Here is a 120187-nt window from a genome sequence, read left to right as displayed (position 1 = left end):
CGTGGGGTTTTCTCTGCCTGTCACTGACATATGGTGATCAGGGTGAATTTTCTTTTCCCTTCTGAAAATAGTTCTCATTCAGCCATTTCTCAGGGAAGGAGCTGTGCCTGGCGCTGCAAGGGCGCCCACTCCATCTGGCACTTTGTGTCTGCACCAGAGCCCTGTTTATGCACTACTACAGAGTAGACCTCAGTCCTGTCCTCCCCAAAATCAGCTCTCCGTGTACCAAGAGGTTTGTTGAGTGTCCCTGGGCCATGTGGAGGAGCTGAATCGTGAGTGGGAAGGGAGTTGCTGGGGCTCTGCCCTTATTGCCTCCAGACTGGAGGCATCACCCTGGGAAGGGGCTGCAGAGACACGGAGGGGAGACACTTCCATGTTTCCTGCTGCAGCTCAAAGCTCTGGCTGGAAGCAACTGCAGAGAAGGGGAGTTCATTTCCCAGGCTGCAGAGGCCCCATGCAGGTTTGTGCTGGCGTCACGGCATCCTTCAGTGGGGACTTGGCTGCTGCATCAATGGCACCTGAGGTGAATTTTCCCTTTTCTGAACAAATTCAGAGGCGAAAGGCCTGACTCTGCCACAAGCCAACCAGAGCTTGTTGGCCTGCCTTTGCACTTACACTGGCAAGCTGTGGCAGGAAAGGGAGACTCCCATTTTAAGGCTCTTTTCCAACAAATTGAGGTGTAAGGACTCTTCCCTGGCACAGATGTGTTTGTGATGGCCCTGGTAAGGTGCAGCTTCCCATGGCACAGGCCAGCCCCATGCCCCTGCTGCCGCTCCTGAGCTAACTGGCAGTGATGTGGAGATGGGAACAAGCAGAAAATCAGGTCAGCTGGAAATGCCTTGCCATCTCTTCCTTTCATGTCTCCCCCCATCTTCCTCTCTTGAGGAAGGCAGGTCTCCGCCCGCCGAGGCCCGGGGCAGATTATGTCGATAACCACACGGCAAATCCTCCACGCGGGCACAGGGGGCGAAACCTCTTGCTGTGGTCTCTTCTGCAGTCTGGAAAGAAATCGCAGAGGCAGGGTGAGTCTGAAGCCAGCAGCCATTTCAGTGCTGCAGTGAGTCATCCCGAAAGGCGCTCAGCTTGTGGCAGCTCCCTTCCTTTCTTCTTTTTGCCTTTTTTTTTTTTTTTTAATAGCTGATGTAGCAATAAATTAAAAAATAGCAGGAAATACATATGAATATAGCATGTCTCCAGAGCTCCTCTAATTAAAAGAAAAATCTTCAAGCACTTTTGAGCCCCTTGGATATCTGTTGTGAAAGGCCGGAGCTGCTGGGTACCTGCCACGTGGGAGGGTGGGATAGAGCAGTGCACCTGCGAGTGCAGGGGGATCCGCGGAGCCGGCGGCTGACAGGGGCTGATTAATGCCGGGGACATGAGCACAAAGCATTTCACAAATAGTCCTTTCCAGAGGGAAAGAGCTAAATTAGGGCAGACGCAAAACCCTGGTCTTGTGTTTCTCAGTGGCAAAGACTTAATACTAAATACATGGGCTTTCCTTAATGCTGGTTTTTCCTGATGGTTTCTGTGCTCGCTGGTGTGTTTATTCCCCGAGCTCTGGGAGGGGGTTGCTCCAGCCAGAGGGGCTTGGGCTTTTCCTTCCCATGCCATTGGCTGTTCCCATTCTTGTGCCATCAGCTGTCCCAGTTTCCATGCCTCTCCCTGGAGCCAGTTCATGGGGTGGTGGGAGAGAAAGCTGAGCTGTGGTGGCAGCATCCTCCGAGCAGGAGGAGAAAAGTGGGGACACAAACTCCAGGGGATTCCATCCCTACTACCCCCATCTTCCTCCCAGAGCCACAGGGTGTCTGTAGATGCTGCTGGCAGGGGGATATAGGACTGCTCCATGCTGGAAATTAATTAACCAGCTTCATTCTGTCTCTGGAGCCCCTGGATACAGCTGCATAACCAGCCCCTGCAGTAAGGTGGTTTGTTGGAATCCATCTGCAGCAGGCCTGGGACAGCATGTTGCAGTATGGCCTGCAACAGCCCAGCCCTCTGACAGCCTGGAACTCTTCTGGACTCGAGTTTTACTGAGCCCACTGGGTCCCTGAGCCAGGAAAGATTAATGAACATTCATTGAACTTGCTGGAGACCTTGGCTTGTGGTTGGACTCCAGAACTCTAACTGGAAACATGAGAAAATCTGGAGAGTCCTACCGAAGCAGCAGCTATTTTTTATATAGATGGAGAGCCTCTGGCGTGGGAGCAGGGAGATGCTGCAGTGTAAGGTCAGGCATTTCAGAGCACTGATTTACTATCTGGTGGGCTCCCACATGCCTTGAGCATAAGGACTGCCTCCATCTTAGAGCAGCCTGCAATCTCCATGTGCTGCATCCCCTCCGTCCGCTCTGTCTCCACCCCAGGTTGTCTCAGAATCCTCTAACACCAGAATTGAATTCATCACAAAGGCTATTTCCAGGCTCACCATTAACCTGTTGGAGCATCTTGGGCCAGGGCTTTCCATGGGCCAAGCCCTCTCCAGACCATTCCCAGTAGGGCTAGGAGCTGCCACAGGCAGGGATGCTGGCAGAAGGGCAGCGTGGTGTCAGAGGAGAGGTCAATAGCAGGACTTGCTCTGTTCCCTGACACCCAGCTTGGGTGCCAGGGTCAGCCCAGTCACACTTCATTTGCCAGTACAGAGAAAGCCACAAGCCCAGCCATCATTCCCACACTTGTACACACAGCATGGGCTCACTTCCTGCTTTCTCTGCCAGGAGAGGGACAGGTGAAGATGGAAGCATAATTTTAATTGTAATTAAATCTTACAATACTGCAAGTTGAATGATGCGAGTAACCAAGAGTGCAGCAGATCTTTGACTCTCCGCAGGCTTGTGCAGTGAAGACACTTGCCCTGCATTTTGCTTTTGATAGCTGTGCCTAGCCAAGGCCATGGCCACAGAGGGAACCAGAGGTGGCCTCTGATTCCTGCCAGCAAGGCCAGACTGGGTGGAGCAAGAAGGTCCATCAGCTGCCCCTGTGCTGCACTGCACATAGAAATGCCTTAGAAATTAGAATTTAGAAATGATACAATGAGGCAAATTGGATATCAGTCTTTTCAGGCAATAAGGGAATCAAGTTAAAGGGTGATTTCCGTGAGATTTCTCTGATCCTGTGGATAATTTCATCCCACAGCAAACACAGGTGAGGGCCTGGCACTGGTAGAAGCAGGGGCAGAAAACCTGCCCTGAGGCTCTGCCCCTCCACCAGAACTGGAGACAGAGAGTGGCCACTGGGTTTGGGGCTCTTCAGTCTCTGCCAGCTGTGATTTCAAAATCTGAAAATTTCAAAACTATGAATTGCTGGTGAATTTTGACTATTGTAGTTTTGCAAGTGGAAGTGCCCATGTGGTTTGAGCCTCTAGGTGAGCACCCTCCCATTCCAGCTCTGCCTCCAGCTGCCTCTGTGCTGTCAGGGATGAACATGCAGGAACAACTACAGGTGGAGATGCTTGAGTGCAGGGAAGGGTCTGCTCTCCTGTCTCTGCAAGGATGCTGTCTTTTGGGCTCTCTGCAGAAGGCTCAGGCAGTGCTGGGGGTGGTGAGAGAGCTCTTCTGCCAGACTGTCTTCAGGTCTTGAAGCTCTGAAGGATGCTGGGGACTTGCTGCCTTCCTCCATCCCATCTCTGCCTCTCCCTCCTGTAGATATCATCCCAGTGTGGGCAGGACACCTCAGTCCAAGGAGGAGGATGCGGGGGTGGAGATGCTGGAGCGCTGGGGGGTGGTGTGATGCACCGGGGCTGCAGGGTGGCTCTGGGGGGCCAGACTAGCAGGCGGCCCCCTAAGCCGCCCAGGTGCCCTTGGCAGTGGATCAGCCCTGCCGTGGTTCTGTGGTTCAGGGCTGGTGACTCACTGCCAGTCCTGGGAAGGCTGCAGAGCCACGGCAGCAGGGAGCAGGGGTGTCTGACAGCTTCTGAGTCTCCTGATAGGTATTCCTGTGCTGCTGCATGGAGAATCACTGCTGTCTCCGTGTCAGAGCCCAGGCTTGCTATGCTGGCTATGGATTTTTCCCCCTGTACAGCCATCCTGGCTGCTTGTCACTACATTTTTGTAGTTTTTAGGGTTTTTTACCAGGAATCTTTGAGCAAGCAGCAGAGGAGAAGCCAAGGATGCAGGATGCAAGTGGATGAGAGATTGCTGGCTGAGTCTGGATGGCTGGGGGAGGCACAGGCACTTGCTCCTGCAAAATGCACACATGATCCCACATTTCATTACCTCCTTCTGCCAGCTGCAATGTTGAGGGTACCTGTCATTCTTTCATTGATCCTGACAGAGTTCAGGGCTTGCTGTTTTAGGCAGACTCAGGTACCAAGAGAGGACACATCTACCTTCTTTCCAAAGCCTTGGAGCAGTGGAAGTAGCCCTTGTGTCCCAAGAAGATGCCTCTTGGTTTGCTGGGATGCAGCATGGCATCCAGGCAGAAGCCCCATTTGCCTGAGCCCTGGAAAGAGGCTCCTGATGACATTTCAGGAAAGCATTTTTCTATTTTTAGAGGCCATTGTGTACAGAGCCAGGGAATCAGTACAGGAGTCCCAAGCTCGTGCAGAAAGCAGTCGTGCATCTTGGGATGCTCAGAGCAGCAGCCGGCTGCCCCGGGCTCATTAACACAATCGAGTCACAGGAGTTCCTGAAGCAGAAAGGTATTTGGGCTCCAGTCCGCTGCCTCTTTCCGTCTCTGCTGGGTCAGGCTCTAATCATGCTGGGACCAGGGTGCTCCTCTGATTAGCACCATATCTCTGATTTGTGCCTTGAAGGTCCAAACCTCCCCATTTACCCGGCTGTGCAGGAACGCGACAGGGCGGTCTGCGATGCTCTGCTGCTTTTGCCCATCTCTCCCTGATTAATGTGAAATCCAGCCTCATGAATCATTCATGAAGCTTTATTTAGTATAATGATTTCTGACATCCACTGCCTGGGAATAGCATTTTGGGACAGACCGTTTGCGACCAGCAAACTCCAGAAATAGGGAGCTGACGTTTATCCCATCCCAACGGGGAACATGCAGAAGGGGAGGGAGAGGGGCAAAGCAGCCCTGCCTCCTTCTCAGGGAATCACAGGTTGCTTCCTAATTAGCCAAATGTGTAAAAGCTAAATATTGACATCGCGTTGCGGTTCCCTGTGTCTTGCCATCACATTGCATGTTATTAACCTACATAATGTCAGGGAAAGGAGCATCTGTGTGTGCCTTGGCACAGGCAGGGCTGAAGAGACAGGAATTCCCCCATGCAACACTGCTGGTGGGACCCAAAGGAGCTGGGAAATGGCTTCCCCTCTGTGGCTGGAGCTGGGGAGAGAGAGAAGCTCGTCAGGCTGCCCTATAGCATAAATAGCCCATGCTCCTCTTCCAGAACACTTTGCTTTAGGGAGGCACCAATTTCAGCTGGGAGGGGCTCTCTGCAGGTGAGCAGCCCCATTTGGGAGGGGTGTGCAGGTACCTTTGTTCCTGTGCTGGTGGATTTGGGAGTGATGGTGAGTTTATGACCGTGTGTGGGCCATGAGGTGAGATCTGTGCTGCAGTTTGATGCCTGAGCAGGGGCTGGCGCAGGGCTGGTGCCTATGGGAGCTGCTTTCCTCCCTGCAAACTGTTTCATGTGAGTCTCTGAGTGTTTCACCAGCCTTTGCCAGGGCTGTTATTTGTGGAACATCCCAGCTGCTTGGCTGAACACAGACATCAGCCTCTCTCAGGGATTGTGGAAGGAGTGCCCTGCTGAGAGATGGGGCTACGGAGAGGGCAGGGATGATGGAGCCCATCTGCCCTGCCTGCCATGGGACACAAGGAAGCCCAGCTGCCCTGCCTGTACCACTGCCAGCCTCCTGCTGAGCTCTCACATGTGTCTTCATGCACTGTGGCTTACTGCAGAGGAAAGAGATGTCTCTTTTTCTCTCTTTCTGCATGGGGAAAAGGTTTGCTGGCATGTAGGGATCTCCCTCAGCTACAGGGTACTGTCAGTGCCTCATCATTTTGCCTTCCTTTTGGCTTCCCAGCTCAGGGAAGTGCTGCCAGCATCCGAAAGGCTTCCTGGGTGTGCGCAACCTTGTGCAGCTGCAGCAAAGAGCAGCCTGCTGAGGATTCCTGCTGGGATGGAGGGGGGATGGAGCCAAGCGGCTCAGCACAGCTCTGCTGCCTCTTGGCTGGGGCAGGCAGGGCTGTTTCCTGCCAGACTGAAGGGCTTCATCACAAGCAGCTTGTGAGCTTTGGCAGCAATTTAGGCAGGAGAGAAATCACAACGGGCTGCTCTGGCATCCCTCAGCCGTGGCTCCATCCCCTGCCAGCCCCCACTGCTCTGGGGCTCTCCACCATGCAGGGGGCTGGGGGCAGTGCACAGCTGGGGTGATGTGCCAGAGCCAGGCAGAAGGGACAGCTTCCATCCCTGCTCCCAAAGGTTCCCTGGTGGCAGACGCTGCCTCCCTCCACTGTGTAACCCCAGGATCCCCCTCTGCCCTCCCAGCACGGTGGGAGCTAGTGTCCCGTGTTGCTGCTCACTGGCGAGGGTGGGAGGGCACTGGGAAAGGTTACTGGTGTATCCTGGCCACATAAGCCAAAGCACCCCTGTGTCTTCAGAAAGAAAATGCTGGAGGGCATCAGCTAGTGTGAGACAGCTCTGGCCCAGACCACGCTATCGCTGCCACTGGAGAGGGTCTTGGTCCAGGTGAGGAGCTGAGTTTGTATAAAGCATCCCACAGATGAAAGCACAGAGTGAATTCATACATTTGTTCACCTTTAGCTGTGAGGATGGTTTGTTTTTCTGCAGAGGTGCATATATACTTCTTTTATGGTGGGGAGCAGAATGCTGTTGACTCCTTTTCCCTCCTGGAATATTGCTGCTTCTCAGCAGGAATGATGAGGGCTGTGCATAGCTCCTGACCAAGGGCAGAGCTGCTGCTGAGTGGATCTGCTCTACCCAGGGTATTTTCTCCTCTGGAACTGATGTGATTGCTGAGATCCTGCTGGGACTACAGATTCCCACTCCTAGCCAGGCTAACTAAATAACCCTCCCCTTTCAAAGGTTGTCAAAGCTGTAGTAATTCTTATTAGGCTGGTTTGAATCATCTCTTGAAAAGGTCTCACATCATCCTTGAGCACCAAACTGTTCTGTATTCAGACCCCAACCACCCAGTCTTCCGAGCCAGACCAAAACATTTGCAGGGGGAGGCTCCAAGAAAATATTAAAGATGTTCTGCTGTGCTGTGGGTGAGACCTGACTTCTCCATCCTCTGTCCTGTGTACATTTCGGAGTGGAACAAAGGGCATTGTGTGGAGCAAGGATGCTCTGTGATGCTGATGGATCCCTGGGGAGACACTCTGGATTCCATCCCCTGGGATGCTGGGGAGTGTTGGATGTTTCCTTTGGGAATTGTCCAAAAGTGGCCTGAAAACCTTTGCTTTGAGGGAAGATGGAGTAAGCCAGACCTGCTGCCTGCCCTGCAGTGGTGCTGCTGCTGTGATGTGCCATGATGGATGTTTTTAACTCAAAGCTGAGTCCTTGAGTGCAGCCTTTGCCCACATTCCCAGCATCAGACCTGGTGGGCCTGTCCCAGGAGAAGTAGTGAGTCCTGAGCTGTGGTAAACCCCAGGCAGAGAAAATGAACACCTTCATCTCCAGGCTGCTCTGGCCTTGGGGAAACAGGTGATGTGGGAAGAATCAGAAACATCTCTCTGGCACAGCACTCACTGCTTTTCCCATTGTCTTGCTGGCAGCTACCTAGGACAAGGAAGGAAATTCCCTTCCTCCCCAGAGACCCGGATCCACAGGATTTCAGCCAATGCACACTGCCAGGAGCTTACCACAATCACTGATCCTGACCTGTGTGTGTTTTGGTGCACTGCCCAGCTCCTCCCAGGTGAGTGCTGCTGCATGGGGGGTAGAGGTGAGTCTAATCCAGCGCTGGGAGCTCCCCAGACTCCCCAGTACAGCTGGTGATAGCTGGAAATGCTGTGCACAGGAGGCAGGGTCCTGTGCCTGGGAGGAGAAAGGCAGAGGATTTGTTGACACAGCTGCAGGTGGAGGCACAGTTGGTGCATTGCCTCTGGGATTTCTGACTTGCAGGGCTCCAAAACAGAAAGCAGCAGGACTGAGACAGACTGGATGTCCCCAGAGCATCCTCTGGCCCAAAGCCACCTCCTCCTGCCTCCCTGGGCCAGTAGCTGGGTGACAGTGGTGACATGAGCAGAGCTGTCTCAGAGCAGGAAGAGGGACCTCTTACAGGGAGATCTGGATACATCAGGCAGCAGGTTTTGGGAGGATGAACCCTCCCTGCCATTTCCTTGTCTCTGCAGAGGAGCTGCTGCCCTGGGCACGGCATCCATCGGGTTATGCGGGGCCAGCTGAGAGGCACCCCATGCCTGCAGCTCTGTGCTTAATCAAACCAATTAGCAATTTAATCTTGTTAACAAACCAAGATAATTGCAGCATTATCAAATTAGCCAGATGTATGGAAATGCCTGCTTAATAGCTGATAATAACTGGTGCTGATGGAGGAGGAGGAGGGTTGTGATCTGTGACTAATGACCACGGGAGGTGTAATCACTCTGTTCTGCCCTGGCTGCCGCCAGCCCCGTGCCGGGATGCGGGGACGGCTGGGGGAGCGCTGGGGCTCAGCCTCCTTCGTCCCACGGCTTGTGCGGCACAGCTCTCCCTGCGCAGAGGGTTGGGCTGGTGTCAGGGATAGTTTTCCCCTGCAAGGACACTACACTGGGCAGAAGCAATGTCTGGTTTTACGCTGAGTTTGGCTGACGAGCTCCCCGGTCTCGTTCTGCCTGTCCCTGCTCGATCGCTGGCGTTTTCAGTGCTGCATGAGCTCTCCAGTTCTCTCTGCCCTCCCGTGGCCAGGCTAAGCAAAGAGTTGGTTTCTTCGCTCTAGGACTTCTTCCTTCTCAGTGAGAGTAATTTCTGAGTTTTGCCTCCTTCTAGTTCCTCCACAGGGAGAAAGTCACCTCCATAGACGTGACCATAGAAAGACTCGCTCCCGCAGATGCTCCCCCCAGTCTCGGCCAGGAAGCTTCCAGCATCTACCATGGACCATGCAAGGTGTCAATCCCACAGCCAGAGTCTTCATCCTGCTGTGTTTGTGGGTGGTTTAAAATCTGGCCAGCTGGTGCAGCTCTCCAGATCGCTTTGCCCGTGCCTGGCCGGGGGGATCATTAGCTCAGCTCTCACGCAGCACTAGCTCCTCTCTGCTCCCTCCGGTGTGTGCAGACGGACCAAGCTCCTCCCCCAGTCTGGGCTTGTTGAGAATGGGACATGCAGGGCTGGTATCAGCAATGGGCTGGGGAGGGCTGGCAGGCCCTCTGTGGGCGTTAGGCTGGGTGATGCTCTGCCCCTGCAGTGCATGGTGGCCGTGCCTGGCTCTGCTATTGCACAGAGGCCAGCAGGTCCCTCGGGCTGCACACACTCTCTTCTGCTGATGCTTCTTGGCATTTCCTGAATTTTTTGTCCCCAGCACTCAGCTGTACAAAAATTACGAGAACCCCTTGGAGCTATGATTTTATTGCCCTGGCTTGAGGCTTTCCAAGGCAAGTTTCTTCAGCTGAATTTTCCCCACCAGCTTAGGTTCAGTGAGGGGTTCAGCACCACTTGGGGTTTGGGTCTGTGTAACCCCCCTCCTCTGCTCTCCAGATGAGCCCCAAGTAGGGTACTCCTAGGGAGGCTCTGCCTTCTGTATCCCCCTGGGCGGGCAGGGTCAGTTCCCTTCCACAGCCCTGTGCAGCTGGAGGGGCCTGGAGGACACACTGCTCTCCAGGGCCCCTTGCAGCCTTCCAGCCTTCCTAAAGCAACCTGTCATGTTTTGTTCCAGTCTCTTCCCCTTGCTCCCTCCTCCTGGAGGTTGTATGCCTCTGGATGGATTTTCTCCCCCAAGCCAGCCCCTAACCACACTGCACGTGTGTAGCCAGGCTGTTTTCATCCTCTTCCCCCAGCAGAAATTCTGGGGTGAAAGCAGCAGTCAGACTGTGTGCCAGGATGGAGGGAGGAGGGAGGAGGTGGGGAAAGGAGTCACACACCACAAGCACCCCTGGGAAAAGCCTCTTTTATTTGTTCAAAGAGCGGTGGGGAAGCACCGGGAGAGGGGAAGTGGATGGCACGTAGCGCTGTGCGGCAGCTGTCACGGAGTGATCCTGGAGCCAAGGTGGAATAGGAATGCTGAAACGACCCTCAGTCTATCCTGGGAGCTGGAGCTCACACTGAGGAAAGGGAGAGAAAGAAAGAGGTTGGGTCTGTGTTCACCCCAGCCCACATGTTTATCCACCAGCCTGGCCTGGGGGGCTCTGGCAGCTGGACACAGCTCCCTGCCCAGAGCCACCCTCATCATACCCCGCTCTGCTACCCGCGAGCGGGCGGGGGCTGCCGAGCTCCTACCGTAGGTGACGGGGATGGCCGGCGGCTTGGAGAGGCACTTCCTCCCGCAGAAGGACTGGCAGCACTTCTTGCCGCGGGGGCAGTGCCGGTCGACGAGGCACTGGTTCGGCGGGTTGTGCAGCGCGCAGATGAAGCGGACGGGGGGACAGGACCAGGCGCTGCCTGCAGGAGGAGAGACTGGTTTGCTCCAGGGCAGCTGAAGGGCCCTGGGGAGATGCTGTCCGGCAAACATCCCTCTCCTCCCCGCTCCCCTTCCCACAGGATCCTTGTAAACGTGGCTCCTTCCCAGCACCTGCGCTTTTCCTCCCCGTACCTTATCCTAGGACATCTCCTACCTGTTGGCAGCTCTGCCCAGAGGATGAGCATCCCCACCAGGAGGAGGGCGGCCACCGTCTTCATACTGCCGTGTCCCTGAGAGGTGCGAGCGTGAGAGGTGGGGGACACCACCATTTAAACCCTTGGGGAGGATGGGGGTGGGGAAAAGAGCTGGGCACGTTCCAATGTTTGTACTTTTTTCCTCTGCCTGTTGCATTGTGTTTTCCGGACAAGCCTTTTGCGCAAGTTTCAAAGGGGATTGTTTGATTGCTCAAAAAGCAGCTATTCCATTGCACAACCGACCCCTGCAGCTACACCTGGGGCTGAGGAAAAAGCCAGGGCGAGATGAGCCAGGGCATTGTCCACCCTGACAAGCTGGAGGCAGTGGAGCTGCTTTCTCCTGGGCAGGTATCTTCTCCCGGTATCCTTTTCCAGGGGAAACCCTTCTGGTGACCATGTTCCCTTCTGGGCGTCTATTAAATGGTTTCCCTCTGTACTTTGCTTCCACATGGTCCTGCAAACCAAACCTTACAGCATGATCCAAATCAGCATGAGTCTGCCTGTGCCTTCCCAGGGATGATCCTTCAAGTTTTTCCCAGGGGTAACTTGCCCCAGCCACAAACCCTCCCAACTCCTGCCCCACTGGGAGTGTAAGTTGGTGTGGGGAAAACACCTTTGGCTTAGCCAAGGGTGGGTCTTTCTCAAGCTCGGGGGGGAGGGGGGGGATGTCACCTGAACCCCAGCATCTTCTCTGGGTGGCTACTGCCATGTAGGAAGCAGGTTGGTGCTGGAAGAAAGTGGCTGACCTCTCTGGGGTAGGATAATCCACTCCTTCCGGCCCTATCATCAGCCATGATGCAGCACAAGGACAACTTGACTGAGCCCTAACTCTTGATGGCTGTGGAATTAGGGGCCGTATTCCTGGTTTGGATGGCAAAGGTCCCACCACTCTTCAAGCCTCAACCCATTCCTCCCCCCCAAGGAAATTGTAACCCTTCCCTGGCCTCCAGGTAAATCTGTTTTCTTTAGGTGCCCTTGGGCAATGGGAAGTTACTCCATTTCCCACCAATTGGTCAATGTCCCCCCTCAGCTTGTGTAAGGGGTTCCCAAAACATTTCTGTGGGACTTTCTGGGGCTGGCAGGAACCCAAGCCGTTCTGGGAATCCCCAGGAAGGGGAAGGCTTCCACAGCCAAACCCCACCCAGTCCTGCAAGGGGCAGCCCCTGATGTCGCAACCAGGTGGGGACAAAGAGCAGCAAAAGGCCAGTATCACTCCTACATGCTCTGTGCAGCCCCTGAGCCCCCCACCATTGCACTGATCCAGCCCCTGGAGGTGCCACTTTCCATCCAGGGCATGGTGGGCCCCTCACTGTGCCCTTTCCTGCTCAGACTTCCATTCTCAAGTTCCAATGGGCCCCGTTAACTGGACCTCAACTAACCTGGTATCTGTTAATTATTGTCCAATTTCCCTGTTGACCCCGTGGCTGCATTAGCTCTTTGTGAAGTCATTCATTAAATAACGTGCGGAAGATACAGCCAGCCTGTGATAAATGTGCTTTGAAGTATTGGCTTTTGCAAATGTTAGAAGTTGGTGTTGCTGTGCAGATGTAGTCGTGTTTGGCTTGCAATGACAGCAACAAAGGGAGCCCGCTAGCCTGATTCGATGACATCTGGCGAGTGAGTGTAACGGGAAAGCGCCATTTGCTGGACCCTCAAGTTAAACTGCACGTACTCTACAGAGGCGGGAAGGGCGAGGGAACATGTGAATCAGTTCTAAGAAAATGCTAAAGAGTTTCTGAAAAGTTCTGAGTATGTGTTCTGAGTTATGAATATGTATGAGGCTGACGCAATACCTGGAGTATACAAACCTGGAGCCTCACGTGAGACAGCACGCCTCTGGCTACGGTCACATATCCAGCACTGTTGCTTTTGCTTTGTTGACTTTTCCCCCTAATAAAATTTTAAAACCTCACAAGAGGAGTGGGCTTTGTTTCTCATACAACCCCAAAAGATTTTCTGGGCTGTGCACCAACAGTGTAGCACTTCTAATGAAAAATACAAACATTGGATTAATGTTTAAGCAATCCATTGCCATTCAGCTGCTGCTGGGGCTGGAGAGGACAATGATGTGCTCCCAGCTGGTGCCAGAATCTGGCATAGGTTGTGCTTGGACCTATGCCTCCATAGGAGGAGGAAAGATCAAGGAGCAAGGCTAGGATTAAGCTGCAGAGAAGATTGGGGGGGGGGGAAGAAATCCACCTGAAGAACATTCTATAGTGCTTTATTCAAAGCAGGGGGGGAAGTGTGAACTCTTTTTGTTGCAAACTCCCATGGAATAACCAGGACCCAGGCATTTCTGGGCACAGGATTGCCTGCAGTCCTCATATTGCATTCTGTTACATGTGCAGTACCCATTGCCCCAGTAACCCACAGAGCACGCCCCATTCCACATGGCTCACGCTCTTCCCTGTGAAAACAACTTTGTGACCCTCCTTTTGAAGCTACAAGGCCCCATTTGTGTGATGCTTGAGGGTATCTTGGCAGATGTTGCATTTTCCCAGCCAGAGCAAGGCTCTCCAGTTTGTATTTGCTGGGAAGGGAAAGGAGGGAGGCCAGTAACCCCTGATCCCCCAGCCCTACGCAGGTACACAAAGCACCTAAGGAGCAGCTCCTGCCCTGCAAAGCAGCCCTAGTCCCCCACCAGCTGATGCAAAGCTTTCAGCCTGATGATGAGCTCCATCCATCCATCCATCCATCCATCCATCCATCCCTGCCCAGCTCATGGCTCAGGAAGCTCCCCTCAGCTCCAGGCTGGCTCCATTCCCTCGGGGTGCCCGGGAGAAGAGGATGCCCGCAGCCCAGCCTCACCCTCTCAGCGCTGGTGTCTGGTGCCACCTAGTGAAGTGCCACTGATGAGGCTCTGCAGGACCACGCAGGCTCGGCCCTGCTCCCACGTGTAAAGGAAAGGGCCCTGTGGGATCTGCCTCTACAAATACGAAGTATGTACAGACCTCTAAGTGGGACCCGCTGTGTGCACAGGTACCTCCCAACCCAGCACAGCCCACACATGTTCACCCTGGAGCAACAGGAAACCAAAAGTCCATGCTTCCTGTGTCCACAGGAAATGAGAAGAGAGGTGGGGTATGAAAAATAAAGATGGTTTGTCTACAGAAGAGCAGAAACAACAATGAACTACACCATGTATTTACATTGTAAGAATCTTTGTAACAACAAAAATCTATAAAACGTATATACACAAGGCTATTGAAGAACACTCTCTAAAACATATTACAGAAGGGTGGCATCCCTGCCTGGCATCTCAGTCAGTCCTGGAAGAAAAGCAAGTGGCACCGTCACTCCAGTGCGGCCCTGAGGGCTGTTCCCTGTGCCCCCAGGCTGGGACACGCTGGCAGAGCAGGACTCTGCTGCCAGAACTGAGCCCAGCTGGGGCTGGGAGCCGGGCCCCAGGCACTGGGACAGGGCTGGCATGGCCCAAAGCAAGGGCAGGGCAGGCTGGGGTGCTGCTTGTGCCTCCAGAATCCAGAGCCCCCCGGGGCACCGTGTCCCCGAGCGGGGCACCCAGCCCAGCCCCGGCCTGGCAGCAGGGGACCCACTCTGCCTGTGGGCAGGGCATGGGGAGCACCTGCCTGTCCTGCTGCTGGGGTCGGTCTTCGTCCCAGGACCATGTCCTCCTCCTCACCTTTCTCATCCACTTCTGTGTCTTCAACGTAATCTTCCATTTCCACCTCCATCTCTTCTTCCATCTCCTCCACGTCCACCTCCATCTCTTCCTCTCCGTTCTCTTCTACATCTATATCCATACTCTCCTCTATATCAATCTTCTATATCAATATTGATTTCCAACTCCTCCTCAGTGTCTGTGACAGCCTGCACAGGGAGCAAAAGCTCAGAGTGGGGTCCCAGTCCCACACCACCCCCCCAGCCCACCCTGGAAGTCCAGGGGTGTCCACCTCAATGGAGTGGCACTGTACCTTCATTGGGACAAAAGTGATCATCCTGCAGGGATGGATGGCAAGATCCAGGCAGCAGGGACCGTTCAGGACTGACGGGCATGGCCTCAGAGGAGAGTGAAGGCTGTAACGCACTTCTCTAGGAAGTTTTAACTGCCCTGTAGGTGCTATCATGGCTTGCAGAAATTCAAGGCTCATTCCACTTTTTGCAAAAAAAGGGACAATGATAAACCATTCAGGAATTCTCCTTGGAAATCTGAACACTGGCTGTTTGTTGCAGCTGCTCATTTTCATGATTCAGGGAATTCAAGGCACACTCTGCTGTGGGCAATGGGGACCGTAGAATGAAGGAATCCCTGAGTGGTTTGCCTTGGAAAGGACCCTGAAGATCATCTCATTCAAACCTGAGCTTCCTCCCACCAGACCAGGTTGCTCAGAGTCCTGTCCCCCCTGGCCTTGGATGTTCCCAGGGGTGGGGCATCCACAGCCTCTGTGCACAGCCTGGGCCAGAGCCTCACCACCCTCAGTGGTTCCTTAAATGCAACCCAAATCAACCTGCTGCAGTTGAAAGCCATCCCCCCTTCTCCTCCCACCACAGACTCTGTTGAACACTCTGTCCCCATCTTTCCGATGGGACCCTTCAAGTCCTGCACGGCCGCAGTGAGGCCTCCCCAGGCCCTTCTCTTTTCGAAGCTGAGCATCCCCAACTCTCTCAGCCTTTCCTCAGAGCAGAGGGGCTCCAGCCCTCTCAGCATCCCTGTGGTCTCCTCTGCAGTCCCTCCGACACCTCCAGGTCCTTCCTGTGCTTACGACCACAAAGTTGGAGGCAAGGATGGGTCCTGGAAGGGCTGCAGCTTCATGGTGAACAGTGGGGAATTTTGTGTTATCCCTTGAAAGGAACTAAATGCACTCTGGTGCTGAGAGATAAAATGAAGAGAATGTCAGAGTCCTGCTGTCAGTGGTGTTCTTTGTGGACTCTGCAGGGATCATCAGGAGCAGATCCCGTGTGTTCCCTTAACCCAGCACCCACCCCAGAGGAGCTGCAAAGGCACCTTTGCCAGGCCGTGGGTCCATGACCAGCTCAGCTTGGAGCTCCCTGTGCTCCCACAAGGACAGGCTCCAAGGCAAACCCTGCCCATGGAGGCACAGCATCTGTGCTATGCTGGCTCCTTCCAGCTGAGGCCAGGCCTGCAGCACCCTGGGGTGCCAAAGAGCAAAGATTTTCCCAAAGGATTTCTGGATCCTAGTGTTAGGAGATGCTGCAAAAGCTGGAGACCCCATTTCTGACACAGAGGTGCTTCTGTGACCCTGCAGCCCAGCTGAAAGGAGAAGAACATGTCATACAAATCTTCAGGGTGTTTATTTTCAGGATAGAAATTCCTTTATATAAAAGAAGAGTTTAAAAATAGCACTACCCTGCTCTCAGAATTAAATACACATATATATATATACACACATAGATATTGATAGAAAGAATAATTACCATTTTGCTATGTGATTACAAAACCAAACAAGATTAATACCGATTTCCAAACTATCCTGCCAAACCAGGGCAAGGGGATCTAAGAATTCCTGCCACCCACCTTCCCATGGGAGCCCACCTGGGCACCACACTGGGAGCCAGCTGGGCATCAGGCATCCCCTGTGCTTCCTGCACCACCCAGCAGTCCTTGCCCCACCACTTGGCAGCAGATGCTGAGACAACAGAAGCTCTCAGGGTGACACCACTGTAGGTTTTTTCTCTTGCAAAGCAGCCTGCCAGGGTCCAGGGGGACTGTGCCATCCCAGTCACTCTGGGGGACATCAGGTGTCAATGTCTGTCCAATGACCAGCCTGCCCACCTAGCTGTTCCCCCTCATCCCAGACCTGCCAACGAACGACAACTGAACCCCTTTGCAGCAGGGGCTTTGTTCATGTTCCTTTTTGTGTGTTTTTAGTATTTTTGGTTTTTTAAATACAGTCCACGCTTCCCTGGGGATTTTGCAATACAAGAACAAACACTGATGCTGTACGATAACCTAGCAATAACAATGTCATGTAGCTACTGTACATCCATCCCTGTGCCCTGCCGAGCACTGCAGCCCTCTGCCAGGATCACTTCTTGTTGGCAATCTGCTTTTCCAAGTCTTCAAGTCTGGCTGTCATCTGAGCAAGTGAATGTGCTAAGGAAAAGCATGAGCCAGACAGTCTACTGGGCAAAGGGCTTTATCCCCTTAAAAGAGCCTTAAATTTTCCCCCCTCCCATTTATCTATCCCTCCCTCCCCCATGTGCGCCCTGTCCTCAGCTGTCCTGCACCCTGGCAAGCCCAGGCATCACCCCAAAGGATATTTTTCTCGGTCAGGCTCTGCAGGATGGCCACGGTGTTCGTCTGGAACTGCACCAGCGCCTCGCACTCGCACGGGCTGCGGATCTCCGTCTCCCCTTTGCCCTCCTCTGTGACAGGGGGGTTTGGCTGCAGTCAGACCACGGCCCCACAGTGCCCGGCTTTCCCTTGTTCCCAGACAAGTCCCTTGTCCCTGCAGCCACCCACCAGGGCTCAGGGCTCTCCACACCATTTTGCCCTCTTTTTTCAGCCTCTCTGCTCTCTGCCAGGCTGCCCTGCTGATCCAGCAAGCTCACTGCCAGGCATCCCACCAGGCATCCCACAGAGCTGTCACACGTGTGGTCACGGTGTGCCAAGGACTGCCAGTGCTGAGCTTCACTTTGCCTTCAAGCTGGGGTGGCAGGGGGCATGTTGACTCCATATCTGCAGCCCTGTGGCAGTCTCTGGGGACTGGGGGAGCCCCAGCCTGTCCCAGGGCAGGGAGACCCTCACAGTAACCCTGTAGCCAGCAGCAGCAGAAGCACAGGTCTGAACAAGGACACAGGCCACCTTCACAGCATCCCTCAAGGCAGGGTGCCACTCCCAACTTCTGCCCATGCAGTGGCACTGGGGTGGTCGTTCACATGAATAATTAACCCCCCCTGTTTTTTAATTAATCCCCCTGGCTTCGTCTTTTCCAAATCCCTCCCAGAGACCCCACAACAGCCTGGTGAGATCCTGAGACAGCCTAGGCTCACACCAGCCTATCTCAGCCTTGGGATGCTTGATGCAGGGTGACAGACACACAAACCGCCCCACTGGCTCTGTGGGGACAGGAGGGCTTGGGGTCAAGTCCCCTGGTGTGGCCAGGAGCACCCACCTGGGCAGATATTCAGGGAGAAGTTCTCCACAAGGTGGGTCATGGTGGTGAAGTCTGCTGAGTAGGAGAAATGCTGCTCCACTGGCTCAGAGGCAATCGCTCTCAGCTCCTCTTCCACAGCTTTTCCAACACCCACGGCAAACATGACAATCCCTGTGTGGCAAGGATAGATCCTGAGCACTGCGCTGGCCACCCCGCAGCAAGCAGCCCCAAGCCCAGAGGGAGCAAAGCCGAGGATGCAGGATTTTCTCTGGGCTTCCCAAATACACAGCAGGGATTTGGGAAGGACAGCCAGGAGCATGGCAGCACTGCAGTGGTGCAGGCTGCTGCGTGAAAGATGCTGCTCAGACCCTGTGGTCAAAGCAGAGCATGTCTGCCCTGGGATGCAGCTCCCCAAGGCTGGATACTGCAGTGTCTCCTGAGACAGCCACCCCAAGGAATCATTCCGGGATGCCCAAAGCACTGCAATTTGGGGTTCCCCAACCCCCCTGCACCTGATTCCTTTGCTCTCCTGGCCCATTCGGAGATGTCATCCTGGGAGCGTCCATCTGTGAACACCAGCCCGATTCTGGGGATGTTGTGGGAGAGAGGCCTGGCACCTTCCAGCTCGGAGAAGCTGTGCTCCACCATGTGCTTGAGGGCAAGGCCTGTCATGGTGCCTTTCTCCATGTACTCCACATCCATCACTGCCTTCTTGATCTCATCTGCACTGTGGTACTTGTTGAGGGGGAACTCGGTGCGGACGCGGCTGGAGTACTGCACCAATCCCACCCGTGTGCCGTGGGGGGACACCTCCAGCAGGTCCACGATGCGGTTCACAAACTGCTTCACCAGCTCAAAGTTCTGGGGCCGGACACTCTTGGAACCATCGATCACCATCACGAGGTCGACATGCCCAGCTCCACACTCTGTGGGCACAGGGGAAGGTGAGAAAGGACCAGCCTGGCCATGGGCACTGTCAGAGTGAAGGTGTCTGGGGCTGGGGCTGAGCTTTGGAGCTTCAGGACACTGTGGGAACATCCTGGACTTCAGCTGGGAAGGAGAGCAGACTGTGCCCAAGGGACTCAGCCCAAAAACCTCCACTGACATTCCAGCACCGCATGAAAGTCTTTCCTAGGTTTCTCTTTTCCTGAACCCTTCCTCAAAGCTGTTGCATCTTCTGGGCCGTGTCTCTGAGGACACAAGCATCCATCCACACAGCAACCAGGGTGCTCCCTCAACCCCAGCCAGCTCTCCACCCTCTTCCAGCCTAGCTTCGAGTCCCAACTGGGGACAGAGCCCCCCAGCCCAGTTTCAGCAGAGCCCTCTCCAGGAGCACAGAGCCGAGACGAGGAGAATGTCAAGAGCTGTGTCCCGATACTCACTGCTGCATGTCTTGCCGTCAGCCTGGAGCTGCTGGCCCTCAGGGCACACGCAGTGGTAGGAGCCCTCCGTGCTCACGCACTTGAACTCACAGCCGTGATCCACCCCGTTGCAGAGGTCGGTGGCTGGAAGACAAGCCAAGGGCACGGGGTTATCCCCATCCAGGGTGGTCTGGGAACAGCCCTTCCCCTGGGGCTGGGCAGGACATAAAGGCACGTGTTATACACACAGCCTGTGCCGTGCAGCACGCCAGGACTTACCCCTGCAGGACTTGCTGTCGGGCTGGAGCGTGAAGCCGCTGCGGCAGCGGCAGTAGTGCCCATTGGGGATGCTCACACACTCGTGCTGGCAGCTGTGGTTTCCGAAGCTGCAGTAATCAATCACTGGCGAGAGAAGGAGAGTGATGGCAGAAAGGAAAAGACAAGAGGAGAGACAGAATGAGAAGCAAATGAAGAAGGGACAGGGAGGGAGACAGTCACTTACTAGTGCAGCTCCTCTTGTTCTGGCTGAGGTAGTAACCCGGCCGGCAGCGGCACGAGTACGACCCCCGCACGCTGACACAGTGGTGCTGACAGCCGTGCCTCCCGTCCGCACACGCATCGATGGCTGCAGGGGAACAGGACACCCATCACCCTCCTGTCTCCCAGACTCGCTGGGGCAGTGGGGCAGGAATGATCCAGGGCTTCAAAGCAGCTCCCAGCACCATGAAACAAGGAAAGGTCCTGGTGTGGTGGTCAGACCAACTAACATGGCTTTGTGCTAAAATCCAGGGAAAAAACACTGCCCATTTTGGTGCTGGGATGTGAATCCTCTGGTATTCACTGCCCAGACCCCCTCATCTGACAGACAGCTGGTTGTGCCCACATGAGTCCCAAGTGTCCCATCTCAGAGAGGTGGCCAGGATTTAGCAGTGCTGAATGTCTGCAGTCATTACAGACCCGGGAGGCAGTGGGCCCAGTGAACAGAGCACCCAGGCTGCTGCTGGCCTCCCTGGCCATGTTCCAGCTTCCCTCCATGGGACCCATAACTACAAGCTCCCTATGAAAGTTCAGATAATAAAAAGGGTTTTTACGGGAACAGGTCTTTCCATCCACGTTGAGCCTGTGGCCTGGGTTGCACTCGCAGTAGAAGGAGCCAGGGGTGCTGACGCAGCTGTGCTGGCAGCCGTGCTCCCGCTCCATGCACATGTCCACCCCTGCAAGACAGAAGGGGCATCAGAGTGGCCCAAAGGCACGCCAGGCATATGGGGACCCTGGCTCTGGCATATGCCCTGTCCCTGCAGCAGAAGCCAGTGTGACAACCCACACAGCCCCAGCCTTGCCAGGCCCAGTGCTCACCCACTGATTTCCAGTGCACAGACACGGACACTGTGCAGTGCCCTGTCCTGGCACCTCCTTGGGGAGGTTGCCTCCCTATCTACCCTGCTCCTGGCATGGGCAGCCATCCCAAACACCCCTCTGAAGGTCACCTTCTAGCCTGGATGAGGAGCAGACACCAGGATCCCCCTTGCCACTTCACATCAGCGGCTCTCACCCACCACAAAGCTTGTCCTGGAACTGCTTGGCGAACTGCTGGATGAGCTCGAAGGACTCCACCAGGAAGACGTGCTCCTCCAGCGGTGGGGAGGCCATGGCCCGCAGAGAGTTCATGTCTGCCCGCTGGATTCCCACGGCGTAGATCTCGATGCCAGCGTTCCGGGCCTGGGTGGCCACCTCAGTGACACGGTCCTGGGGCCGCCCATCCGTCACGATGATGGCAATGCGGGGGATCCTCTTGTGCAGAGGGCGTGCACCCTCCTGCGTGGTGAAGGCCACGTTCATGGCGTACTGGATGGCCAGCCCCGTCATGGTCCCCTGGGCCAGTGGGATGATGCTGTTGATGGCTCTCTCCATGTCTGCCCGCGTGAAGAAGGTCTTGAGGGAGAAGATATTCTGCACCTGGCTGGAGTACTGGATCACTCCCACCCGTGTGGCGTTGGGGCCCACGTCCAGGTTGCTGATGATGTCCATCATGAAGCGCCGCATGGTCTCGAACTCGAAGGGGCGCACGCTGCGGGAGCTGTCGATAACAAACACGATGTCCAGGGGACCCGTCCGGCACTTCAGTGCTAAGGAGAAGGCCAAGAGAAGGCTCAGTCCTGTGGCTGTCCTCAAGGAGCAGAGACATCTCTGCCTGGTGGCTGGGGGGGGCTCATGAGGGATGGAGAGAGCAGGTTTGGGCAGCCCCCACAGACCAGCACCTTCCCACTGCCCAGTAAATCCACAGAAGGTGGTGGTAGAGTGGAAGCAGAGCCAACAGGCTGGGTAGACATACCCTGGCTGTGGGTTGTTGTGGTTGTGTTTTCTCAAGGGCAGAAAATGAGACAGTAAAAAGCAAAGCTAAGGGCACACACTTGGCAGAGATTGAGCCAAGGAGCCTCTCTTGGACATAAGGATGCTACTTCCAGTGCAAACTGGGAGAGTGTTTAGCAAGTGAAATGCCAATGAACATATTTTGCTTAGCCTGTGTGCACCCAAGCGTGGGAGAATTCGGCCCTAATTTTAAGGAAACACTTTGAGTCCTTTTGGGATGACACCAATCTCAACTGCTCTGAAGGTCTATGATACCTACCTGCTCCTTCCTCCGTTTGGTGCCTTCACTGTTTTTAAACTAGAATTGATTTAGATCCCTCTGCCCTGGGAGGAGAGAGGCTGGTACCTCTGGGTTTGCTTTGTCCCCTGCACCTGGAAAGTCAAGCAAGGAGGAAGCCTCCCCTCACAGCTGTGCCTTCTGCCAAGGTCACAGTCCATGGGCAGGAGGGTGACAAGCCCTGAGCAGGGCTGTGTCGCAGCTGAGGAGGTGCCCAGAGCCAACAGCACCAGAGCCACCATGCTGGGGCCAGGCTCAAGCTCCCACCTGCTGGGGCAGCACTGGGAAGTTTGGGTCCCACTGCTGGGGGGATCCTCCGTCCTCCTGGGGATGTTCCCAAAGAAGAGGCATCATGTCCCCCCACGTCACACAGCAAACTGTCCTCCAAGGGCTCCACTGCCCTGATGTTCTCACTTCTCTCCCCTCCAGGCACTCCCCACCAGCCAGAGCTCACCTGCAGGTTTTGGTCTGGCTTCTAGTGTTGTCAGGAGAAGCAGGAGGAGAGGGGCAACAGGCAGGAGCTTCATCATGGCTCTGCAAGACCACAGAGTTCCAGTGCTGGCAGGATGTGCTGCAGGGAGAAGACAAGGTGCAGTCAGTGCTGAGGGTGGGCTGAGCCACAGGGCAACATTCACCTGTGGTGGGTGTCCCCAGGCAGCGCTAAAAACCCTAAGCAGCAGCAGCAGCTCTGACAGATCCATCCCCAAACTTCTCTGAACCCACATGGAATCATTCCTGTTCCAAGGACTGGCAGTCTCAGCACAGCTCAATTTCATTACAGTAGCAACACTCTGCCAAAGGGTCTGATTTTCTGCTCTGGGTGGAGCTGGCTGTTGGACAAGCCTTATTTTCACTTGCAAACCAGGCAGATGGGATGTTCAGCCAAATGCTTTTTCCCTGACTGTGTGGCTGTTCTCTGCAGCCAGTGGGGAGTGGGAAAGATGCACACAGGGATGCAGAGAACCAGCCCTCCTGATACTCCTGCATGGGAAGAGAAACCCCCAGATGAAACACCAGCACAGACAATACCTTGTCAGAAGTCTCTCAAAGTCACTGGCAAAGATAATTTTTCCAAGAAGTTCCTTTCTCTGCCTGTTTCCAAACTCCCTTGGGAGAGCAGAAGCCTCTGCAGGCAGAGGCTCTAAGGGTGCCTGTGCAGGTGGGCTCACACCTCTTCCCCTGGGCAGGTGCCCAGGCACTGCCAGCCTGCTGCTCTCCTTCACATCACTTCGGGGTCCCCACCACTCTGCAACTCTCCCTGTCCTGAAGGTTTTTCCAAGGGACGTTCTGCCCCTCAACAGTTTTTTCATGTCTTTAGGGTGGGTTCATAGGGAGAAAAGGTATTTAAACTTGTTACCCAAAACCTCAGCTTGCCACTTCTCTCCCTCCTCATCCACCTCTGGGTTGCTTTGCCTAGTCTTGCCTTTCCTGGCTCCTGCAGGGACATGGATTTATTTAGTTTATTTTTATTCCAGCTCTGGTTGGAAACCCAAGGTGCTAGGGATGGAAATGCCACAGATAATGTGCCTCTCCCCAGGAGACATGCAGTGCCAGGACTGGGCACAGATACTGGAAGGGTGCTTTTACAAAAAAAAACCACACAAAAATTCGTTTTATCAGTAGTTATCAGCCGATATTTATTTAGCCCCAGGAGGTCTCAGTTGTAATTCATCACCAGGGTTGCTGTTTAATTGCTCAGTGGTTACGTGCAGCCCTGAACACCACGTCTTTGATAGCAGGGACACTGATAATAGGTTTCACAGCTGCATCTTAAAGCTGTCTCGAGACTCAGTGTTCACACCTGGAAAAGTATATTAAAGAATTAGGAGGACAGAAAAGGGATACAAGAGGAAACTGGGATCCAGAATACCCGTCTCAAAGTGAGAGACGTGGCCTTTGCCTGGAGGTGAGCAGCCTACCAGCCCAGGACCAGCTGGGACACAGTGACTCCGCAGCAGTGCCAGGAGCTCCTGCAGAACCGTGCAGGGGAAGGGCCAGTGGGATCACTCTGGCTGAGGGGATGAGCAGGGACAGCAGCCTGACAGGTCTTTTCCTGGAAGCCGTGGGCCTTCCAGAGGTGAGCTTTGCTTTGTGGCCAGGAGTGCTCAGACACCTGTGTCCCCTCACCACATGGCAAGCAGAGAGGCAAACAGTCCCTCCTCCCCCAGCTTCATTTCCCCATTCATTTAGCAGATTCTTTTTCCAGTGCTGCTTCTTTCCTGGGAGAAAGCACTCACTAACCACTAAATATTTTTGGGACAGCTATGCCACCTAGAACATTTCTGCAGCTCTGTGCTCTCCACACCTCCCTGCAGTGGCAGGCTGCTATGGAGTCTGTGTCTCACAGCATCCAGAGAGCTTCAAAGACAGCCCAGAGGGAGGAATGAGCTGTCAGGCCAGGAACCAAGAAGGAGAAAACCAGTTCACAACTGATCTATTTTTAACAGCATCTCAGCTTTGGATGAAGTCTTGGCTCTCCCCACGGCTGGAAGGGCTGATGCTGCCTGGACAGGGCAGGGCATGGCAGCTCAGCCATATATCCAGTGCTGGTCCTGGCAGCAGAGACCCAGCTGGGACAGTGTCCTGGTCCCTGATTCAATTTAACACCCAGTCCTGCCCCAGCAGCAAGGGGACAGGGAAGCAAAGATGATGGGACAGATGTCCCCCAGTATCTCTCCCACCACCCCACACTTGGCAGCTTCCCTCTGCCCTCACTTCCCTGGGGCTGACTTGCATCCCTATGGAGGGGCTCCTCGCACCCTGAGGGATCCCACGCCACCCTCTCCAAGCCCCTGCAGGAGTGGGAGGGAGATGGGTGGGAAGCGAGCGGCTGGCAGGCAGGTGCTGCAAGGCAAACACAGCGCCGGCTGCAATGCCAGAGACCTTGAGATAACACTGAGCTATAAAGGAAAAAAGGTCCAGGCAAGGTGAGTGCTGCTGCCTGGGCTGGCTCAGCCAAACCCTGCAGATGAGCTGAGAGGGACACTTGGACATTTCTGATCAGCGCAAGGGGAGAAACAGTTACTGCTTTCACTGCTGAAGGAGATGCTCAGTACATGGTGCAAGGAGGGTGACCAAGGGGAGAGCCACATGTAAGGACAGAAGGGTCACCTCCTCTTGACTCTCCTCGTGATCTCAGCCAAGGAGGACATGGAGATGGATCCCCAGAGACAAACAGGTAAGCCAGCACACCTTCCCTGGGCACCTCCACCAGCAATGCTGCTCCCCAGGGCAATTGCATCCCTCCCTGCTCCACCACTTGTCTGTCTGCTCTCCCTGCCAAGTGCTGAGTCTCAGGAAAAACAGCCGCTTCAGGTTTCAGCATGGCCTCCTTGGCAGCTCTCTCCTGGCTACAGGTTAACAGAAATACTCTGAATATTCCCCTTCTGGTTCATCCAGATGGTGGCGTGTTGGACCTGGGCACATCCTCGCTTGGGCAAGGCCAAAGGACAGGGCCTGGCAGGGAGTAGGGTGAGGAATGCTGCCAGCTCCCTACCCTCCTTGCTATTACAGGGATGGGGCCTTTCTGTACTGAACTGTAGAGGGGATGAAGAAGATGGAGAAAGGAGGGGTGGAAGTGCGTTCACAGCCCAGGAAAAGCCCTGACCGTAGTGTCACAAGGAGGAAAGCAGGTTGTGGACCAAGGCTATGGAGCCATGCTGGCTCTAGACCCTGCAAGAAGCCAGGACAGGGGATCACCATGTGTTGCAAGGAGTGGGGAAGAGCTGGGAGCCTGTGAGCAAGCACCAGCCAAGCCACAGGGCTGCCCCTTGTAGCAGGGCTGTGCACAGGAGGAGGCACACTCAATGTGTCCAGGCACATGTGGCAGGGCACAGGGCACTGATGCCACATGTGCTACCATCTAATAGCCCCTATTTCTGTGCTGGAAGCCTTGGCCGATGGTAGAGCAGCCCTAGACATGATGTTGCTGAGATCACCCTCCTCACCTGCCTCTTCATGCAACCTCCTTGGCTCTGCAGAGCTTTTCTTTGTGGAGACCCAACCAGGCACTTCTGGGAGGCTAAAATTCAACTCCATCAGTGTTACTTGATGAAAATGTCAAAAAAACCTGACCAAAATATGGCCAGGAGTCCCAACCCATAGTCCTTTTGCTTAGGACACCTGAGTTCTGCCAGGACAGCAGCAGAAAGACAGCAAGAGCATCCTCAAGCTGAAGGATGGGGAGAAAAATTGTGGTGTCCTCAGCAGGACAGCAAGTCATCATCCTTCAAGTCCGTGCCTGAGAGAAAGGCTGCCCAAAAATGCACGTGGGACCAAGGGAGGAAGACTGATGTGGGTCTTGCCCCAGGGGACAATGAAGCAACCAGAGCTACCTGGAGAGATGCAGACAACTTACATCATTTTGGAGGCACCTCTCGACGCCAAACTTTGCTGTAGAAACATGAATGAATTGCTGGCACATTGTCCTTCTATTTGCAAAACCTGCAAGCAGTGTGAAAGGATGAGGCCCAGGCCAGCCCTGGAGCTGGATCCACCCTCTCCTGGAGGGTTGCCCAAGGGTTGGTTTCTCCCAGCATAATCCCCAGTCTCAAGGTGCTCTCTGCTTGCAGGTGCCCAGCTCTCAGTGCTACCCCTGCTGCTCATGAGCACTGAATCCACCCTCAGGATCATTTTACAGGAACCATTGACCTTACACTCAACCACAGCTCCAAAATCTCAGTGCTAATCCCCCACAGCAGCTGGGGGACAAGTGGCAAATCCCACCAGAGAGGACAGCAATGCAGTTTTCAGAGCAAGGAAGAGTCAGGGAGCACAAGCACATCAAGACCATGGAAATGGCATGAATTTCCAGCCCCAAAGTGTTTTTTTTCCCCCCCTCTTTAAGGACTGATGTGTCCTTGGTTTTTCCCAAACACATGTGGGAGAACCAGAGCAGACTCTTTCCAGGACATCACAGTGCTCTCCGGTTACCACTCTATGGCAGCTTTACTGGGCCAAGTGCCACCTGGAAGGACACGTTGGTTGAAAAACAAGGCTGCATTTCTCCAACAGCACATCAAGGCTCCAAACCCTACAGGAGCAAATCAGCAGGAGTGCTGTAACAGGAAAACCTTGCTGGATGCAGAAGGAACTTCTCCTTTGCTCTGCTTGCTCCCCACAAAAGTCTAGTCCCCATTTTATGGGACCCACTCCTGTATATTCACAGGGAGGGCAGGTCCTTTTGCAGGCTGTTTAGCTGATGTCTTTGACTCACAGCTCATGGACTCATGCAAGTCCTGACAGGTTTATACTGTGACATGACATTTGAAGTCCCCTTGAGAGGGAAATGCTGGGTGTAGGAATGGACAGAGCATCCCCTTCTAGATGTTCTCCACAACAGCACACGGGGTCTTTCTCTGCCATCAGTCTACCTCTAAAAGACCTCCCAGTGCTCTGCCACTCACCTGGCAGGAAAGCCTCTTGCTCAGACAGCCCTGCACTGAAACAAGCTGTGTACCTGGGCTGCTTTGGCAACAGCTGCCACAAATAAAAGCCACATTCACTTGCAAATTAAAATGTTAAAGATCTAGCCAAGAGGAAAACATGTCTGCCAAATCCCCTTGTTCAACTAATCCTGTCAGAGATGGCTCCTGTTTCAGGAGTGCTGGTGTCATTTCTCTGTTCCTCTCTGTCCCACTCAAGACCTGTAGGCTACACTTGTCCCCTGAGCTGCACAACAGGCAAACTCAGCCCATCTCCTAACTGCTATTTTCAACAAAACTGGAGACATCTTGGAATACTCTGATTTTGGTGAAGAGTGATCAACAAGGGACAGATCCACCTTACTGACTCTCTTTAAAAAGCAAATGCTCTTCTGCAAACAGGTCCTTGGAGGACAGCTGAGCTGAGCCAAGAGACTTCAAGCTTTGGAGAGAAGGATGTCCTGGCCATCCAGAAGCTGACGCAGCAATCCACTGCCCAAGTTCTTGTTTTGGGAGGAAGGTGTTAGAGAGCATTTTTTCCCCAGAAATATGCATGTTCAACCACAAAGGAAAAGAGTCATGGCCCAGATCAGCTAGTGGGCTGGTGCAGAATTTGTCAGCTGAGCTCCTGATGCAGCAGAGCTGGTATGAGATTGATAGTTACTAGCAGGACATCTGTCTCCCAAATCTGCTAGGACCACTATCCCCAGCTGACCTCCAGGAAGTTTACATGGCACAGACAACCACAGAGACTGCCTGCTATTCCAGCCCCGCAATCATAGATTCATTGCCTGACCTCCTTCTCTAAATCTTTATATCATATTTCTCACTCTAGAGATGTGACTCAATGTGTTGGCATAAGAAAACACACGAGGAGAATATTGTTGTGCCTCTCCCCTTTATCCTACCCATCCTGCTATGTGTTTAATTGAAATAGCAGAAGGTGAGGACCGTTTGGCGGCTGCAGAAAGGCACGCGGGGACTTTTTGTCCCTCCTTAGAACAGAAAAGGAAGCTTTGTGTAGATACTTTTCACAGGGAGAACCTCAAAGGTAGCACAGGAAATGTCTCACACCTAACTTCACAGCTTCCATGTCCCTCTGGCAGCAGAAGAACTGGTGTCCTAGAACTGGGATGCCATCACCCCTTAGGAGATGCACCAGAGAAGGGCTTCACCAGCAACACAGTGGGCTGTGGCCTCCCTTCTGCCCATGCTGAAGAGCAGGTAACACTTTGGGGAAGCCATCCAAGTTCAGCTGCAGGTGTACGAGCTGTGAATTCCCAAAGGCAGAGTTTTTCCACTTGTGGACCCTGGCTAATTTTCCAGCCCGGAACAGACCCTCGTACAGCAGTTTATCTCTGCTGTCAACAGATCTGCTCCCACTGGTTCCTGCCAGGAGCCATGGACTCCTATGGGTCCACAGACTACACTCAAAGACTCCTGAACTTACACATTGGCAAAGTACAACGCAGCCCAGAGAGAGAAAAGCTGAAGTCTGGAGAGAAATGGAGGTACTGCCACCTCTCTGCAAGGGACAACAGCAGAGCCCTATGGATTTCCCTGATGGGCACCAGAGGGACCAGGCTAGGGATGGACTCGTATGCGCAACCAGGGGCTTGCAAGGCAAGAGGATCAGAGGTTTGCAGACAGGCAGGCAAAGACAGAATGTTGGTGGGGAAGATGGATTCAGACTCCAGTAAAGAAACACCAGGAAGGACAAGCTGTGTGAGAACCATGAAGGTTCGGACACAGGGTAAGACACAGCAGTCCAGAGCATCCCACATGGAAACACTGCCTTCTCTGTGAACCAGTCTCTGGAGTCTCCTGAGCACACACCTGTACCCTCTCCTGCTTTAACAGAGCTGATTTAAAACCTTTTATATTTAGCCAAGACAGGAGAGAACCAAAGCCTTCTAACAGCTAAAAACATGACTTGGCACCTAAAGGTACATCTGTGCTGTGAATACCTACAGAGGGGCAATGTTCACCAGCCCACAGCATGGGGTTGGTGAGCACTGAGTCGGGGGTCCCCATGCCCAGCAGATCAGTGGAACCCTTATGGCAGCTGCATGAGCTCCCAACGGAGCCCAAGTGCTCAATTTGCTACTGTTTGGAGGCCAAAGTGGAGAAAACACGATTCCTGAGAGGTAATGACAAGTGTCAGCAGCCACTCAGCCTTCTGGCTTGGCTGGAGGAGACATCTGGCATGAGAGGACCCAACTGGTGCTGGGGGAGTAGCTGACTTTTATGAGTTTCTTTATAAGCACCACTCCATCTATTTTTTTTTTTTGCCGTGTTTTTTCTAGGTCCCATTTATTCAGTCACGGTAGGGCTTGTCTGTAAGTCCCATGTGTGTGTAGATACAAACACTACTGATCTCCTCTTCATGTTTCAGCTCTATTCATCAGGCATTTGTAAATGGCATTTTATGAGCGCTGAGTTTTTAACACGGCAGGCACGCTGCTCCAGAGCGAACAAAGAGGCCCCTATTGGAAACTTTAAAGATGTTTAAACAAAGACTTCTCTTGAAAACCTTTAACCCCTAATGCCACCCTCAAGGGAAACGCTATGTTATGAGCAATCAGAGCACAAACATCTTCTGTGACCACAGATTGCCTACAACAGGCTGCCTTGTTGGCCACGGCTCCTCTGTTTGCTACGGCTGCCAACCAGGGCAGCTCCTGAGCCCATCTTGTACTGAGCACATACGGTTTCTTTAATTCTTCAACAACAAATGAAAGTTACAACTTCCACAAAAATCAACAACAGCTTTTTCCCATTGGATGCAGCAATACCCTGCCTGCTTCGATGAAAAGTGTTGTTTTACTGCAAACACCAAGATTTGTCGCATGGTTTCCAAATGGGAATTTGTATTTCAGATGAGGCTGAATTTATCCATATCCCGGTGGCAAATATCAGGGCCGAGATCTGAGAGGTTTCCCCACACACAGCTTTTTGCTGATATCAACAGCAATCTAATGAATTTCTGCAGAGATCGCAAGAATCTGCTTGTGAAATGCAGATTCTACTTTTTATTGAGAACCTGCACACTCTCTGCCTGGGATTAATTGCTCCTGTCCTTGAAAAAAGAAAAAAAAATCTTTACTATCAAGAGATGCTACAGCAGGTCCCACAGGAAGGGGTCCCAAAGGGAGACCTTCATAATAACTTTGTGGATAATCTGGGTTTAAGTGAAGCAAAAATCCAGTGTGTTTAAGCAAAAGAGGTGTGTTTAAGCAAAAGAGGCAAAGCCTTGTGCCTCCTCTCAAAGTTGGGGCTCAGAACAGGCCCCTCTCATGGACGCCTGCTCCCCTCAGTCCCACTGCACACATGTGGTGGCTTCCATCGACATGGGACAGTCCTGTTTCCCTGCCAGCCTCCTCAGCCACACCACTTCCCACTCTGCAGCCTGCCTCCTGAATGGATTCAGCAGCTCTCTGCACCACAGCAAAGACTGTCCCTGCAGAATGAGGGGCAAAACCCCGGCAGAGCACATAGCACCTCACTGTGTATCTGCTCAGCTCCGCTGGTCTCACACGAGTGCGTGTCCACACAAATGCGATGAGTGCAGAATAATCTGATTTTCCAAACAAGTTTTCCCATGTAGTTGCTTGGAACAGAAGTGCCCAAAGCTAATTTTATCCCGTGAAACGGTTGGAATGATAAGCCGAAGGTGGGTGATTGCTTGTGCAAACGAGTATGCACAGACCCAATTTTCCAGTCGTGCAGAAACGGTGCATAACAAACTGAGGGTACACTTCTGAGCTTATCTTTCTGCAGGATCTCGATATCCTATTGCTCAGCATGCCTTGCCCAGGTGTACCAGACCTTATTATTCTCTGCTAAGAGATCCTTGGTTGTATAAGCAGGGACCTGCCCGGCAGGTAGGCAAAAGGTGACCAGGGCAGGCAGGCTGAGCCATCCCCACAGCGCAGAAGAGTTCACATCCCTCGCACAGCACCGAGGGACGGAGCGGGTACCATGCCCCGACCGCCCCACCGAACACAGCCCGGCACCGCTGCGGGGACCAAGCCCGTGCGGCCGGGGCTCGGGAAGGCTCCAGCCCACAGATGGGGAGAAAAATCCTTTGGGGCAAAGGCTCTGCTCTTCCCCTCCTCCCGGCTTTGCTTTCTGCTCCTGACGCTCCCCTTCCTGCCAGCCCCGCTCCAAGAAAAAGCCCTCTCGGAGGCTGCCAATCTCCGCAGCAGCGCTCGGCGCTGCGCACAGCCCCGCCGCGCCGGGCTGGGATCGGGACCGGGACCGGGACCGTCGGGACCGGACTCACCCGCAGCCTCCTCACCCTCCTCCTCTCCTCTCCCTTCCCGCAGGGGCGGCGGTGCCCGCGGAGCCCCTCACTCACCCGTGCCGGCCGCGGAGCCGCTCCCCGCCGCGCTGCTGGCTCAGGTACGCGCTGCGGGCGGTGCGGGCGGTGCGGGGCGCGGGCGGCAGCAGCGGCGGGAGGCGGCGGGGCCCCGCGGGCATTTAACGGGGCGGGGGAGCGGGGGGGCGGCGGGGCGGGCACGGCCCGGCCCCGGGGCAGCGCGGGGAGCGGGGGGGTTCGGCCGCCTGTGCCGGCGGGGGCGGCTCGGGGGCTCCCACCTGCCCCCGCCCCGCCGTGGTGCCCGTGCGGGTCCCCGCGGGAGCTGCGCGCAGGTGGAAGCGGCAGCGAGGGGTGCGCGGCCCGGGACGGCCGGGAGCTCACAGGCGTGAGGGCCCTGCTGCTTTCAGTGTTTTATTTTCCTTTTCTCTTTATTTTGCTCTATTTTTCCTTTTTTATCCCTTTATTTCTCTTTATTTAATTTTAATTTTTTTCGTTATTTTACTATATTTTTCTTTTCTATCTTTCTATATTTTTTTCTTTCTTTTATCTATCTTTTTTTTCTTCTTTTGCTTTTTTCTTTGTTTTATATTTTTATTATTTTCTTCTTTCTTTTTTTTTCCTCTTTCTTAATTTTCTTTTCTTCTTTTTTTTTTTCCTTTCTTTCATTGTCTGTTCCTCTGCTGGGGGAGTACACCTGGGAGCCCCACAAACTCTAAAGTTCATGGGAAAAGAGTCTAAGCTTAATATCCATTTGACCTACAGTATCCTGAAAGTTTAGGAACGTCAGCAGGTAGTGGCTGCAGTGTGGGGAGGTGAGTTTGAATCAGAAAACTTCAGACCAGAGCTTGGAGGGCTTTAGAGCCTCAGGTTAAGCTTCCATCAAGAATGTCAAATGATGTGCATTGGAGATCATCAGCAGAGGCTTCTTAGAAATAGGATAGACCTTCCCAGTCCTCCATCTCTTCCCAGCACTTGGATCAACCTGGTGGCAGGAACCACCTTTAGTGCTTTATAGGACTGTGTTGTGGCACTTTAAACAGAACTTCCCTTCCTCTTTGCACACGAGGAGCAGAGAAAAGAGACTCCAGGAAGTCACCCCCACTGTCTGAATTTTCTAGCAGATGTGCCAATACTGCTTTATCAAACGTGTGCATTTTGGGGGTGTTGGTGCTGCTGGGGTGCCTGCCCCAGCTGGGCCCCGCTCCCTGCAGAGCTCACTGCCACAGGATTTTTGTGCTTCCCGCTCTCAGCCACTGTTTGCCCTTGGTGTGGTAGATAAATCCCCCAGGCCCAGAAAAGGCTGAATTTCACTTGTGTGTGCAGTGAGGAAAATACAGGATTTATAAATACCCATGCGTATACAAGGGCTGTGGGTTGGGTTGGTCTGGATTAAAGGAGGTATTGAAAAATGAGGGAAGCCAGAAACTGCAGGCTTCTCATTTCTGTGATTTCTAATGGCTTTTCCTTTTGCATAAACATTGCATTGACTCCATACCCAAGAGCACTGCAGGCGTTTTCTCCCCTGATCTGCACAAAAATATAACCCAGACCTCTAAAATGGATATTTTTTATTAGGATGTTTGGTTTCCCCAAACTGAGGGAAGAACAATTGCCCTCTGTGGCAGCAAGTCCCCAGCAAGCTTCAGGGCAGCTGTGTCCTGAGAGAGGCAAATGGCAGCTCCTTTTTGGGGGGGGAAAAGCAGCAAATTAAATCCCTGCACTTCAATTCAGTGCTGCCTGCACTTGGGGACACTGTTACTATGAGTTACAGTTCTTGTATAAAGAGGTGATGTGAAGACCCAGTTTCTCAACAATAGCTGCCAGGATTGTATTTTGGTCTGCAGAGTCGGGTACTTTCATTCCCAGGGGACCAAATATATCAGATCCCTTCCTCAGCAGACTGAGCTGGTGAAGCTCACTGAACTGAAAAGGAGCAGGGCAGAGGGTGGTTTGCTTCTCCCAGTGCTTGTAAAGTGCTTTTTCTGCTCCTGTGGTTGCCCAAGGGTGCGCACACAGAAGGTGATGTGAGGACCAGGATATGTCCCACACACAGGGAGCAGCGTTTCCCAGCTGGAGGTGGGACAAAGCACTGAGTGATGCCCCTAAACACTTGCTGCTGGGAAGGAGAGGGGTCATTTTCAGCTGCGGTGTTAAACATCAGTTCTCCTAAAATCAGCAATGGGACTGTGGGGTCCAACCCTACCACAGCCTCTCGGCGCCTGCCTGGGTTCTCTGTGTGCCCACATGAAACGGCCCTTTGCAAGGTGGTCCAGCTGTGTGTCTCCTGTGGAAAGCACACAGAGCACTCCTCCTTTTCTGCTTCATTTCCCATGGGAGAGGGCACAGCAACATGGCCAGGGCTTGCAAATCCCCCGAGGTACCCTGGGTCTCTCCCACCGCAAGCACCAGGGCAGAGCCACCCTAGAGATGCACCGCAAATGCACTCACACCCTCTCCTAAGGCACATCCTGACCTAAAGCAAAGGAAAAGCCTTGGTAAGTGATGCCAGGCTGAGCAGGGACGGGGAAAAGCTTACAGAAATCGGTGTAGGAGAAGGGTGATGCATCCCCCCTTGCTCCTCCCCTTCTTCTACATAATGCCCAACTGTGTGGAGAGCAGCCGAGCCCTGGCCAAGACCTCAGCCTCTGAAAAGGCAGCTTTTAGCGAGAGCTGTGAGGGCCCAGCCCGTGTGGTGCTGCTAACATGACACTGAACTAACACTGCACTACAACCAAAGCATTTTAATAATTTAATATAATAAATGTCAGAAGGAGTGAATAATTCTCTGTAACCCTGAGGAGGCTGTAGGTGCCAGAAGGAGCCAAGTGGGTATATTGAGCTGCTTTAGCAATAGCCCTTTGACTCTCTGAAGATAAATTTAAACCAGATGATGGATGCTGGGTGGTCGCCTCTGTGGGCAGAATGGCAAGCACTCTTCAGAAGTGCGTCACTGACACAATTTAGCCCCAAAATTTGGAAGGCAAGGGCTGCAGAGAATGGACAAAGAAAAGAAAGCCAAGTTTCTAGGTAGTTGTTCCTCCAGCTGGACATCAAACCTGAAGAGCTACAGTCTGTTTACTTGCCTTTGGCATGCACAGTCCCACTTCAAGCAGTAAGTAGCATGTGGGTAATTGTTCCAGAAGGCTCTTTAATAAGCTCCAGGCAGTAACCCACGTGCCTCTGGAATTACGTATGGATGGCAGGGAGCAGTGATACCTGCACAAGCCTGGCCCTGCCCTGAGCCAGTGCTGCAGGAGGCTCTGCAGAGCAAGCATTGCTGCTGCCCACGCTGCCAGCACACATCTTAATCCACAGGTCTTGGCAGTTTGCTCCTGAACACTCCCTGCCACTGCCTGGCCTCAGTACCAGGCTGTTCCATTCTTTGCCAAGGGGATAATGGAAGAGGAACCCCACAGGGAGACCCCAAGCTGTATGGGTGGGCACTGGTGACTGCATTGGTGACACTAACAGGGATGGAGCATGTGACTCTGCAGCTGAGACACAAGGACCCAAAGCCATACTCCTAATTTTACACAGCACACTGAATGATGAGACTCACCAGGAAAAAATTCACACACCCAGCCTGGTTCTTCCCTGCTGTGTGCCCGTTGTCTCTGACAAACTGAGGGTGAAATGCTACTGAATGGAGCCAGCAAGGTTCAGTACTCATTTAACACTGTGTTGCATTAGTGTGAAAGAGTATCCAGGGTCAGGCCAATTTCCTTGATGCATTTCCACATTTATCCCAATCATAATCCGTTGTTCTGGAAAAAAAAAAAAAAAACAAACAAACCAAGCCCAAAACCAACCAACCAAACAAACAAAAAAAGAATAACCCAAAACCAACCCAAAGTTTTGCTGAGAGATTCCCAAATAGTGCTTTTGTATGAAGGGAAAAATAGCAAAGGCGGATCAAAGCTGAAATCACACCATTGCTTGGCAGCAGAGGAGTGAAACAGCTGCAGATTGCCATTATGGAAAAAGATTAAATAACTTGCTTATGGCATCTCTTTGGTTGTGCAAAAATATAAACTATTCATTGGCTAGAAAGGCTGGAGTGCAGCTTTTCAACAAGACTGAGTAACCCACCCTGGAGTGGACACTGGTGGGATACTGGTTGATAAAGCTCTGCTTGAGTGGGCTGGGGCAGGAGTCTCCCAGCACCACAATGGAGGGTTGGAGGGGACAGGTACAGCCTTGGCAAAAGAGCTCGTCCTGCCTTGCTGTGAGTGCTGTGGGGTGAGCCAGGGCTGAGTCCAGAGCCCTGTGCTGGCAGCAGCACTGGGCTGCCACAAGAGCAAAGCTTGGTGGCAGCCTGTGCTCTGCAGTCAGGAATGGCCATAAAACATTCATTTTCCAGGCACAGAGTAGCAGTTAATGCTGTGGGTGACACTGACACTGACCCTGGCTGTAAATCTGATTCTGGCAGAGCTCTGTTGATTTATGTTTACTAGTGATCCAGCTACCACATCTAGGATAAAGAATTGGGAACAAGGAGGGCAGGAGATTATATCGCCCATCTAGTAACCAAACAGAGCACATCTGTGCAGTGCACAGTGTCAGGGCCCTGTGGCACTGCTCAGAGAAGACACTGGGTAAATATTTGCTTGTATGGGACAAGTGTTTTTCTTCCACATACAACAGGAGAGCATCAGCTCCATCCAAAGGTGGGAAAGCTGGAACTGAAGTGATATGTGTTAAAAGTGAATTGCAACATGGGTGCTAAAAGCTGTAAGGGGCACAGCCTTTTTAAAATACGTGTTGCACTGGGAAGAACAGAGTTGGCAGGTGAGCTCTTCTAAAAGGCTGCTTGGGATGACTGCTTGCAGCTTCTCTCCCTGGGAGCTTACTCTGGCCTCTGAGCCCAGAGGAGCTCACCACGAGGACGCTGCCTTGGGGTGATGGCAGGACCAGACTTACCTCTCTTGACACATCTGACTCTTTATGCCCTCAATTTTTCTCCATTTCTAGCCGAGAGACTGTTTAATGGGAATGCTTCCCTGCACACCTCTTGCAAGTTCCTCCGTGGATGGCCATGGCTGATGCCCCTTCACCTCTGAGTCATCCCCCAGTGCTTCCCACAGCCCTCAGGTGCTCTCTCACAGTTACTCTGCCATGTGTTTTCCACTGTGGCTGGGGCTTCACAGCCTTCTCTGGCCACCGCTTTGTCTCTGATAGGAGAGTCATCATCAGCCAGGCTGGCTCCCCTTGGTAGGAGCAATGTTCCCAGTGGCCACATTGACTGATGTGCCAAGGAGAGACTCTTGCACAGGCATCTCCTCTTCCTCCTCCTCTGGTTTCATCTTATCCAGTCAAATATCCCAAACTCATGGAATGTTCCTGTCCCACATTCAGGGGGTTTAGGGGCTTTCAGCAGGGCAGGAGCTGGTGTTGTTCAATGAGTGAAAGCAAGCCAGCACCACAGAAGGTGTCCACAGCTGATATCCCAGAGCTCTCCCCCCGTGCACCCCCAGTCCTTGCACACGTGTCCCAGGTGGCAGAGCAGGCTATTTCAGATCTACCTCATCTCTCTCCAGCTGGTTAACACCCAACCTACCGAGTTAGCAGACTTAGATGCCAGGTGCTTGGGAACTCCTTCTAGTTAATAGAGCAGAAACAATCAGCAGAACCACCTACGTCTTACGTCTCAGAGAAAAATGCAGCTATTTCCACCCAACATCCCTTTCAGAAGTCAATGTGTGGCTCCATCTCGCATGACAGCTCCCCAGCTGCACTCACAGCTCAGCAGCATCACTTCCCAACTCACCCAAAACCCATACAGCACTGAGCACCTTAGGTGGGAAAACAAATTAATAATCAGTTAGAGCACTGCCATCATTGCACAGGGCTGGAAGTCTTAGAAATGCCCTGTGTGTGTTTGGTGGCAAACTGAAGAAGCAGTTATTCCATTATCCAAACTTCATATTTTTCAATGCCAGCGCCATTCTTAGAGCAGCTGAGCTCCAGTGCTTTCTGATGGGAAAGCCTTTTCACCTTCCCCACCCCATCAGGCTGCACACGGAGGGAGCTCCTTGCTCCCTGAAGGGCTGGGCGGGAGCTGGCTCTGGTGCCACAGTGCCAAGGAATTTCTGTCTTGTAGATCCAACCCATACCAAGCCAGCCTGCTCCGGGACAGCGTGCGGAGGTACCTGCAGCTGCCAGCAGACCAGACCGTGCTGATCCTACACGCCAAAGTGGCACAGAAGTCCTACGGCAACGAGAAAAGGTGGGAGATTGTTCCAGCTTCTCTGATAGCCACTTCTAAACCCAGCTACCTAAAACTCGATTCCAGCCTTGCTGGATTTCACTGCTCTAAGCTGGTGAAGCAAATTATTTGACATATCCCCTCCACATTCACTGACGACATCTTTGCATCCAAAGCCATCATTTAGTCTCCATGGACTGAATAACATGAGAAAGGCATTAGCTCCAACCTGCATCCATCCCAGTTAGACATTCCCAGTGGTTAGATCCTTTCCATGAAGCAGTAAAGAAAGACAAAGTAAAAGAAGTCAAGATTCTTTTCAAATCTCACCCCCCAAGAAGGAAAGACTAGCGTTTGAACTGCCCTGTAACTCTTGTCTTAAAATCTGCATGGCCACAGCAGGGACTGAGGCATTTCCATCAATGCCAGTGGTCTCCAAAAAGCTGCTATTTTTGAAAATCCTTCCCACACTGCAAAAACACCTTGAGGTTCTGGCTTGAATGTCCAAAATTGCCACTCCTGGGCAGTGACGTCAGACTGCGGCACTGCAATGTAATTAATCCTCCATTAATCCTTGTGATATAAATACTCCTCCCTTATTACTGAGTATGGAATAGCTATGAGGCAACGAGCTCAGCCTCCAAGGCGTAACCACCCAGACCCCAGCGACCCCAGGAGACAGCTCTGGGATGGGCTGGCTGTGCCTACAAAGTCCTCACCACATCCAGTCTCCTGCCAGGGGCTGCTGGTCCACAGAAAAAAATGTTATTTCAGGACTGAATCTTCCAGCCAGGAGGGAGCCCTCTCATCACAGCCTCTTTCCTCTGCTTCTGACCCCATGCAAAGGATGAGTGTGAAAATCAGATGGCAGGTCTGGAAAGGGAGAGAAAACCTGCATAGAGCTCCCAGGTTAAAGGTGCTGGTGCCATTTTCCTTCACAGTGGGAGTCAGGGGCCTGTACAGTGGATGAGTTGTTTAAATAAACCTGTACCCAGGACTTTGGAGCTCCAAAATATCCAAGCCCCTGCACTGGTGTTTTCTCTGCTAGTGCTTTACCCAGTATCAATAGAGGATGAATTTACACCATTCACACAAGTGCAAAGACAGTGGAAACCCAAATAAAACACAGGAAAATGGGTTTCCAAACTCCTGGCTATAGATTTATTTGCACTGGGCTCCAAAACTGATTGTGAATGCAAACTCTGTTCCCAACCTGCTGAAACTCCCACGTGGCAGTCAGGCAGAGGCAGGGGTCTGATCCCTCCCTGTCTTTGGGGGGTTTGGAGGTACGGGTGCCAGGGTCCCTGTCCTCCCATCCCAGGGCCATCTTGTCACCGGTGGGATCATGGCCACCAGCGGCACCACCAGATGTGACAGCTGTTGAGGCTGGAACCAGGCACTGGAGGCGGTGCAGGGCAGAGGGTCCCCAGCCCCTCGCTGAGCTCCATGTGCCTCCCAGGGTGCAGGGTTGCTCCCGGTGCTGGTGATCCCCAGTGAAGGTCTCTGCTCTCAGCACAGCCATCCTGCCACTCCAGAGCACCTTTTCAGGGTGCTGAAAGGCAGTGAGAAAATGCCCTCTTGTCTCTGCAGGTTTTTCTGCCCCCCACCCTGTGTTTACCTGAGTGGGCCAGGATGGAAGTTAAAGCAGGAGCAGGTAAAAGGTGAGCACTGGGCAGCATCCCTGGACCTCTCCTCCCTCCCTTCCTGCACCATGGAGAGCTGCCCTCTGCCTCTGCAAAGGGGAGAGTGACTCCATTTATGTTGGTTTTGGTCCCCCAAACTCCTTTCCTGCTCAAGCCAGAGCCCTCTGAAATCCAGACCCAGGGAGGGCTGGAGCCTGGCCATGGTCTACGCCTGGAGAAGCTGAGCCTTTGTGGGGGCTGGAGGGTGCTTCTCCTTGTCTCTTCCAGCCAGGGACCTGGGGGAGGCTGGATTTCGGGTGTGTGGGTACATGGGGCTGGACAGCATGAGCAGCAGCCTGATGGAGACCCAGAAGCTCAACTTTGAGGAGCAGCCAGATGCAAAGGTAAAGCCTGTGGCTCTCTGGGGCTATGGGGATCCCCCTCATGCAGGGGCTGGGCTGTCACCAGCATCACCCCACACCCTGGGATGTCACACCTTCCCCATCCTCGGGATGTCACAGTTCTTTCCCCCTAGCCATAACTCCCCACTCCCACTCTGCCAGCCTGTTGTGGCATGTGCAGCAGTCCAGGCAGCCCAAAGATCCCTGTCTTTCTCTGGCACCATCTTTTCAGGTCAACAGCCCTGTGGCTGCCAAAATCTGCATAACTCCCTCAGCTCTGGTTCCTTCTCCTGATGAGCAGCACTGCTGCTTGTCACAAAATGAAAGCCTGGTCCTTCATTTGCAGATAAACAGTTTTATAAAAAAGCTCTAGTTGATCCCAAAGTTCAAAAGCTTCAGCAGAGCTCTGGCATCTTTTGATTGGAGGGGAAAAAAAGGAGAAAAAGCATTATCTGGGGTCCCTGAAGAGCACGGGGTCTGAGCCAGGCCAGGAACTTCACAGAAAGAGCCTTTGTCCACAGTGCTTGCCTTGCTGCTACGGCACAGCATATCGGCCAGGATGGGGGAAACCATAAACCCAGGGCGATTTCTCGTGTTATGTGGGATAAATCACACATGAACATTCATTTCCATAAGGAATACTCTGCCCCCAGTGTAAATAAAGCCTCTGCCGATCCCCAGCTCTTCGTTCCACCTGTAATAACATCTCTGGTCGTTTCTCCCTTTAAATGAACCCAGGGCTCATTGAAAGGGCACTATTATGTCCTCATGGGGCAGTGAGGAGGGTGAGGATGGCTGGTGGGGCTGGGCTGGAGCTGCTGGCAGCCCCTCTGTGCCCTTGGCAGGGGTTCAGCTGTGCCAAGGCCCTGTACATCTCGGACACGGACAAGCGCAAGCATTTCCGCCTGGTCCTGAGGCTCTTCTTCAGCAACGGGCAGGAGATCGGCACCTTCCACAGCAAACTCATCAAGGTCATCTCCAAGCCCTCGCAGAAGAAGCAGTCGCTGAAGAACACGGACCGTGCGTACAGAAATGGCTCTGTGGGGAGGAAAGTGGGTGCCAGCCCAGGATGGGATGTTCTCTGCTCACGGCTTGGCTCTGGGGAGGTCCAGGCTGGATCCAAAGCCCATGGGAACTCCCAAAAGAGGATGTGTCTGGACATAATGATGTCTCATTTCCAAATGTTCACTCATCACGAGGTGTAATGCCCTGAGGCCAGTGTGCTCCCCATACCGTGGGCCTCACCTGCGCTCACACAGAGAGGAGGGTGCTGGCTGCTTCCAGGCTGGGTACCCCAGGAATCAGGGCTTGTCCTCCCTGGGCCTGACAGAGCCATCATTCAGTCCTGGCAAGCACTAACCCAGCCACCTCTCCCCACAGTCTGCATCTCCTCGGGCTCCAAAGTGTCCCTCTTCAACCGCCTGCGCTCCCAGACCGTCAGCACCCGGTACCTGTCTGTGGAGGGGGGAGCCTTCATCGCCAGCGCCAGGCAGTGGGCAGCCTTCACCCTCCACCTGGGTAAGGACCCTCGGGGCACACTGACGCCACCATGCCCAGGGCAGCCTGCCTGCAGCCCTGGCTCTCCCGTCCTGCAAAGCCAGTTCTGGGGAGCAAAAGGGGTGGGAATTAGCCTGGGTGTGCAGGAATCTGGCTCAGTCTCACCTCTGCCCGGCGTTCTTGGTGTGTCTCTGGACGTTTCCCACTGGCTTTGAGGGCACAGGGGCTGTGACCAGGGCAGCAAGAGCTGTACTGGTCTGGAGGTTCACAAATCCAAGCAAGTGACTTGCCTGGAAGAGGCCAGAGCCCAACAACATTCTGCCCACACTGCTTCCAGCGGTGTCCCTGCAAGGTACTGCATCCCCGTCCTGCTCTCCCGTGCTGGGCTCCCAGGGAATGGTGGTCTCCCAAACAGTGAGCCTGTGCAGAGCAGAGAAAGCAGTAAGAGAGCAGCGGGAGCACCTGTGCCTGGCAAGGTTAACCTGCTCCCCGGCTGCTCGGGGCGGTGACTCTGCCTCTCTCCTTCCCGGCCAGCCGACGAGCGCTGCGCCCGGAGCGAATTCCCCCTGCGGGAAGGGTACATCCGCTACGGCTCCGTGGTCCAGCTGGTCTGCACAGCCACCGGCGTCACCCTGCCGCCCCTGGTAAGCTCCATCCCTGCCTGTCAGGCACACGGAGCTGGCGGCTCCACGGCTCTGAGCGGCGGTGCCATCCCGGGGATGCTGCCGCCCGCAGATCATCCGGAAGGTGATGAAGCAGTATGCCATGCTGGACGTGGACGAGCCCATCTCCCAGCTCCACAAGTGTGCCTTCCAGTTCCAAGGCAGTGACCGCATGTACCTGTGTCTCTCCACGGAGAAAGTGATCCAGTTCCAGGTATGGCAGTGCAGGAGCAGGTGAGGACCCCCAGGGTGTTCCCTTATCACCTCTCCAAGCTCCTCTGTGTTGCTTGTGCCTGAGGAACATATCACCAGGAGGGGTCTTGCATCCAAACTAAGGCCAGAATCATGGCAAAGCTTTGGTGGGGACATTGAAACTGAGGTCTTTGAAAAGGAATCATTATCCCCATTTCCCAGTGAGCAAAGCAGTCACCTGCTGGAACCAAGACGCTGAGGGCAGAGCCAGGCATCCCAGCCCCATTCCCCACCATCTCCACCGCAGTGTGTCTGGAGCTCTGGCACTCCCCACAGGCATCTCCCTGCCCGAAGGAAGCCAACCGGGAGCTGCTGAACGACGGCTCATGCTGGACCATCATCAGCACGGAGACGGTGGAATACACCTTCAGCGAGAGCCTGGCCTGCGTCCGCGAGCCCGTCAGCCCCGTGCCGCTCATCGCTGCCCTGCAGGTAGGCACAGCCACGGGCTGCTCTGTCACCTGCCTGCCTCCTGCTCCTGAGCCCCTGCACCCTGTGGCATCTCCCAGGTTTGGGGTGCTGTGGGAATGGGATGCACAGGCAGAGTGTCCCGTGGGAGAAGGAGTGTGGCTCACCCCACCACATAACACTGCCACACGCTCTGCCCGCCACAGCTCACGGGAGGCGGGGACGTGGCCATGCTGGAGGTGCAGGGGGAGTATTTCCATGCACACCTCAAGGTCTGGTTTGGAGATGTGGAAGCAGAGACGATGTACAGGTAACACGGATAAGGGAGCCGGGCAGCAGGCAGGGAACAGCAGCCAGGTGTGGGCTATGCTGGGCAGATCTGGGAAGGATGTGGCTGCAGACCTTGGGGACAAGGACACTTGCACTGCCCCTCCTGCAGGACCAAGCACAGGCATTGCAAGCAGAGGCAGGGATGAGTCTGGTGCCTGCTCTCTGCCCTGGCTGCTGTCTGGGGATAGCCATGGGTGGGGGACAACAGGGGTTTTGGGGAGCTGCAAACAACCAAGCAACCCTGGCAGAGAGGAATGAAAGACGGGGGAGGAGAGAGGAAACTGGCTGGAGGCTTCACACTGAGCTCCAGGATGGAGGAGAAGTGCCATCACTCACTGCTGGCTGCTGCTGCATAGGACCCTCCTCGGTTAATGCACATTTTCCTCTCCTGTACTGTTGCCAGGAGCCCCAAGTCCCTTGTGTGTGTTGTTCCTGATGTCTCTGCCTTCGGCAGTGACTGGAGGTGGCTGCGATATCCCATCACGGTCCCGCTCCTGCTCATCAGGGATGATGGCCTCATCTACTCCAGCTCGTTCACGTTTACCTACACCCCGGAGCAGAGCTGCATCCCAGGGCAGCAGGTCCTCTCAGATATTCCCCAGGACTCAGACAAATTACTCGACAGCATCCATCAGGAGTTTACCAGGACCAACTTCCACCTCTTCATGCAGACCTAGCAGCTGGGTGGGCAGAGGCTTGGCCTCACTGCTGGCCCAGAGAAGGGGAACAGCCTCAAGCCCTGCTGGGGGGGGCTCATTCAGGGCTTGGGGTGGCCCTGCCAAAGGGTTCTCCCCACTCATGGAACACCCACCATGTTCCTGTGATTTACTGATTTATCTCTTTCTCAAGGCAGCATCTTACACTGCTGAGATCTCACATGAGAGCATCAATAAATCAGGCTTGAAGGACTATTTACTGATTCAGTTGCCTTTCTACTAACTTGCATGATTTACCTGCATGCTGGCACAGAGCACCAAAGCTCCCTCAGTGTCCTCAGTCCATATATTCAAAGGCCAGGAGGGACAGGGATAACACATGAAGGCGACCTTAAGTGTTACTGATCCTTACCAGGAATCCCTGCATTGCTACTGTGCTTTTCATAATGAGGAGCTGCTTCCCAGCAGCCAAATACCCAGCACCAGATGTTTTGGTTTTTTATTGGAGGCCCAAATGGGGTTATTTAAGAAGGAAACAGGAAAAACTTTTTCAGTGTGAAACCCAGCTCCTCCCTAGCTGGTGTGGCTCTGCCAAGCTCTGTTGTTTTACACAATTAGACAAACACAGAAATGCAGTGCTGGCATTAGCAGGAAACTGCTGATTTAGATGCCATAAAAAGCAGGTTTCCTGGAGCTGGACATGAGCGTTTTGCAGAGCGAGTCTTAAAGGCTGTATTTAGATCTCTGTGGCATCCAAAGGCCCATGGTGTACCTGGAAACCTTCTGGTTTGGCAGTCCTGAGCTGGGGTTTGAAACAACCCAACGGGCAGACTAGAGTGGTAGTCAACCCACCCTGACCTCAGGACAGTGGGCAGGAGAGCAGGGGAAGCACAGCCCCCCATGACCTGCAGCACCCCAGCATGCACATTTGGGCATTCCTAGACCATCAACCGGACTACCTTCATGTTTTCTGTGATCTGACACATTTCAGATGCCAGGATTACCCTGCACACAGTCCATCCTCAGCCTTGTTGTGTGTACCCTGTGCCACACTGGGGCTCCAGGTGTGGAGTTTGGGGCTGCAGGGGACTGGCAGCCTCACACCACCCAGCAGGGAGATGTTCAGGCATGCCTGGAGTCTTGGCCTCCTCCCTCTGCAGCTTGTACGTGGCCCTGGCTTCCACAGCAACACAAGAGCTTGGGTCCCCTGGATCCTAACCCAGGGCTTCCCAGGGGGCTGCACCTCCCTAAACTCCACCAGGAGATGGGGTTCCTTCTTCCCCAAAACGGGAACCTCACTGAGGGTAAAAAGCTGTTGGCTGGTACATCTCTGCATCTGGAGCTGCTGTGGAAAAACTGGGAGAACATTACAGCACATGCCAACAACCAAGGGCTGGTGGAGGAAAGGGCTGGAGGATACAGGAAGGGTAATCACATGGAGATCCACAAAGGATTCAAAAGGAAGCAAGTCCCCTGAGCAGGTGGCAAAGTCTCAATGTGCTCATTAGGTCTTGGGAGCAGTGGTAAAAGACTGTACTGCTCCTATTCCTGGAAAATGCTTCAGTATCTCACACAGGTGTGGGGGCAGCAGGGGCTTCCCCTGTGCTGCTGCTGCTGCTTGGGCTACCCCATCAGCCCACGTTTACCATCCCCTGCACTCACCTCCCCAGCAAATCCACCCAGGCCCTAATGCACCTGAGGGTGAGATGCAAGAAAATACTTTAATCAACCCAAAGAGAGCATCCCCCATGCTTCCCCCAAAAGCATTTCCTCCCCCATCTACTCAGTGAAGAGCTGGAGGGCTGTGAAAGGATGGGGCGAAACCTTTTGGTTGCTGCCTGCATCAAGAGTGTCTGGAGCCCACAGGCTCCTCAACCCGCTCCTCTCCCTCAGAGGCCGGGCCATAATTCACATTTTATGAATGGAAAGCACCCTGGGTTATATTTAGCACCAACCCAGACCCAAAGGGCAGAAGGAGCACTGCTTATTGACTTCAGGGGCTTGGAACAAGCCTGCCTTGTTATGTTTACAGCGCTTTGCTGGACGGAGAAGCCAAGAAAGCACCGAGTGGCTCATTCTTGAAGCCTGATGGATTAAGCAAACAGCCGCAGTAATTCAAGCCACATGGGGAACGGGGAGAGGTGGCGGCGGCGGGCTGGGGGGCCTCGAGGGGCTCCTACCTTCCCCCACCAGCCACAGGCTGCCTTTAATCTGCTTTTCACAGCGGCTCCCACTCTGGGAACGAGGAGCTTTGAGCTCCTGGAGGAGACACTTGCCTGCCACGAGGAACATATGCTCCACGTCGCGCGGCGGAGCTGGGAGCGTGGCAGAGCTGTTTATTTGCATAATCACTGATTAACACAAATGTCTCGGACAGGCGCCAGCCAGCCAGTTGCATGTTCTCGCTCCGGAGTCAGCAGTGCCTGTCTCTGCCGGATCCTGCAGTAATCCAGCGTGTGTCCAGGAAACACGGCCCGTCCCGCCGGCTCTGGCGAGCTGGGCTGCCCGCTGAGCCCGTCTGGCAGCTCTGTTCTGTGCTCCTGAGCTGTACCTGGAGCTTTTCCCTGTCCTCCAGGCAGCCAGAAACATGGGTGGGTATAAAATCGAGCATGAAAAACATTTACCTCGCTCCAAGAGCTGGGGATTTAGGAAAAGCATCGAATGCTTTAAGGATGCACGGGATAATTCGTGTGCAAGATGCAGTGTTGCACGAACATCTCCAGGTGATGGTGAGGTTGAAGGCAATGGGGATCCCTTGCTCCCAGTATCCAGGGTGCAGCTGGGGCTGCCCGCAGCTCCACCACATCGAGCAGCCACTTCAGGTCCCAGAGGAAAGCATTACCTTTAAAAAAGTGGAGAAGAAAATAAAATCCTGGCTTTCCCGCCGTGACACAATATCCCCGAGAACACTAAGCCCGTTTTGGGTCTGTCTCCCTCCCTGCCCGGGCTGGGTGTCACTGTTTGGAGAAGCTGCCCGTTTGAAAGAAGCTGCTGCCATCTAGTGAACCCAGCCCAGCCCAGTCCAACCGCAGCCCAGTGGTCACGCTGACTGCCCATTGTGCCCGCGGCTCAGGCCAGCCCGGGAGACACACTGGCCACCTCTGGCCATCTCCGGGGGATATTTTCTGCCCAAATCAAAGAGTTTGGCTGCTTTTTAAACAGCCACTGCACTGCATTTTGCCCCAAATCACACAGCAGGTTTCCTTTGATGTGTTGGCTGAGTGCTTTTCAGAGAGGGGAGGGCAGCCGTGGGACATGTGGAGGGTGGGCAATGTCCCTTCCCTGCTCACTCACATCCAGCTGGTGACACCACTCTTGGCACTGAGGTGGCAGGTGGGCTGGCTTGCTTGTAGGGCAATTTGTAACAACACCTGCAGGAAGACCAGAAAAACTCCGGTTACACGGAGTTTTTGCAACCCCTGAGTGCAAGGGGCGGGCAAGGAGGGAGCTGGCCGGGGAGCTGTAAGGAGTGGGGCTGCTCTGTACCAGTGAGGTGTTTGCCTCGGCAAGGACAGCCCCGGGGCAGGTCCCTCTGCTGTGCTGTGGCTTGGTCACCTCCCTGACAGGAGTGTGGTCAGGGCAGCGCCCGTTCTCCCAGGTCTCTGTCCATCCCCTGTGGGGAAGCACAGAGCTGTAGGCCAGCACCACCAGGGGATTGGCCTCAGGATGAGCTGCTGCAGCCAGTGCTGGAGACACCCACTGAGAGCAGCCTGTCTCCCCTTCTCTGAGCCTTTTTCCTGGGGCTGTCCCTGCCCCACAGCCCTGGGCAGAGCCTCCAGCCAGGCCAGGGGGCCCATGGCCCACAATGTTCACTGAAAATATCTGTATCCCTGGCCCTCAGGAACAGAGGATGTGGGGATGCTGCTCTGCCCATCAGCCAGGGGAAAGGAGCAGAGAAAAACCTTTTCTTGAAAACTACCCCCAGGTGTTGATGCCCAGGGCTGATGCAGTGCACAAAAGGGACTCAGCCAACAAGACAGAAACAAGGGGCCAGTTACTGCACCATGAGCCATAAATTCCCCTCTCCCTACCAAGCCTGGTGCTGCCTACAGACCTCAGCGGGGTCCCGTTACCCTGAGCATCCCTCCAAGGGCACTCCTGCCCCCAGCACATAGGGACATAGATTTGCACAGTGCCCAGAAACCCTGTGCTGATTTTATCCTTTTTCTGACAGAGCTATAAATTACCCAGCTGGGCCTCAGGATGCAAAACTATGCTGGGGCCAAAATAAGCCAAGCTGGGCTGCTGAGGAATTACAATTACCTGCTGAAGAGGCTTCAAGCACATCGGGAACTGCTCAGGCGTGTGGCCCTGCTGGCCAGACTCTGAAAAAAACCCAAATAGCATCAAGGACAGAGTGAGCCCGAGGCACCCATGGGTGCCCATGTCACCAGCAATGCCAGGAGCGGGTGTTACTAGCCCCGGGCCGAGATGGGCGGTTCAGGGGTGGAGACTGCCACGCTTCCGAGCCCACAGCCCTGGGCACCCAGCCCTGCCCTGTGGAAAATTAGGCTTCCTTTTTGTCAGTGTTTTGGTTTGGTTTTTTTCCTAAAAACAAGATGAAAACAAGCTCATTCCTGTCAAGCTCCGGAATTCCTGCAGCTAAGGGAAGGACCAAGCCCAGGGGCCAGCAGTATCCCACCGGGCTGGAGTGCTGGGTCACTGCCCCAAGGCTGAAGCTGGGGCTTCATGGCCTGATTAGGGGTGTGGGGTCAGTGCTGGACACGGCTCGCTGTGGTCAGCCCCACGCTGCAGCACTGCCGGGGGGTTTGGGGATCCAGTGAGCGGGGGCCGGATGGAGGGCATTGGCAACCTTCTTTCGTCCTGTTCTCAAAAGAAACACATGGATAGTTTTCTCAGGATCCACTAGGGAAGGAAAATAGCTTTTCAAACAGCTTAAATAAACAGCTGGGCTTGAAAAACATGGCCCTGATTTCCACGCACTGCTGCAGTAATTAGGGTGCAGACCAGGCAGGCGGTAACAGATCAGCACTGAGAAGGAAAGGATTGGACGCAGCTCCCTCCCTGTGAGCCCAGGGAGGACTCAGCATCGGTGGAGCTGCCAACAGAGGAGCTGAGCAGCACCCCTGGGTGCTCATCCACAGCCCCAGGGCTGTGGGGCTTGGCAGGACCCTGGTGTGGCTTTGCACAGAGCCCTGTGAGGAGCAGGCAGGATGGTGCAGTACCACGCATGGAGCACACTGACACCCAGCTGCATGCAAACACCCCCGTGCCCTATTTCCTGGAAATCCAGCCTCCTGCCCTGGCTGGTTTGGGCTGTGACAGCTATGGGGTGAAGGCCCAGCTCTCCCACTGGTGCCCCTCATCTCTGCAGCAGACTTGGCCAGAGGCAGAAGAAAAGGCACTTCATCAAACCCACTCCAGCAAATGTCTGTCTAAATGAACAGCAAGAGCGGGATGGGTGCCAAGAGGCAGGGTGAGATTTGCTCTTTGCTTTCTGCCTTGGGGTGCTCACCAGGAGAGTGGCTCTGGGAGAGGAGCCTCCCCACTCCAGCTGTGGCTCCCAGGAAGCTGGGGATGCACCCAGGGTTTGTTCCATGCCCCTGCCCAGTGTCACCAGCCCCGTGGGCTGCTTTAGTGGGTGTGCATGATCACCGTTGCCGGGAGCCGACACGTGTGTGTGCCCACAGCCGCGGGCTGTGCTGGGGGAGTGGGTGGGTTTGAAGGGCTCTTTGTTCCCCCGTGTAATTATACCTGAGCAGCGGAATAGAAACGTGCTGAAAACCCCTCGCTGGACCTTTCTGACAGGAGCCGGGGCGTTTGGCTGCACAGTGGCTCCACTGTTCCCTTCCATGCGCCTGCAGCAGCCAGACCACCTCCTGCACCCCCCGCTTCCCCAAAATAACCAGCCTGTGATTAAAAAACAGGTCTTTTCCCTCCAATACTGGGCAAAATGCCCCCCAAGCCTCCCCCCTACCCAGGGCTGACAGGGCGACGCTGTGGCAGCAAGGGCAGGGCCAGCAGGTCAGCCGGTGCCTTTGGCACTGGGAACACCCCCAGCACCCCACAGAGCCGTGGGGACATCCATGGGGACACGTGTCCATCCCTGCCCATGCCAAACCCCACGGACGGAAAGAGCAAGGGGGATGGCACGGGGAGAAGGAGGGGAAAAAATAAAGGGGGAAAGGGGGGGAAAGGGGAAAAAAGAAAAGGGGAAAAAGACAAACTCCGCATCCAGCAGGATTCACCAGCGTTACTGAGATCGCAGACCGCAGTCCTACGGCAGAACGCGCTGCCGCCGAGGAATTCCCACCCGCAGCGGGGGCCGGTCGGGCAGCCTGTAACCAGCAGGGACGCCCCCTGAAAATCGCGTTCCCGGTGGGAGGCAGCGGGAAGCGGGGGCAGCGCCGGGGGGCGGCGGGGGCAGCGCCGGGGGTCCCGCCCGCGGTGCCGGGTGTCCCCAGGAGGGGGCAGCAGACACGCGGGGAGAGGGGACGGACCGCGGAGAGAGCGGCCAAAGGGGACCCGGGGGGATGTCGCGGTGTTCGGCGGAGAAATTATGGTTGTCCCATTCCTGGAAGTGTTCAAGACTACGTTGGATGGGACCCTGAGCCACCTGGTCTAGTGGAAGTTGTCCCTGCCCCTGGCAGGGGCGGTGGAGGATTACCCTTTGGGGTCCCTTTCAAAGCAAGCCATACTGATTCTATGAAACACAACCCTTCAAGAGCCACTGTGGCACAGGTGACAGGCTTGGCCTCCCCCAAAGAACCAGAGCTTTGGGCATCACCACCTGCACCGTGACTGGCACCAAGCAAGGATGGGACAGAGGATGGGGAAGGAGGAGGTGAAAGGTTTTAGCCCCAAGTGTCAAAGCATCCCTGCAGCGAAGGGTCACCTGCACCCAGTGATACCGATGCAAGGTTTTAACCTGGCAGACCCCAGCCCCAAGGACAACCTCCTCTGTTACCTCCCACACAGTCCCAGAGCCCAGTGATGCCCCACTCCAGCCCCAGTGGGCTGTACCCAGAACCCCCAGCCCCTGGGCCCACCCTGACCCTGCCTGCAGCCACAGGGAGCTCAACTCTGCACCTGACTCAGCACCCGCGGGCTGGAGAAGGCTCATGGGAAACACCACATCTCCAGGGTGCAGGAATTGTGCCCTTCCAGACTCTGCAGGTTCAAGGTGTTGGGGACAGGCACCACAATTACCAGCACATCACTGCTGTGACCCATTCTGGCACCTTTGGCACATGGCACAGCACACACCCCAGTGCCTCAGCTCACACTGCAAAACAAGCGACCCAAACACCCACGAACATCACCTCAAAACCCCCTGGAAGCCATAAAGCAAAGGGGGTCAGCAAGGTTACACTTAATTTTCCAGCTCCTCCATATCCCTCACAGACCTTCCCCAGCCACTTGATCACATCAGTACCTGGGAGGGTTCCAGCTATTTTCAAGCCAGATAAAGCAGATCCTCAGCCTTTTGGTTTTAAAGCCAGAGCAGCACTAAGAAGAAAAACAACAAGTGCCATGTGTGAGGTCAGAGACAAAGACCAGGAATTCTCAAGGTATTAGAGCCTCTCAGCACACACCGGGTACAGGCAGGCTAGCTAGAAGGGCAGAAAGGCAGATGGAGGGAATGGTGACAAATCCATCTCAGGAGCTGGGGCTCTACAAGGACAGGCAGGCAGCCAGGCTTGTGCTCTGGGGATTTGCAGACTACCCGTCCAGATTGCTTTGCAAAAACAAGGCACTTTTACACTGAGGGCAGTTTTGGAAAGTACACAGGATTCTTGCAACCAAGAGACAAAGCCCAGGAGAAAAAGAAAGGAAAAAGAAAAAAAAAAAATAAGACAAACACAGGTTGTTCCAAGCAGCATGTCCAAGAACCTGTCACAGCCACGAGAACATGGAGATCGCAGGAGTACGTCACCAATGTGCTGACAAACAGCAGCTCCCACGGAGCACAGGAGGGCCCTGGGAGCACATGGATCTGCTTTTCTTAGCACTGGATGAGACTCTCAGAGGACCTTTGAGAGCACACCTGGCACGGAGCAGGCAACAAGGAGCAGAAGAGCATGTGCTACTCACTCAGCCCAAGGGAGCCTGTGTACTACTCCCGATTTGTTTCCTCTGTCTGTGCTAATCCAAACCACCTGGAGCAGGAATTCCCACCAGGGAGAAGGGAATTAGATTTTCTCGAGGATGATAATCTATTTAAGTACAGCACTTCTGAGGCGCCTCAGCACTGGTCCCAGTGAGCAGCCCTGCTCCCCCTCTCTCCCATCTGCCTGGGGAGAGAGGTGGGTCCTGTCCTTTGAGAGCACCAAATTGGCAGAGCAGAGGGGTTCAGACAAACAGGAGCTTCCTCCAGAGCTTGCCTAAAAGAGTAGCTGTTTTAGGCCCAAACAGCATGAAGTTACCCGTGGACTTGCTCCCAGAGCAGCTGATCAGCTCTGCACCCAGTGGAAGGCCTACATTGGTTAAACAGGGTTGGCTTGAAACTTGGTTAAGCAAAATGCCCAGGACATTGCTCTCGTTTGAAGGGACAGGCATGTGCTGCTGCCATCAGGGGACAGGCACAGGCCTCCTCCTACCTCCCTCTGTCCCTCCTGATTAAGAGCGGACAGTGCTCTTAAAGTGCCATCACAAAACTCAGCACAAGACAGGACAGATTCACCCCATGGCACTGTTCTGTCTCTGCTTAAGGAGCTGAGAAGCTCCAGAGACCCCGGGCTGCTGCTCCTATGGGAATCACTCATGGGTCAGGCACTGGAGGCAGCCCAGGAGCTGCTGACAAAGCGCCTTTGAGCTGCGGGCCACCGCACCAGGTCCCAGCGTGCCTCGCCCTTCAGAAAACCAAGTAGTTACACAAACATGAGCTCCCGGTTATCCAGCTCCCAAAAGTAATTTCAGATCAGAAACAGTCCAAGAAGCCAGTTTTAGAAAGTACCATTTATTTGAGAAAAACAAACAAACAAACAAAAACAACAACAAAAAAAAACCAGTAACAGTGGAAAATCCCCAAGAGCAATTACACAAGAGAATCTAAATATCCCGAGAGGCAGTCACAGCTCCTGCCTTCCTGGTAGTGCTGTCCACAGGCAGCACAATCCTCCCTCTCCTTCCCAGCCTCCAGTGAACTCTGCACAGCTTTGAGAGCCTCCCAGAGCCCACAGTTACCCCAAACATGCTTGTACTGGGACCAAGTGAGCCACCCGGAGGAGGAGGAGCTCTCCTCTCCCACCGATGTCTCAACACATCTCTGCCTCACCCTGAGAAGGGGACACTTCTTTCTATTGCCTCTCTGGGTTTGGCCTCAAGCCTACAGCAAAGCCTCAGGAAGGAGGCTTCAGGAGCCATGACATTTTCGACCAGCTTTGCAACTGCTTGGTTTTGTGCTGCCTGCTCAGGTGCTCACTTTGGGGACTCCCACTCAGATTTTTGTCTCTCACCACTCCAGACTCGGAGCCGCAGGAGGACACAACTCGCTCACGGTTCTGTAACACCTTCCTGGCACGGAGGCACCGGACACACATCAGCCTTTGCTCTGGGAGACTGGGGGGTTGGTCCCACTCCCAGTGGAGGTAGGAGCCGTGTACAGGGGATGCTAAGAAAGATCCACAGCGGGGGGTTCAGAGCTTACCCCTATGAAAGCTCAGTGCTTCCCAGTGGGACATGCCACCCAGGCAGAGCTCAGATCCAGCCTTGCCCAAGAGGCAGGGCTCGGCACAGCGCCGTAGGGGACAGAAAGTTATCACCTCCACACTGCAAGCTTCCAACACTTGCTTCCAAGGGCAACTCAAGGTGGGGATCTCTGCTCTGACTCTGCAGATCACACCTGGCACATCCCAACCTGCTTCCAGGAGCCAGGACACGGCCACAGAGCCCCCAAGCTCCAGCTGCACCCAGGTGCCTTCCGAGCACAAGCCCCTGGTGCTCTACACAAGACACTGGACAAACAGCAGCACAAACAAGATCAAAAGCTTCTTACACACCATAAGGCTGCTGAAGAATTAACTCCAGCCTTTTCATTCTCATCTGTATGTATCTCAGTAAAATATATAATATATAGCTCTATAGGACTGATTGTAATATATTACAGCCTAGAATTACTCTTGTCATTTCCCTACTTCAATCATATTTATGCATCCAACTTTGCATACAGAAGTTATTGCCTTGAATTTATAATTGAAATTCACAGAATAAAGCTTAAATAGTTTTCACAGAGACTCATTATATTAGTGTTTTACATAAAAAGGATAAAAGTTACCAAATGAGAAAGCAGCCATTTCAGAAACTATAAATAATTCTATTTTTTTAAAAATCCTAGAAAAGTTATGAGAAAATCATAAATATCTGTCACCTCTATAGTAGCTGCTATAGAACTAGAAGAAACCTGTAACACTCTGTAGCTAACTCTGCTTCAGTTCAGAATATGAATCATATAAAAGCATCTCTAAAGAAATGCCCGGCCAAAGGAAACACAAAGGGATTGAAAAAATAAATCTGAGGAAATTAAAAAAGTAGATTACTTTTTTTATTATTTCAAAACAATTTCTACAAACTTTATATAAACATTAGGCTATTTTCTTTAAAATTCTGTTATAAAAAAATCCTACAAGCAAACCTTAAAAAAAGGTAAGAGACTGAAGGCAAGGAAAGGGTGTCGCCATAGCCAAACACAACTGGCTGTCCTGATTTCAAGGACTAATGACCCTTGCCTGGGGCCAACAGGAAGAGACAGAACTCTCCTGGGGAAGACATTCCCATAGGCCCTTTATGGCATTCAGGGATATTGAGCCCTTGTGGGCCTTTTGCTCCCTGATAAGGCAACATTTATCTGTAGTGTAAGAGATTCATAAATAGTTCTCCACAAAAATGCTTCACATCAACAGCCTGCTGCAAGACATCTAGTAGCAAGATTTATAAAAAAAAAAGCCATCTTCTATAGAAGCAGCCAATCCCAGCACGGCACGCTGGATGCAAACACATGGTGTTTGCTTCCATACAGTCTGGTTTGTGTTTACATACCCTCTATAAAACCAAGCAGAAAATTTGGCATCTTTATTCTTTTTACACTAACTTAGAAAAAAAATACACTGAGGTTTTTTTTCAGACTCTTTGTATTTCATTGGGCCCTTGTTAGCTGAGTGGGATGGGAAGGGTCATGAAGGAAGTATGTTTTTTTCTCAAAGTCACCTTGAAATTCAATCCAAAAAAAAAAAAAAAAAAAAAAAGCATTTGTTCAGCACATCTCATCTGAGGGCACAGTGTTTCCATACAGTCTGTTTGTCCCTTGATGGGCACAAGGTGCTGCTGAGCTTTAGGCATAGAACTCATTTGTGGGGGCTTTTTTGTAGATGGGTTTCTTCCCTAGGTCGTAACTGCCCTCATCCTTTTTCTTCATGCGATAGACCAAGACCAGGATCAGGAAGATGGCAAACAGGAGGCCCACTGCTCCTCCTGCGATGAGAGCTGGGGAGGAAAGAGAGAATGGAATAAGTCTTGGGCAACTCCAAACCACCAGCAACATCTCAAAATCTGCTTCCAAAGTAGCAGCCCCCAGAGCTGCCTCCAGAGTCCGTGTCCATGTGCCTGTCACCATATGTGCTGGCACTTTCAGCAACAGCAGATGTCACTGGGAAAGGCCAGGATTGCTTCCAGTCCAGCCACAGAATAATAACATGTTCCACATTAACCAGTTTGAGCTAATCTTCCAGTTTAGTCCAAGAAAGAAATGTTGACAAGAAGATGTTCTCCCTGTAGAGAAAAAAAAACCCACCCAAAAAAGCCCCACTACAGGCCACAGGAGAATGGTAGAGCTCCAATCTGAATGCTTTGTTAGCTACCTGTGTGAGCACACCCTGGGGATGCTGTGCTTCAATTCATCAACATCCAATTACCAACACCACTTCCCTCAAAAAAAAAAAAAAAAAAAACAAAACAAAACAAAACAACAACCCACATCCCAACAACCAAAACCTACAAACCTGCAAAAAACCACTAAGGTTTCCTCTCTCCTCACACCAAGGGTGGCCACAAGACTTCACTGAAGTTTATCCCTTGTTGTGACACCTATTCCTTGCACTAAATCAGCTTCTTTGCTAGCTGGTTCTGCAATCCACTCTTCCAGTCTCTTCTCTGACTGGGAGGATGGCTGCAGATCAGCACAAAGGGCCTGGGTTTATACTTGGACCACCAGGCCAAGTGCTTGAAGCAGCAATATGCTGGAGACAGACCCTTCCCACATGCTGAGGGGAAGGCAGTCACTGCGTTTTGCTCTAGACATTGGTACTCAGATTCCTACAGCTGACCATGTGCTGGAATCCCTTATAGTGGTTGCTTGGCTCCTGGCAAAGCTCAGAAAAGGCAGGACTTGGGCAGAGGTTGGAAGGAAAATGCCTGTATTTGGTATCAAAGTCTATGATGTCACTGCTTTATGGCCAGAGACACCTCTTGTTGAGGCAGAATCCGGGTGCAGAGCAGCTGCCACATGACTTAAGCCAACAGTCAGCTGGCAGGCTCAAAAACAAGCTGTTTATCCCAGCAGCAGGCTCTGCTGTTGTTTAAGGACTGGGAGGCAGAAGCCACCCTGCTACAGGTAGCCACAGAGGTAAAGCAACTCACTCCCCTGTCAGCAGGGAGCTGCTCCCCAGAGAAACAGGGAACAACAGAAGCCATTTTGATTTTCATTATTAATGATTTACCAGGACAAGGTGGAGTATTACCTGTAAGGACTTCTGTTCTTTCAAAGATGCTGCTGTTGGCTGTGCTTGCCATGGAGATCTTGTTGGACAGGTTCTCTTCGACAGGTACAGCTTTGTCTGGAATGATTTCATTGTCCACCTCTGTGTTTTTCTTCTCACCTTCTATCTTTCTCCCAGTATCTCCAGGGATATAGTTGTCAGGTATCTACAGAACACAGACAGACCACACCCATCAGCAAGCAGCACCCAGCCTACCCACAGCTGAAACCAGGAGGGTGTGCAGGGAGTAGAAAGTTTGCTCAGGGTATTACGAGTACACTGTCTGCTCATGTAGGTGGATTCATCTTGATGCCACATCTTACAGAGGGGGAGGGTGTTCAGAAAAGCTCCACAGACAGACCAGAGGAGCTATATGGTGCCTAAAAACACACAAGGGCAATACCTACCACAGGGGTATCCATGGTGGTCAGATAGATGCCATCTTCAGAGTCTGGGTAGTCTGCAGAGGGGGCAAAAAAAACCGAGAAAGGGCTCTCAAGTTTTTGTCTCATTACATGCTGTTTTTACAGAATTCAGATACTTCCTGCAATACCAGCAACTGCACACAAACTAGGACTCTGGTCCTCTACAATTCCCTCTTATCTACTAGTACTCTTTATCATTTCATGACTAGGATTGCACAAGACCACGAGATGTAATCTTGAAACCAACACCTCTCTGCTGGGAGGGATCTTCAGCTGGATCCATTGGCCCCTGCAGAGCAGGTGTGCCATAGCTTATAAGGCAATGCCAATGGAGGGCACTGCTCCCACCGCCCGTCCCTAAAGGATCGTTCACCAACCCTCCAGATCTGCCCAAACATGTCAGGCACCAATTTCAGCACTTGTTCTTTTACTTTTAGAGAACAAGTGTTCACATAAAGGGACACAGAGCTACAGAAACTGGTTTGGGCAGGGAGCTTTGCACATCACAAAGAGCTCACTTGAACAACAGTTAGTCCTTTACCTTGTTTGGCCTCAGCTGAGACATTAACTTTAAGCCTTTTAACACTGCCTCAACAATAGATTATATTTTTTTAAGTTCCTCAGCAGTTCTTTGGAGTTCAACAGGAAAAAGATCCAGCCAGCACAAGGCCTTTTCATTTGCAGCAAGACAAGCTTGGCTGGACTCCATCTGTCCTCCCTGAGTGATTCGACATCACAGCACCACCACTTCCACTGTTCTCATCTGAGTGACCACAAGTCACAGCTTTCATCTCCACCTGACACTGTGGTTCCTCTGGAGCTCTGGCTGTGATTTAGCCCATCACTCAAGGGCTGGTGCTGAAAGAAGTTTCACAGGAACAGCTGAGGGAGATCCACTTCCCCACTTACCTCCCGACCCGGATGCCTCATCTATATCTAATCCATCAGAGGTCAAGTAAGGCCTGAATTCACCAATGTCTTCGTCATCTGGCAAGTCCCCAGAGGCAGGGTAGTCAAGCCACCCAGCATCCATGGTTTCAGTTTCTCTCACCTGTAAATGGAGGGGGAAACATGTTAAATATGAGACAACTCTTCGGAAGCATTTCACAGACAGTTCAGAGCCTGAGCACATCACTTCCACCAGAAAAATATTAAATGCTGAACTTCCTCTCCACCAAAAGCATTATCTTTATCAGCTGAATTCCCCTGGAATTTCTCAGAACAGAAGTGAGAGCCAGTCTAGGAGGGGAATTTCCTGAGGGCTACAGATTCAAGAGGTTCACCTGAACACCCAGGGTGAAAATACCACAACAGGATCTTGGTCAGGAGTTTGTAACAAAAGCATTTGGAAAAGCAATACCTTCCGTTTGTGATAAGGGAGAGTTTGGAAGGACTTGTTATTCCCAGGAAAAAAATCTGACACGCATAGGTCAGTTTTTTGCATAGCACCAAAGCTTCATGCCAAAGCAATTCCTCACTCTTTATACTGAGAACAAGCCTATTTTATCACCCAAGGGTTAAGAGCTGGCCTGTCAGTTCAGCTGAATTGCAGTGCAATACAGGCTGACGTTCAAGAGCACTCGCTATCAGTAATGACTTGCCTGAAGGAAGAGCTTCCCCTGCCTCACCTTTTTAAAAAGCATGTAAACAAACAAACCTATAAAATCTCTCCAGGATCCAAAGGCCCAAGGAGTGCAGTTAACAGCACAAAAGCTGGACAGCCTCCCAGAGATCAGCTGTTTGGCCACAATGGCAATTTGCACACCAGAGCTCATTTACACTCGAACCTTCCAGGAGCCACAAGCCCAGATCTCCTGCCCTCACCAAAGTTATGCAACTTCCCAGAACTATTTCTCCTCTCCCCACAGCCCTGGGGCCAGCCTTGGTGAGGGTACCGAAGGTATGAGCTCTGGGGTTGCTCAACACCACCCCACAGATTCCAGATGCTTCCACAGCCATGAAATCATCACCACCACGGAGGGGGACTCAACCCTTTCCCCCAAGGCAAGAGGCACAATGCAGATGGATGGGTCCCTTAGCTGGGGGCTAAGCTGGTAACATTCTTTCATGCTGTCCTCACAGGACGACTGGGAAGTCTTGACAAAGGTTTTGTCTACCCAGGAGAGCATTCCACAGTCCTGCACATCCAAGGGGTTTCCCTCAATGTACAAGCTTACCGGGCCATAGCCTCACTGGGGTGAGGAGGATCAGAGACTCGTGGGGACACAGAGTTGGGTGGCAGCACCACCGAGCCCTGAGCAGCTGGGGCCAGCCCTCCTGCTCACCTGGCCAGGTGTGGCCCATCCCACAGCCCAGAGGTGATGAATTACATCCGCTATCGATCTCTAGCCGAGGCCGGCTATCAGCCACAAGCCATGTGTCAGCTTCCTCTGCCCACAGTCCCAGCCCTGCTCCCAGCCCCATTCCCCTGCCCACTGGCACACTGGGTTTGCCACCAACAAGCACAAGATGTTTCTCATTTTGCACCAGGAGCAGCAGCACTGGATGTGCTTTTCCTTGCTTATTGAGGCATTTTTGGTCTCCCCAGCAACCAGGCTACAGGATAACCAGATGAACAGCCCAGAGGGCATTAAGTGCTGAGGCCAGTTCTCCTCCCAGACCCTCTCTCTGCTATGCCAGGTCTGGCACTAGATGCCGGGAAGGGGGCTGGGAGGAAAGTCAGCTTGAAAGAAATCCTCTCCCAGCCTGGAATCAGGCATTCCTGACGTTACGGATCACTTGCTCCAAGGCATATTCATTTCAAGATATGCGAAACCCAGCCAAAGCCAGCCCTGCAATGGAAATTGCTGCCAGCGTGCAGCAGGGCAGCTTCTGGCCATTTCATCGAGGGGCAGGAAGAACCCAATTCCCGGGGCTGGAGAGCACATTTGCTGCAGATCCAAACAACCCTGCATCGGGCAGACTGATGGTGGCGAGCGCTGTGCTGTGCCACACCCCGGTGCCAGCTCACCCGGTACTTCACCATGAGTCACAGCCACTAATGTCCAAGCAAGGGCGGCTCAAGAAAACCCAGGTTTAAGCCCCAGGGTGACTGAACAGCCCACTGGCCTTATCAGATCAGCCCAGCCACGGGCTGATCTGCGGCACACAGCCACAGTGATTAGTGCACGCTGTGGAACACACCAGGTCTGGCTATCAAAAAACTCTATTTAAATCAGGACAGACTGTGTTTACCAGCAGAGCACACAACAAGGAAATTACTGACTCACAAGCATAAATAAGATTATATGGGAGCATTCCTTGAACTCATTCTTCATCATCCTCTTGAGCAAGGATGGGGAAGTTCCTGGAAGCTGCAAGAACTTCTCGAACTGTACAGGAAACTTTTCCTGTGGGCAGTGGCCTCACATTACAGGTTCACCTGACAGTAAAGTCAGAGGGCTGCTGGGCACCTCCATAATTACTCTCCAGGTTTCAAGGCATGTAATTCTAGGAAGCAGGCCCTGCCTGGGAGCTGGGGCATGGGCAGGCTGGGAAGAGTTAACGCTGGAGCACGGTGCTCACAGGGCAGGTCTGGAGCAGGCACATTCCTTGCATACACACCTGTGAGAGGGCACACAGGCACTTTCACAGCACTTAAAAGCAAGAGCTTCGGGCTTCCCAAGTGCCACATAAAGAGCTCCCTGGAGTATTGTTCAAAAAAAGTACATCCCTTTCCAAGAGCACACAGTCCTCCCTGCAGCTCTGCTGCTTGGTGAAGAGGCACCACGGAAGATGCTGCTACTTCCTCTCAGCTTGCAGGCTGCAGCCAAGAGGAAAAAGCTCTGAGACTGCCACAGGAGGATTGTCAGCCCTTGCCAAGACATCCCTGGCCACGTTCAGCTGAACACCTTCTGCAACTGCCAGCTGGAGAGGGGCACCAGCGCTGCTCCGAGGCTCCTTTCCACCACCTGTTATCCCTGTGCTGGAGCCAGGCCAGGGACTTGCTGGGAGAGTCGGACTGGGCGGCTGCACAGCCCCACCTCACCCTGGCAGCTGAAGTAGAGTCCTACTATTAATATGCTCCTCTCTAGGAAGGGTCTGTACAGGAATCAACCTTCCCTGCACGAATCTAGTTCCAGGATTTCTTCCTCATGTTAAGCAGCTTTATCCCCAGTAAGCACTGGGGGAGATTAAACAGCGTGCTGGGGAGCAAAAGCTTTTCCTGCCTGCCAGTGGCAAAAAAATAAATAAATAAGAGTTTATTCCCAGCCAGACAGCCAGCACATCAGGCTGGTGAACTGTGAGCATCGTTCCTGGAAAAGCTGGGCACAGAGGGCTCATGTTTTGAGACAAGCTGCACTACTGGATGAAGCCAGACGCTTGGTGGAGGCACAAGAAGAGCACCCCTGGGACCCCAGGCCCTGCTGTGCTCCATCCCTAGCCCATCCCACTCCATTTCGTGCTCCTGGGGCTTTCCTCGCCTCTTCTCAAAGAAATATCAGCTATTGTACTGACGCAGCAAGCAAAGCTTCTGTGCAATGTGTGAATTTCCCCAGCCGCTGACAAGTTCTGGGAAATAACAAACCCAGGCAGCTCACCTGCCCCAGCCCACATGCCCTCACCACAGCCTTTGCAAACCCCTTCCAAAAAACCCAAATGATGTTTTGGGGCAGAGACAAAGTTTTCCAGACATAGGACTGCCTTTTACAGCTGTCCCTTGTCTCTGATCGAACACAGAGTTCATTAAAAACTCCTTTGAAGGGTCACAGCCAGCAAGCTGCAAAGGGAGTCAGACTGCAGAGACTGGGGCATTCACAGTGTACAGAACCCTTTATCAAGTTTATAATTTTGGCATGGAGACTCAGCGCTTGCTCCTGGTCTCCCTCCCCAGCACTGTGTACATAAACCTGGGAGTAAACAGAAGCAAGGTGAAAGTCAACCTTTCCTAAACAAAAGCACATGGAGCTGGGCCAGCCTGGGAGGTGGCAGAAGGGGGCAGAGGCACAGACCTGTTAACCCTGTGCAGCCTGCAGGGACAGGCAGGTGTGAGCTGCTCCCAGGGCTTCTCAGGTGCGCTGCACTCAGGGTCGGCTGTGCAGATCACCTCTTTTCCCTGCAGCAAGCAGCCTTACACAAAATATCCTCCCCAGCCCCTGTCCTGTCACAGACAGATGTCACCTCCCACCACCACCACCATGCACATCTACATCGGCTTAACCAGGAAGGGCTCCTGAACAACATGAGCAGCTGCAAGGATGCAAACCTCTGTAAACCACCGAGCCCAAGAGAGGGGATTTCCATGCAGTTCACTTCCACCCAGCTCTTGCAGGAGCCCACAAACCAGGAAGGTTCTAAAGCTCACATCAAGCATGTGAAAGAGCAGGGGTTAGGAGTGAGCTCATCCCCCTGAAGCCCCAACAGCCCTCCAAAAGCAGAGGAGCCACACAGCACTGGAGACAGGGCAGCCCAAATCAGTGTGAAACAGCCCAAACAGAGCAGATCTCCACAGGAGGGAGGTGTGCAGTGGCCACAGGCAAAGACTGCTTTATCTTCCCATCTGAATAAGCACTAAAAAACCTTATTAGAAGTGACATGAGCTTCCAGCAGAGGCAGCTCCTTCCAGACTAGTAAGGGAAGGGTCTATATTTCCCCCCCAAAATACCCTTCACTCCCTTCCCTCACTCCATGCTCCAGCTCTGTGTAGAGGAGAAGAAAATAAATATACAAAAGTCATTTTAGTCCTGGGAGCAAAGCAAATATCAACATTTCAATCGAAGTCACACCTAACTCCCCTAACACATCAGCCACAGTAAAGTAAAAAAATCCACTTGTGCTGGCTCCTTGTGACCATGCCTGGAGGTACCATCTTACCACCCATTCCTGGTCAGTCTGGCCCACGTAAAACTTGCAGCACACACAGCCTGCCCTGGCCCTGGTGCCAAGGACAAAAGTTAAACAGCTCCCCTCCAGACACATGTTTGCATTTAGTTGCATGGCAGGATCACCTGAGGCTTCCAGACATAGTTAAATACTACCTTTGCTCAACACTTTCCAGGCAGTCCTAGGACCACAGCCAGCCTTGCCCATCTCCTCTGACAGCCACTGTCCAGCACTCCCACCACAGTGAGCCATAAAGGTAAATCCACGACACTCTGAGGACTAAGGGGGAAATCAGAGCAGAGCACAGACCAGAGCCTGCAGGCAGCTCCAGTACCCATAGCAGCTACTGCACAGTCTTTGTGCCTCTTACCAAAGAGGGGAAAAGGAATTTTTTTAAATTGTGCTCAGTAACACAAACAAGGCTTTTGCTTAATAAGGCAGCAGGAGCAACATGCAGGCTGGGGAACTGTTCAAATGGGAAAAGCATCGCTTGCTCAAGGCGACTTTAGGGAAGCCTGCTCAGTCCCTGCCCAAGCAGGTCTCCATCGCCAGGCAGCCCGGTGTGCTCACACTCCACAGCCCACGTGTGAAAGGCACATCCAGCACTATCCCAGTGCCAGCCTGGCCCACTTCCCCCTCTCCCCCATTCCCTGTGTGATTCTTTAAGCTGTGTCGCCACAAGCAGCTCTCCCGGGGGCTCATGTGGCAGCGGAGCCATAATCCCCGTGACAATTACACTCTAATCCCGGGCTCTGGAGAGCCACTCGCTGTCACGGGTGCCTCCCTGCAGTAGGGATGAATCCTCCCAGGCTCTGCTTGCTCAAAATAGGCTTCCTTGCACTTACAAAGTCAAACCTCAAGTTACCTTTGAGCTGCTGTGCTCTTGCTTACACACAGCCTGCTCCCTCCAGCCCACATCACGCACCAGCCACGCTGTAGGAGCAGGACAGAGATTAGAAAGGAATGAACCCTTGTTTAACTGCTTTTGCGTGATTATCAGCCAAGAGCAAAGCCATAAAGATTGAGTCCTTTGCCAGAAAGGCACATGCTGGGATATATTTACTGCAACGGTGGCAAAATAGCTGCTCTAAACACTCAATTCCCAGCTCCAGAGCCCGAGCATGAAGGAGGTGACCACTTCCCAGTCCAGCTCAGGGAGACAAAGCTCAGCAGGCAGTTGCAGATAGCTGTGTGTGCATCACTTGCCCTGAAGCAAATAAAGAAAGTTCAGAGGAAAACTACAGGAGGAAAAAGCAGGAGCTCTCATGTGAGGAAAACAACTGTGACAGAGACGTTTCACGCCCCTGAAGGGTTCTCCCGGTCACAGGCCATGATTCACACCTAGTTCATAAAAAGATTATATTTTTTTATGGTATTTACAAACCTAATCATAAGTAGTTCATATGCTTCACTGTCCAGAGCTCAGCTCAGAAGCTGGAAAAATTCTATTCAAGGTTAAAAATGGAATTCACAGTTTTTCCAGCTCACAGCTCACTCTGAGTTGCCCTACTCTATTAAAGGCTTCTATTGCATCCTTGTCTGCAGAAGAAAAAAAGGATATAAATGCCCCAGAAAAACAGCTTTTCCATCAGGGATGATTTTTCATGCTGACACTTCAGACTTGGGCTATTTCATATATCACACTTCCCCCTCATGCCAGGAAAAGACCTGCCCTCACTGCCCTCTCCTAGAATACAGCTGCACCCCAGTGCTTCCCCAAACACGCACACAAGCAGAATTTCCACTTGGCAAGAAATGCGTGACGTGCCATTTTGGGATCTTTATGCTCCCTCATGCCAGAGCGTTAGCAAAATTAAGCCAGGCAGACACCCAACTTCAAAGAGTGCCTTTCCTATCTGGCTCACCATGTGGCTAATCTCAGCTTGTTTGTACAGTCAAGATTCCCAACGCTGCGCCCTACAAACGCTTCCCCTCCCACGATCCATTTTAATCTAATCAGAAGTAGTAGCCCAAAGATTTAGGCTTAGCCCAGGCAGTTGAGCTCTGCCAGCACAGTTATGCTATTTCAAGCCTTGCTCTGCTGGCAAAGGTGCCAGCAAAGAACAGCAGCAGAGGAAGTTATCGGCACAAAAGCACTTGAGACAGTGGAGCACTGCTGCTACACTATCAGCCATACCCGTGTGAGCATTTATACAAATAAACATTTCAAAAGCAGGGATTTTCCTGGCTAGCTGCAGCAGCAGAGGCTGGGTTTTCAGTGTGTGGGGTTTGGTGGGGATTTTTTGGTTTGTTTTCTCACAAAGACATTCCCTACTTATGCCTTGGCTTGGGCCCAGGAAGCAGCAGACACAGCGTGTGCTATTCAGGATAGTGCAGCTGTACTTCAGGAAACCTGTCACTTCCAGAAGCATTTTCCTCTCTCTGAGGGCTCTGAACTCCCAGTGAGGCTTCTTCCCCTCTCTGAGCAGAGGGTGAGCAGCCAGCAGCAGCTTTCCAGCCCTCCCTGACCACGTCTGTGCACCCACAGTGTCACAGCCAGAGCAGAGGGACCCAGCTATTGTTTTGGTCACTCCTTCCCTGGCGCTGCAGAGCCCACGCTCAGCTGGACGAGCAAGTCTGTGAGTAACCAACACGCAGGACCAGCTCCTCATACTCAGCCTCAGGAAATTTGGAATTAGCGCCAAGAACAGCCTGCGCATAAACAGTCTCCTGCAAGATCCTGGCTCCAGACTCTTCTCCACTGCACACTGTGGATTTCCAATAAATATTTACCTTGCTGAGGAACAGAATCTTCCAAGCAAAAACTCCTGACATCAGTAAGGGCTGTATTTCCATTTGGAGGAGAGTAGGAGCTTCTCTGTTTTTAAAGGGGGGCCCTAGCCCACTAAAGGAGCTTCTGCCACCCTCCTAGCACCACACCAGTCAGGATCTATCCCTTCACCTATGGGTCTTGCTCCTCTCCGGGCCAGCACAGCATCACACCAGGTGCTCTCCTTCCAGCCATACTCCTCTCAGTCATCTGCCTTCTGCACAGAGATTTCTGCCCACATTAGCATTGCTTCTTATTGCTCTAGTTTGACTGTAACAGCAGCTAAAGGGCAGGAGGCAGGGTTGGCCTCGCAGCAAGGTAAGTGGGGCAAGGCCACATCTCCTTGTATTCAAGATTGACAGCAGCACAGTTTTACAGGACCCATGGTGAAGACACCTTTTCCCCTTCAGCAGCTAAGGCAGAAAGAGAGAAATCCTTCCCATGGAAGGCTTTGCTTTCCCTGACAGAATACGATTTGCTTAAGCAAGAAGCAGCCGTGGTTTTGGTTGACGTAACACCAGCTGCTTGGATAACAGTGCTATGGGTCTCCCAGTCTCCTTCCTGCCCCAAGGAGTGTCTCCCTGAGATTTTAATTAACTGCTTTGATTTTTAAGTTATCCCAATAATTTGTCTAACAAGAGCCTCTTGGCATTTCATAAGCAGAGTCTCAGCCTCAAAGGATTTAAGGATAAACTGACAAGAGTGTGTATTTCCAGCAAAAATAAGACTTTTACAAGAAGCACACTATTCAAGTCAGCCAGCCCTCAGAAATTGAGAGGGATGCAGCTACATCTTGCGTGCTTTCCCCTCCTACGCTGACATTTTCTCCAGATTCAGGATTAAGTATTTAACCCCCTCTTTTGAGACTTTATGCTCCTTTAGCTTGCTTTGAATGCTTTCAGTCATTTCAGATAATACTGCTGCTTTCCTCTCTCCCATGCAGCTCTTGTTTCCAACAGTATCTGCCTGAAAATGAAGGAACCATGGAGCTGCCAGAGCAAGCTATGGCTGCTCAAGACAGGGCCATTTTCTGATCTGCCTTTGCCAACACCAACTCGGCTGCTGGCAGCAGTCACATGTCAGAGCCCGACAGCTTTTCTGCCCACCAAAGCCACGACCAGATTAAACAGGAGGCAGCCGCAAAGGCGCTCAGTGCCAAGGGCAGCACAGACTGGGTGCCAAGCAGCAGCACTAGTTTTGCCTGTCACCCCCTTTCTAGCCCCAGAAGAAGAGATCCACCTCTGTGCTGCAGCGCCTCAGAAGTCTGAGTCACTGCTTTGGGTAAGGGGCCAGGGCCGTTACTCAGAGGGTGACAGCAGTGTTCCCGGGAGCTGGGATGTCCAGCCAAGTGCCAGAAACCTGAGTCAGAGCATGACTGCTGCAAGTCAGGGCGACACACAGCAGAACTGGTCCTCTGACCAGCAGCATTTACTGGACAAACATTCAGGCACATGCTTAAAGACAAAAAAAACCTAAGTCTGAACTAACCTAGAAGCACAGCCCTAACTGCTCATTAGTGTAGGATCTTTTACAGCCCCTCAGAGCAGAGGCTTACTAGAAGCGAAACTCTAAGCAGGCTGCCCTGTCTATTCAGAGCCACCAAGCCCAGTCTCATCACAAGAGTCTCATTCTAGTGCAAATCATTTGAATCCTTAATCTCAAGCATTTGCATTCCATCGAGTCTCAAACAAACAGCCACACATGCTCCTCAGCAGCAGCCCGGAGGTCAGGCGTGTGCAGGGCTTGTCCCTTCGGTTTTGTAGTGCTTCAACTGCATCAGCTTCTCGTTTGAGGCTGCAAAAGCAGCACAACCCGGCTGTTGTTACAGAGCATAAAGGAACAGGATGTACTGAGTAGAGGGGGAGAATGCAGCTGCAAGACCTAAGAGCAGGCTCAAGAGGATAAATGTTAACTCAAGAGCTAGAAAGTGTTTTGAAAGATGGATGCTGCATTTAGTCTGGCCAAAGTGATAGCTGGGGAGTTCTGCAGGATCAGAGAGCCACGATAACTTAATCAAGTAATCTTAACAAGTCAACCCAAGTAATTTACACTGCAGACTGTGGAACCACAGTTACCATGCCATCCTTACACATACAGATACTATCACCAATCAAGAAAAGTCTTTAAACCTAAGTCCATCAATCCATTCATTTGAGAAAGAACAACTTACACATAAAACACACAACCTAGTGGTAACTTGTCACCAAGGGGATTCAAGCAGCCAGGATGTTTCCAACAGAGCATTTACCAGCACCACGAGTCAAAAGGGAAGGAAAAGTAGCTGTAAGAACTGTGCTGAAGGCTGCCTGCTGAGCAGCAAGCCAGTGTGCCCCCTCTTCATCATCACTTGGAAAGTCAGGTTAGCAGCTTCCAGCCTGTGGTGGAAGTGGGACACAAGCATTTCGAAAACGCAGTATGACACTACAGGAAAATCATAGCAAGGTCACATTAGGCTCTAGTTCAGGCATTTGAGAGTAAATGGCCTCCCCATGCCATTCAAACAGCTCAAGGCAATAGTAAAGCCATTAACAGAGGCTTGGAAGGGAAGGAAGAGGGGAAGACACACAGGGAAAACATTTTCCCTGTTGCTGGACTGGATGCAGACCTTTGCAGGATCTCAAAGGGCTGAGACCTTGGGAGAGAGCAACAGGAGGGGCAGGAAAGGGAGCAATCAGGTTGGCTAACAGCCCTTAGTTCCCAGGGTGAATGAGCCTCCGGTATCACAAATCTGAAAAGTACCAAGTTCAGCCCCAGTTTGCCTCTTGCGCAAGATGTTCGGGAAAGCTCTGAACCACAGGAAAGCACTCTCCAGCATGGGCACTGGCAGCACTTGGGACAGATGAGAGCTGGGCAGCAGCCCTGTTTCCCTGACTGTGCCTCAAGTGCTGCAGGGTGACTGTTCCTACCCATGGGAACCTCCACAGCTACCGGGGACAAGGTGCTCAGCTGTGGAGGGACCGTGCAGCCCTGAACTCCCACCCCAGGAGTCGTGCATGCACGACAAGAAAGCACAAGGTGCTAAAGTGGTTATTTTTTTCCTACACATTACAGTCATTTCATCCCCACAAACAGCTATGGGTTTGACTACCAGAAGTCATGAGCTCCTTCCCCTTCAGGGCTAAGGGACATCGCTTTAGTCACCGTCACTTTGCTGCTCTGTGTTGTAGGGAGACTGAAGCAAAGCAGAGATTTGCTCTAAATGTGAGCATGGCAAGTCAAGGTAAAATAAAGTAAAACGTGCAGATAGCAATGTCTTGATTTGATTGGGAGGGACAGATGAGAAACTGGGCAAAGAGCAGAAAGAACAGGCCTCGGGGATCAATGGCAGCAGGACAAGCCAAACCGGTTTTAACATTAATAATGCTGCACTACTTTCCAAACACAGCTATCATCAACAAGACACCAGCTTTGCCAATCAGGAGGCCTCTAAGCATGATTGCTTTAAACCAGCAAACAGCCCACAAACAGCATGAAGCCTGCCCCCTCTCCCTGAGCAATCCTCTGCCAGGAGCTTCTGGGTTGGATTTGTGCTCCTCTCTACTGCTGAGGACACGCAAACACGACATGGTGCTGCAGGAAGACTTTTTCTGCGTAGTTCAAGGCACAAAAGTAGGATGACTGCAACAAGCCTGCAGCCCACTAGCACTACTACGGCCCTGCTGAGCTCTGGACACTTGGCGCTTTAGCAGCCCAGACAAACGGAGCAGAGCCCAAGCCTGCAGCAGAGGGAATACCCTCTGCCATGGGGGAATACTCCTTGCTTCCCTCCTGTGCTGCCAGGGGCACTTCTGGATGCTAAAAGCACAGGGAAAGCTCAGCGATGCCATTCTGCCCAAGCAAGGCAGACCTCACATCCTTTGTTAACTCCACTGATCCCACATCTTGGATGCATTGGTGACTTTCTGTCCATCCCCCCTCAAGCATCTTCTGCAGGAAACCCATCCTCGTACAGCACAGAGGGGAGCATCCTGCCCACACATGCTTTGCTTTCCAAGGCACTCAAGCGGAGAGGGCTGGGGACCACCTGGTGACATCAGGCATCAGCTCCAGCCTCCCCGGGCCCGCGGGAAGAAGGCAATGTTCTCACACAAAGCTGCGGGGCTGCTGTAACACAGCCCACCCACCCACCCACCCACCGCCTGAGCACCAACGTCACACTTAAGCACTTCAGTAATATTCCCCACCCTCTTACACATCCAGGATTGCTTCACATGGAGAAATCCCATTTACACCAGAACGCTGCTCAAGGGGAAAAGAGCCAAGGCATTTTTGTTTGTACAGGCTTGGGGAAATATTCAAGCACCGAATCACTCTCAACATCCACACTCTTACATAAGCACAAGAAATACAATCCCCATCTTGTTAAGAAACAGCTACCTATCTTCACCCTGCCCGCGCAGAAAAACCAAGAGCCACATGCTGTGCAGCCCTGCACGTTTTGGCAGGGCTGTTAAAAAAAATAATATGGGAGGAGTGCCAGCAGAACCCTCCCAAGACATGTGTCATCCTCGTCTCCTCCCTGGCAGCCTGTAACCCAAACAATTTGTTTGGATTAGGCTTCATAGTAGGCCAGTGTTACTTCTCAAGCATACACTCCATCTTAGGTAGCTTAAAGGACACGGATAAATATTTCACGTAAATTCTATATAAGGATTCACAGACCACATCTGTGCAAAATTTGTTGTCTTTTCAGAAATCCGATGCTTGCAGACCAGTCCAGTCCCCAGGGACACCAAGTTGCATTTCATACCAAACATGGTCAGTGCAACTTCCAGATGCTGTCTGCCCCAAAGGTTTGCCCTACTAGTTTGGGCCAGTTCCCAAACGACCGATTCACGTGCTTAATGGCAGGGATAAAGACACCAGATTAGAGTAAAGTGGATTTGGGCTGGTTGGTTTTAGCAGAGTAGCTGACAATTACTACAGATGCTCTCTGTGGGAGATTCCTGCTCTACAACCAGCAACTTCCCAGCCCTGTGGCCCTATTAGAAAGCAGCAGACCCTTATCAGTTCTGATCTGCCCACCCAGCCTTCAGTCCAAAACAAGCCAATGGGGAATGATTAAACCTACTTTGGGAACCCCTGATCTCCTGCAGTTACCTTAATCTCAGCAGCACAGAGGAATCTGCCCTGATTGCACTATCAGCAAGATGGTCACACACAAAAACAAACAAACAGCGGGGAAGTCAGAATCCCCAGGTCTCTGCTTCACCAGGAAGACCCCACATGCGCCGGCTTAAAGCATCCAAAATGTTTCACCTCTATATATTTAATAGATTATTAAACCCTCCACGGTAACTCATCATTTTTCACTCCCATGTGGACACGAGGAAGCTTTGATACACACGGAAAGACACCAGGTACCAGCACAACCAAATAGGTAAGGCTGGAAAGCTTATCCAGGTGCTGTAACGCATCGCACGCATCCGACCCACCACACATGCATAAGAAAAGAAAAATTAAAGGATTTTCACGACCAGAAGTTGGAGATTAAAACCGTAACGGAGAGCAGCTCATTTCCACCAGGTAGCCGGGTCCCCTGCACTGCTGTGAGCCCAGCACCCTGCGCACGGGGCAGAGCGGGATACGTGAGCAGCGGCACAGCCGCGGGGACAGCTCGGCACCGGGCAGGAGGAGCCCTGCACCGGGCACGGCCGGGCAGCGGCGACGCTGCTTTGGCATCTGCCGAAGGAAGCAGCGTCCGAGCCAAGGGAACCGGAGGAAGAACGGGAACGGCCCTATCGCCGTCCCCCTATTTCAGCCACCCTTCCCCGGAGAAGGGCTAACAGCGGGGGCAGAACGCCTGGAGGCCAGCGGTGGCACCAGCTCCCAGGCTGCTAGCGAGTGGGGCCCAAGCCCCGCGGGTCACCCAGTCCTCCCCCGGGCACCGGGAGCCCTTCGCTGCCGGGGCAGACCGTCCCCTTTTCCCCGGCCCCGCGGGGGCTCCGGCGGGACTCACCGACTCGGCGGCGGCGGCTCGCAGGAGGAGGCCGAGCAGCAGCGCGGCGCGCAGCGGGATGCGGGGCAGCGGCATGGCTGGGCTGTGCCGGGACACACAGAGGGACACACAGAGGGACGCAGCGGCGGATCCGACCAGAGCGAGCTCTGGCCGTACCCCGCCGCCGCCACCGCCCTTATAGGGCCGGCTCAGCCCCGCGGGGGCGGAGCGGCATTGCCCCCGCCTGCCGGGAATGCCCCGGCCCCGCTCCACACCCGCCGGGAGCCGGGGGTTGCGAACGGCCCCGCATCGACACCGGGGCTGGCGGAGGGGGGCGGCGGGCGCGGGGATGCTGTGGGGCTGACGGCCGAGGCACCCAGAGGGGACACGGAGGGGTCCGGCTCCGGCTGCGCGGGTGCGGAACCCGCCGTGCACGGCTGGGAGCCCGCACTGCCGGCGGCCACGGTCACTGCGTTATGGGGAGTGGGGGGAAAGGAGAAACGAGGGGAGACAGGGAAAGGGGATGAAGGAAAAGAGAGGGAAGGGGAGATGGGGGGAAGGGGGGAAAAGGCAGGGAGAAATGGGTCAGGAGTAAAGGAAAGGAGGAAAAGGATGGGAAAGGGGAGGGAGAAGTGAAAAGGGGGAAAGGAAAAGCGAAAGGAGGGGAGAAGTGAAAAGAGGAGGAAAAGGAAAAGAGGGAAGGGAAAGCGGGGGTAAAAAGAAGGGCAAGAGAAAGTGGGGGGAGCGGGCAGACAGCATCCGCTTTTGCAGCATTCCACAAGTGACACTCTCACATGCACAGAAAACCGAGAGCGAGTCCCTGTCCCTGGCAGCGTGTCACCGCCGCGGTTATCCGCCGGGCTGTTACATCACTCGGGGCTCGTCGGGGATGGAACACGAAACCGCTCCCTCAGTCTTCTATGTAAGTGACAAGCGCAAAAAACCCACGCTGATAAACAGGGGGGGAAAACCCAACAGCACAGTTTAACTATTTCCTTTTCTGTCCTCACGTTAATAACTTTGCCTGACCGTAAGAATTTGCTTGGCAGTATATATTTCAGCTCCTTAACCCGAGGGGCACCTGAAATATAACAGTATAGCCCCGTGCTCACGCTGCAGCCACATCAATTTGCACTTGGGTTCTAGTTTGTACAGAATAAAATATTTTTTTAACAGGGAAGCAATGCATAGCAAAGCATGTGTGCTATGATCCCACCTGCCAAGGTATGGACGCCAGCTCCACTCGATCTGGTTCTCAGCCTGCTCCAGCACTACAAAGTTATCCCAAAAGAACTTGTAGCCTTCCCCTGTCCCATCTCCAACCTAAAAGATCCCTAAGGTGAAGCAGCTTTTCCAACTGCCTGTTCCTTTGGGAATAGACAGCTACAGAGGGTATGAGCTGAGATCCAGACGTGTCCTCAATGTTTGCTAGGACTGCCTGCACACATGACCACTGGCAGGAGGATCTCCCGACAGCACCGTGCTGAGCTGGCCGCGGAGCCTGTTGGCATAACATGAAGGGACAAGGAGCATTGCTCAGGGCTTAAAAAAATAGTTACAACCTGAAGACAGCACACATGCAGGTAATGGCAGGAACCAACCTGGAGCAGGCTGTGGGGGAGTTTGCTGTAGTACATGACCCACTGTGCTCAGGACAGCCATGTGCCACTAACCCTTTAGTTCACCTCAGCATCCAAGGCCATGAGGGAGGGATCTGTGCTGTGGGCTGGATTACTACTCTTCCTTATTACCCTCACTTCATCACACAGAGGTGCAGCCAGGGAGCCCAGCTCCCATGAATCTCCAGCTCTGGACACTCAGCAGAGGTGGGAGCAGTAGATGGTGAGGAACGAGAGCACACAGACTGGGTGAAATGTGCAAAGAGTGGTCCATACCATGACATCTGCCAGACAGGACTGACAGCCTCAGCAGCACAAGATGGCCAGAAGTACTCCATGCCCCCTAACCCTCTAAATGCCACCTGTGTTTGTGTGCATGTGGCCATGACCTCTATACCTCCTTCCAGATAAAGCAGCCACCACAAAGATGCTTTCAAAACCAGCTTTCTGTATTGTGGCTACAAACATTGCTCACTCACCTGTTAACTTCCTCTCCAAAAAAGCACAATATGCTGAGCTCCTTGTTATCATACCCCTCAACACATACCCCTCCACCAAAAAATCCCCTTGAATGGCACAGGACAGTGTTTTCACTTCCAGGGAAGTTCTGCTGTGATAGGATAGAGTCAGTCTGCCTGGCCCAGGGACCACACACATTGTCCATCCAAGTCACACCTGCATGCACAATCCTTCAGGCAAACTGCTCTTGGGCTTCTGGAAACAGAAGAGAAAATTAAACTCAACCCTAATGCACTTTTCAACCTCGAGAACAAATTTATGTGACTTTACTGATTACATTTTCTAAGTGCATTGTGTAGATCCACCTCCCTTCCTCACACACACGGAAATGTTCTGAGACTGTATCTCAAGAGAATGAGAGGAAATGCAGCCATAAAAATCATAATATGGTTCTGTAAACTCATGGCCATAAAACAACTGCCTTCCTTTTGCCCTTCAAGTGTTCCCTTTCAAAACACTGACATTCTCCTCTCTGGAATAATGCAGAAAATCCAGGGGTATATGACTCTCACAGAGAGCAACAGACAAATGGGCCCAGAGAACAAAAATGCATCACTGAAATGTCCTTTCCTGAAACTTCACTACAAGGGAGAGAAGCAGAAGCAAAATAAAATGCATGTTGAGAAATACATTTGTTCTGGGCAATGAATTCTCACATTCAAGGTGTGTCAGTTGCCTTCTCCATATAAAAATTACACCTGGCAGACAAACAACACAGGCTGGCCACCACTGTTCCTAACCTAGTGCTCAACAGTGAAGGGTTACCTAACCCTCTTGTTGAAAATAAAAATAAACAGCTGTCAGTTACCAACACGACACAAACATGCTGGAAGTGGAATGGAGTGTCCAAATACAACACATTTGGAGGGTGAGGGGAATCACACTTTTACATGGCGCATCAAGAAATGTCTAGATAATCTTGAGAAGGCCACACACAAGGCTCTTTAGACAACTCTTGGTCATAAATTCTATTGCACTCATCAGGGAAAGAGATTGTCCAGCCAAGCTCAGCAGATTTTAGAGAGCTTAGAGCAGAATTCTCAAGCACAACGAAACTTTTAAGTAGAGTTTTAAAAAATTGCAACTTCCAAAGTCCATTCAGTATGCTGAACTCTTTGGAAAAACACACCTGCACGCCACGTGGGTGGAGGAAGAGGAGTGGCTGAAAACTCTCATCCCACAGTTTGAGCCACTTAATGGTGAGTTATTCTGGAAAAGTGTGCTCTTAGCCTTACTGTCCCTTTAGCAAAGGTGACCTCAGAACAAATCCTACCTTCCTGTCAAGAGGGAAATGAACTCCAGCAAAGATCATTCAGACAGCACCACCCTTTGCACACCAGCTGGTAAAATACAGCTCACCTAAATAAACAGCTTCCTGTTTTAGGCAAGGATTCCTGGGAAGAAAAAACAATACCCTCCTAGACAGCTATTGCTTACGGAAAGAGTCTGTGGCTAAATAGGGCATTCTTTTTCTACACTCCTGATAAAGAAGCGACCACAATAGTTTCATGTGATCTGGGTACAGCCTCAAGCCATCGGCTGTGTCCTGGGCATATCGCCACTTCTCCTTCCACCTGCTGCTCTTCACAACACGCAGGTGTCACACACAGAACAGTCATTGGTTAAAAAGGACATTCTAACCAGAAGTCAGGCGAGCAGCACCCACTGTGGCACCCTAGAAAGTATGATCTCTGTGTTTCGACATCCTTTTTCCCTTTAACACATGTTCCCTTCACAGCTGTCTCCAACTTTCTGTTTAAACTAAAGAGGAAGAAAAGGGAAATTAAGAATGCTGTTTAATTCCCCAATACTGTTTGCTTTCCAGCTCCACTTTAAACCTTATTGCACAGAGCAGGGATGTGGGCAAGGCACCCCATAGGGAAAATACCCTCTTTCCCAGGAGAAGGACACAGTCCCCTATGCTGGAGCAGCCTGGAGAGGAGAGAGAGCCAAATCAGGGGCAGGAACAAACAAACATGACCATGAAAGATGCCCTCACAAAGTCAAGCAGGAAACAAGTTCACAAACTGGGCTGCAGTTGAGTCACAGCACAAATGTCCTTCTGCCCCAGCACTTCCCCATGTCCATGTGGGTGCTCTGCCCGCCCAGGGCAGGAGGGAGCCTCAAATCACACCTCAGGCTCGGCTGCTGCCCATTTGATGCCTTCAGTCACAGGGCAGCAACCAAGCAGGGAGGAGCCTTGAATTCCAAAGCAACTCAAGTCAACACCTCCCAAAACACTAGCTTGTGTCTTGTGATACCATGGACTTCTGGATAAATTAGATATTTGGCTGTGGAAAAACACCCAGCAATAATACCAACAGCCCTACCTTACACTAGCTTGGAGTTTTAGTCGGCTTTGTCTAAACTGCCAAAATTTTTGCTGGCAAAGGAAAGTTAGTCCTATAAAGGACTATAAAAGAAAGAGGTAAGTGAGAATTAATATCTAAGTGACGGCTAGCCTGCCTCTGAGAGCCAAACACAGCAGATTTCAGGAAAGGAAACCAATTTTTACCAAGAATTAACAGAGGAAGTGCCGAGTGTCACAATTTGTGCTCAGCAATGTGCTGGCAGCAGACAGCCCTGACAACTCTGGGATTTTCCCCTCTTCATTTCTGCACTGACTAAGGCTGGAGCTTCTGCAAAAGTAAATTCTCCAAAGGCCTAAGTGAGAACTCAGCAACAGTGGCCCACGTCCACCACGCACATGCCTCTGCCTTGCACAATCCTTCCTAGGAGATGGTCCGGGAACAGGGAACAAAATGTGTCAAACCTGGCTCAGCACAGAAATTCACAGAATGAGGAAAGGAAAACATACAGCAAAGCTGCATAGGGAACTTCCCATAACAGGCATGGAAAAAACGTCATGAGAGTCTGTCAGAGATCCTAATCTGAGTTCCCATAGCCAGCATATTCCACACCCACGACTGATGTGAGCCTACCACCTCCCATAGAAGCTGGATTCCCCTTTTTATTCCTCCTCCTCTCTTTTCCAGGTGAAAACGGCTCTTGTGGCCTTGTGGCAACTCCCCTGTCCACCAAAACAGCCCGGGGATGCCTCCTCTCCTTTTTCCAGCATAGATCTTATCTCCAAAATGCTCCGTTGTCCCACACAGCCTTGGGGATTTTGCTGTTAAGTCAGTGGCAATTCTTATACCTGAAGCCAAGCAAGCAGGACGGCTCACAGGGAGCCCCAGCAGCCAAGAGCTGATCACAGAACGGGTACAGTGGAGCACGAAGGTCTGTGGCACCTGGCCATTCCATGAGGCTGGATAGAAGAAATCAGCACGCACCAGAAGAAACCTCTCAAAAGAAGCCAACCCAGCCCTGTAACGGAAAGGTGCTGCCAGGGCATACCAGGACTCAGAACAACATCCTGGTACCCGATGGCCTAAAGCTAAAATGAGCACGGCTGGGGAGCAGCTGCCAAGAGCCTCAGCGCCTATGGAACTGGCCTAGAATTGAAAGGAAATACCCGGGGACAAGAATTTCTTGTATGGTTGGTATTTGTGATAAGTTCAAAAAAAAAAAAACAACTAGAATCATGTGTTAACCTTATTAGTCACTTAAGAAATATAATCAACACTTCTCTAAGAAAAAATATAAAGCATAGAGAAGAAACTAAAATTAGGAGAAGCTGTTTTCTGCAATGTTCAAACAGGAGGGGGAGATGTTGGAGTGAAAGCTCCTCTGGACTCAGGCCCAGAGGAAAGCTAAAGCACAGCTCTGTATATCTTTAGTTTTTTAAACAGCTCTTTTGTAGAGCCTGATCCACCAATTTTTAGACATTTCTCTAACAGCACAAGAGCAAAGTTAAAAGAAAATCCTCCAGTGTTAATTAGAAACCCAGAAACAGGGCAGATTGATCTTTAGCAAGGGCTGCTCAGCCAAGTTACTGAACACACTGACACCAGTGCGGATGGGCAGGGACAGGGGCTGGGGAAGCCTTATCTCCAAAATCCTCTGCTGTCCCACTCAGGCTTGGGAATTTCACTGTTCACGCAGTGACAATTCTCATACCTGAAGCCAAGCAAACACCGCGGCTCACTGAGGCCACCAAACCGAGCCCCCGCAGCCAAGAGCTGATCACAGGAGGGGTACAGCAGAGCACGAGGGACTCTGTGTCTTTTCAGCAATTTTTTGCTAAGTTTCTGAAGGCACCGACCCAGGGCAGGGGACAGGGCTGGGGACGCCCTGGGCAGGCAGATGTGAGAGAGGTGCTGCTGGACACTGGGCACAGAGGGCCGGCGGGCGGGGGTCTGGGGTCCTAGCTGGGAGTTGTGGGCAGCGAGCGGGGGTCGGGATCGGGATCGAGCGGGGATCGGGATCGAGCGGGGATGGGGATGGGGATGGGGATGGGGATGGAGCGGGGATCGGGATGGGGTTGGGGATGGGGATCGAGCCGGGTCGCGGGCAGAGCGGGGGTCGGGGGAAGCACCGGGTCCTCCCCCGCGCCAGGGGGCGCTGTCGCGCGGCGGCGGCGGCACTTCCGTCGCGGGCGGCGGGCGGGCGATGGCGGCGCAGTTCCGCAGCTACGTGTGGGACCCCGCGCTGATCGTGGCGCAGATGGTGCTGCTGCAGGCGGGGTACTACAGCTCTCTCGGGCTCTGGCTCGCCCTCCTCGGCACCCTGGGCAGCACCGGGCCCTCCCTCCAACAGGTCTTCAGCGACGAGGTGAGGGCGCGCCCCGGGAAGCCGCCGTGGGCACAGGCCCCTGGAGCGGGGGGGACTTGCTGGGGCTCTCCTGGGGGACAGACCCCGCTTCCGTGTGGGCATTCCCGGTGTTAGGGACAGCCCCCTGCCCAGGGAGCACCTCGGTGTGGGCGCAGAGCTCCCCTACCCGGTGTAGCAGCCCCCCAACACATAGACCTGCTGTCCCGTGTAGGTGCTCCAGTTTGGAGGTAGAGTCCTCCCTTTGAATAGGTGGTACCCCGGGGTAGAGACAGCACTTCGGTGCATGGTGGGCGATAGCCCCCATATAGAGACAGACACCCTGTACAGGTGGTATCCCTGTGGAGAGAGAGCACCTCGCTCTGTAGGTGATGCCCCTTATAGAGCCACCCTCCCTCGGTACCCCCAGTATAAAAACAACTCCCCCACCCCCTGGAAGCAACCCCAGTATGGACACACACCCTCCACCCCCAGTTTAGGTGGTTCCCCTCAGCACAGAACCAGACCTTTCCCTTCCCATAGGTGCCCCCAGACAGACACACATGTCCAGCTCCTCGTGTAGATCCTGATCCATGCAGGGCTGCGCCACGGGAGATTTCAGGCTGCGATTGGTGCCGCGGGTTCCTACTAATGGTCCCATATAGATTTTAGGCTTCTCAACCCCGCCGGGGAGGCTCTCCATGATGGCTTTCATCCTCAATGCACTCACCTGGTAAGTCTGCAGCTAGCTGGAGTACCTGCGTTTTGTCCTTTTGTACCATTAAGCTAAAGAATTCAGTGTGATGTACTGCCTCTCTCCAAACATCTCCCAGAATCCCTGTGCCTTTTTAAGCATGTCTGCTGAGGGCAGTTGGGATCTGCTGACTCTTGGCTTTCTAGAACCCGGAAAAGTCATTTCACTTCATTGCCTCAGTTTCCCAGCTGGGAATGAGATTTGCTTCTGTGGGAGATTTTACTAAAAGTTAGAATTAATGTATCTCAGCAAACACTGATCCATAAACACTAATGTATTTTGCCACTGCACAGAGATCACTAGGGGAGATAGTCTAAAAATTCCTGCCTGTTCACTGCACTAAAATCTCATTTTCCTGCCATCATGTAATTAAAAAGCTGTAAGCCTGTAAGTCTTTTTGCAGCAGCCAGGAGAGAGGTCAGAAACAATCTATTCGGAAAATATTTGAAGAAGTTTTAAAACCACTACATAATCAGCTGCTGATAGCTCTTGCTGCACCCCCCTTTTCCATAGGTCTGGTGGAGTTCACTAATCTCTTGTCTTTACTTTGCAGTGCTCTGGGCTTGCTGTACTTCATCCGGCGAGGGAAGCAGTGCCTGGATTTCACCGTCACCGTTCACTTCTTCCACCTGCTGGGCTGCTGGATCTACAACTCGCGCTTCCCCTCGACGCTGACGTGGTGGCTGGTGCACATCGTGTGCACGGCGCTGATGGCGGCCATCGGGGAGTACCTGTGCATGAGGATAGAGCTCCGGGAGATCCCCCTCAACTCCGCCCCCAAATCCAACGTATAGACTGGCTCTGGCAACACCATGCTGCGTTATGTCATTGTTCCCAGCACAGTGCATCCAATGCCTCAGAATCATCCCTGAAGAAGCACAGCAGGTCTGTTTAGACTTTATGATTAATTTTTTTTTTGGACTTCGGTGACTGCATGAGCGTGAGCATCTCCTCTGGCATCAGCTGACAGCAGGGGAGGAGCAGATGTTTATTTTGTTAACACAAAGTATTAATATGACTGTATGGAGAGCGTGCCCTTAAACTCTTCACTCATGAGACTGTTAAAAGCCAGGTAGCAAAACTTGGTGCGTGAGGAGCATTTGGAATTTAACGATGTGGGAGTGCCCTGAATGGATAACACAGTGGTCAGCTCTTCTTGCTGGAGCTGGCATGGTGAGCAGTGGGGCTGGGAGCTGCTGCTTCCAATCTGTGACTTGTTTGGGCCTTGCCTGGGAAGAGTCAAGGAAGTGAATGGATGGGGAGAAAGAAAATAGTTGTACTTACCTGAATCACCAGCTGCGACACTAAATAACCTGTACCGTTAGATGAGTTTGTTTGCTGTTTCCATGTTTGATACACAGAGGTGACAGACAGCAGTTTGCTGAAGAAATCTTTTGTAATAATAAAAATATAATGTTGCTGTGAGCGTTACGGCTCTCCTGAGAAGCTGAGCACTTCAAGAAATACCACGAGTGTCTGTATCGTGGCAACAGAAGGATGCAGGCAGAGAACACTTGGCTGGGAGGTGCCCATTGTGTGGGGCGCATAAAATTTCCTACAATAAACATTTCATACCTCTGCTCTGAAAGGAAGGTATTGAGTGCTGTCTTGGGAAGTCAGCTGGCATAATCCCATTTCAGAGGGAGTGTCAGCAGTCCAGGATCTCCACATGTCCAGCCTGAGCCTGGAGCTGTCCTGGGGAAACTTGCAAAAGTGTCCTGGAGCCATGATGCTTTTCTCCCTTGGATGGGCCTTCCTGTCAGGCTTCAGCAGTCTAGCAACAGATGTGGCCTGGTCGAGGTGATGTTAAGTAAGAGACTGCTGTTATTTCTCAAAATAATAGGATGTGCCTTTATTTAGAGGCCTTCAAATAAACTTCAGCAGGCAGGGACACCCCCATACTGCTGAGGGGCCAGACCTGCGTGGTTCCTCTGGATCCACAGCCCCAGCAAACAGCCCCACATCCTGCCTGGTTTCCACTGAGGGATGACCACATTGTGCAATCCCAAATGAGGGCAAAGCCAGGTCTAAAGACAGATTTTTCTCCTGTGCAGCATCTTGCTGCAGGAGCTTCCATTTGTATGTTAATATTTGTAAGTTTCAATTTGCATAAGTTATTTGTTAATTCAGTTTGTTGAAAAGCGGTGGGATGATGTGAGACTGAAGTTGATAAACTCTTTGAAGCTGCTCTTTTGACTTTTGTTACTGGGGAGCTGAGCTGTATTTCAATCCCTGCTCTCACACTCAGACGCTGTAAATTGGGGCAGGATGACATCCTGCTGCTTTACATACTCGGCAGGTCTCCAGAGGAGGATTTCTGTCTAAACAAATGTAACCAGCACTTTTTATACTGGGGGATTTCACCAGGAGCCCTTCCTGACCAAAGCCCTTGTAAGCAGAGTTTCAAACAGCAGCAGCCTTTCAGAAGGAAGAGTTTACACAAGTGTTTTTCTGGGCAGGAGTCAGCCTGGAGGGCCCCCCCGAGGTCACTTCCTAGGGCTGCCCCTGCAGCACAGCAGTCCATCCCTTCTCAAAATCTGCTCATTTTTCATGTGCAAGGATACTTGCCTTTCTCCCAGTCACTTCAGCCTGGATATAAATTGGTCTCCAGTAGGTGCCAGTATCTCCCTCAGAAAGGAGCAGGGAGTGTGCATGTGGATGGGATCAGGGCGTGGAGCAGAGGGCAGCGCTGCCTCGGGATGACAAGCGCTGGCTCGTTGTTAGTCATGTTTTAAGACTCCTTCAGGGTCATTTTTGTCCTCTACTGCTTTTTGGTGCTATTCTTGAGAGAGAACGTCCCAGTCCTGCAGGGACAGGGAAAGTTTGCAGGTTTGCTTCAAGGTTTAATACCACACCAAAGTGTGGTGTTGGACACAGGAACTCCTGTGTTCGGGGCTGTTCTTGAGGCAAGCGGGAGCTAAAGATTAATTACAGTGAATTTGAGAGCAAGGAGACAAAGCCACATTTTTCCAGCTGCTCCCAGAGTTGCTGTGGGTCTGTATTAACAGAGCTACCACCTTTGTTCCCCTGCAAAAACAAAGGTGAAGACTTTGGACTAAGAAACACTTAACCTATTTCTTTTTGAAGACACAAGATATGCTGTAACTGCTTCAGCAGCTTCCCGGGGAGGGGGGTGAAGTCTGGGGACAGCTTTGTACCTGGCTAAACTCAGAGCAAGGCCATGAGAAGAATCCTCAGGCTTTAACCCTGAGGCTGCAGGACATCCCAGGAGCTGCACTGCATCAGCATGAAGTGTGCTGTAGGATCAGAAATCTTTGTGAAAGGCTGCTGACTGCCTAGGAGAACTGAAGCTGTATATTACTTTTTTTTTTTTTAAAGGACTTCTACTGTAATTGTCCTAGTCATAGAGGAGGTTCTGCTAAAAATGAAATACTGATTGAGGAAACTCATCACTCCCATACTGTGAGACCTACTTTTCTCTCACATGCTTTCAGTCAGATTTAGAAGCACCTTTGGCTTTAAAAAAAATCTGCTGCTCCATACCAGAACAGTGGCAGATGGTCTTTGTTTCTTAATGAATCTTTGGGGTTTTTTTGTGTGCAGTAGTGGAGGGATTTGCTTCCAGGGAAGGTATGTCCCAACACCTGCTCTTCTCAGAGACAGTGGCAGTGGCAGTCATCCATTTGCATTCATGGTTTTGCAAAAAGAAGCTTTCTTGCAGATCTGATACTTCTACCTTCCCTTTCCCCAAAGCTGTTTCAACGTAGAAAATTTTAAGAGAGGAATTGCCAAATTCAAAGAGAAGGCAAAGGTTGTGGGATTTTAGGGGGCTGTGCTTATTTCTTTTCCTAAAGGCATTAAACAGCTGTTCTAAACAAAGAACAGGTACAGGATTTGGAGCCAAAAGACTCCAGTCTTGGTTGTACGTGACTCCCCCCGCTTCAGCTCCCCCAGCCACAAGAGATAACAGGGGAGTGGGGAGTGGGATCAAACAGCAAATAGTGCTGTTGGAGTGGAGGAAGAAGAAAAAAATGAAGCATCTGAGTGGTTCACTCCGGGTTTTACCATGCTCTGCTTTACCCTTTCTCCACTGCTCACCCTAAGGCTTTGTGTCCCAGATGCTGAGGACTGAATATGTAAGTAACATCTCTGCTGTCTGTAGAAAGCCAAGGTGCACTGAAGTGCTGTCTGAACACCAGCTCTCCTCCCTGGCTTATTTCTTGGAATTTGCCTCAATTTCTTCATTATGTCCTGCTGCTGCTGCAGGAGCCAAGTGCTGAGTGATAGAGAAGGCAAGAGGAAGAACACGTGAATGCCAGAGGAAAGCAACATGACCCAACACCACTGTTAGGAAAATGATCCTTTGCTCTAGAAGCTTTCCCAGTGCCTGCAATGCATCTGGGGGATCTGAGGAGTTAGCAGGGCCCTGGTTTCCCTGCTCACACATTAGAGCACACACCCTGTGGCCCTGTGCAGCCAGGCAGGGCACAGAGATCCATCAGCATCCTTAAAACAGACTGCCTTGGGCTAACCAATAATATTGTTGTTCCTCTAACATACTCAAAAATCACTTGCGAACACCTCTCTGTTCCAAATACTTCCACGCTTGTACTGAAGCTGCAGAACTTACAATGCTCTGAGCTGCAAAGGAGACGAGGAGACTGCGCTGTCGAGCAAGAGCCAGGACAAATAACTTCTGCCATGCTGTTGGCTCTACAACAAACTTTAATACTCTGGAATTACACACTTCTACCCACAGCTGCTTACAGGTACCCTGGGGAAAGCTTTAAAGCAGAAGAGTTGTTATAAATCCCTTTCGTCCTGCTAGCTTGATACTCCCTCTCCCCCCCAAACATTTTTGACCTCTGTCCTTAGAAAAGGGATTTACACATAACACAGAAGTTACTCAGGAATTCAGATGTGTGGAAGAGAAGTCATGCAACTGTGATTATTGTTCAGCAGGGGTTTTACCACGTCCTCAAAGAAAAAAGGCCAGCACGAGGCAGTAAGGTCCCTCTTCAGCCTGTGACAGGACAGAAACCATCCCCTGCACCTCACGGAGCAGTGGGAAAAATACCCATCTTCTTTTGAGTGCCCAAATCAAAAACCTGGAGAGTTGATCTGATAGAAGGAGTCAGAAAAGTAAACAGGTTTGCTTCCAGTAGCCATAGAAGAGTGCAAAAGTGTCCAACATTCATCCTTTTTCCACAATTTATAATTTTACCCCAAATCCTATGCCCTGTATGTACAAGTTCCCAAATCTCCAGACAGCCAGGTCCATGCCTGTGCCTTGAGGCAGAAGGGGACAGGAGTTATTCCAAATTACAGAGAAATTTCAACACCCTGGAGATGGTGCTGAGCTCTTCCATGTCTCACAGGCGCAGGATGGAGCCGGGAGTTTCTGAGCTCCACACAGCGTGTTCCTCAAAGGTTTGGAAAACAGATCTGAAAGATGCCATGCCACACACTGCCACCACTTTGGGATACTCACAGAGTTTATAAGTTCAGCCAAGTGACGATGAGGGGAATGCTGAGGATGGAAATGTTGGGAACACGGATCCACCAGGCAGAGCTTTGGGCCATGCTGGGGCTGCAGAGGTCGAACAAGCTGCCTTGAAATTTGGTTTTTCGTGACTCCCTTCTCAGCATCTCCCAGACGGCTGCTGCTTCCTTCTGGCACTCCCAGAGCACCGTCAGGGCACAGGTGTGGAATTCATCCCAATACCTGCAGCCAGGGAGACACCACGCTGTCAGACCCTTTGCACACCCACAGTGCTGGATGCCAGGCAGAGCCTTGCTGCCCTGAGCCTGCCCTCTAAGCAGCAACAACCCTCGTGTTTTGTGCAAGTTGCCCAGACTATTCATCCCCTCCATCATCTGCCAGAGCATCTTGGCTAAAACTCTGAATCTCAAAACACTGAAATTATTTATTCCTTTTTTTTCCTCCCCTTTTCTCTGGAAGTCAATAAAATCCATTATTTTCCATCAACAAATGTTTCCCTGAGTATCTCACACAGGCTGCAAACAAAGGCCCAGCACATCTCATTCATCACTTTCTCCAAGCTTTCTCCAAGCAGAGTCAAGGGCAAATGGGAGCACAAAGCACAGAGAAGGACAAGAGCTCCCACAGACTGTCACAGCTTTAACTGAGGTATGGGCAGGGGCAGGAGGAATTATTCACTGTGTTCTCATTAGAATCATCTCCATTTATCTGCTGGGTATTACTTGCACAAGTAGAAGCTGTTCAGTGGAAAGAGGCTTTTGGGGAGTAACAGAGGGAAAAGACAAAACAGGCAAAGAAAAAAAAACAAACCCGGGAGTTGCACTGCTGTCCTGTCGCACATGGGCTGGGGCTGGGCACCACGCCCAGCTCCCTGCAAGCTGGGGACTGCCTGGAGGATAGGAGCAATTGCTCTGACACTTTCCCGGTGTCTGCCACCACACCAGGCACACATGCCACCCGTCAGGAAGGGGATGCAGCCCAGCTGGCTGAGTGGGGACACTGTGCACCCAAAAGGACAGCACAGTGCTGTCTGAGTGTGCTGTGCTGGAGATGACACCTTTGTGCAGACAGGCAAACCTGAGCACTCTGCTTACTTAGACCCAGGGCTTACGTCAGAACACCAGCTGTGAGGTAGTTCATTAAACCGAGTCACTGTGGCAGAATAAACGTCCCCAGATAATGAGAAAAGCTGCTGCCAACACTGGCAACCTCCGGCGCTCACTCCCGATCTGCAGCGGCAGCAGAAGGCAGCTCTGACAGGTAAGAGTTAAACCTGACCCATGTCTTAAGGCAAAACAAGCTGGGGGAAGGTGAAGGGGAATGGCAGCTCCGGCCTGGATCTGCTTTCAGCTGGGATGGCAATTGCCAGCGTTTCAGCCTTCACAGCCCCCATCTGCTCGGGCAGGCAGGCTGCTGGCAAGCACCTTGCCCGGCCGGCTCTGGGGCAGCGCTGCACACAGGGCTGAGACATCACCAGCCCCCACAGCAGCTCCTGGCTCCCTGTCCATCCCTCACCCACGCTCCTGGAGAGGGGACCACGGCACCAGAAATGCAAGCAGCAGTGGATAAGGCTGAGCGTCAAAGGCAAGTAATTCAGAAATATTTCCTGGCAGAAAGCTGGGACATCATCAACTTCCTGCTGGGGAAGATCTCAGGACCTGTTTCGGTGGCGGTCTGTGCCTCTGAGCTGTAAGAAAAACTCAGCTCGCACATTTCACGTGAGCTTCAGCGAAGGAATCGCTCCTCCAGTCCCAGCATGGGCTGGGCTGACTCCTTGGGTGTTTCTAATACCAAAAAGCCTCCTTTAAAAAAAACAACCAAAAAGTATCAATTCTGTCCAAAACAGCAGTTCCCATTTCAACCCAGCCGTAGGCAGGTCCCAGAGAGGTTGTTCATCCTGATCCAGGCTGTCTCCTGGAGAAGGGAGAATACAGAGCAGGCCACAGCCTGCAGGTTGGATTCCAGCAGCTCAGAAAGCCTGACCCCAGGGCACTCAGCCCTCCAACTTGCTCTGCCAGGTTTCCACCACCCCCAGGCACCTGGGTTTTCCCTTCATTGCTGCCTGCATTTCCTTGTAACTCCTGTTCACTCCCCATAGGTCGCTCTGGAGATGCAAAGCTGCCTCCATTTACCTCTGCAAACGTTTTACATCCACCTTGTCGCTTCTGCTCGTCTGCTTTTTAAGCAGACCTCTCCCCAAACCTGACCAACACCACCCCTCATCATCCAGCTTTTCTTCAGTTCTGCTAAAGTTAACATCCTCCCAATACCGTCATCTCAGGGCATCACTACAAACTCAGGCAAACCAGGGCTGGGACAATCCAAGCCTGAAGGATGAAGGGTTTGGACAGGGAGGGAGAAGGCTTGTTTTGGGCAGCAGGACCCACCTGATGCCCAGTGCAGCCTGCTGCCGGCAGTGCTGGGCCCTGGGCCAGAGCAGCCACTTGCACATCACTGCCTGAGTCCTGGGATCCAGGGGAGATTTTCCTGGGGTGCAGAGTGGGTCGCGTCTCTCCAGCCCCGCTCCTCCTGGCTGCGGGCATGCAGGGTCTCATGGGACCAGTGCTGGAGGCTGGAGCTGCTGCCAAGGACCAGGGATACAAACTCCGGTGGGAGACAGGCAGGAGATGGATGGATGGATGGATGGATGGATGGATGAACGGACGGACAGAGAAAGGAAGCTCACTGGGTTTATCTGCAACCGGAGGGAGGTGTGGAGCACATGTGTGTGTGCAGGCACGACGGGACTCAGGACGGCAGGACAGACAGGGGCAATGCCAAAAGACAGGCTGGCCATGCACCGTACTCACCTGCAGACTCGGCGCAGCCCCTGCAGCTCGATGCCCTCCTCCTCCTCGTACGTGGCCATGCTGTCCCCCAGCTTAAGGACGCAGTCCGAGAGGCCCCGGTAAGCGTCGGCACAGGCGGGTCCCGCTGCCAGCAGCCCGGCCAGGTGCCCTGCCAGCCCCGGGGGGCGAAGTGAGCACCGGCGCCTTTGGAGACAGAGCCCACCTCCGCCCCGGGGTGCCCCAGCGCGGCGAGCGGCCCCTTCCACGCAGGACAGCCCCGAGCCCCCGCCGCCCCCCGCCTGTGCCCGGCGCTGTCGGCGTCTGCCCAGAGCCCGGCGGACACGGGGCAACCCGAGCCCAGCCCGCCCGGGCGGGCATCCCGGCACCAGCACCCCCGGCCCGGGCCGGGGGGTAGTGACCGGCGGGGGGACGGCCAGGGGAGCCCGCCCGCACGGAGGGAGAGAGGGAGGGAAGAATGGGACACCTCATCGCGTCTCGTCCCCATCCCCCCCGAATACCCCAGACACCGCCCGGTCCCCCCGCCCCGACATCCCCTCACCCAGGGCGAGGAGCAGCACGGCCGGGCCCCGCCGCTGCCCCATCCCTCCGCCGGGCTCGGGCTCCAGCTCCGCTCCCGCTGCCAGTGCCGGTGTCCGCACCACCGGGGCCAGCAGCGCTCCCCTCCCTCCCGCCTCCGCGGGGAGGGCACCCGTCCCCGGTCGCCGCTAATGAGCAGCTTCGGCCGCGGCTAATTAAGGAGGGGGCTGGGCCGAGGCTAACGAGCGTCCGGGAGCACCCCCAGCCCCCCACTCCGCAGCCCCGGGATCCCGCAGCCCTGCACCTCCCGCATCGCATCCCGCCGGGAGTCTCTGCCAGCACCCACAGCTCCACATACTCCATAGCCACCTCCAGGCACCAGCGCCCAGGGCCCCCCGGCACCAGCATCCTCACCCCAAAGCCCCCTGCCCACCACAACCTCTGCTGCCCACTGCAGGCGTGACGCAAGTGGGGGACATGGGACAGTGCCCGCTGCAGGAATCCGGGCAGGGCGAGGTTCTGTTCGCTTGGTACTCTTGAACAGCACAGGGGAACGCAATGAAGGGTGGGAAGCAAAGCCTAGAGCGTTTTAAGGGTCAAAGCCTTAAACATCAGCACCTACAGCTCCAAAACCTTCTGCCCAGACCCTGGCTCCAGCAATTCCCAAGGCTGCATGGCCTTTGTGGCATCAATTGGGATTTTGCATGTCTGTGGCCTGATCCTAGCTCTCGCTCCAGGAGTCCCTTTGGCTCCAGCAGGAAGGGGAACAGAAGGTTTCCTGCCTGCTTTGGTGGCATTGCTGTGGAGGCTGGTCATGTCAGACCCCTCTCCTTTCTGGTGATAGCTTTGCTCTTGGGGACACTGCTTTGCTCCAGCCCATGAACACGACCAGTGCCCAGTACCAGGACCTTCATAAGTGGAACCCCTCTGTGCACGGGTACCCTCACCCCCAGGGCAGCTGCACCACCACACGCAGACACCTCCAGCCCCAGGAACCCGGAGCAATTGGAAACCACAACTCTGCAAACACTGTACACACCCAAATCTAATGCAAGAAGAGCTGAGGTGTGAAAACCAAAGACTATTTCTTTACAAAAGAGCAGCAAAAACAACAAACTACAACATTTATTTACAGATGAGTGTCACGTGCTGCATCTTCATCAGTCCTGGAAGAAAAGCAAGCAGCACAGTGATTTCAGTCAGGCTGCTGATGCACGTTCCATTTGCCACCGGCCTGGGAAATACAGGGCAAAGCCTGGCCCAGAGGTGTTACCGCATGGTCTCAGCTACCTGCAGGGACAAGCCAGCCCCAAGGGTGCTTCCCAAGAACCTGCACAATGCCCCAGGACACAGGGCTGCTCCATGGCATTAAGAGCAGAGTCTGCAGAATAGCTCAGCCACCCCTAAAGAAGTGGGATATGATGGAGAGGAAATTCCTCTGGGACAGGCACCCTCTACCAGCCCTGCCTGCTCTTTCTTCGGCCAAGGCTGGTGTCCTATCCGGACACGACCTCCCAGCTCTACCAGTTCTCGTGCCAGAAGCTGGCAAACAGCGATGTCTGTATGGCATCGGGCCCGAGGACATGTGGACATGATACCCCCGGGGCTTGGCAGGAGCCTCCCCCAGCACCACACAGGGACTGTTAGCACTGGGACTGGGATCCTCCCCTCGGGACAGGGCATGGCCAAGGAACCGGCTGGTTCCAGGCATGGAGTGGTGCTGCAAACCCCTTCCGGGCTCCCCCCACCTCTCCTCGCCTGCGGAGATTCTCGTTTCTCGGCAGCCACATTCCTTTGAGGGTGTTTATGGCTTTTCTGTCTCCCCGCTGTCCCAGGCTAAAATCGCCCCTTTTAAGGGAGCCACAGGACTACGGGTTGCTGGAGCTTTGCCGGCTGCAGGCTGCTCCTTTGCAATGTATCGCCTCATTTACTGGAAAAGCAGCCTTGCCTTGCCTTGTTTTTCTCTTGACTCCACAATTTTCTGATGGAGTCAAGCTGCAGCTCACTCTCAGCCCCATCCATGCACGCCTCCCAGAGAATAAGATGTATTTTCACCAGCAAGTGATTCACCTGTGCCTGGAACTGGTTTGCCTTTCCCTTAGCTGCTGATTCCTCCCCAGCTGCATCCTCACCCCGCAGCTCCCTGACTCACCTCCCAAACCTCTAATAAACGGGAAAAACCTGAGCAGGAAAGGCAGGAGGAACAAGTCACCTTACGTTTTCTCACAGTGACAGGGGCACTTTGATGCTGCCTCCCCCGGGGTCTTTTTGGCAGGAGCTGGACTCGGTGTCGTGGGGAGAAGAGGTGACAATCCGACCTGGGCATTTGCGGTTAGGGCGAGGGCTGTTGACACAAGACAGTGCTGTGAGCCTGCACTGGAGGCACAAGGGAGGCAGGGATGCTGCGGCAGCCGAGACAGACCCTGCAGGTTTCTGGCAAGACTTATTCTTAGGGCTCCGTACCAGGAGTGGAGACTTTCCACTGACTCCAGTGTCACTTATGTCCCCTCTCACCTTTTGGCCCGGGGCAGGCACGCTTTGCTACGAGTAAAAAAAAAAAATCATTATGTAGAGCTGGCTTGCCTGCAATGGTTTAATTGGAATAAAATGTGTGCCCCGCTGAGCGGCACGGCTTGTGCTGAAGAGCCAGGATGAGTCAGGCTCGGTGCCGATGATATCAGTGCTTTTTCTACGCCCTCCCGGCAAGGCAGGATGAAGGGGCCACGACAGTGAGGGGCCTGGGAACGTGTCACTCTGCACGGGCAGCACCCACATGTGTCGTCCCCGCAGCGGGGGTTCGGGATGCAGTGAGCCCTGGGGACCTCGGGGTGCTCCGAAAACTCGTGTGCGCACAAACAGCCTCCCTGCCTCGCAGCAGTGACTGGTGCCAAAAGACACAGACGTGTCACATAGCAGAGACCTGAGCTAATTCCCCGGCCCTGCCTCCTCGCCCCGCCACTGGCAGGGCTGGGCCGGGCCGGGCCGGGCCGGGCCGGGCAGGGCAGGGCAGGGGGGCAGTAGGGACGGTGCCGACAGGCTGATGCTGCCCGGAGGCCACACGGAGCTGTGAACAAGCCGGCGCCGGCAGGCACCCAGCAGAGATTTGCTCCTGCAGCTCCTCAGAGACCATAAGCCCCACTCGTGCTACACCAGCCTGGTCCCCCCCAAACTGCAGTGCTGGCATCCCGCACTACGATGCAAATCATCAGGCAGGTGCTTATGGATAGGGATAAACATTTATGTGGACAAAATTCAAAACCGCCGTGAAAGCTGAAGCCAGCCCCAGGGTGCAGGCTCCGGGTCCCCAGCACAAAGCCGGTTTTCGGCAGCAGGAGGACCCAGGAGACATAGGGGCGACTGCAGAGCAACAGTAGCCAAAATAGAGCTGGGATACAAACAATACCTAGTTATCTATTGTTATGCAGACAGTGAGAGGAACACACTGAGGACGGGACAGGCGGGACACGCCACAGACACTGGAAACTCCCTTCCAGCCACAGCAAAGGGCACAGTGGATGTCCCCCATTCCGGCTTGGCAGTGACCAGGCTCCGGGCAGAGCTGGCGCAGGGCACGGCGAGGCACTGACTCACCCTGCTGAGACACAGGAAGGAGGCGGCGGCCAAGTCCGTGGCTCTGCCAAGGAGCAGCCCTGATGTGCAGGGCTGAACGTGGGAGAAAGCACCCCAGAGTGAGGTCTGCTGGGGATAAGGGTCTCACGAGGCCAGGAATGAGATGGGGAGGGAGCCCCTGGCCCATCAATACATCATGCTGTCCTCTCTCTTGCGGGAATGCATGAGCTGGGCATTTTGAGAAGATAAGCAAAGAAAAAGCAAGCATGAATGGTAACTGTTCTCCCTGCTCAGGCAGAGTCCCTGCCTCCCCCCGCCTCCCCCTGCCCACCTCCTGCCACGCGGGGCAAAGCTCCTGCCGGAGCAGGGCACCTGCAGGCCACCACTGCGGGCACTGATCTCTGCCTGGGGCGGCTGTGGTGGGGAGGGACCCTCTGCAGGGACCCTTCTTCGGGGCCAGGGACCCTGCCTGCATGGGGACTCTCCGTGGGTCCCAGGAACGTAGAGGACCGGGTACCGCGCACGGGAACCCTGCTCTCCATGGGGGCCAGGGACCCTTCACGGGGACCTTCTGATTCTCCCTGTTGGCCGGAGACCCCATCCCCGCCGCAGGACTCCCGGCGGCCCCGGCAGCGGCGGTGCGGGACCCCGGCGGGGCAGCGGGCGGGAGGCGCGGCCGCGGTGCCGCGGTGATGGGCGCGCCGGTACCGCCCCGTGCCGCGCCGAGCGCCGCCCCGCAGCGCGGCTTGGGAGAGCGGCGGCGGCGGGGGGGGCCCGCACTGAGCCCCGTCCCCCCGCCCGGCCCGGCCCGGTCCGGTCGCAGCAGCCGCATGTCGGGCCCCGGGGCGCAGAGCCGCAGCCGGCGGCTGCCCGGTAAGTGCCGGTCGCGGGGGTGGGCTCGGCGGGATGGGAGCGGGGCACCGCACCGGGCGGGCGGGCAGGGCTGGGGTGCCATATCCCCTCCATTCTCCCTGCAGCGTCCACCTGATGCCCCTGGCAAAGCGGCTGTGCCCCACCTGCCGCCCCCGGAGCCTCCGGCCCCGGCCGCCCCCGAGCCCCCCGCTGCACCAACCTGCTGCCAGCCCCGCTGCCCGGCTGCTTGTAGGGCAGGGGCTGCCCGCGGAGCTCCGTGCCTGGGACGGGGATGCTCGGGGACCGGGGGGATTTGAGGGACACCTGCTTGGGAAGTGGCAGAGCTCGGGAACCTGTTGGGTCACGGGCTTGTTTTGAAGTGGTATCGGCAGCCCTGGGAGCCCCGTGGCTCCCGGAATGAGCGGATCCCCCCATACCCGCAGGGCTGAGGATGCTGAGCAGAGCAAACTCATTGGCGAGCGGCGGGGCGAGCGGCAGCCGGGGGACCGGGGCTTGTAGAGGAGCAGCCTGCCAGGGACCGTGCCCGGGTCGTGCCTGCCGTGCCCCGGGCACCGCGCTGCCCCGTTCTCGTGCTTCTCCTCGCATGAAAGGAAGCAGGGCCCCGCAAATAGCAGGGTCTTATGACACAGCCTCTGCCGGGGAAGGAGCTCCGGGCGGCAGGGAGGGATATTTTTAGTGCTGAGACGCAGGGGATTTGGAGATCGCTCGGAGGAGTGCAGGCGATGAAACCACGGCACACACAGGGGTTACGAGGTGCCATGTCCTCTCTCCCAATTCCCCCCCCGCTGCTTTTCCCAGCAAGCAGCCCTGCCAAAACCACTGCCTTTCTCGCACTCGCCTGGTGCATTTCCTCTCATCAGGACTACGGTTATTTTTTGCTGTGCTGCAACACGAGGTCAGACGTGCCGATGGAGAACTGTGCAGGGCATTAACACTCAGGCAGCCGGCGTCTGAGCATCCTATCTCTGCACGGCTTGACCCTGCATGATTCTCTGGGGCACTGCCAGCTCTCCCCACCAGCCGCTTCTCCCAAGGCTGAAGGAGCTGAAAGCCCTTGGGAGTTATCCTTGTTCGGCAGGGGTTGTGCTGGGGCAGGGTGACAGGGAAAGGCTTGCCTTCTCTGCACAGCATCCCAGAAGATGCAGTGAGCCCTGCATCTACGGAGCTGCATCGTCCCCTACCCATCTCCTCGCAGACTTTGGGGGGTGGGAAAGGTGCATCCTGGCAAGCTGGGAGCAGTGGGGCATACTGGGCTTCTCTGGAGGAGCAGAGTCAGGGGTTTGGGCTCCAGGAAGGCTCAGGGAGAAGTGCAAAAGCCAGCCTACTCCAGCTCTTTCATGCACCAGGGAACTGACCCATGCCTGGAGCAACCTCCCACTTAAACTCTGCTCACCTCCCCAGCACCTGCTGCTCCTTTCCACAGCCCATATTATTTTTCAGGACCTTCTTTAAATCCCTTGAAATCTCTGCAAGATATTGCAGAGCTGTGGCCTCAAGAAAAGGCCATTCCCATCCTCTCTTGGCCTTGTGCCTTCACTAACAATCCTTCTCCCAACTCAAACACACCCCTCCTATTTACCGGCACAGAGGGGGGTGTGCCGGGATCCCGTTGGCCATGAAGGATGAAAAGTGCATCCTCTCCCAGCAGAAAGGCAGCTGGGTCCGAGTACACTCAGCTGGTGCTCCCAGCACCCTCCAGCCCTGTCTGGCCCCTGTCCCATCCAAACTGCATCCCAGGAGCTGCTCCTCTTCCAGCCTGCTCTGGCGAAGGTGCGGATGGGAGAGCTCACAGAGCTTTGCCTCTCAGCCAACCCTCCCACGCCTTTCCCCACCACAGCGTGGCCACGAGCCCACACAACGCGAGGGGTGGTGGCTCCTCGGTGCGCCCTGGCAGGGCAGAGGGACCCAGTGGGGTCATCATCCTCGCCCACAGCTCACCCACCCTGCGGGCATCTGCCTAGGAGCAGGTGAGAAGGAAATCCCTGCCCGCCCTTCCTGCGGGGGATCCTGCCCTGTCCTGCCCGCCAAAACTCTGCACCAGTGTTTGGCCCCAGTTCCTCTCCGAGCTGCGCTGGCGAATAAGCCGTGAGAGCCGGAAGGATCTGAAGGCAGCGGGGCGCTCGGAGCCGCCGCAGCCGCGCTGGGCGGTTCAGCCAGCGGGGCAGAGCCTGGCTCTGAATGCTGATCAGCCTCCAGCCCCTTGGCTGAGCGGGCTGTAGTAATAACCATGACAATAGTAATAAAAGCCAGGCCACCAGCAGGTACCGACAGATCCCCCACGGTGCACAGGGGCCGCATTGTGTGTGCGAACGTGTCCCGCGGTGGGAACATGCCAGCCGGATGAGACAATCTCCGCGACGGACAGCCACGGAGTGTGACCGGCCGTCACATGGGGAAGGGCCGCGGCAGGGAACGCCGCGCTCCTTTATTTCGCCGGCGAGGGTTGCCGGGGGGCAGCCACACTAGCAGGGCTGTTCGCTCGCCCTGGGCCCGGAAGAGCCCTGCGAGGGGGGAAGGCTCCATCCCCGACTCTCACCGCGGTCACGGGTCAGGCAGGGCCAAGCACAGCCCCAGCTGCTGTCTCGCTGCCGGCGTTCCTTACATAATGGGATCTCAGTGCTCGTGCCCAACTCCCCGACCAGAGCTCGAAAACAAGTTCATAAACAGGTCCTGCTAATTTCTCCCTCAAGAAAAACCCTGGCGCCCACAGGAATGCTGCCACCAGCAGCCGTCATCGCTCTCCCCAAGCACACTTACTGCGAGTATCGGTCACGTGCCGGGGAGAGAGCATTTACAGCCCAGATCAGCCACATTCATGGCACACAGGACAGCGCCCAAGAGCATTTCGGTTCATTTTGTATTTGCACTGCAGGAGGATTTGGACAGTCTGCTCCTTACCTCCACACTGAGGTCCCTTTGGCAAGATGTCCCATGGAGAGCTGGTCTGCCACCCTGAATCCCGGAGCCAGCACAGCCTCTGCCCTGAGCCCAGCCTCCTTACAGCTGGAGCACCATGGGCTCTCCTCGGTGTGGTGAACTGCGGCAGTTTGCCATGGATTCAGCACAGCTGGGCCGGGGAGCACAGCTCTGCCTGGGACAGCCAGCTGCTAAAGGGAGACAGCTCCATAATTGGTGCCTTGATCACTCCCTTCTTGTCTCTGGCTTCATTCTGTTCTGCACACAGCACAGGGAGGCTGGAGATTTTGCTGTACCGCAGCAGCATCGGGCTGCAGCCACCTGCTGAGGCAGCTTTTCCGGGAGGAAAGGTTCACTGGCACCACCATGCTGGGCCCTGCACAGCACACTGAGCCTCGGCACCAGAGCAGGCACCAGTGCTTTGGTCAGACATACCAAGGCAGAGACCCCTTCGGGCAGCCTGGATTGCTGCCCTAGGCAGTGCAGGAAGACGCTGAGCAGCCAGAAGAAGACCAGAGCCTCTTCCAAGGGAGTGTGTGGTGAGTCGCCCTGAGTCACGGTGCATTCCCACGTGGTGCTGCCAGCACAACCCAGCCCGCTGGGGCAGGCACCTGCAGATGATGGGGTTTCACTGAAGGATGCCCCAGAAACGGGATACAGAGAAGCCCTGGAAGAGCTCTCAGGAAGATGTGACATTGATCTCCACGACATCTCACCAGGCTCACCACCTTTCTCCTATGTGAGTCCTGTGCCACTCCATGCTGCTGACAGCCAGCTCCCCTGCTGTCCTTGCCCCTGCCCCTGCTCCTGCCAGACAGGGTGGGGATGCTGCTCCTTCTGTTCCCTCCTCCCCAGCCTGGAGGAGCAGAGGGTTTGGGCTGTGCTCAGGCAGAGCACAGGATGTTTGTTTGGTTTCCTTGGTTATTACACCGCCTGCTCCAATAATCACATTTTCCTTGTGCCGGTTGGGCCAAGTGCAGCAGAAAGGAAATGTGGAATGGCTGAGGTCAAACACCAGCCTGGGAACAGCTGGGGCCACCAACCACAGCCTCTCTGTGCCACTTGGGTCCTTGCTATTTTGGGTACCCAGCCCAAAAGCGAGTTACCAGGAGCAGAGATACAGCAACAAGCTCCTTCAACAACAGCCCAAGGGCTCCCATCGCTTCCTCCCGTGAGCTGGGGACAGAGGCACCGGCGGTGAACTGCGTGAGGAATTACAGGAATGAAAATGTTTGTGCAGGCAGAAGCCAAGCTGGCTGTGAGCGGGGATGTGAGTGGGAGCCTGCGAGCGTGGGTGCGGCTGCATTTATAGCGACGGTGGTGGCGGGGGTGTGCGCAGGCAGTGCTGTGCACAGGCAGTGCTGTGCACGGGCAGGGGTGACAGGGTTGCCAGTTCCTTTTATTCCTTGTGCATTCTTCAGCCCAGAAAGCCTGGAGCACTAAGGCCAGCTCTTGACCCTGTGAGTTCCCCTGCTCGTTAGCATTCACAGACAGCCCTCTGTTTGGTAGCAGGGAAACTGAAACTTGAACGTGTGCAAACTGCTGCTGATCTCACACCAGCTCCCTTTCCCCCTTGACAATTCCCTTCAGCTGTTGTGAGCAGAGTGTATGAGCTCCCCATTCCCGGCTGCCCTGCACCTCAGGGGTGGAATCTGAGGCTCCAGCACAGCAAGTGCTGGTGATGCTGCTGTTCTGGTGTGTAACATCTATCCATGGTGACTAAATCAGTAAAGCAGAGCAGAAGGGAACCACCAACCATCCAGCACAACCATGAAGTGTGAGCTGGGACAGGCGGAAGGGCTCAGACAGCCCTGCCTAGTCCAACTCTCTTCACCTTTACTCCCCAGCTGACATGGAGCAGGCCCAGCGGAACCTGGATGCAGAGCAAATGCAGCAGCAGCAGCTGAAACTACGGGACCGGCAGAAGTTCTTTGAGGAGGTTTTCCAGCATGATGTGGATTTCTTCTTCCCAATGTCTCACCTGCAGATAGAGCACCGGAGACGTACGTGCTGTGGGCACCAGCATGGGGCTGGGGGTGTTTCAGGGGACAATGACACAGGGGGTAGGGATTGGTGGGACATCCCCAGTTTAAACAGGACGTGCATGCCCTGCACCAAGATGGGACAACACTGGCTGCGTGTGGGTGTGCTGTGGATTACTCACACCCCTTAACCGAAGGCACTGTACCCAGGCTGGCGCCCTGTAGAGTCTGACTTCGGGCAGGCTGCATTTTGGAGCAGGGACAAGGACTGCAGTGACACAGCAGGGGTTTCCAGAGGAAACATGATTTTCCTGGGGACCTCTTACCAGCAAGTAGAATTCAGTTCCTTGTGGCAAGGCTGGTCTCCCTCCTCAGGGTCCTGCCTGCACAGGGCTGATGGTGCCCTTTGCCTGGCACTATCACTCACCGTTTCACTGGCCTCTGTCTCTGCAGCCCCCTTAGGCAGCATTTCCTCCATGGAGGTGAATGTGGACATGCTGGAGCAGATGGACGTGCTGGACCTGTCAGACCAGGACACTGTGGATGTGTTTCTGGGCTGTGGGACAGAGGAGAGCAGCATTGTTGGGTCCCTGCCAGGTATGTGCAGTCCCAAACCCTTTGTGGGCCAGGCTGGAAGCCCTTCCTGCCCCCCATGCCCACACTGACTCATTCCTCAGCCCCGGCCACCCTGTGGGCAGATCCACACCCCCCCCAAGGCAGACACTGGGGCTCAGTCTGTGAGGTTGGAGGGACCTCATACTGGGCTGTTCCACATCAGTATCCACCTCCACAGCCCACACATACAGACCCCTGTAAATACCTTATGCTGCAGAAGACAGAAGAGCCCAGGCACCTCCCAGAGTCTGTGGGTCAAATTCCCTTACCCTGAAGCTTCTCTGGAGCAGCCAGTGCCTTGTCACAACTCCCAAGGTCCCCACCATGCTGCAGAGCTCATTGTGCTGAGCAGGAAGGCTGCAGAACCTCTCCACCTCCCAGCTAGACCCCAGGGACCTGGGCTGGGGTCTTCAGGGAAACCATGGGGTGCCAGCACATTCCTCCCTACTCACACACTGTAATGAGGTCAAACCAAAAGTCTCCTCGCCTGCTGCAGCCAACAGCCCCACACAACGTGGCTCTGAGCTGTGTTTCAGGCAAGATGGAAGAGGCTCTGCTGCCAAAAACGGGGAAGGAATGTGCAGCAACTGGCCTGAGCCAAGCCGGGGGTGTGAGGTGGGGAATGGCTGCAGCAGCCACATGGGGAGCAGTCAGGAATGCATAGCTCACTGAGGAATTAGTCTTGCAGGGGCTATCCATGAAGCTTAGGCAGCAATAAACCTCCAAAAGCCTTTTTCGTTGTCATACTGCTCTCTTCTCCAGGGGCAGATGCCAGCCAGTGCCCAGAGGAGATCACCCTGCAAGTGCCCAAGGCAGCCGAGAGCAAGTCTCGCATTTCCTCCACGTCCTCCGCCTCCACGGATTTGAACAGCCTGGACACCAGTGAGGAGGGGGCCGAGACCCCTGTGGTGCAGTCGGATGAGGAGGACCTGCAGGAGGACAGTCCCAAAGAGCAGGTGGTGAGAAGCTAGCAGCCAGCTTTGCCCTGCTCCCAGCCTCCTCCGTACGGACTTGTCAGCCCAGAAGAAGGAAAGCTGCTGGTGCTCAGTAAACCCCATCCTGGACTGCTGCCCTGCCAGTGGGGAGAGATGGTTTTCCTCTCCTCTCCCTCCACGTGTTCTTCTGGCAGCCAAAGGAGAAGGATAGGGGTATTGTAAGCTCCCAAAATTAACTCTTCAGGCTTTGCTGCTAACACTCCCTGCTTCACCCCCCCCCAATATGCTCAGCATCCCACAGCCCCACCATTCCCAGAAAGCCATTCCTTAGGATCCCAGTTCCCCCTGCCCTACTGACAAAGGTTCTGTCCAGACAAGCACTTAATGATGGCACAGAGAGAAATAACACTGATCTAACCAAGCAGTGGGTGTGTGCGTCATTGGGAGAAAACAGCATGGGGGATGAGGGTTCAGAGTGGATTGCAGGACAGAGAGCAGTGCAAAGCCAGTGTGCTCATTGTGCCATGCAGGAGCAAATGAAACCTCCTGTTGCACAGGCTGGGGATGGTTCCTGCACCCAGGGCAGGAGCAGACAGCACAGACCTTGGCAGAGAAGGGCTGGTGGTACAGCAGGTCACGATGCTGGGCAACTCGGGCTCTGCCTCCAGGATGGAGAGAGCCACACAGACGCAGCTGGCCTGAGCAGGCCTGGGGTGCTCCTGACCTGGAACCACCAGCCATGAGCACACTGGGGACTTCCCACGCAAATGGGCTGAGCAGAGAACACCAGCAGCTGCTCCCCCAGTGCTGCTCCACAGGAGTGAAGTACCACCTCACAGCCCATTGTGCTTGGTCCCTGCAGGCCAGGCCAAGAGGAGTTGGGCACAAAGCTGGCCACAGGCCCCTTGCCAGTATCAGCACTTGCAGGCCACCAAAGCACTGTCCCTGCTCCTGCCTCAGCACAACCGTGGTCACGACGGGGAAAGGAGCCTGGGAGATAAGCAACAGAAGCCAGGGAATGCTCCTCATCCTGGCTGCTTCCCAGGGGGTGTTGAGACATTACTGCACTGCTCCTGTGTCAGCCAACACTTTGTGGGACCAGCTGGAGTGCCCCATATCCAAGTGCAGCATAAATATGTTGCATGTGCTGCCTGAAGATGGGAAATTGATCCAGAAAAAAGGGCCAGGCTCCATGACTTTTCAGATCGTAGCACAGGGACTTCCCTAACTAGGTACAGGGTAATTAATAGCTCTGGGTGGATGTTTTTACCTTTAATTTGGCTGATCACTTCCAAAATGCACCTAAACCTTTATTACCTACCAGTATCCTGTTGCAAGGAGTTGCCCAGTGTAAAAAAACACCAAACCCAACAATATTATGTAAATATGCCCTTTTTTTTTTTCTGGGCATGCTGACTTTTCTGGTTTTATGTGATGCCATTAATTAGCAACACGGGAAAAAGAGATATAAAGTAACTGTATTCTTTATAAAGACTGAATCACATCGTCAGTTCCAAGTTAATATTGCATGACTACCTTAGCTCTGAGCAAGTAAGTGGGTAATCAACAAGTCACAGCAGCCGGTAAGTGACAACCACACGACGTGATAATTTTTATGCTTATTTCCTGCTGGAGCAAATCATCACCATTCTCAAATCATCACCGGGAGAATAGGAGATGGTGTGAGCTCCATCGGACCGTCACCGCCGGCGCTGCCTTGCTGTGGCTGCCGTTCCCTTCCCCGCGGGGCGGCCTCGGGCCGGAGGATGCTGGAAGCGGGGCGCTCCCGGATGGCTCTGCACCCGGAGGTAGACGCTGCCCTCTGGAAAGGAGACAAGGAGCGAGGGAGAGCCGTCAGCCGCGGGAAGAGCTGGAAGAGAGATCACTTCCCTTGATAAGATGGGAAGTCACCCGGGGACAGACCACAGTCCTCGCAGCATCCTCGGGCACAGCCAAGCCCTGCTGGGAACCACCCAAGCTGCGGCCGCGCCAGGGCTTCCCCTGCAGCACCAATTTCAAAGTGGTGGCAGGGAGCCCTCGGGGAGCAGCTTAGCCCCCTCTCAAACCGCCAGAGCAGGCCCCGATGATCCCTGTGGGTCCCTTCCAACGCAGAATACTCTGCGGAGAATACTGTGCGGTTCTGTGAAAGCGGTGGCGCTCGCTGCTGGGCTCGGAGCACGCGTAGGCACAGCCAGGCTGGCGCGTCACCCCGAGGAGGCTCCAGGCCCGCTCCGTTCAGCAGCTCCCGGTCCCAGGCCGGGACAGCCCCGCGGCCCGGCCGAGGGAGCGTCTCCATGGCACCCCCGGAAGCGGCGCCATTGGCGGCGCGGGCGGAAGCGGAAGCGGCGCGGGGCGGGGCGGGCGGCGGGATGGCGGCGGCGGCGGCGCTGCTGCTGCTGCTGCTGCTGGTGGCGGCGGGGCCCGGGCCCGGGCGGGCGGGCGCGGGGCGGGAGCGGCGGGACGCGCTGCGGGAGGAGCTGCTGCTGAGCCCGCTGCCCACCGGCGACGTGGCCGCCACCTTCCAGTTCCGCACGCGCTGGGACGCGGACCTGCAGCGGGGCGCAGGTAGGGCGGGCCCGGCCGGGGCGGACCGCGCCGCTATTGGCTGGTCTGGGGGCGGACCGCGCCGCTATTGGCTGGTCTGGGGGCGGACCGGGCTGTTATTGGCTGGGGCGCGGCGCAGGGGCGGGGCTATCGCGACGTGATGTTTGCATCGAGCGATGACGTCAGCGGTGCGAGTGACGTCAGAGGCGGGGTGAGGAGCAGGGACAGCGCAGAGCGGGGCTGTGGGGACAGGGGTTTGCGGTGACATCACACGAGAGGGCTCGGGGCCGTGATGCAAGCGGGCTGTGTGTGATGGTGCAAGCAGAGGCAGTGTCGGGGTGGGTGGTGTCATGTTTGGGCAGGCCCTGGTGCGATGTCAGGGGAAGGGATCAGGGGATGAGATGGGCAGGGACTAACGCTGCCCACAGTCTCTCACTACAGGCTCTTCCCAAAGGCACTGGGGCGGCTGGTGGCAGCGCTGGGCGTGAGGGAGCTCCACCTCGCCCTTACCCAGGGCTTCTGGCGCACCCGGTACTGGGGGCAGCCGCCCCTCCAGGCACCTGCCGGCGCTGAGCTCTGGGTTTGGTTCCAGCCCACAGTCACCGAGTAGGTACCCCAGCCATGGATCTGTCCCTCTGGGTCTCCTCTGTGGCCTCTGCTCCCAGGAGCTGTTGCTCTTCTCTCATGAGGCAGCCACAGTGTGTGAGCCGGCCTCCTGGTTTGCAAAATGTCTGCTGGAAAGAAGAGCCCAGGAGTAGCTCTAAAAAACACAGAACATATCCCCATCTGTTCACAGGACAGGATGTGGTGCTGAGGGCAAAACCTTGTTCACTAAAGGACCAAGTAATTCCCTTGTGGGCATCTGTGATGACAAACCCCTTGCTACACTAATACAGCAGGACTATATCTTGACCTGTCATCCATGACTCACATCCTTTGACTCCCATCCAGTACCTGTCACCATGTCCCTTAGCACACCACCCCTGTTCAAGCTGCAGCAGCCCTGTGAGGACTCAGAGAGCTCTCTCCTCCCTAGAAGTGTCCCATTGTCTGCTGGTCAGGTCAGCCTTTGGAGCTGCACCAAGGCATTGCTTGAAGTCTCAGAGCCCCTTCCCCATTCACACACATCACCTCCTGCATGCTCCCTGCTCCCCTGGCCTCTCTCCTCACATACCAGCTGTGCCCACTGCCATGTCCCTTGGCTGTGTGATGCCTGTGTGTCCCTTCTGTCCCCAAAATCTAATGTGTTAAAATAAAATACCAAGAGAGCTGGGGAGTGCAAGCCCAGCAGCCTCTCTGCCCACTCCACGCAGCTCCTGTAATCCAATGTGGTCACCCCACTGTATTTACTAAATATTACTGACTTAATGCTTGTTGTTCCAGGGATTTGAGCTGCTGACTAATTTCTGCTATCTGTTCTCACACAGTGTTGACAAAGCCTGGAAAGAACTGAGTAACATCCTTTCGGGAATATTCTGTGCTTCTCTCAACTTCATTGACTCGACCAACACAGTGATTCCAACAGCATCCTTCAAACCCCTGGGCTTAGCCAACGGTGAGCCTGGCTGTGCCCTATCACTCTTGCCTCTCAGTTTAGTTCTGCCCCATGCCACTGCCAAGATTCCGGGTGCAGGTCCTGCAACAAGTCTGGGTCTGGGTGTGTGCAACAGGGTCCATTAACCTCCTCCTGGAAGCATTTCCTTTCCCCACACAAGGCTTAGGTCTGAACAGAGGAAACCCACAAGCAGTACATGGCAGATACTCCCAGGCCCTTACCTGTCTCTCTGAAAAGTATTTTATATAACAGTGAGAACTAAAGGATTTAAGGCACTCAAGAAAAAAACTGCTACAATATATCCTTACCTATTCTTTCCAATCACTCTGAACAGAGTGGGATCTACTTCTGATGGAGGTCCTGGCATTTCAGGCATACTGAGAGGGTGATGGGCTGTGGGGTGGAACAGATCTGCTGCTGTCCTCACACCTGTAGCAGTACCAGGCTGCTGACCCTCCCTGTCCCTGCCCAGGGACAGATCACCATCTCCTGCGTTACGCTGTCCTGCCCCGGGAAGTCGTCTGCACAGAGAACCTCACCCCTTGGAAGAAGTTGCTGCCATGTGGCTCAAAGGTACAGACAAGTCCTGCTGCCTAATTGGGCCACTCCTGATGGACCTGGGCTCCCAACAGCAATCCAGGAGCATGCACTGGGAAGTTCCAGTGGGGCCTTTCTCTTAGGAGCAGAGGACAGGGCAGGGGCTGAGTTTCTCCTTTGCTTCCTGCAGGCTGGGCTCGCTGTGCTGCTGAAGGCCGAGCGCTTGTTCCACAGCAGCTACCACTCACAGGCAGTGCACATCCGCCCCGTCTGCAGGGTGAGTGCTGGGCTCAGCTCCCTCCCTGAACACCCCAAGAGAAAATCCAAAGCCACCTTGTCACATTGCAAGGAATCACACTGGTTTGCCCAGCTACCCTGTGGTGGGTTCACTGTGTCTAACAGCTGTCATCCTGCTTCTCTGGTCACCCCCATGGGAATCTTGCAATCCTGGTGGAGTTCCAGCTCCATCCTGGTGTCCTGCCCCTCTAGAAGGTGTGATCAGAGCTGCTTGTCTCTTTCTTGTCTAGGATGCCTCCTGTCTGGCAGTGTCCTGGGAGCTCAGACAGACCCTCACTGTGGTCTTTGACTTCTTTTCCAGTGGCCAAGGAAAGAAAGGTAAGCTTGATAGCAGTGCTCGAGTGCTTCCAGTCTGCAGCACTTGATCTGCTACCTAACCTTCCTTCTCACAGACTGGTCCCTCTTTAAGATGTTCTCTCGCACGCTGACTGACTCGTGTCCTCTGGCATCGCAGAGCAAAGTCTACGTTGACATTTCCCCTAAGAACAAGGTAAGCTCATGAGCCAGAGAGCATGCCCTCCTCCCTCAGTTCAGCCACTTCATGTGGCTCTGAAACATCCTCTCCTCCCTAGAAGTGTCCAGGGCATAGAAGGGCATGGCCTGGCCCCTGGAAACCTTCCAGGGCTGATGAAGGGAGGTGATTTCCTTGCTCTGAGCAGGGCTGAGGGGATGAGCCTGGTGGTGTTAGCAAGAGCACGGAGCTGGCTGTTGGGTGGGAAAGCTCAGGGCCACCTGGAGGGACTTTGCCCAGTGCTGCCAGTTTCTTCAAGGGGCACTTTTTCCTTTCATGGTCCATTTGCTTTCCTCAGGAAAAGGAGCTACTGGAAGTGTCCCCCCCTCCAACATCTGTGCATGAAGCTATTGTCCAGGGAGACAAGAAAACCTATGCTGTCTATGACCTGCTGAGCCCCTCGCTCTTCAACACATCTCGCAGCCTCAATGTGCAGCTGAAGTGGAAGCGGCCCCAAGACAGCTGTGAGTGAGCAGAACTTCATCTGCACCACTGGCCAAGGCTCCAGGGCTGAAAATCACCCCACTCCTGTCCTTCTCTTCCACAGCAGAAATGCCCATTCCCACACTCCATGCTCAGCGTTACGTGGGGGGGTACGGGCTGCAGACCGGGGAGATTTGCACCCTCATCTACAACACTCACCCCTACCGGGCCTTCCCCGTGATCCTGCTGGAGACTGTGCCCTGGTACCTGCGGCTCTACGTGCACACCCTGACTATCACCACCAAGGGGAAGGAAAACAAGCCAAGTAAGTAAATCCTCCAAGGAGCACACGCCACCCGCTTCCCTTGGCATGAGTGGCTCATTCCAAAGATGGTTTAGTCCCTCCCTCAGGCCCCAATGATCCCTGGGAAACTGGATTGTGAAACAAAACATCTTGGGATGTTTTCCTAGCCTCAAGTTCAGTGAGGCCAGCAGATGAGACCATTTAAGTTTGTTTTATTTATAAGAGGCACATGGATGGTGTTTGGTAATCCAACAAGGGTCTAAACCAAGGTGATTTAATTTTTGTAGCACAGGAAGCTCAATTTAAAACTGATGCCTGGGTTTTATTTTGCATTTATACCTTTCCTTATGAACACCTGAATTTCATGGGTCAGTAGCTTTAAAAACCAGCTAAATTTAGCTTTAACACATGCTTTTTGCTATGGCTACATCTTCACTTGCCCAGAAAACCTCTCTCAGGACAGTGGAAGCAGGAGCACCCACCTCATGGGAGATGTCCAGGCAATGCGAGACTGGACAAGGCCCCTGTGGTGCCATTGCCAACATCTCTTTGGGGTTAGGTTACATCCACTACCAGCCAGCCCAGGACCGGAGACGGCCTCACCTCTTGGAAATGCTGATCCAGCTGCCAGCTAACTCCGTCACCAAGATCACAATCCAGTTTGAGAGGGCCTTATTGAAGTGGACAGAGTACCCGCCTGACCCCAATCACGGCTTTTATGTCGGGTAGTGACATTCCTCAGCTCCTCATCCCTTTCTGGGCCTTGCCCAGGTCTCTGGGGAGGTCTTTGCTGTCAGGACTGACACTGGTGTGTTCTTTGTGCCCTTAGTTCATCTGTGCTCAGTGCCCTGGTTCCCAGTGTCACTGCGATGAAGGACATGGATGTGGAGCAGAGCCCTCTCTTCACCTCACTGTGAGTGTGCTTGTGCTGGGAGCAGGGCTGTGCCACAGCCTGAGGGCTGTGGCTGCTCTCATCCTGTCTGGTGAGCACAAAGCAATGGGTCCTGTGCAGGCTGACCCCCCCTTTTGCTTCTTCCACTCTCCAGGTTTCCTTCCTCTGATGGCTCCAGCTATTTTGTGCGTCTGTACACGGAGCCACTGCTGGTGAACCTGCCAACACCAGACTTCAGCATGCCCTATAACGTCATCTGCCTCACCTGCACCGTGGTGGCCGTGTGCTACGGCTCCTTCTACAACCTGCTGACCAGAACGTTCCACGTGGAGGAGCCGAGCCGGGGCGGGCTGGCCAAGCGGCTGGCCAACGTCATCCGAAAATTCAGAGGGGTACCCCCACTCTGAGAGGAACCAGGGCAGCCAGCACTGCCTGCAGAGCTCTGTGGGGAGACTCGGGGAGCAGAGCACTGCTGCCTCTTGTCTTGCTGGAAGCAGCTTGTTCTGTTTTGCTGCCTGGACCTCTCTTTGGGATCCAAAAAGCTGAGACATCACTTCCATTGCTAGGATGGGGAATGGCTCTAAGCCCATTGACTACTGAACTGCACTGCTATGGGATTGGGAAAATTAAAAGACTTCTGTTTGGGAGAGGTGTAACTTACATGCTGGGAATGGTGCTGGAAGTACACTTGAGTGTTTTTTATGTTTGTGCTGCTTCTATTTGGTTTTACTTTCTCAGCCCCAAAGGCAGAGTTGACACTCTAAGACTGTGAGCTGCCAAGTGTGTAGCACACTGCCTGATCAGCTGGGATTTGATGCAGGCAGGACCAGGCAAGGGGATTTGATATGCAGCAAAGAGGGATTTATCTGCTCTGACATCTCACCTTTCACAATTGCCACATTTCACAGATGTGTCCTGTCACAGTTGGCCACATTTAAGCCGGTTTGCAAATTAATTGTTGGCCACAGTGTATGTCTGTCCCCTTAGCAATGGCAAGGCTTTATTTTCTTTCGCAGGAAAAAGCTTCTCTTGCTCACAAGTTCTATTTGCAGCATTTAAAAACCCCTCCACCTGCTCACCCCTCTGCTACAGCACAAGATCCTCCTCTGCACCCATGATGTCCCCAGAGGTTTGGGGAGCCTTGGCTCAGCAGACTCTGAGTGCTGAGCTGCAGCCAGCCCTAGGTTGGAAATGCAGGAACACCAGTACCACTGTGCTCCTCAGTTATTTTCTCAAAATACAAATTACCACCTTCTGGTTCACACAGAGCAGCGGGAGGTCAGTGGTGGTGCTGCTTGGCCTCTGACAGTGCTGCTTTCAGGGGTATGCCCTTTCCATCTCAGATGTGGCTTTTGTCATTGGAACAGACACTGCTTACAACCAGCTAAACAAAGCACAGGGACATCTTTGGAAGAAATATCTCCCAGAACCAAAGCAGAGCACAGCCAGCGGTCATTTAAAAGCTGCTTGAACAGAAAGACCATAAAAACCCCGTGGCCTCCTGTGCTGCACAGAACAATCTGTTCCCACTGGCCTGGGATTACCTTTCTCTTCCCTGCCAGAGATGCTCTTTACTCTGCAGCTCCTTACAGATCCACTCCACTGGATGGCTCCATGCAGCCTGCAGAGCCTGCTGAAATAGGAGTTTTGGATGATCCCTCTCTGTTCCTGCTTGCTGGAAAAGGTGCTACGGGGCTGGGAGCTCACGCTGCTTCCAGCTACAGCTCTGCCAGCCAGGCTTCAAGTGCAAAATGGAATTTCTTTATAGAAAGCTGGAACTACAACCAAAACCCAAGCAAGCACGCAGCTCTCACAGCAGGGCAGGAGTCTTAGGCATGAGGGTCCACATTGCAGTTTGCAAAAGGATTTGGGGAGCTCAAGTTGTTTCAGGCTGGATCCAGTATAAATCCTGCAGACTGCAAGCAGCAGCATGTGCTGGAGCAGCTCGGAGCAGCCCAGTTCCCTGGGTGAAGCCTGCTTGCTGCTGGTGTTAGGTGGGATCCTGAAAGACCCCTGAGTGGTCATGGAGTGCCACGGGAATCATCAGCCAGCACCTACCATCAGAGCTGGCATCAGCCAAAGGCTTTAGGGCCATTCCCATGCAGTGCCATAAAACAGGAATTTTAAACACCCCATAAAGAGGTGAGCCCAGAATAACGGCAGAGCAGAGGGAAACTATTCCGGGCTGGAATCACGCCTGCCAGGCCATTGGGAGAGCAGGTCTTACCACACCCATCAAATGCACGGGCCAGCCAAGTGGAAAAGTCTGTGGGAAATGTGGGTGGCCCTGCAACTGTGGCTGGGTGGGTTTGAAATGGCTGTGAAAATACCAAATCTTGGTATTTGGGGTTGGTTTTGTTTTTCCTGGACTGTTTTTCATCTTTCCCTTAGGCTCCCTTGGGGTACCCAGTACAGGAGAGACATGGAGCTCCCAGAGGTGAGTCCAGTGGAGGGCTGTGAAGATAACGGACTGGGGCATCTCTCTTACAAGAAAAAGCTGAGGGAGCTGGGGCTGTTTAGGCTGGATGAGAGACGACTGAGATGGGACCTTATAAAAGCCTGTGAGCAGCTGCAGGGAGGGTGTTCTGAGAATGGAGCCAGGCTCTCCTCGGTGGTGCTGAACAATGGCATGAGCTAACAGGAACTGAAACACTGGAAGTTCCACCTGAACATGACAACTTTACTGCATGGGTGACTGGAACAGGCTGCCCACTGAGGTCCTTCCCTGGAGATATTCCCATGCCCCCTGGACACAATCCAGAGCACTGTGCTCGAGGGTACCCACCGGAGCAGGGGGGTGGCTGGATGGCCTGAAGTGTTCCCTGCCAGCCTTGCTGTCTTCCGTGGCTCTGTGAAGCAGCACAGGGTGCAATGGAACGTGTGAACACAATTGTATAATAACCACAGAATATTCTGAGTTGGAAGGGACCCACCAGGATCCCCAAGTCCAGCTCCTCACCCTGCACAGGGCACCCCCAGAATCCCACCCTGTGCCTGAGAGCGTTGTTCAAACGCTTCTTGAACTCAGACAGGATCACTGCTGTGACCACTGCCCACGGGAGCCTGTTCCAGTGCCCAACCACCCTCTGGGTGAAAATCCTGTTTCTGATCTCCAGCCTAACCCTCCCCCGACACAACTTCAGGCCATTCCTCGCACCCTGTCACTGATCATGACAGTGAAGAGATCGGAGCTGCCCCTCGTGAGGAAGCTGTAAGCAGCGATGAGCTCTCCCCCTCAGCCTCCTCTTCTCCAGGCTGAACAGACCAAGTACGGCTCATTACAAGAATAAACACAGAAATCTTTTCACAAAACAAGAATACGGCCAAGGCCGCCTCCCAGAGCCGCCCGCGGAAGCGCCGCCCGTGCCGTGCGCAGGCGCAGCGCCCCCCGCGCATGCGCAGCACCCGCCCCGCTCCGCTCCGCGCCGCGCGGGGCTGCCCGGAGCCGCCTGACGGAGCCGCCGCTCCCCGCGCCCCCGGTCCCGCCGCCGCAGCAGCAGCGCACCGGGGCCGGGAGCACTCCCGGGGACAGCCGGGCGGCCGCGTGGAGCCTGCGGGGCGTCCCCCGGCTCCCGGGCGGCCTCTCCCTCTCTCCCTCCCTCCCTCCCTCCTCAGGGCGGCCCCGGGATGGCGGCGTGAGGCGGCGGCACGGCGCGGTGAGTACGGGCCGGGGAGCGGCGGGGGCCCAGCCGGCGGGCTGGTGGAGCGGGGGGGACCCTGCGAGCTTCGGGGGTCCGGGGGGAAAAGGGGGGAAGGTTTCTCCGCTGCGGGGGAGCCGCGCGCTCGCAGCCCTGCGTGCGCCGGGATGGAAAAGGCTTCAGCCGACCCTGAGCTCGGCGAGGTCGGTGCCGGCATGGAAATAACAGCACTGTGTGTGCCCTCCCCTCCTCTCCTTCTGCTCTCGCTCACGAACCTCTCGTAGCGCTCTTCAGCGCCTTCTGAAAGGAAACCCGGGCCCGTTTCTCCCCACGGCAGCGCAACGCTCTGAGACAAGCTTTTGTCCAGGCAGCTGGACTGGGATGGGCCGCGTGGGTCCCTTCCAACCTGTATTCTGAGATAGTCTGTGAATACAGTGCTCTGCAGTGCTGTTGTGCCCAGCCGGGCACCCTCCCCGAGCCCCCATACATGCTTTGAGCCAGCTACAAAGTGAGTTCACAAGCTGTTCTGTCATACGAACATTGGTCACGATATCCCAAACACGCAAGTGCAAGAGGAGAGGAAAAACAAGCTCCTAAAAGCAGTCCACAACATGCTGAACTTTCCCATACTTCCCTGGTACTGAAACATTTCAATGGACCTTGCGAGTACTGTTCTAGTGCAGTAACCTTTGTCTTTCCAAACTATAGGTCATAACTTCTCATAGCTGCCCAAACAGCATTTTTGCCTCTCTTAACCTGAGATGCAGAAAACATCTTTATCAGGCTGTATTTGGACCTCTGAAGCCCGGGGAAGGCACAAAAGGTAGAGAAGAGGTCCAAATTAAAATTTCTTTTCTCAGGGAACTTGGAATGGGCCTGGAAGTTGTGATCTTTGGCAGTTAAAGGCAGAAGGTGGGAATCAGGACCTCTGAACATGAATTAATTAGTACAAATGAAATCAGTAATACTTCAGGTGACAACTGTGACTACTGACATCTCTTCCCACTACAGAGCTGGCTGACTTAAGCTTCTGCTCCTCTGACTCCTGATGATTTCCAGGCCCATTCCAAGTTCTCTGAAGAAAACAGTTAGTTTTAGTTTGGATCTCTCCTCTGCCTTCCTGCTCAGAGGTGGAGGAGGATTCACCCTGGTGCTGTGAGGGCACTGCAGTCCAGATGGAGTGGGCACTGCCTCTGGAGAAAAGCTAATCCACTCCCCATCAGTAATGAAGCTCAGAGAGCAGCTTTGGAAGTGGTGAAAAGAGTGGCTCAACAGAGAGCCTCCACTTTTCACCAGGTGAGTTGCTTTGGCATGTGTCTACCTTGAGAAATCAGAACACTAACCCCGAGGCTTGGTTAGTCAAGGATTTGTTGCTCTTTTTGGAAACTGCTGTGATTACACTGCACCATTTCTGAGTCTACATCAAGTGTCCAAGGCATGATCCAAGACTAGGATAAGATCTTTGCCAAAAACTGTAGACTCACTCTTTCCAGCTGAGTCATACCAGCAGATAAAGCTTTTAAAAAAATTGAAATAATAGTGGCAGGGCTAAAAAAAAAAACCCTGGAGAAGTTAACCCCTGCTGCAAATAGGTCTTAAACTTTGAGCAGTTACGGTTCTTGGGTTTACGACAGAGTGTTGGCATCTGGGAATCTGGTCTGCTGTTGCTTTTCTTAGCTGAACTCTTCAAACTTGTCACTTGATAGTTCTTCACCTCTCTTTTTGTCCCAGTGTTTGGATGTTGTGTCTTTTTCAGCAGCTGTTTTGGATGCTGTGTGATATTTGAGTTGGTTTTGAACACAGGCGGGCAGTATGAGGCACTGCCCAGACACATCAGTTAATAGTTGTGACAGGGTTTTTGATTCAAACAATTTTAAGCAAACAGGTCAGCATTGTAGGTAAGAAACAAATCCCTGAGGCTTACTCTTCAGTTTATGTGCCCTGGATAACTGGAGAGACTTTTATCTAACCAGTGTGGCTTTACGTCATAAGCAGAGACTTCAGCTTTTGGGAAAGGGGGAGAATGGCACCAGCACACCCCAGTAAAAAGGTTACTCAGTGTTTTATTGCAGACCTTTCAGCTGTCAGCCTGGGAGACTCTTTCTGTAGCATCTGCTGGGGGAGTTCCGTGTGGACAGCACTGGCTTAAAGGCTGCCTTAGCAAGGTCTGAACAAGCTTACCCTTGAAGTGCTTAGGGAAAGCTGGCTGATTATTCTCCCTTTCCAGGGTAAATGACTTAAAGAATTCAAACATTCTTGAGAAAGGTACAGACTTGGTATTGGCATACTGATGTGTCAAACCAATGGTGTAGGAACACCTCTGGCTGTGTTAATTGCTGAGTTAGTTTGTAGAATATGAAGGAACAGCTTCCTTGAAGGAACAGCTCCTCAGATGGATTTATTCCAAAAGGTGACTGATCCATTGCAAAGCAGTGCACTGTGCTACTCACTCTAGACCTGTCGTAATTGAAGTTTTGCTCCTCCCTGGAAAAGGTGTGCTGCTGTCTTTACACTGGAATTCCAAAATCCTCCCCACAAACATACACGAGTAGGACGTGAATATTTTTGGGAGGGAAGATGACAGCAGGAAGGGCTGGGAATGCAGTGGAAGCCAACTAATAAGCATGTGGAAAAGTATTGGTGCTTGCTTACTAACGAGGTGTGCAGGGAACCTCCCCTGGCTGTTCCTCTGCCTGCAGGAACTGGCAGGAGGAGGCTCTGGCAGCACGTGGAGATCAGAACCATCTGCTGCTGAGGGGTCTGAAGTGAGTTCAAGTGGCTCCACGAGCTGTGGAGGGGCAAAAGGAGGCAGTGGAAAGGAGCCATCAGGTAAACACAAGTGGCCACCAAATCAGATGACATGAGGAACAGCACAGGAGCAGGTCTGAGGATAGCAGGACACTGGGGTGGCAGAGGCAAGAGGTGAGTCAGGCAGGGGAGAACAAGAGCAACTGGTTAAGGGAAAGCAGGATGCAATTGTGAAACCAGTTCTGTTGGGTGACAGGTAGTTATTTGCTCTGGAACATGGTAATCTTTGGCTTGCATTGTGAGGAGGGGACAAAGACAACGTGGTAGGAATCTTTAATTTGCACATTTCACCTTGCTTGAGAAATCAGGCAAAACTGAATACTGTTGTGGCTTCCAGTAAGGATCTGCCTGTCCTGGGCACAAAGGAGAATGTTCCTTGCTCACTAAAGAGTTGATAGCAGGAGGTGCTGTTTCTCTTTGATCAATAGAGTGGAAAGAAAACTCAGTCTCATTGCCAGCTGTACAAATAATCTCTAGTGAAGAGCACGTATCTTACTAGTGGAAAGTCCCTCAAGGGAGATAGAGCTGTAGAAGCCTTCAGTAGTAGGTACTTGATCTAGGACCAGCTGTGGGATACAGCAAAGGGTCCTCAGCCTTTAACTGGTGGGTGGTGAAGGGGCATGTGAAATTACAAGCAAACTGACTACAGAGAGCAACTGTGTGAACGTCTGCATTTATCAGAAATCCAAGAGGTTTGCAGGTTGAAGGGCATCGACATTGAAACTTCATAGGAAAAATAACTACCATTAAATGGTTCTTTATTCTGCGGAGTGGTTGCATTGACTGCTACAAGCAACTGGCTCTTGCAGGAAATACTAATATTTAAAAATGACTAGTTCTGAGATGGCTTTGTGTTTGGAGGAAGTGCTCAAGTAAAGTTTAGATGCTTAAAATCAACTCAGTGTTTAGACTGTTATTGTTAAGAGCATTGTAGGAGCGAGGAGTTCAGACGAAGTACAAAGTGTAGCTACAACACAAATTATAATTATTTTCTAACTGTAGTCAGTTGTGAAGTTTGGGCTAAAGGCTCAATAGTGATACATGACCCTATTAAAGCTGAGAGATTTGTGACATTAGTTCTGAAAAATTCTAGTGCTTTGTTTCAGCCTTGTGCTACTTAACAGACACATTCTTTACTCATTTCCTTGCTCTAGAGACAGAAAACCCAAAGCAAAGTAGGCACTTAAAACTAAAGTTTCAAGAACAGGTGACACAAGTTGCCACAGAAGTCAAGCTGATGCAACTTAGGGCTGGATCTAGCAAAAACGTGACATGATGTTTAGGCAGTGATTTTTAATACTCAGTGTTTGGAGCACTTGTGAGAAAACAATTACAGGAAACTTCAAGAAAGGAACATTTCAGGAGGATTAAGGCAGCTGCAGATCATCAATTTAGTACAATTTTGCTGCATTCAATGCAATCTGAACTAAAAAGTTGGATGATGGGGTTTAATTACTTTCCTGTTCAAATATTTGTTGTTAGATCTTTTTCTCTCCGTTCTCCCCCTTGGAAAAAAGTTCTCCAATACTTCTGTGGTATTGTTTACTCCAGAAACATCTGAGCAATTCACAAAGGCAAGCAGACAGCATGTTTTGTTATGAAATGAGTAATAGCTAATTCCAGTTTATAGATGCGGGAAGAGGCTTGGGACTAGACTTGCCCTTAAAGATGCAAGTGAGTGACCTGCCTAAAACAGGACTAACACTGGGAGCTTCATTCCTGTGACTTGGCTTTATCTGTATTTCAGCATAATATAACTTTTTCCTTACTCTTTGGCTACTGAGCTGCAGCTTAGTTTTACTAAGTGAACTCCAGCTGCCCTCTCTGCTGGAGAACACTCCCTTGCAGGAGCTTTAGCACAGTGTACTTTCCCCAAATAATGTTTGTGCTGGTGGAGATGTTGGCCTGCATTTTCTTGTTAACATTAAAGTAAAATAGATCGTGCTGCTCAGGATGGCAGCATTTCCTGCAGCTGACAGCAGAGCCCATTGTACCTGTGAAACAAGTCTGACCTTAGTGTTCTTTTGGAAGAGAACCTCGTGTGGTTTTCTCTTGGCTTTTCCCTGCAATCCCTCGTTCTCCCTCCCTTTGCCAGGAAATCCCTTCTCCTGCCAACAGGAGCCAGTGGAATGTGCTGTTTGTTTACATTCTCACTCTTTCATCCTACTAACCTTCCCACCCCCCAGTTGTAATCCTAACAGGCTCGCCTGAGCCCTTCATCCTTTTCTGAGGGAGCACTGCTCCATTGAGTAATTGCAGATACAAGGATTGCTGCAAGGAGCTGTTCCCACCAGATTCTTCTTAGTGGGGGTGAGGCTTTTATTGTTTTTAAAGCTATTTGAAATTCTTGAAGGTGTTTGTAGTGCTTCAAGGGAAAAAACAAAACCACACAGTGTCATTGAGGTGGTTGCTAAAGGTAGAAGCAGGTTTTCTGGACTTGTAGTGTGCTACCATCCCTGCTTAGGAAAGCCCTTAAAGCTCAGTTTCTAGAGGGTTTTATAATAATCCAAGTGAGGAAATCCTGTGTTTACAGCACTTACGGAAATTGCCATTTTGAGCCTGTCCCCCCCTTTGATCTATTCACATAGTTTGTCTTATCTGACTTCAGCTGCTTGGCAAGGATTATAAATCCTTAAGCAGAGACTGTCCTCCCCTTTGTTTTGCAGCCTGGACACTGCCAGGGCTTTCCTGGGTAGCTTGATGTGTGGCTGGTCTAGTGCTGTCCTGCTGGAAGACTTTATTGTTTGTGTGCAAAACAATTCCTTACAGTAATGCTTCCTTAACACTTCTCTGTAGCACCAAATAATTATTGCCCTTCAATTGCATTTCTTTATATCATCACTCAAGCCTTTGGACTGTCTCAGATCAATGTGTGTAGGGAAGGCTGTGGCAGCTTGTTTTCCTTTCCATTTTCCCCTCTCCCTTTCTGTTCCTGTATCATGCTAAAAGGGTCTCACTTGTTAGCCTGGATAAAGGCCTGAGGAGCAGAGCACACAGGATACACTTCTACACCAGCATTAGCTGATCCTGTCCCCAGCTGAGTGGTTCAGAAAGCAAGAAGCTTTCCACCAGCTCCAAGACACACCAGAATTTAGTACTGGCAGTTCAACCATCGGCATATGATGCTTGGGAGTAAATGAAGCTTTAAAAGAATGTCAGTTGATTTTCTCCCTGCATTTCTCTGACAGTTTGACATTTTCCCCTCCCTGCAGAGCAGCCTGCCCTCGGGAGGAGTTGCTGGAACCCCCTTCTGGAGCACATCTGACTGCTACTGCCACGAGGCCCCAGCCAGCCAGCCAGCCACAATGTACTGCCTTCAGTGGTTGCTACCTGTCCTGCTCATACCCAAGCCCCTCAACCCAGCACTGTGGTTCAGTCACTCAATGTTCATGGGATTCTACCTGCTCAGTTTTCTCCTGGAACGGAAACCTTGCACAATTTGTGCCTTGGTCTTCCTGGCAGCTCTATTCCTCATCTGCTACAGCTGCTGGGGGAACTGCTTCTTGTATCACTGCACAGGATCCCAGTTGCCGGAATCAGCTCATGATCCCAGCATAGTGGGCACCTAGAGAATCATAATCTTCCAGTCTGCTGAGGGCTCTTGTGTTGCTTTTAAAAAGGGGGTGGGGCTGGGGCTGGGGAGGAGGGGGGTGTCGGGTATGGGACTGGAGTAAGGACAGCCTGTTTCCTGTAACTGCGTGGACTAGAGTGGCAAATTCTTCCCACTCTGCCTGTGAAATTCGACTCGTTTACTGTGTGAACTCTGGCAGCACCACCTGCTTTTTTAGAAGCAGAAGTCTTTTTTTTTTTTCTTTCCCGTATCACCGGGAACAGACACCAGCCCTCTCAACTGAGAACTGCAGGAAGCCTGAGCCTGCAGCCCCTGCCCAGCTGAGAGTGCTGCAGTTGTGTGTCACTTGTCTGCATTAGGCCATGGTGGTCTAACTCAGGGCTCTTGGCCCACTGGTCCTGCTTGAATAGCTACAAGATTTTCTCAGTCTCTCTTTGTGGGGAGCCAGCCTTCCCACCTTGCTGATCAAGGGCAAGTGCAACAGCTCACAAATGGACTTGGCCAAAAGCTGCTGGAGCCAGAGGCAGTTGAGTCATCTCCTCCTGCTCAGCCTGCCAAAGAGATGTGTGCACTGCTGAAGTGCTTTCTGAACTCCGAATGCTCCAAGATCCCAGCCTGAAAGCCTCAGTTATGCTGCTGCTTTTATAAAGCCTCACAGGAGACTGTCTCTTCTCCTCCATGTCCTGGGTTTACCAAGGTGTTGACAGTTGGGATAAAGAATTGGCATGCTGCAAGACACAGGGTTTTGGAAGCCAGTGTGAACTTCACCCTACAAAACTCATGCTAGCCTGAGAGGCTGGGTGTAGGCAGGGCAGGAGAGGACCCTGAGGTGGAGGCATGGCTTGAAGCAGTAAATGCTTCAGCCATTTTCAGAGATAATGGTTTTGGGCCTGAGGTGACAGAAGGTGCTGGTGCTACTGACTAGCAAAAAAATGCCTGGTTGTCTCCAGCTTCCCTGGCAGAAGGATGTCAAGAATCCAAGGTGGTGGTGCGTCAGGCCTACAGCCTGGGGCAGAGGTTGGTTTGTGAGAAGCCTTAGAGGTTGACATAAAACACTTATCTCTAAACTTTGAAGGTTTCCCTCCCCTTTGCCATCTGTTTGTGTTTCCTTCAGTCTCCTGGTGGACAGCAGCAGAAGTGGCTGTTGCTGTCCTAAGGCAGTTCAAGCTATGAGGTTGTGAAACTTCCAGAGTATTGTTTGTTCATTGCACAGCTGTTCAAAATGTTTAATAAAGCTTTATAAACTTTGGTCTATGGCCTCCTGCCCAGCATGATGCATTGGCTGCTCATTGTGGATGCCTTAGCCCAGCAATCACGTGTCTCTGCATTGTTCTGTTCCTAGCACAGCAACCCCAAACAGTCTCCAGCAAGAGGCAGAGCCTGTTTGCTCTGTAGCTTCCAGTACTGACTCCTCTTGACTGTTTAACCTGACCGTGGGCAGACAGGGAGCCAGACTGGCAATTCCTAAACAGCCTCCTCTCACAACCAGAAGCACCTCCTGTGTCGTGTGTTACCTCTCTGCGCTTAGGTGATAGATTCCCCTTTTTCTGCTTATGAAGTTAAACCCCCGAGCTGTGTCCTGGAAGCCACTAATCCCCAGCGCCGACAGGAAAAGTGTCTGCGGGGTGCCCAAGTGGTGTAAGCCCATCCCACAACACCTCGTCACCCCAACCTGTCCCTCTGCTCAGGGCAGCCCAGCTGCCAGCCCATGCCCTGTGTAGAACGGGGAGAGACGGACTATGAGATCCAACAGCACCCAGGAGCACCTGAGAGTGTTAAAGGGTGTGGGAGCTCTGCTGCTGGGGCTGAAACAGGCTTGGCTTTGTCCCGTGCTCTGAAGACCAGGTCCAAGTTGGAAAAAGTTCAGAGTCTATTAGTGTTTACACGATTTAAAAAAAAAAAGTATGTGCCACATCAAAAATAGATGTGATAGCTCTGTCACCTGTCAGGTTGAGGGAAATCCCAGTAGCTGTCACATCAACTCAGGCATAAATAACAAATGGAAAGGAGAGGGGAGGGCACTCTTTGCAAGCCGTGGCACAGCTTTGCTCTGAGCTACTTTTAAGTTTCAATATATTTAAGCTAATGCACTCTGTTCTGTCAAGAGTACACTTTGGTTGCTCACTAGCCAAGTTGCACTTTACAGCAATTTAAATAAATACTAGCCACAAAGCCAGACAACCCTTTGGATGAGAGCGAGCCCTGGCTTTGTACGTGGGGTTCAAGACAAGGCACAGCTGCGGGCTCTTTTCTTTCTGTGAGACCCAGCTCGAGAAGAGCACTTCAAAAGAGGGAGGCTGTAGGACAGCTTTCAGTGGGGCAAGAAACCTCCCAGCCCTAATGCAGAGAAGGAGCACTCTTTGATATGCACACAGCCCTCCCCAGCACACTCTCTTACCTTCTTTAGGGCCCTGAGATACCATCTTGATTTTAAAGATAGAAAATTAAAGCAACTTTGTCATGGTCAGACAGAAAGCCTCGGGCAGAATGAGGAACCCAACCAAGTCTCACATCCCATGCTAATGCCTGGTTCGTCCTTCTCCATAAAGAGACCGTGAAAAACCAGCCTGTGACTGCAGAACAGGTCGAACCCGATGGCTTCTGAAGAGCAGCATCAGAGCTTCCCTGTTCGTGCACCACAGATGGGGCTGAGCCTGGACAGACAGAGCCAGAGTGCTCAGCCAGGCGTTTGCCAGCTACATGGAAAAACACTCACATGAGATGTTTTGCCCTTCTCTGCCAGAACAACAGTGGGGTGGCTCTGTCCCTTGGGATCCTGGGGGCACCATGGGGTCTCTGTGTGGGGACCGCATGGGTGAGCAGCTGCACCAGTGACTAAAAGCAGTGGGATTTAGAACACAACCACTGTGCTGTGCCAGGCCCCACTGAGCCTGGACGCTGCCTGCAATTGTCACTTGACACTTTGGCACTGAGTGAGTCTCATCACCTTGCTGAATTACAGAGTGTCCATCTGCCTGATGCTCCCTACATACAGGGAGCTGGAGCCTTAAGCTGTTCCTTTGTCTTTCCGTATGAGGGAGAGATAATTTTCTTTTCTAGGTCACATAACAGATCAGTGACACAGCAGGGTCAATAAAGGAAAAAAAACCAAAACAAAACCCAGCTCAGGCTCCAATCCTTAGAGATGCAGCTTGGCTCAGGCAGTCCTTGGACTCCTCAGTGCAGCCTTAGGGTGCAGAGGCTTTTCATACTCCTCCTCAAGCCTTCTCAGGGAGAGGAAGCATCCCCAGGATGAGCAGCTGGAATACCACAAGGCTTGCCATGATATGGATTTTTGGATAGTGCAGATCTTAGGATCTGATACTTGGGAGTTGAGCTCCCCAGCACCACTTGGGGTGCAGGTGGGAATCAGCCTGCTCTCCCAGCATCTGCCTCTCATCCAGGGATCTTGCTGGGTGATCTGTGCCTCCTGCCTGGATTCTCTTCCTGCTCACCCTGAGACAAGCCCTCAGCGTGGCCTTACAAACAGCAGCAGCCAGAGGACAGAGGTTGATCCCATGGAGGAGCCATTTAGGCTGGAAGCACCCACCAGTGGGCTCAGGGAGGCAGCCAAGTCCAGAGGCTTGTCCCCTCGTGCTGTCCAGCCAAATCTCCTGAGCCAGGGAAACCACAAACATCACTCAGGGTCACAGGTAGCCCTGCCCTGCAGCATTTCTCTGGCATCAGGTGGTTTCCCAGCCGTGGGAGGTAAGCTACAGTCCGTTAAGGACTTTAGCCCTCCCCTCCAGAGCCTGGAGATTAACCCTTGGCAAGAGGGTTTTGCTACTCTGCCAGCAAAGGCAAATCCTCTGATAGTAGGGCAAGGGAGAGCAGCTCAGGTGCCACCCACACCTTCTGCTGGAGGGGATGACATCCAAGTGACAGCAAGCTGTGTCCTCTAAGTCAACGCATGCTGGCAGCTTCCTGTCCACCCCTTGTTTCCAGTGAGTAACAGGCACTGGGAGCTCTGGTGGCACTGTCAGCAAACCTGAGAGCCTGACACAGGGGCACAATCCTGCTGTGAGCCAACCCTTTAACAAACAGCACCCTGCTCCTGCCCCAGGAGACCTTCTGCATTTTGGCTGTGGGAGAGACCCCAGACCCTCACCACAACTCAAGATTTCCAGTTCAGGGTGGGTCCTGTGTACTCAAAAGCATTTATCCTGCGGGAGCCAGGGCTCCATGTTCTTGGGGAGTGCTACCACTGAGCTTTGGGTAAATGAAGGGGATGCTCAAGTCAAACAACAACTCATCCTCTCCAGTTTAGAGCCCACTGCCAGCACAGACTGCCCCTGCCTCCTCATTAGAGCTGTTCAGGGGCAGCCACAGCCTCACCCTAACACCCTCTTAAGACGCCTCAGCTGCCACTGAGGCTGAGGACAGGACAGGGAGAGGAGGAAGCAAACAGTGCCATAGGCAGGGCTTGGAAGTACTGAATCCAGTGCCCTCACCACCTGTACACAAACCACCTCAGTCCCCCCTGCACTGCCCCAGAGCTCAGGCTGGACAGCAGTAGCCTGGCCTCTCCCAGCATCCATCTCCTCCTCCATTTGCCCCCCCATGGCCATCCCATTCTCAAACAGCAACGCCAAAGGTGCAGATCCAAAGACTGGAGGAGCCACGGCCTCA

The 120187-nt window shown here is 53.3% G+C and overlaps 9 protein-coding genes across 15 annotated transcripts; 5 read left to right on the top strand and 4 right to left on the bottom strand.

Moving 5' to 3' along the window:
* Positions 1 to 10005: 10005 nt before the first annotated feature.
* LOC104687758 (caltrin-like protein 2) lies at positions 10006 to 10795 on the bottom strand. Its single transcript, XM_010397014.3, has 3 exons — positions 10686 to 10795; positions 10351 to 10512; positions 10006 to 10175 (listed from the first exon to the last, which is right to left on the bottom strand). Exons 1-3 carry the CDS (start codon positions 10747 to 10749, stop codon positions 10171 to 10173), a joined length of 231 nt encoding a protein of 76 aa, XP_010395316.1. The 5' UTR covers positions 10750 to 10795; the 3' UTR covers positions 10006 to 10170.
* A 5179-nt stretch (positions 10796 to 15974) lies between these two features.
* Positions 15975 to 31679, bottom strand: MATN4 (matrilin 4). The gene is made up of 11 exons (XM_039563689.1): positions 31593 to 31679; positions 22264 to 22380; positions 20719 to 21288; positions 20254 to 20376; positions 19665 to 19787; positions 19442 to 19564; positions 19184 to 19306; positions 18314 to 18727; positions 17820 to 17972; positions 16966 to 17070; positions 15975 to 16789 (listed from the first exon to the last, which is right to left on the bottom strand). Exons 2-11 carry the CDS (start codon positions 22337 to 22339, stop codon positions 16731 to 16733), a joined length of 1869 nt encoding a protein of 622 aa, XP_039419623.1. The 5' UTR covers positions 22340 to 22380; positions 31593 to 31679; the 3' UTR covers positions 15975 to 16730.
* RBPJL (recombination signal binding protein for immunoglobulin kappa J region like) lies at positions 24753 to 43841 on the top strand. Its single transcript, XM_039563690.1, has 12 exons — positions 24753 to 24987; positions 31561 to 31636; positions 37654 to 37779; positions 39349 to 39419; positions 39669 to 39784; positions 40627 to 40801; positions 41162 to 41299; positions 41813 to 41922; positions 42014 to 42154; positions 42469 to 42624; positions 42807 to 42910; positions 43334 to 43841. Exons 1-12 carry the CDS (start codon positions 24960 to 24962, stop codon positions 43605 to 43607), a joined length of 1515 nt encoding a protein of 504 aa, XP_039419624.1. The 5' UTR covers positions 24753 to 24959; the 3' UTR covers positions 43608 to 43841.
* Positions 43842 to 52485: 8644 nt separating this feature from the next.
* SDC4 (syndecan 4) lies at positions 52486 to 71431 on the bottom strand. 2 transcript variants are annotated; one of them, XM_039563496.1, is made up of 5 exons: positions 71277 to 71431; positions 57634 to 57775; positions 56707 to 56759; positions 56282 to 56465; positions 52486 to 55028 (listed from the first exon to the last, which is right to left on the bottom strand). In XM_039563496.1, exons 1-5 carry the CDS (start codon positions 71349 to 71351, stop codon positions 54877 to 54879), a joined length of 606 nt encoding a protein of 201 aa, XP_039419430.1. In that variant the 5' UTR covers positions 71352 to 71431; the 3' UTR covers positions 52486 to 54876. The 2 variants fall into 2 exon arrangements, with proteins under 2 accessions (XP_039419430.1, XP_010395319.1); XM_010397017.4 differs by lacking the exon at positions 71277 to 71431 and having other exon boundaries at positions 57634 to 57871.
* A 6446-nt stretch (positions 71432 to 77877) lies between these two features.
* SYS1 (SYS1 golgi trafficking protein) lies at positions 77878 to 80985 on the top strand. Of its 2 annotated transcripts, XM_039563396.1 has the most exons (3): positions 77878 to 78067; positions 78709 to 78776; positions 79351 to 80985. In XM_039563396.1, the coding sequence occupies exons 1-3, from the start codon at positions 77906 to 77908 to the stop codon at positions 79589 to 79591; spliced, it is 471 nt and encodes a 156-aa protein (XP_039419330.1). In that variant the 5' UTR covers positions 77878 to 77905; the 3' UTR covers positions 79592 to 80985. The 2 variants fall into 2 exon arrangements, with proteins under 2 accessions (XP_039419330.1, XP_039419329.1); XM_039563395.1 differs by lacking the exon at positions 78709 to 78776.
* A 2475-nt stretch (positions 80986 to 83460) lies between these two features.
* Positions 83461 to 87799, bottom strand: LOC109144316 (neuritin). Its single transcript, XM_039563397.1, has 3 exons — positions 87610 to 87799; positions 87072 to 87219; positions 83461 to 84483 (listed from the first exon to the last, which is right to left on the bottom strand). The coding sequence occupies exons 1-3, from the start codon at positions 87650 to 87652 to the stop codon at positions 84255 to 84257; spliced, it is 420 nt and encodes a 139-aa protein (XP_039419331.1). The 5' UTR covers positions 87653 to 87799; the 3' UTR covers positions 83461 to 84254.
* Positions 87800 to 91333: 3534 nt separating this feature from the next.
* Positions 91334 to 98902, top strand: DBNDD2 (dysbindin domain containing 2). Of its 3 annotated transcripts, none has more exons than XM_010397019.4 (4): positions 91334 to 91430; positions 96794 to 96949; positions 97382 to 97525; positions 98306 to 98902. In XM_010397019.4, the coding sequence occupies exons 1-4, from the start codon at positions 91424 to 91426 to the stop codon at positions 98512 to 98514; spliced, it is 516 nt and encodes a 171-aa protein (XP_010395321.1). In that variant the 5' UTR covers positions 91334 to 91423; the 3' UTR covers positions 98515 to 98902. The 3 variants fall into 3 exon arrangements, with proteins under 3 accessions (XP_010395321.1, XP_039419328.1, XP_010395322.1); XM_039563394.1 differs by lacking the exon at positions 91334 to 91430 and adding an exon at positions 91800 to 92030; XM_010397020.4 differs by lacking the exon at positions 91334 to 91430 and adding an exon at positions 95294 to 95485.
* Positions 98903 to 100847: 1945 nt separating this feature from the next.
* PIGT (phosphatidylinositol glycan anchor biosynthesis class T) lies at positions 100848 to 106247 on the top strand. Of its 2 annotated transcripts, none has more exons than XM_039563393.1 (12): positions 100848 to 101043; positions 101451 to 101628; positions 102450 to 102577; positions 103050 to 103150; positions 103305 to 103391; positions 103642 to 103729; positions 103804 to 103901; positions 104221 to 104386; positions 104502 to 104670; positions 105108 to 105374; positions 105479 to 105562; positions 105696 to 106247. In XM_039563393.1, the coding sequence occupies exons 1-12, from the start codon at positions 100848 to 100850 to the stop codon at positions 105946 to 105948; spliced, it is 1815 nt and encodes a 604-aa protein (XP_039419327.1). In that variant the 3' UTR covers positions 105949 to 106247. The 2 variants fall into 2 exon arrangements, with proteins under 2 accessions (XP_039419327.1, XP_039419326.1); XM_039563392.1 differs by having other exon boundaries at positions 104470 to 104670; positions 105209 to 105374.
* A 2749-nt stretch (positions 106248 to 108996) lies between these two features.
* Positions 108997 to 116810, top strand: LOC104687764 (BLCAP apoptosis inducing factor). Of its 2 annotated transcripts, none has more exons than XM_010397021.4 (2): positions 108997 to 109197; positions 115200 to 116810. In XM_010397021.4, the coding sequence occupies exon 2, from the start codon at positions 115293 to 115295 to the stop codon at positions 115554 to 115556; it is 264 nt and encodes an 87-aa protein (XP_010395323.1). In that variant the 5' UTR covers positions 108997 to 109197; positions 115200 to 115292; the 3' UTR covers positions 115557 to 116810. The 2 variants fall into 2 exon arrangements, with proteins under 2 accessions (XP_010395323.1, XP_010395324.1); XM_010397022.4 differs by having other exon boundaries at positions 109106 to 109197; positions 115205 to 116810.
* The last annotated feature ends 3377 nt before the right edge of the window (positions 116811 to 120187 follow it).

This window comes from Corvus cornix, chromosome 20 (assembly GCF_000738735.6).
Source record: "Corvus cornix cornix isolate S_Up_H32 chromosome 20, ASM73873v5, whole genome shotgun sequence".
Lineage (NCBI taxonomy): Eukaryota > Metazoa > Chordata > Aves > Passeriformes > Corvidae > Corvus > Corvus cornix.
The sequence above is the reverse complement of the archived record's forward strand: the minus strand, read 5'-3'. Positions and strand labels throughout refer to the sequence as shown.

Bases quoted from the DNA above. Each gene is read 5' to 3' on its own strand.
- LOC104687764 (XM_010397021.4), top strand. From the start codon at position 115,293: ATGTACTGCCTTCAGTGGTTGCTACCTGTCCTGCTCATACCCAAGCCC.
- SDC4 (XM_010397017.4), bottom strand. From the start codon at position 57,856: ATGTGCTCAGGCTCTGAACTGTCTGTGAAATGCTTCCGAAGAGTTGTC. The intron at 56,760-57,633 runs GTAAGTGGGGAA...CCCCCTCTGCAG, and splicing joins TGAGGCATCCGGGTCGGGAG to ACTACCCAGACTCTGAAGAT. The intron at 55,029-56,281 runs GTAATACTCCAC...TTTCCTCCCCAG, and splicing joins AAGAACAGAAGTCCTTACAG to CTCTCATCGCAGGAGGAGCA.
- SYS1 (XM_039563395.1), top strand. From the start codon at position 77,906: ATGGCGGCGCAGTTCCGCAGCTACGTGTGGGACCCCGCGCTGATCGTG. The intron at 78,068-79,350 runs GTGAGGGCGCGC...TTTACTTTGCAG, and splicing joins AACAGGTCTTCAGCGACGAG to TGCTCTGGGCTTGCTGTACT.
- DBNDD2 (XM_039563394.1), top strand. From the start codon at position 91,850: ATGGGCGCGCCGGTACCGCCCCGTGCCGCGCCGAGCGCCGCCCCGCAG. The intron at 92,031-96,793 runs GTAAGTGCCGGT...TTTACTCCCCAG, and splicing joins CCGCAGCCGGCGGCTGCCCG to CTGACATGGAGCAGGCCCAG. The intron at 97,526-98,305 runs GTATGTGCAGTC...TCTCTTCTCCAG, and splicing joins CATTGTTGGGTCCCTGCCAG to GGGCAGATGCCAGCCAGTGC.
- LOC104687758 (XM_010397014.3), bottom strand. From the start codon at position 10,749: ATGAAGACGGTGGCCGCCCTCCTCCTGGTGGGGATGCTCATCCTCTGG. The intron at 10,513-10,685 runs GTAGGAGATGTC...CTCCTCCTGCAG, and splicing joins CTGGGCAGAGCTGCCAACAG to GCAGCGCCTGGTCCTGTCCC.
- PIGT (XM_039563393.1), top strand. From the start codon at position 100,848: ATGGCGGCGGCGGCGGCGCTGCTGCTGCTGCTGCTGCTGGTGGCGGCG. The intron at 103,902-104,220 runs GTAAGCTCATGA...TGCTTTCCTCAG, and splicing joins ACATTTCCCCTAAGAACAAG to GAAAAGGAGCTACTGGAAGT. The intron at 104,671-105,107 runs GTAAGTAAATCC...AACCTCTCTCAG, and splicing joins GGGGAAGGAAAACAAGCCAA to GACAGTGGAAGCAGGAGCAC.
- RBPJL (XM_039563690.1), top strand. From the start codon at position 24,960: ATGGAGATGGATCCCCAGAGACAAACAG. The intron at 40,802-41,161 runs GTGCGTACAGAA...CTCTCCCCACAG, and splicing joins GTCGCTGAAGAACACGGACC to TCTGCATCTCCTCGGGCTCC. The intron at 42,911-43,333 runs GTAACACGGATA...TACTGTTGCCAG, and splicing joins GAAGCAGAGACGATGTACAG to GAGCCCCAAGTCCCTTGTGT.
- LOC109144316 (XM_039563397.1), bottom strand. From the start codon at position 87,652: ATGGGGCAGCGGCGGGGCCCGGCCGTGCTGCTCCTCGCCCTGG. The intron at 87,220-87,609 runs GTGAGGGGATGT...CGGGGCTGGCAG, and splicing joins CGTGCTGCTCCTCGCCCTGG to GGCACCTGGCCGGGCTGCTG. The intron at 84,484-87,071 runs GTGAGTACGGTG...CCCTGGCTGCAG, and splicing joins GGGCTGCGCCGAGTCTGCAG to GTATTGGGATGAATTCCACA.
- MATN4 (XM_039563689.1), bottom strand. From the start codon at position 22,339: ATGATGAAGCTCCTGCCTGTTGCCCCTCTCCTCCTGCTTCTCCTGACA. The intron at 21,289-22,263 runs GTGAGCTCTGGC...CCTTCTCCTTAG, and splicing joins AGCCAGACCAAAACCTGCAG to CACTGAAGTGCCGGACGGGT. The intron at 18,728-19,183 runs GTGAGTATCGGG...CTGTGCCCACAG, and splicing joins TGACGGCAAGACATGCAGCA to AGTGTGGAGCTGGGCATGTC.